The sequence below is a fragment of the Seriola dumerili genome, unplaced genomic scaffold (assembly GCF_002260705.1).
Source record: "Seriola dumerili isolate Sdu_G_001 unplaced genomic scaffold, Sdu_1.0 BDQW01000331.1, whole genome shotgun sequence".
NCBI classification, from domain to species: domain Eukaryota; kingdom Metazoa; phylum Chordata; class Actinopteri; order Carangiformes; family Carangidae; genus Seriola; species Seriola dumerili.
The window spans coordinates 12,947,852-13,074,648 of NW_019174586.1; the positions used below are offsets into that span (position 1 = coordinate 12,947,852).

The 126,797-nt window shown below is 41.8% G+C and overlaps 6 protein-coding genes across 7 annotated transcripts; 1 reads left to right on the top strand and 5 right to left on the bottom strand.

Annotated features, from left to right (window-relative positions):
* Positions 1–10,279: 10,279 nt before the first annotated feature.
* cplx2 (complexin 2) lies at positions 10,280–46,326 on the bottom strand. Its single transcript, XM_022760051.1, has 4 exons — positions 46,245–46,326; positions 21,715–21,901; positions 12,165–12,340; positions 10,280–11,982 (listed from the first exon to the last, which is right to left on the bottom strand). The coding sequence occupies exons 2-4, from the start codon at positions 21,743–21,745 to the stop codon at positions 11,785–11,787; spliced, it is 405 nt and encodes a 134-aa protein (XP_022615772.1). The 5' UTR covers positions 21,746–21,901; positions 46,245–46,326; the 3' UTR covers positions 10,280–11,784.
* A 15,780-nt stretch (positions 46,327–62,106) lies between these two features.
* On the bottom strand, positions 62,107–66,515 carry thoc3 (THO complex 3). The gene is made up of 6 exons (XM_022760275.1): positions 66,336–66,515; positions 65,510–65,666; positions 64,594–64,798; positions 63,341–63,502; positions 63,067–63,167; positions 62,107–62,584 (listed from the first exon to the last, which is right to left on the bottom strand). Exons 1-6 carry the CDS (start codon positions 66,513–66,515, stop codon positions 62,421–62,423), a joined length of 969 nt encoding a protein of 322 aa, XP_022615996.1. The 3' UTR covers positions 62,107–62,420.
* A 4,749-nt stretch (positions 66,516–71,264) lies between these two features.
* Positions 71,265–98,540, bottom strand: LOC111232746 (shootin-1-like). The gene is given in 17 exon segments (XM_022760388.1): positions 71,265–71,405; positions 72,583–72,889; positions 74,139–74,268; positions 74,605–74,670; positions 75,661–75,782; positions 75,958–76,028; positions 76,775–76,839; positions 76,842–76,951; positions 78,413–78,566; positions 79,201–79,347; positions 79,700–79,794; positions 80,025–80,106; positions 80,279–80,376; positions 80,560–80,740; positions 81,047–81,141; positions 91,749–91,809; positions 98,469–98,540. Coding segments are annotated over 17 exon segments (1,992 nt in total). The 3' UTR covers positions 71,265–71,269.
* A 10,588-nt stretch (positions 98,541–109,128) lies between these two features.
* Positions 109,129–116,326, bottom strand: LOC111232465 (transmembrane emp24 domain-containing protein 9). The gene is made up of 5 exons (XM_022759998.1): positions 116,166–116,326; positions 114,310–114,410; positions 114,075–114,200; positions 113,596–113,742; positions 109,129–111,987 (listed from the first exon to the last, which is right to left on the bottom strand). Exons 1-5 carry the CDS (start codon positions 116,311–116,313, stop codon positions 111,838–111,840), a joined length of 672 nt encoding a protein of 223 aa, XP_022615719.1. The 5' UTR covers positions 116,314–116,326; the 3' UTR covers positions 109,129–111,837.
* A 177-nt stretch (positions 116,327–116,503) lies between these two features.
* tmem216 (transmembrane protein 216) lies at positions 116,504–119,832 on the top strand. The gene is made up of 6 exons (XM_022760379.1): positions 116,504–116,564; positions 117,009–117,022; positions 117,121–117,214; positions 118,119–118,211; positions 119,289–119,490; positions 119,598–119,832. Exons 1-6 carry the CDS (start codon positions 116,555–116,557, stop codon positions 119,611–119,613), a joined length of 429 nt encoding a protein of 142 aa, XP_022616100.1. The 5' UTR covers positions 116,504–116,554; the 3' UTR covers positions 119,614–119,832.
* Positions 119,499–123,624, bottom strand: LOC111232738 (transmembrane emp24 domain-containing protein 9-like). 2 transcript variants are annotated; one of them, XM_022760378.1, is made up of 6 exons: positions 123,474–123,624; positions 122,119–122,219; positions 121,872–121,997; positions 121,149–121,295; positions 120,619–120,734; positions 119,499–119,635 (listed from the first exon to the last, which is right to left on the bottom strand). In XM_022760378.1, the coding sequence occupies exons 1-6, from the start codon at positions 123,619–123,621 to the stop codon at positions 119,632–119,634; spliced, it is 642 nt and encodes a 213-aa protein (XP_022616099.1). In that variant the 5' UTR covers positions 123,622–123,624; the 3' UTR covers positions 119,499–119,631. The 2 variants fall into 2 exon arrangements, with proteins under 2 accessions (XP_022616099.1, XP_022616098.1); XM_022760377.1 differs by having other exon boundaries at positions 120,577–120,734; positions 123,474–123,621.
* Between the last annotated feature and the right edge of the window lie 3,173 nt (positions 123,625–126,797).

A 126,797-nucleotide genomic window follows, 5' to 3' on the forward strand; every position in this document is an offset into this window, starting at 1 on the left:
CTCTCAGTCAAGCTGCTTGTCCACTGGAGCTCAGTATCCAAGAACTCTGCAAAATATACAACAGAACAAATATAACATCGTTAATTAAGTCAATTTATATTGACATTTTTAAATGCTAACTTCATGGGATTTGATCTTATTGTTGTTGAGGTCTCCAGTTAACAGTTAAACAATGTTACTAGTATTAAAGATCATTTCATTGAAATAACCTCTTTTTCAGACCATATTTGACATTTGAGCACAATATTTAATAATAATGTTTATTATGTAAATAAATTGTTTGAAAATCCAGGTTTTAAAATGCGTGTTACACTCTCACTGTATGCTTCGACAGTGTATTCAATAAGTTCTCAGACACCTTCACTTTTTCACATTTTGTTTGATATTTTTTGGCCATTTCTGCTTTATTTTTTGGATAGTAGAGAGAGTTTTCCCTTTTCAATAAATTTTCCCCCAAAAAATCTAAATTTTTAGTTTAAAATTTAAAATTCTATGTTTTAAAACTATAATTTTATATTTTCAAATACAGAATAGGGGCAGAATGACTAAAATTAAATTCCATACATATCCATGCTGTGTCGGCACAGAAGAGAGAGAGCACTTTAAATGTAAATGAGGCTCTCGTGTTGACAGGTTTTCTGATGCGGGAGCCAACATATCAACAGCTGGGATCTGGCCTCAGGTTGGGTCAGGCCACAGATCAACCAAAGCACTGACCTGATGTAAATCCTCACAGCACCTGGGAGCTCTGCTGCCCCCGTGTCTGACCTTTGATGTGTTAATGTTCTCGCCTTTAATTTTTCCAAGATGCTACACAGAGAGTCACACAGCGTCCTCACTCATGCAGACACGTTCAAGAACGCTGGAAATGTTTCACGCACTAATGGTGTTGCATATTTTTCTCAACATTTATCACTTGGGGGGGAAAAAAACCCCAAAACAGCAGAAAGATTTAGATTAATGGTGGTTCATCAACAACAAAACTGGGCAAGATGGCCGACGAGAATTCAAAACTAGTTTGGCAACTCTTGTGCCACATACTCAAGGTTTCTCCAAGCCTAAAAAAAATGACTTGATCTTGGCACATATCTGTCCCTCAGGACTGAACAGTCATTCACTTCTACACTGGTATTGCACTGTGAAATACATGTGAAGCAAAACTGTGCACTTGTCCCAGTCCTGGCCCAAGCACTGCATGAAGGTTGGCCGAGCCGGACGTGACAAACATGCGTATTAATGTATAACCTTTGCTATAATGATACTACACTTCTTTAACTGTAGTAGAAAACTATTACATGTATCTTATTAAGTCATGTAGGTCTGTTGACGCCTTAAAGTCTTATTTAGTAACTTGTTTTCAGCATAAATCAACTTGTTTAAAGAATCAAATCTCATTTCCCTTGATTCTAGTCGCAGACACGGTACATACAGGATGTGTTTTTAGATATATCTGCATTTGTATAGTGGAGAGGTGAAGATTTGTGATGCTCTTCTGGCCCTCTCGTGGTTAATATTTCAACCAGGTAAGAAAATGAGACACATCCGCTTTCCTAATTTATCCTGCCCCCAATTCTCAGCTGTAATTTCTTTAGAGCCATCTCCTTGCCTTCCCTTCACTGTCATCGATCAGTCTCCTCTGTAATCCCTCTGTGACACTCCCTCCCATCCACTTCTGTTTCTTTCCGTTTCTTTCCTCCTTCCTGCCATTTTCGGTTCAAATGTCTGTGATTTTCCCTCCTGGCTTTGTTCCAGTGCAGCTGAGGGTCCCACCCCTGCACGAAAAATACAGGGACCCACACAGGAAATACACACACATGCTATACATGCCATCTGCTTGCTGACCGATGGCGTCATTTCAGAGACGCATGTATGAAACAGTTGAAACCAAGTTATAAATACTTTTTTATGTGAATTTGACAAATGATTTGTTCATCCAACATTTTAGTTAAAAGCAAAACATTTCAACAAAACTGGCCAGATTCTCTTGAAATGTTGTTGTGGGTATGAAAGATATGAAACACTAATGAGCAGATTTACATTAAATTTACTTTAGATAATCATGATGATTCCTACAGCAGTATTTTGTTGACCTTTACTCCAGCACCACCATCGGGTCAAAACCTCCGTTTGAAAACAAAAAGCTCTAAATCTAATGCACACTTACCTGCACATTCATGCTCCTCTGAGGACGAACCTTTCCCATTTTGCTCAGTCCATCATGGTCAGCTCTCCGTCAGCGCCACCTTCAGTCGACCTTCAGAGGATAAAGTCAAAACCTGGACATGAAATTTACTCTGCACAATCCAGAGGTTGAACCCCTTCTGATTTTTACAAGACCTCATGACCTTTACTCTTGCACGGCCCTCAGGACAAAGTGTATAAAAACAGAAAAATCCCCTCTGGTGGGATGTAATGACCGTAGGTGCCTCTAGAGGCCGCTGGTACACCTTCAGACCAGGGTTTATGTTTTCGGGTTGTCCGCCGTCCCATTCTTGTGAACGTGGTAACTCAGTAACACCTTCAGGGAATTTCTTCAAATTTGGCACAAACGTCCAGTTGGACTCAAAGATGAACTGATTAGAATTTGATCATCAAAGGTCAAAGTTCAAGGTCACTGTGACGTTGCAAAAAACAGTTTTTGCCATAACGCACAGATTAATATGCTAATTATGACACAATTTAACTCAAATGTCTTGTAAGGATAACTGAAGTGATGACATTTTCTACCCAAAAGGTCAAAGGTCAACTTCACCCTGACATCATAATGTTCTGCAAAAACACTTATTCAATACTGTAACTCAGGAAAGGGAGACTGTGACCATATTTCCTGCAACTTGGCTGATTGGCGGAGGGATACAACCATGAGGAGGTGATTCTATTTGACCTTTTCTATTTAACAATAGAGAGGGAGATGACAACATCAAGTGTAAGCCAAGTCAAAACTAAGACCTCTTGGCTACTGCACCTACAGCTGCTGAATGAACCATCAGGTGAACTTTATTATATCCGAAGGAAAAGCCGCCTGTGTGCATACTGCCTTTAAATAATGACGCTGTATTGTCTTTATATTGTCTAAATGTTACATGTTACTTTGAGCAGAAACACAAGGGAAAATATAATTATACACATTCAAAAAATACAGTGTATACGCCTGCCTTCAGAAAAACAGGGTGAAAGAACACACACATATACACAAACACACATGCACACACACTATTATACAACCTCTGTTCTTGGCATTTACAGTGTCCCTGTTAAATGTGACCGTTGGCTGAAGTAAAGAGCTAATCTCCCTCCCTCCACATGTAAATGCCTCGTGTTGAGTTTTTCCTCAGGAGGCAGAACTACACTGAACCACTTCTCCGCCGTCTGTCATTCAAAGCCCATTAACAAGAGAAGTCTATAGGTCTGTGGAAATGACAAACAGCCCACACACATCAATCTGTCAGTGAGTCTTTCATTGAGGATTAACAAGACCGTAAAAGAGCAAATCACCGCTGGTAATTTATCAGTGACAAAACACTGAGGAAGGCAGCAGCAGCACAGAGACGCAGGTTTGAGTTTCTGGACAACAGTGTGGATGTATGTAAATGTAGTGAGTGTAATCCGCCTTTTAAACACTCATCTTTTTATATTTCAAATTTGGGACATTACTGTTGTTTGATGTCTTCATTCGTCATTCATTGACATTAACAGAGGCCTATTAATATCACACTCTGCTAGCTTTTGGGCAATGACTGATTCAAATGAACAACAGGCTTTTACAACAACTCTCCTCAGTTACCACCCTGTTCTTCAATTATAAAATATCAAGCTTAGTACGTAACCTGACTCTTTAACAGTCAGATTTGAGAGTTCCTTATCAAAAACATTTGTTTATGTTCAAAGTAAAAAAATATAAATCAGTATATTATCATCGGACTTGTTAAACTAAGGTTCTAGTTTAAAGGAAAATTCCATTAAAATCCTCATTCTTTTGAATAAACTCCACTTGGATCACAACAGTTACAACAGTGACCCAAACATGGCTAAAAACAGAACTTCTACCAATTGCTGTTCACTTTTGTTGCTATGTTCGCTAATGTTGGTCATTAACAAAAAATAAAAACAGATATGCAAGAAATATAAATAAATACATTTAAAAAAAAAAATCAAAAAAAAAATCAGTGTTTGAACAAACAAAAAGTAATTATGCTGCAGGACTGGTCCAAGAAACCAAAACAGGCCTAAACAGGAAATACACACAGCTTTAAAAGTATTTTACTATGACACCCTGTGTGTCTGGTGTCTGCGATAGTGTAACATTATCAACCCTTAACATACTGTAAGTATACACACACACACACACACACTGAGGCTTTTTGTGGGATTTGTAAACATTTGTTGTCTGTGCCTTTGGTGATTAATAAATTCAGGAGGAGCTTTATTAATACCCTGGAACATGAAGCAAACTATTTAATTTAACAAGAGATTTCTTTAATTAAACAGCTCAGTCACTGAGGGAATACTAAACACAACTAAACACAGGGAGGCCAAAACAGTTTCCTCAGCCATGTGCTTCAAGGACCAGTTCAATTTGTATAAATCATTTACTGTATATAGCTTACTGTATAAAGTAAATCAAATCCACAAAAAACTTCACAGATCCAAAAAGAAATCCAGAGCAAGCACTCATCTTACAAGTAACCCATCTTTGTTAGTTTTTTTTACCTCATGTCTTCAGTATCAACTGCAGTTCACTCAGGAGATACATCTTGGCTGATCAACAGTGACTTTATGTTTATGATGGGAGTAACATCCATGACCAGCGAACTTTTAGTACCGGTGGTAAACAAATCGGTGTTTCTCTCGTAGGTGAACGTGCGCCATTTTGATTCTAATCAATTTCCGCTCTGAGCGAAGCCCCGCCCCTTAGTTACTGTTACTATGCATAAGCTTAGTGGCGCTATTACACTGTTTACACTGATAAAGTCGGCAGATTTGCTTCTTAAAATTGTTTTGTTAAACTAATGTGTTTCTTTTAGACTTTCGGCTTCTCATTTTTAACTGGAGACAGATCAAGTTCAACTGAAACAACTGCACCGTGAATTGATACTAGAAGATGTGGCTAGGTCATTAGCTAAGAATTATGCTAGTTGTGCCTAGCACAACTAGCCCAGTTTTATTTTCATTTATGAGCTATACATATCAGTATTTTGGCTGTTGCTGATCAACATGGGTGTTTTCTATTATATTATTTAGCTGAGGAACTGGTTGTTTTCTCCCAGCTACCTGCGATCCTTCCAGCCTATACACCAAGTATAATATCAAACAGTAAACAGAGCTTAAAATAGCAGTAATGGTTACCCATTTGACTTGAGTTAAAACTTCAATACAATGACTTCACTGCAGATACTGTATGAAAGCATAACGCATTCACTTGAGAAATTCTGCTTATTTCATTAATTCTGGGATAATTATCTAGTTAATTGGGGAAAACAGAGGATTTTGTCTTTTTAGAGAAGTTTTCTTTAAAAATAATAATAATAATAATTCCTGCTCTTTTTTTAACAACAATTATCTCAATTCTGAGAAAAGTTTTCTTAATTTTTTTTTTTTTAAATGGATTTTTTTTCAAGTGATTGCATTACACTCTCTTAGTTACTGAAACCAACGGTTTGTGAAAAAATACCATTGAAGTATAGACAAGCAAAACAGAGAATAAAAACATAGGTAAGCTTTTTATAAACCTTTTTATTTGTGTTATGCATTTAATCTCCAAAAAGAATGATTCATTTCCATTGATGAGACAGTTTTACAGTGATTGGGCTCCACATACAGTATATGACATGCAATTAAGGAAAAAAATAGCAAAAGAACTCATATTTTACATTCTTAACCTCTGCACCCTGAAATTATTTTCACCCTGAATTAAAACGAAAGACCCTCTTGATTCACATAAAAATCCTTTTCCCTTTTTCAGTTGTTTGTCCCTTTTTTAATATACGTTTTTTTAAAATTGTTTCACTCATTTCTTTCACAATTTTGATGTTGTCACCAGTCTACATCCACATCATTACCGGCCCCTCCACCGAGAGCTGGACATGGTCACACATCATCAGCAAACTTTTGAACAACACCAAATGTGTTGGTTGGCACTTGTGGCCAAACTTAAAGGACGCCTGCCAGGTATTGAACCTCAGTCACTATGGTGGTGGGTAAGGTTTTTTTTGTTTTTTTTACCTATCATACCTTTCAACTTTACTATTTCGATGGCTGGCGGACAGGAAATAAAACACAGCCAGTTGATAGCAGTGACTCCTTGGATGCCATAACGTTGTCAGTGTAACATTTCAACGTACTCTAGTGCAAAATGCCAAAAAAGACTGGAATGTATCACAGAGTTTCTCTTCACAGTAACAGTTGTGCTCACAGCTAACAGGAGCTGACCAAAAATATCGACTTCCGCTGGCGGGAAAAGTAAACATGGTGATAAGACGGGCGCGGTGTCTCGGTAAAACATTCACTAAGTGTTCACTTCTAGATCTACTGGCAGGATTCAGCAGGGCAGTAACAATAATAGTCATGTGTTCACGTTAAAAACGTTAGGAAAAAGGCAAATGTTATGGCATCATCGCTGCGTTCAGGAAGAGTCACGCCTCGTTTGGAGTTGGATGAACAATAAAGTTTAAAGGGAAGTTTTTTATCCTAAAATATTCTCTCCATCTCAGTCTTTGCATTTCATAACGTTATATTTAATAAGTAAACATCCATGGCATATCTTTTGGACTCTGCCAGTGTAAATTCTTTTGTGTCGATATATTGTAACAGTCATGAGAAAATCACCAAACCTAACGGAGAATCTTAGCTTTTTTTTGTTTGTTTGTTTTGTTTGAGGGAGGATGAATTGTGGTTTTGAATGGCAGTTCTGAGGCAAGCCTGTTTCTCAGATCTCTGAATGTTTCTGTGCTCCTGACAACAGAAGATGCTTTGATAATCCAGTTTTTCGGTTGCAGTCTCTTTAGCTTGAGTCTCCCCAAAAAACAAAACATCCCATAAATGGGTAGCGTTTGAGATGAGACGTTTCAGAGGAAACACCTGCCAAGAGATGATGTAGCTGTTTCACGTCTTTGAGGCCTTTCATTTCAAAATCTACACTTGCGTTTTTCTTCCCTCTCATTCACCCACAGATCTGTTAGGAAAATATACAGTTTATATATTCCATGTAAAATAATCCTTATTGTTTATAACCCCCTACTTAAGGAACAACTCCTTGTTTTTACACTAATGTACATCAAATCAAGGATTGTATCTAAAACAACATGTCGCTCTACAAACACAGTTTTCCACACTGAAGGATCTCATGCAACCAGAGTTAATAAAACGACAATACGTCAAATCAGGACAAGCACGGATGCGACAGATGAGTTACCACTAACCTCACATACAGATGACATGGTAATAGCCCTTTTCAAAGGCAGTTCACAAGCTGTGACGCCTCGAGACGAGTCCCGCTGAGAGACTATTTTACATACAGAGGATGTATGGCTGTAGTTTCCATGAAGGGCCCATGAATTAAGCCTAGTCCAGGATTTATGTTCCCCCTTTTCCCTATCCACCCTGGGGCATTACAATACTTGAAAAAGCTTACTCCAGGCGCTGTAGGTGAAACTGTCTTGTCCTCAGGTGCAGGGGGAATTGTGTAAATCCCTGTGTCGATGTAATAAATCAAATAAACTGAGTAGATTCTCCGCAGACAACTCAAAGTATACCACACTCATAATCAATGCAACCATTTTATCCTATGTGGCTGACGCTCATGCATTATTCCAACATGGGTGGTTAGTTTATGAATATGAGCAGTGCGACTGGGTTGGTCTCTTATACAGAGACATGGGGATTTGCATGATGTACTTTACATTGAAATAAAAATGGAGTAAAATCTTTAGTACTACACCAAAAAAAGAAAATATTTTAGTTAAACATCTACTCTTTTTTTTAAATTGCACGTCCCCCATTTTCCTTTTAAAAGCCTTAATAAATCTGAGAGTTGACGTCTTCAGGCCGTGATCACAGAGGACGAGTTTGTCTCTCGGTCGCTGGAAGAATCGAATTCAAATCATCTTCATCTTACTAATTAGTTTGAGTTTACATGTCTTGATTGCTTTAGCGTGCTCAAGAGGCAGTCAGGGTATCGTGGCCATACATGAACTAACTTGAGTTGAAGCTGTTTGGCCATAGGACATTGGCGTATACTGACACGTGAGTGTGCATCAAGACGACGTCAGTGACTTGACTGACATTTAACAAAGCATACGCTGCTAGTGTGTGTTGCCCTACATGCTTCCTTTTTAGCCAATACAGTTGTTTACATTTGCTGCGTAATGGCTTTCACTTTACACACCTGACTGCAGCTGGAAACATCTTTGTTCACAGCTGTGTAATGGACTGAGAGCTCTGCACCTGCAAATTTGTAGTGTTGTTAGAAAAATTACAGCTGCCACCTTCAGTAAGACGTTTGTGTTTTTGCAGAACTTGTACAAATTGGGATTAAAGGTGATGAAAATATTCTGAATTGTGGGTAACAAGCATTCGATTCATGTTAAACTGTGAGCAGCGGGGGGCTACAGTCAGAGCTGGGATCTGTTGTAAGGAACCTGCTTTAGAAACTACACTAAACTTAAAGTGATCAACTGGTCAAATGGTTTTTATAGCTGGGACTAAAAATATTTACTTTTTTGGAACCGTGACCAACATTTTTGTTATATTTCTCTATTTTGGAATTGGGGCATAGCTAGCTTGTTGTAGTGACGCCCTCAGTTAAGCTTTGCGTCTCAGCTGAATAACCAAGCTCCTGTGTGATCACGGCCTTAAACCTCATCAAAGCTCCACTCAGTCAACAAAGCACTTCGGACACTCAACAAGCTCATCGTACAGCCGAACCTTCTGGATCCAATGCACATGATTCTGTTGCCTGGAGACTCCTACAGAAACAGGAAATTGTCTATTTTTTTTTGTCTTTTGACATTTGGTGTATTCTCTTCTCTACCAAACATTTGCATGCTCAACATTTGAAAGGAATGTGTTAAGTATTAATTTTTTTTTTTTATAGACATGGCGCAACTAGGGAGGTGCCCCAGTTTCTGCCTGTGCACAAAATAGTTCAAAGACACATTTACGTAGTATAAACCAGGACTATATGAATCAAAGACATGGTCTCACGTCACAGACACGTAGAAAGACACACACACATAAACACACACTTAGAGTACATGTAGTACACTGAGACAATTATAACAATGGCTTCTTTTTTCTACGTACATTTTCCTTGCGTATACATTAGTATACATGTTTAAAGATACAAGAATGGTGAGGATTTACAAACAGATATGCAAATATCTTTCTTAAGTTTTTTTTTTTTTAACAGAAAACAAATATGAGACAGATAACGTTCAATGCTGAAATATCTTCTTTTCATCATTTTAAGTAATTATTGCAATCTAAACAATATGGCTTCGTCTAGTGAAAAGTCCTATCTGAGCTAGAAAATGAAAAGAAGGAAAATGTTCTTATAATGATTATGACAACTTCATCATTAGTCTTATTAATCCTTTAAGTTATTCTAAGTTACAAACTCATGGAACAATGTATTACTCTTACATCGTCGCATAACTAACCACTGAAAAGCCACCGGATCATTTAGGAATAACCAACATGCTTTGTTTTATTGATAAATGTCTATATATCCAGGTAGTTTCACTAAATAGAGATTGTTTCCATTTACAGCACATCTACGTAAATGCTATATGACAAATCACTATGATATTTAGTTGGATTAAGAGATGCAGGATGCAGAATATACGCAACTCTGAATGAGCTCTTTTCGGGCAGTGAGATGCGACAACTCACGGACCAGTTTTTCTCAGTCTACGGTTCAATTATCTAGTCGTATTTAGCCATGGAATACTTTAGTGGAAACAGGAGAGTATCATTTTAGTTTAGCAGTGGTCTTTGGAATGGATAATTTCTCCCACAGGCCTCACACATAAAAAATAAAAGAAAACGAGTTCGGCATGCATGCCTTTGTTTCGGCGGTGACAAAAGAAATAGTAAGGTCTCACCAGTATTTCTTTGGTCTCGATGTTGATGAAATTCGGTTAAGGTAAGCTTATGCATTAAAAGATGAGGAGGAATGTTAGCTCAGCTGGAATGTGAATTAAATCACATTTTCGGTTGCACTAAAACAAATCTGCGACACATTCAAAAAAAAGTAATAATTAAATTATAAAAAACCCAGACATTGTCTTGCGCTTGCACTTATATGTAAAGTAGAAAAAAAGGAAAAAAAGTATGAATAAATAGTTCAAATTAAGAGCCACTTAAAAGCAACAGTTAGTCAAGTGCTTAATGTAGAACCCACTTTTATCCAATCATGGATGGCATGACAGGAAATGACAACATGTACAGTACCAGCTACCCCAACTGTTTCCCAATGGTTAATGCTTTGATTGTCAATGGGGACCACACTACCTAAAATCATGATGACTCGGTTCGACCTTTACTTTGAGCTGTGTTTAAATCTGTACTTTCCGACAAAACTGCAGTGATTTATTTTTGAAAATGGGATTCAAACAAGGTACAAAGAGTCTTGTTTGCTTTCATGGATGATACCTTGATTTTAAATTCATATGCTGATATGAATTCTCGACATGTTCAAGATCTTGTGTTTTACTTTTTTCACATGATGGCAGTCTAACTAGCTGACAGGCCTAGAAAGTCTAGCTTTTGTAAAACTAGATGTGAAAGTAGGCAGGAAATAAAACCTTCTTCAGCAATCAGATCTTTGGAAGCTCGTGGCCAGTGGATTATGTTTTTAAGTAGTTTTTAGACTTTTAAGCCTTCGAATCTTTGGAATTTCCAGAAGTCCCTGGTTTGAACTTTTGGAAACCCAAAAATACACCAGCTAGCTAAACTAATATCAAATACATTATTCCAAAAGTGTCTGATCTTTGTATCTGTGAATACGTGCCTGCATGCGACCAACAACTGTACACCTGTTTGACTTAAAATATAACCCTCATTTACAATTCCTCTGCTGGAGGAGATGATATGAAGGCACATGTCCTAAAAACTCAAATGCTGATTTTATTTTATTTTTTTTAATATAAAGACCTACGCCAGGTTCATAAAAGTAGAAAACACCCACTGAAATTAACAAAACATGCTCCATCTACTGGAAAACATGGTGGCAGTGCCATTTGAAAAACCACAGAGGCAAGAGGACAGAAATGTCAACTGCCCTTCTTTTAAGGGAATACTGTTCTGCATTGGTCACCAACAGATGATGGCCAACCAATCAAAATGTCTTATCTGAACAGGTGTAAAAATAAGAACAAGAAAAAGGACAAAAAACATACTAATTGTAAGAAATGTGCTAAGTGGCAGTTGAAAGGTTGTACAGCAAATTGTGGCAAATAAAAGGGGGAAGAATGACGCAATCGTCGAGGAGTAGAAAAGAAGAAAGTAAAAGATTTCTAGAAAGGCAGTGTGTAGCCTCTAACAGTTTGGCAAGAACCCTCCTCCCGAATCCCAACAACTTCTACATGCCCCAAATCTAAACTCAAACCCTTCCTGCTTACAAATACCCCAACCAGTTCAAGTCCCCCAGTTTTTCCTCTCCCCAAACCTTCAACGTTTGCTCAACCCAGAGTCCCTGACACAAAGATCCCCTCCTCCCTTTGCCCCGCAGCCTAGCCCAGGCCAGACTGGACCCTGAACTTAGGGTTCGTTTGATTTGCTTCTCTTTTACTTCTTGAACATGTCCTGTAGAGGTCCGGGCAGAAACTTGAGGACAGTGTCGAGGATACTCTCCTCGTCCTCCTCATCGTCATCTCCGCAGCCCCTCGGGATCGCCTTCTTTGGACGTGTCAGTGACCCCTCGCAGGCCTGCTCCATGGCTGCTTTCTCCTCCGCCTCTTTCTCCTCCTTCTTCTTCAGTCCATACTGAAAGGAGAGAGGACAAGAGGTGATATGCAGGGAAAGAAACTTAGGGTGAATGAGAATTAAGATACAGGGACAGTTTAGTTTAGCAGTTTGCTTAGCAGCTGTTAAAACTGTACAAGGTGTACATTGGCGTGACGTGCTGGACGCTGTTTTGGGCCACTGACCACTGAGTGTTTTCTCACCTTGTCCCTGATGGTCTGTCGTACTTTTTCCCTCTCTGCCTCCATGCGGGCGTGTTTGGCCTTCCTCTCCTCCTCCTGCTGCCTCAGCGCCTCCTGCCGCTCCTCCTCCTTCTTGGCTGCATCCGGATCCTTCTCTTCCTCCCCACCCAGCATCTTACCCATGTCTTTGGTGGCTCCTGGACAGGAAAAAAAACAAAACATGGATATCACAGTTAAACATGAGCTGCTTTCCAATCTGGGTACATGTTTGTCATGACATTTCACGTCAGATCTAAACATCTCTGTGGCTTCAATACTCCAGGAGGTCGATCCTCCGCTTCCATACTCCACTGTACGTGTAGAGAATAAAGTGGTACTACTTCAGTACCAAAAAGTAAAACCATAGGAATGGAACTAGCAAACTGCTATTGCATCATATTGCAGCCTTGGACAGAGCTACCGATACACTTGCAGCGATATTGCAGTACGTCCACCTGCTATACTCAGGCAACAGTATGAAACACTCTTGAATTACCCTGCAATTTTCTCCCCCTGTACCTTTTCTTTAAATAGTTTGTAGCAGCTGGAGGTGTTGTGCTCAAGGGCACTTAAGAGGTTATAGTTACTTGGAGAGGAAGAACATTTGCCTCCTTTCCCACAGCCAGATCTGGTCACATTAAGATCATGTGATAAAACCTGAGCTTAAATCAAGGGGTTAAAAAAACAAGGAAATTCATTCCTTCTGTCAAAGATTTGCTAAATTCATACGATATATTCAAATGAAGTCATCCAATAACAGACCACATACACACTGACACCCACGCCTGTCATTTCCAACTATGAAACACTGTCAGCAGTTCTGGGGATTATATGTTGACAGTGTTTCCTGAGGATCCTTGAGGCGTCTTGGAAAACAAGAAGGAAGAAGAGGAGCCAGCTGGAAAAACTTCAAAGAACCACTGAGACAGAGGAAGACACATTTCTTCCATCCGGTGTCAACCATCTGTGAGCCCTACCTGTACCTCAGCATCCAGGCAACACGCTCACTCTGATTTATACCTGAATGATTACACCTAGATTAGTGCAAGTAATATATGTTCGCTTCATGGCACATTACAGGGAGAGCTAAAGCTTTTCAAGTGTCGGGTCACTGCAAATGGTGGAAACTGGAGTTTGAGGGCTAAACTAACTATCTAAACTAGTGGTGAAACAATCAATTGATTAGCTGATTGAAAGAAAATGAAGCAGTAGCCATTTTTATTAAAACAATTTAAAGTTATTTATCAAGAAGAAATGCCAAACATGCTATCATCTAGATTCAGCTTCTCAAATGTGAGAATTTGTTGCTTTACTCTGTTTATATTGATGTAAATTCAATATCTTTGGGTTTTAAACTGTTGCTTGGACAATACAAGCAATTTAAAGACATTAGCTTTGACCCTGGGAAATTGTGACAGGCCTTTTTGACTTTGATTTTATTGCATTTCATTAGACTGATTAATTAAAAAATAACTGACATGTTAATTGATAATGAAAAGGTGCTGATGATGGCGGCTCGACTGGAGGTTCTGGGGGGTTAAATGCCTTGCACAGAGGCTCCTGCACAGTGGTCCGCTTCAGTCCCTGCTCTTACACCAGACTCACCTCTTTATCTGTGACAGAAGCTGCTTCCTAGATGTGAAAGCGACTCCCTCCGGCCTATCGATAATGCCGTTGTTGCCTCCCTCTGATCGATAGTAAATACAGGACCACCTGAGAGTGTATGAATTATGGATCCTCCGGCGGAGAGAAAACTTCATCTGGGTATTGATCTGCCTCTGCCGACCTAGTTTGCCATCCAGTGGCTTTTTTTAGCCAGAGCCAGAATCAGGGCTAAATATGTTTCACCACTGAGGACAGTGTTTGAGGAAAGGCAAACGTATTAACAATGAAAAGCTGCGTATTTTCTGCATCGTCTCCCATAGGTTCTCTAGCTGACTTCTACGTAGGACACATGCTAAAGACAGGCTAAGTTATGCTGACCGTATTTCCTCTTTTAAATGCCTTACATATGCCACACAGCGGAGACTATCCAATAGCAACAGCTAATGGACGGTTTCACTAAAATGTGGTGCAAACACATTTATAATTCCCAGTGGGTTTTCTACCTGTCCATTACACCAAGATAGCTGCGTTCATGTTCCCTCTAAAACTAATGACGAAATTCCTGTAAGCCTCAGCTAATGAAGCTAATGAGCATGCAGTGTGGCAATATTGAGCTGATTACGCTCAAAGACATTCAACGCCAATATATTTTTTTAATTGTTTCTCGCTAAAACTTCTGCACATAGTCATGAACTGACCAAAACTTCCACCTTCTCTAGTTGCTGACAGAGAAATTTGGGAACCAGAAATGTCATTAAACATTAATGTTTCTGACATTGTTATTGATTACCCACCCATCAACCTTCACGGACATATTGTGGTCATTTAGTGTTATGTGGCAGTAAAAACCTGAGTTACTGCCTCTTTAAGTACAAGAGAGAACATTTTGGAGTAAATGGCTCTGAAGAAATGTGGCTTTAAGGACTGTGTGGTTCCCTCTTGGGTTTGTGGACCCAGGGGTGGCCGGTCCTGTCGCTCTGCAGCAGACTCATACAGTGGTACTAATTGCCCTGCTGCGCTTTGTGGTGGCAGAAAACCTGAGGATGACAAATTAGCTCACAGATGGTGGTTGGGTGGGTGGGTGGGGGCCCACATGTTCTCCAGGACTCACTGGGGAGCCGGGTTAAGGTCAGACTGTCCGTTGTGTCGTTGTGTTAAAACAGTCAAACACACCGTATGTACAAGAACTATGTGCATGTGTGTGTGAGCAAACACCTAAAGGGTTTCCCTGGATTACAAACGTCTGTTTTCCTAAAGAACGAGACCTTTTAAGTTATGATCCATGAGAGGTGTACAGGAGGAAATATGAGGATCTATGTCATTTGAACAGCTGCCTGTGGAGATTACATTTCACTACGTGCGCATCTTGTGCCGTGGTCCACATTCAGACCCTCTTTAACCCGGATCAGGGCCAGACCGTTGGCGGCAGGGGTGCAGATTCAGAGGACGCCAGGAATAAAAGAATTAAGAATATGATCAATTAAAGGACGTACAGACTCTTTCTTTGGTACAGAACATTTCATGATGAAGGTGAATGAAATTGGAAAGTCATTAGGTAGGTAGGTAGATCATACATCGATCCATCCATTCCCCCTCCTCTGTCCTTCTCATGTGACCTCTACTGCTCCTTGCCCCTCCCCCTCGGTTTTTGTTTCCCTTTTCCGCCATTAAAGTGATATTTCAGCACTAATTTGATTCAGTGGTCTTCCTCTTCTTTCATCCTACCACCTCCATTCATTTATCTCTTCTCTTCTCTTTTTTATTTCTTCTTTTACTCAGAATTTCGTTCCACCATTTGATTCCCAACGATCACTTTAACGCACTAACATCACTGCAGTTAAGACTCGTTTATTCCTCCTCTTTCCTTTCCTTTACCTCTCGTCTGTCTCTGTCCATCAGTCCGTTAGAGGCCAGCTGACGGATTTGCTCGGCAGACAAAGGTGGGCAATTTGAGGTTAAGTGCGCAAACGGCCCCAGTCCTCTTGTTGTGCATTAAATCACTCATTACTTCATTCAGTCTTTCCATGGGCCGCATCTTTGTGCCGACGGGGTTTTTAATGCAGGAAAGCTCTCAATTTGAAGAGGCGGAGATACAGTGGCATTACGGGTCCAGCGCAGCTCCTCGAGCGCTTCAGCAGACGCCCAAACAAACAACAAACACCGGGCAACGGAGAGCCCCCGAGGATGAGATTTGATTGATCAAGTGGATTTGGTTGAAGCTGATTAAGGCATAAAGTGAATAACATCCACTCCAAATGTGAAAGTGCATCTTTCTCTCTTTATTTTTCACTTCCATCCACACTAATTATGGCTTTCTGAAGATACTCGTGAACATCTGAGAGCCTGCGCAGCGGGACCGTAGTCTGCCGAGGCTTTCAGAGGAGCTCATGAAATCATGTTTCTGCTGAGCCAAGAATCTATAAAACATTAAATTATGTTCCATATTTTGTTAAAGCGTTTGCTTTTCCAGTAATAGAAAGAGAGGAGGTTATTTGTTAGTGAATCGTGTTGGTGTTGCTGGAGCAAAGACTCCCCGGGTAAGAGGTTAAATAAATGATCATCTCGAGCCGCGGCCGCAGAGCGAAGACAGCATCTCTTGGACTAGAAGATGTCATATAATATTTATCTGAAAAAGCAAACTGGGCTGTAACATAACTGAACCAGTGCGGCCCTGCACCCAGTCCTCGCTGCTGGAAGGCTGATCACTACTGTCCAGAGAGCAGGGCACAGAGATTTTAAAAAACAGAGAGAATAGAAGAAGGAAGGAAAAACAAGAAGAAATGAGGGAAGACGTTCGAGGTTGATAGTAAAAGTTTAGATTAAAAAACTGATGGAAGTGAAAATGAGTTTGTAGCATGGAGTAGACCAAAACTGTTTTTATACCAGGCTGTAAACATGTTTGTTTCTGCTGTAAAGTTGGACATTTTAACATGGGAGTCTATGGAGACTGACTCGCTGTTGGAGCCAGACTCTAGTGGTCGTTAGAGGAACTGCAGCTTTCGTGCACTTCTGTGTTGGTTTCGTTTTTCAGCCCTGGATGTTTCTGCTTGTTGCTGCATTTTTTGGGATCGGTGTGAGCGTCGGTTCCTCAGAAATCATCCGTAAACTACGTTACTGCTGCGAAGGTGCTCAGATGTTCATGAGTGTCTTCAAAGAGCTGTAATTAGTGAAGAGAAAAGGGCGAAATAAAGAGAAAAGGATGCACTTTCAGACTTCAAACTAGGATATAAAGATGCTTACTTATTTGCTGGATGGAGACACACTTAACTCACATGTTAGTTTTCTGCAGCATTTCTTTCAATGGGACGTATCAGAGAAGAAGAAGTGTAAAGGGAAAGTAAAATGGGAGAAGCAGAGAGGAGGAGGCCTGATGACAGAGAAAATGAGGATGGTTAGGAGGAGAACTCCAGACACAGGAAGTCAGAGAGACAAGCCATGGACCATTTACTCTCCCCTCCGTCAGCCAGATGGATAGCAGTGCTGCTGGGTAATTTGTTAGGGGTGGAGGGGTTTGAAAAATGGAGCTCATTTTAATAATGAATGACCTCCACTGCAAAAGTTACGCCCTCATAAGTCACATGAGCGGCTGGACCGACTGCTGCATCGATCAGATGTTTGGGCGGCCTCGTGGTTATGTCACTGGATGTTCACCGGTCTCACAAACCCACAATGTTCTGCTGAAGTGCTCTTGAGCATCGTAATCCGTGCGGTCCTTTGTGTGTGGACAACTAATCAACCTGCCCGTGGCTTCCTGTTATTGCACCGTCCTCGCTCCCTCATCTTCAACCCACCTGCACAGGAAATGAAACAGCAACCTACACCCGCCTGGTCAGGACCGGGGTCACGCCGATTCCTCCACAGATTATCTTTATATTATCTTTAATTTGAGAAAGAGGGCGAGGTTCACATGTTTGATATCCTGCTGAGGTCAGAAAAGGAAGGAAGTAGATATCGGGAACAGAATGAATGTTTTGATGGCATCTTTCTTGAGACAAGGAGTGGGACGTTCAGAGTCTTAGAGGTTGCATCTTATACGTAAATAACAAATGTCAGATACGCACACGACCAACATGTGTCACTTTATATTTGCTCACTCATGCACTCTCGTGTGGCAGCGTTGTAAAGTAATAAAAGAATTGTCTCTAAAAAAAATCCCTGAATATTTTTTGACAATTTAAATTAACTTTGATCTTTGCTCATTTAAAATGCAGCAAAAGAAAAACAAAAACTCTTTATAAAACTGTTTATGTTGTTTCTATTTTCCATGACCGCTCGACAAAGTTAACCACGTTGTTATTATAGTAACCATGACAACAAAGATCGTCTCACGTTGAGGAAGTACTGATTTTAACCCAAATCACCATCTTTCCCGAAAACTTAACCAAGTAGTTTTTGCACGTAGACATGACCAAGCCATGACTGTTTATTACCGTAACCATGGCAACGAAGGTCCGGGACGGTGCCGTCAGTACAATCTTCAATAACGCGGAAACAACATGGGAATTCACTCCGATTATCGGGGGAAAGCCACAACGTAGACAAGCAGAACAACGTTAACATTTAGCATGTTAGTGTAACATATTGATATCAAGACGTTAAGTTGCATCAAATTACACCTTAGTCATCAGGATCTTCGTTTGGAGACAAAGTTTCTACCACATACAGCTTCACAATTCCCATAGCCACTAGTTTAAAAATAAAAGCAGTTGAGTGAGGTCCACACCCTGGTCCGTGGATCCAGCACGCCGTCCTGGACTGATTGATCTAACACAACGTGGAAACTCTGATGAATCCGATTTCTAATTAAACAACCAGTAAATACAATCTGTGGCCCACGGCTGAAATCTATACTCTCAGTCTGCACCAATGAAAGGTTCAGGAGGTGTCTAACATCTAATGACATTAGCGAGGGCCTGGATCGTGTGTGTGTGTGTGTGTGTGTGTGTGTGTCGGGCTAAATTAGATAAAAGTTTGAATGCAGCTAAATTGGACAGAGAGGACGGCTTTGTGGGTGTTTGTGTGGATATCGAAAGCTCCCGAACAGCGACTAAATGGACCCAGTGCTCAAACCGTTTTCTTACTTTTAAACTGGTTTATTTTGTAAATCCGTAAAATATCGAGTTAAAAAACAAGACAGATGTGAAAATCTTATTTGGTTTGTGCCTCCACAGTCTTTCCTATGCATGAGAAAAACACTGCAGGGTTGTTGTTAGATTGATATCCTGACACGCCCTCCTCAACACAACGCTCTGATTGGCTGCAGTACACTTCATCTCCGAATGGTCTCATTTTCCCCCGGGACTCTACCACAAATCAAACCTCATCTGTGTGTGTGTGTGTGTGTGTGTGTGTGTTTTGTGTGCTTTTCTTTCCCTCAGTGCATGTGTTTTTGTATTTGTATTTGTGTGTGTGTGTGTGTGTGCAGCTGCTTGTATATATTCATGGATGACCAGCTGTGTCCCAAAGAAATAAATGCCAGTCTGTTCCAGGAGAAAAGGTCACAGCACTAGACCGCACCTCTCCAGGAGGTAAATTACAACACTTCAACCTGGGATGGATGGGGGGGGGGTAGAGGGGTAGAGGGGTAAACTGCTTTACTGTAGCTTATAACACGCACAGAAGGAGGGGTTGGTGGAGGGAGAGAAAAGGTGGAGGTTGTATGATAGAGTCAAAGTAAAGGGAAAATAAATGTTACAGCCTGTGACACTCACAGTGGAAAAGATGGATGGATGGAAAATGGAAGAAGGAGTACGACCTGAATGGACGGAAGATGGAGGAGAGTACGGTGCAAGGAGAGAGTGTGACGGAGGGATGGAGAGAGGGGAGGTTTCCCCCGTCCCCGGCTACACCGGGAGAGACAGAGGGACAGATTGATGGATGAAGAGATGGAGGGAGACCCGACGGTGTTCAGACTCGGCGTGATGTGAATTTTCATCTGGTACGAATTCGACTTGTGGTTTTTTGGCAGTTCGGGTTTATAAACTGACAGCGGGAGTGAGGAGACTGTAAAATTCCTCAAATAAATACGTGAAACAACAGAAATGTCATATTTGCATCACATTTTCGACATTTTTTTAATCATGATTTGCATTTTCTTTTGCAGATCTAACAACAACTTTTGGGTAAAATTTGCTCAAACTTGACTTACTGTTAGCAAAGAAGCAGCTCCCCCTGGTGGCTCAGCAGATACCACAACTAGAAATCTTTACTCCTAATATGAACTGCTTTGTTTTCTGCCGCAGCACGGTGGCAACAGGAAACAATAACGTCCAATCAGAGCTGAGTATGTAAAGTTCACATTTAACATTTAATCCATCTGCAAACTTTAGGTCCGTGAGGAGAGAAAGAGCCTGAAAAAAAACAAAACATGTCTCATCATGGAGCCGATTCAGCTGACACATCACATGACCCAGATCTCTATCTTAGGTCACGTGACCACTTGTTTCCTCAGCAGCTCCATTTGCTGAATGATTATTGTAAAATTCAGTTGAAAGGTTCAAAAGCTAGTGAGCGGAGCTTTGATTTTTCTTCACCCTACACTGTTCCCAAAGGTCAAGAATAAAAGTCTCTGCTCGTGTCTATTTTTTTATCCATTCATTCATTATTTAATCACACCACCTCTAAATTTTACTCAGAGGAAATGCGTAATGAGTTGATCACAAGCTTTCAGTCACTAGGAAGAGAGGGAGAAGAAAACAAAGGAGAGAAATGAAACGAAGGAGAAGATTTAAGATAGGGAAAGATTTAGACGTGCAAAGAAAGCACAGGAATGAAAACCAGGAGGAATAAATGAAAAGGGGGGGGGGGGGGTTGAATGAGGAAGAGGAGGAGTAGAAATAAAGGAGTGATGGGGGATGAGAGAGTCAGGGAGGGCAGGGAGAGCTATAAAGGAGTAAATCTCATTTCATTGTGGCTGCTGGTCACTGAGCTGATGAAGCTAGATGAGAGGCTTGATTTAAGGAGACATTGACCTCTGGCCCCGGGTGGGTGGGGGGGGGGGGTCACAGGCTTCTTTATGTTGCTCTTGTTGAGCGACTCCGACCTCTAACGTACAAGTCACCTGGGATTCACATGAAAACCAGGGGCAAGAATAAGGACTGACACATTATCTTGATGAGTATTCTGTGAGGGACAGACATGAGCTCTTGGTTGAAATTATCCAATAATTAGGAACAGGACTGATATACATCTCCTCCGTCTGATGAGCTCGGTCCATTTTTAAAACAAAACTACGCTCGGAAAAGACTTTGAGAACGTGAGTCGCCTCTAAATTTGTTAATTCTGTATCAAAATCCTCATAATAATTTAAATGTATTGAGACACATGAGGCAGATTTTATCAGTACGTCGTCGTTCATGAGAAATCCTTCATAAAGAGCTTTTTTCTTTCTCCTTTCTCCAACAAATTTCACTAAAAAACACAAAAGATTCTAAACAAACCAATAAAGAAAACAGACTATATTATTTCAGGGATCCAGTCCTGTGATTATTTATTCATCCTGTCTCACCTGAAACTGTTGTTAAGGAGTCAACACAGTCACAAACACATCAGCTGATGTTTTAAAGCTTTATAAACTAAAACTACAGTAACATCTGTGACATCTCCTGCTGCAAAAACACCCACCACAAAACACGCCGCCTACAGAGATCTTTACCTTCCTTCCTGTACCTGCTTGTTATGGACTGGATGTTGTAGTGTAATGTTAGTGAGACTGAAAAGCACTAGAGAAAAAGACTGTTCTGTGTTGTCACGCACAAAAAGTTGGCGTGCGGGCCCCTTCTTCACTGCAGCGCCCTCGAGCAAAGCCCCTTCACCCTCAATCACTGCAGTGAAGCTGCTCAGTGGGAAACAGCCTCCATGTGTAACTCTGTGAATCGTCTCAGCGAAGACTCCCCAGATAAACAACAGCTACAGTTGGAGTACTCACCACCTAGAGCTTGTTTCATTACGAAATCCATGGTTCCTGCTGATTCGTACGGTTGTTCTTCTCAAAGCCGAAGAGAGCTGAGCATGTAGCCACCGAGCTGCGGGATCTGTGGGCGTCTCGATCCGTCTCGCTTTCCCCCTTTTCCTCTGTCGTGATGCCGAGCGTCGTCTCTGACTCTCTGCTGGACCTGAGGGGAGAAGTTTGAGATCATTTAATACACGGCTGATCAGACTTGACTTAAGTCACGTTCATCAAACAGCTTCAGTGCCGCTGTAAACAGGAACTCTTTCCCGCTATAAGAAAGAGTTGAGTTTGCAATTTTGTCTCCAGTCCATCAATAAAGACGCTGAATACAAGGATGTGTCGAGCCAGACGGCGGCAGCGGATCACGCTGATGTTAAAACAACAGATAAGTGGATCTTCTTAACACTCTTTACCCCTGTGACAGGAATCCTGTAGATCAATACTGAGGCCGTTTGCAGCGAGTGGCCGTTCTGCCTGTAACTCAACACCAGCGGATCAGTCATCTTCTGTTGCTAACTGCTCATGAATATTTCACGGCAAATGAAATGATGGTTATTTTCATCTAAAAACGTACATGACACACATCCAACATCTCCAGTATGCAGATTGAGAAAAAAATCTGCTTATATCCATCCATACGGATGTTGCACATAAATATCCACACTTGCACCGTGTGCAAAGGAAATCCTCTCCACAGCAGAAGAATAGTCACATCCATATTTTCTCATTAATATTTCATAAACCACGGCGGTCACACTGTCTCAGTTTCTGAAGCTACTTCCCCCCATTTCCATCTTTCCTGGAAATACAATCCATTTGTGTGTCATTCTGGCTTTTACTGCAAGACTGCCTCAATGCACAAACACCTTGAATATCTGCTGCCAATTTCATAGCAGTCCATCTGATACGTGTCGGGATATTCCCCTCTGAACCACGCACGTCAACCCCCCGTCACCAAAGTCTGCAGGATTCACCCACTCCACAGCGGTCAATCCTCCGCGTGGTGACACCAGCATTGGCTAAAAATGCACCTTCATGCTCCATAAGCCTCATTCCTCCTTCTGGACTTCCTGGATCATATTTCACCGTCTCACTAGAACCTGAAACAACACGAAACAACACCAGAGCGGAAAAACCAGGAGCCGATTGGTGCTGGTCGTTACATGTTCAAACTGTGGGAGGTTGGGTGATGATTCTTGCCCTTGCTGCTGCTGCTGCTGCTTTACTGGCTGGTTGGAGGCAAAAGCCTGAGCAGAGAGACTTGGACTGGAAGAAAACGGGTGTGAAAATCTTTCAGCCTTTGAATTTGAAGTTGGTTTTCACATTGTTTTTGGACAGTGGTGATTAGAGCGACTGCAGCTGCCTTAATTACTGCTGGTTGCTCATTGGTTTATGTTGAATGTGAAGCTCTGTGCTGTGCTCCTGTATCTACCTGATAAACTCTTCCACTGCACCTCTGTCAACCCAGATGAAATCTCCATTTATTGCACCTGGTGAACCAGAACAGCATTTCCATCTTGAAGCAGGATCCCTCCCGCTCTCCTCCCTGAGCGCCCCGGTGTCATTCCGCTATGCCAATATTTGCCGGTGCTGAATGGAGCCGGGATGAGACGGGACGGGGCGGCAGATTGAGCTGCACAGCTTATTCTGGGAGGCAACAGGGGAGACGAGGCCGAGAGGGATGACAATCCATTTGTAACTGTGACCGAGCGCTTCAGGGGGTGAAGCACCTCATTTCCATAAACACACACACGTGCGCACGCACACATGCACACGCACACACGCACAGGATTTCAATAATAGGACCACAAATGTGTGCTGATGCAAAATATGAAAAACACAAAATGCTTCACACTTAACCTAAGCTGTGTGTGTGTGTGCACGTACATTACTGAGTGTGTGTGTGTGTGTGTGTGTGTGTGTGTGTCCATACAGAAGCCCCATAACCCTAAAAAGATAAGTGGTATGGCTAATGAATGAATGAATAAACAAACAAGGATGTACACACACACACGCACACACACACACACACACACACACACGACGGGACAATGACAGACTCGTGCTGTGACTGAGAAGACTGCAAACGTATTTACCTCCTGATGGACGGTGTTTGTTGCATGTGAATCTTTCTGTCTTTAATTAAAACTGCCACGAGGTGAAAAGACTGTGATGTGAACAGAAGCGTGATCAGTGATAAAATAACTGTTTGAACTGATCGTCAGCAGATCTCTGGCGTCCCGCGGCGTCGGACTCTCAGCGATTTGTTTGGCTGCCTTTTTTTGCCTGTTGCTGGCCAAACTAGTTACTGGGTTTCCTTTATTTGAACATGATCAGATTTTCTCTGGCGAACAGAACCTCAGAATCAGCCCTGAAGTGAGACTCAGACGTATTTATCTCTTTCATTTGGTCCTGGTGGGACCGTGTGATCGTAACGTCCCCTGCGTTCAAGGATGAATTCAGAGCTCTTTCTCCTCATTTCCTGCCACTTCCTGTCCCGTCTCCTATTTCTCACAAAGTGCTACATAACCCCAAAATCCTGAAACATGAACCTGCTCTTGATATTAAAGTCGTCTACGAGTACGAACACGTGAAACACGGAGTCGAGGTGAATGTGACAGACTGAACGCAGCGCGAGTAAAATCCAGGATAAGAAATGATGAATCCAAAAAAGTATATACCTGAGATTTCTCTTTGTAAACATCCCAGCATTCACTCTGAAAGGTCAGAGGTCACGGCCGCTCGTCATTCACCTATTGTACTCATCTAAAAATGCGTCTTCATGCAGCAGAAGGAAAAGAAAACTTTAACAAACACTGAGACATTTTCGCCTCTTGGATCGAAAAAGAAGAAGAAGAAGAAGAAGAAGCACAATTGTCTTCTACATTATTTTATGTTTGTTGTTACATTGAATTTTGCTGCTGTGGTTTCGTGTGTGTGTGTGTGTGTGTGTGTGTGTGTGTGTGTGTGTGTGTGTTTGTGTGTGTGGCCTCTGGTGTTTGTGGTCTGGCAGCAGAACATTTCTCTTATCGTTACAGAAACAGACTCAAGGACACGTTAATGGAATAAAGGAAAGATTCTGCTGTCTGACAAGGACATCTGGAAGAGGAGGACACACACACACACACACACACACACACACACACACACACACACACTTCCATATTGCGTATTGATCAGTGGATCTCAGCCTCTATGACACCGTCACTGTTGAACTTCTTCTTCTATACATTCAGTCACGTGTGCTGGTAGTTTTCTCCTCAGACAAAGGAAGTGATGAGTTCAATGTTTCTGGTTTTGGTTGGAATTAACAGAACTGCACTTCTCTACTCCACTAAACTCCTCAGAAACAGGTTTTTCTTCTCCTTTTCTTCTCTTTATCTCTGGCATCTTTTCTCTCCGTCTCTCCCTCAATGACTTTTGTTATCTCGCTCCATCCTTTCTCTCTCGCTAATTATCTCTTTCATTTGTTTGTCTTCTTCCTCTCTCTTTTTTATTGCTGCTTTATCTCTTGTTCTCCTACAGCTACACACAACAACCCAACAACACACACACACTAAACACACACACCACATGTACATCTACTCTTTCTATGACTGAACCATCTGTTGCACAAACACACACAGGAAGCTTATTATTTCTAAAAAGGAAAACTATGTAAAAATGTACTTTATACATATTTTATTTTTTATAGTTCATGATATTTAAGCTAATTATTGTTTTGTCTTAATTTATATTTTTATCTTCAACATTTGTGCCACTACAGAGATGCTCTAAATTACATAGTTGTGCAATGACCAATAAAAGTATTCTATTCTATTCTATTCTATTCTATTCTATTCTATTCTATTATATGAGCTAATGACTGAATGTGGACTCACCTGTGCCACTGTCTTAAACAAAAAGGGAGGATTAGACCATTAACTTTTGAACTTTAGCATTAAAACGGCTGCAACTAATGTTTTCTGGGTCCAATCCAAAAAATGTATATAATAATAAATTGAGGAAATTACAAAATGATTTAATTAGACGCTAAATAAAGTCAAGATTTGACATTTTTACCTGTTAATCAGTTAATATTTGAGGTGTTTTATCAAAATAGTTTTTTTTTAGCTTTTAGGTGTTTTTTTAATCTTTATTTTATTTATTCAATTACATGTACTGAGCATCTTCAGCACAATAAACTACTGTCTTATGTTAATTATCTATTTTATTGTATAGTGAAATTCACTTCTGATTTTATTTGATGTCAAAATGTGGCTTTTTCTTGTAAATTGTAAAATCTTATTTCTTATGTCAGTAAATTTTTTTTCCTTGACTCGTTCACTATTAGACAACAGGGACATTTCCGCCTTCGCTGACGACATTTATAGATTGTTTTGAGGAAATTAAAGGTTCATAAGAAGCGATTGTGACAGATTTAAATCAGCGTCAGCTGGAAATCTCTCCAACACAATAAACAGAAACACAACACAATCTGAGAAGCTCCTCCATCTGAGGACGACAGGAATAATTCATCACGCTGTCATCATGTGAGATGGAGCGGCGTCGCTACCTGCCTCCATGTACATCAGAAACCAGAGTCCTGAGCGGCGGCTCGTTATGTAAGAGCGTTATCAGTGGGCGGTTGGCGTTGGACTGGAAGCTGAAGCAGCTCTCCAACATACTGAACTTCTCCATTCTGGTGATAGTGGAGGGGCTTTAAAACCTTACATAACCCCTCGCTTTCACACAGGGACGAATATACCATACAATCACTGACAGCACCCAAGGGCAACCCCCCCACCCCCCCTTTTTTTCCCATCCCCCAGCACCCAACCATTTTCCTTCCATCCTCCACCACCCTTTCTTCTTCTTCTTCTTCTTCTTTTTTTAATTTCATAATCCAGGCGCTGGCAGCGGTGCGTGATGTGGGATAATGTTATCAGGGCCGGGCAGGACGGCGCGCTGATCCTATCCAGTTAATTGGAAGTTGTTTCCGAGTTTCGCGGCCGGAGACGGGGACGGGAGCAGCTCGGGAAGGCAAACATTAGTCCGTCAATGTAACATGTTAATGACAGGCGAAGGGAACGTGTTATAGAGGGAAGGAAAGAAGGGGGATGAAAAAGAGGGAAAGGCTTTAAATGTGTGTTATTTCAGTTCAGAGATGACAGGTCCATTACAGGAGCTCCAGCCAGTGTGGAGCCAAATACTGGATCCAATATGCAATGTTCTTGTGACATACTGCTGCTGTCATGCAAAAACTCATTACTACATTTCTGCTGATTTTCTTTTTTTTTAGCTTTAAAGGATAAAGCTGCTGGATTCTGCATATTTCTTATCATCAGCAAATCCAGTGAAAAACAACAACAACAACAACAACGTGTTAGTCCGTCTGATTCACAGACAGTAGTGAAAAAACACCAGTATGGTCCTTTAAGTAACATTTAATGCAACATGCAACATTCCCATTACGGTTTGACCGACCACACCTGTCCTGGATGAGCACGACTTAACACTGGACACAACACGAAGGTCTGGATTCATCCTGACTCCAGGAAACTTTGCCTCAACCCCAAGATCTTAGTCCAGCTTTTGGTTCTTGCCCCTCATAGAAGATCAAAATGATGCTTAAAGCTCCTCCAGTGTAAAGGTCTGTGTCCATGTGTAGTGTGATTATAGATCAGGTCTAGCTTCTATATTAATACTGTGAAAGTATCAAAGCCTCAGTCCACAGAGAAATGCACACAGCCTGTATTCAGAAACTGAGCCTTAAAACCAGCCGTCAGGACTTCTGGAACTTTGTGATGTCACAACAAAGCAGTCACCAAGCCCCGCCCACCTGGACCCACCATCCAAACCTTACAGGATTTTGGTGTTTTACCTGAAATCTGCTGTATTTTCATTAGCCAATCAGAAGAAAGGCTCAGAGCCTCCTCTCTTCTGATTGGCTCACCGAGAGAGAAGCCTGAGAGAGGAGATGTAAAACTACACTTAGATGGTTTTTGGGGCTTATATATCTTCTTATGGATCAACACTTCAAATAAAACACAGAAGAAGAAGAAAATATGGAGCTTTAACAAAACAGAAACTGAAAATCTAACGAGCTCTAACGTCTAGAGAAAGTCCTCCTCTGAAGAATCACTTACCGAAGATAAATCACAGGTAAAATGCTCCTGTCCCCTTTAACCAGTTTTCAAGGACAGATGTTAAAAACCAAAAGTCACTCTCACACTCTCACACACACACACACACACACACACACACACACACACACACACACACACACACACACACTCTGCTCCCAGCGAGCCTCTCACCCTGCGCTTGATGAGCTGACCCTGGGGACACTCAGCCAGACCTGAACGGGAAAATCAATACTGAGAGCTGGACGGACGGAACGAGATGGATCCCTGACAGGTGCTGCTTTCGCACCAGGTTAGCATGAGTCCACCAGGACGCTCTGTCTTCATCTGTCACGGCGCTCAGCACTGTGCTGTACGACTCTATACAGGACCACTAGTATTACCAATTCATATGACCATTAACCAAATCTTCAGTCACGATCTGCTGTTGTTTACGGACGACCAGGGATGTGACAGGAAAAAGTAATAAAGCAGTTATTTAATTACATATTTTAATAGGCTTTAAAAATTAGAATTGGAAAAAGAATTTATAAACCAAGGCTAACGGGAGAGGCTAACTAAGCTAATCGATTAGGAAAAAGAAAAGCAGCTGCAAAAAGGAAATGGAAATTGAAGAGGGAATCAAGGGATGTATATTAGCTTTTCAAATTCTATTTAATCATGAAATAGTAAAAGTATTTCTAAATGGTTTATTTAATGAGTGTTTTGTGCTGTTTTTGTAAATCCATTTTTAAATCAGAAGTATTTATTGACGGGTCAAATTCTTTTTACAATTCCTATTCTTTACTGACTGTTAAAATATGAAATTAAGAAAATGCTCTATTACTTTTCCTGTGACATCTCTGGTCCTCCGCAGTTGTTGTAAATAAAGAGTCAAAGACAAAAGTGGAGCAAAGAAACAGGAAGTTCGATCCCAAGCTACAGCTCACACCCCAATAAATAAAGTCTCACATAAACATGCGGTGAACGAGGTGGACAAACATTTCTCACTGTAGTTTTTCCTGACCAACACTCTCTGTACAAACTGACACATTCATGATGCAAAAGTCACCAAAGACAGAAAATACATTTTGGAGACGCTGGCGAATGAATTAATGATGAGCCGCTGACGCCGGGCCTCGCTCTCGGATCTGCCAGGCAGTGATGACATTATTTATTCATGTGACTTAGTGGTGATAAATTATTCCCTCAGTACAGGCTGGAAGGCAGAGGGAGGGACACATGACTGCGTTACATTTTTCTCCCGTAGAGGTGACCGACCCGCCGTGGACGCGCAAATGGAGCGCGCTGAGGAAGCTAATTTTAACTTGCATATTTTATACTTTAATAATAGTTAAGATCATTATGGCACCGACTTCCTGCAGGTGAGAGACGATGACGGATTAAATGTGACGCCATTTCTTCACGTTCTATTAGGATCAGTATTCGCGGAGACGGCCCTCCTGAGTAATCGCTTTGAATTCAGTCACAGTCAGAACAGCTGTTTGTACGTAAATTAAATTATCGTCTGAAGAATCACTGGTGGACGGGTTGTGTGGTCACAATGTCCAGGCAGTCACCTCCACCTGCACCAGGCAGGAATATTATGACCCACAGTGAGTTTAGATATGAAACTGTTAAAGCCTGGAAACGACTCTGATGTGAGTCTGAACTCCCGAGTCAACAAACAACAACCTTGTTCGTTTTTCCATCTGTGTTCCCGGTGAACGGCGGTGAAGCCAGCTAACGAGAAGAAGACTTTAATCTCATCAAACCTTCAGGTTCGATTATTGATCTGTGCCACGTTCAGCTTGTGGAGTAAAAGGCCGGACTGCAGGTTCACACTCAGTGAATGAACTGCGCTCGTGTTTATTCACACTCTCCTCTCCATCTGTTTCACCCAGCCCACACTGATCTTTCTCCCATTGTTGGGAGTCTTACACCGCCTCTCTTTTCACTCTCTCCTTCTCCTCGTGTTCTCTTCCTGTAGAAACATTATTCTCCTGAGCTGGAAATTAAATCTGGGCCGTGGAGGTAAATCTCTTACCCGGCTAACAACACAACATCCTAGAAGTTCAGATAAAGAGGCGCAGAGACGCAGAGGCAGGTTTTCTGGAAGCAGTGTGTTGAGTATTATGTAATTAATGGTGCAATTAGCTGCTACAGTACGGAGCGTTCACGCCGCCATCTGTTCAGATGACAAACAATGAAATCGATACGGCGTCGAGTCCCAGAGCGCGGCCGCCGTTCGGGCTGTCAGCCGTGAAACAAACCATTCAGAGTCAAACTGAGGAGTTCCTGAGAACAGCTGAGGGATCATTTACACAAGATAAGCTTGTTTTTTTAACCTTATATTCATCAGCTATTTACTCATTATTTCTTTCACCTGATCCAGCTTCAGATTCTCTGTTTACCTTTGTGCCAATTGTTGGATTAAAGTAACATGAAGCTGTTGTTGCAGCAGATTAACCAGGTTATCTTATTTCCATTAAGGCTCAGGCTGGAGTAAACAACCTGGTTAACACAGCTGCTTATTCAGCTTTTAAATGTCTCCTTTTCTTTTTGAACTAAAGAGGTGAAGTGACTCATTAAAGTGGGTTTAATAAGTAAACATCAGGGCAACAATAAAACACCTTTAATGAAACATTTAAAAGAAGTTGCATTAAGTGTTGATGACGTTTCTATCCGGCCTCCTGCACGCAGAGCGCCATCCAAACAATGCAGCCAGTGCGTCACGCTCTGACCCGTCAACATGTGCGCCCAAAATGAAAATCATCACGTCCCGCAGCCGCCACACGTCCACCAGCAAACACTGTAATCAGCTTATTTGAAATACAGTCTGATTTAAAATATTGTTTCTTTCTTTGCTTTGCATTAAACCAACAAATGTTTTCACCAAACTAACTCGACCGAAACATCAGATTTCAGATTCAAAGAGTGAGCTTCCATTTTACTGACGATCCAGAATCACGCACATCAAAATACAACAAACCAACATCTGCATTTGGGAAAAAAAAGCCTGAGAGAAAACATCTGGAGACACTGACAGTGTGACTGAAGCAACGTGGAAGAAGCAGCTTCAGAAAAAGTAAAACTTCAACATCACAAAATAACCGGTGGAGTGTTTTCGAGCAGATGAATGAGAATCCTTACTCGGGTGTAAAGAAGTGTGAATTTTGCAGGAAACACATAGAAGCTAAAAAGTCAAATGCATAAACAAACAAACAAACAAACAAACAAACAAACAGGCGTTTGCAGAACAAAAACGAGCGGAAAAACGGCAGCTGGTGATGAAGTGGAATCAAACAGCCGCTGACATTTTCGGAGTGAACTCATTCAGCCCGAAGACAAAAGAACCAAAAAGACAAAAGATCCTCCGACGCTGCCGACACGTTCACCTCTGACAGAGAGAGAGAGAGAGAGAGAGAGAGAGAGAGAGAGAGAGAGCGCTCGCTTGTTGACATTTAATTATCTGCTGATATTTTACTATTCGCATTGATCCAGAATGTCATCATCCATCTATTCATCCATCCATCACTCCATTCATCTATCCCCGTCTTCCAGTATTCATCAGCCATCCACCGTTTCTACTGTTTGCTTTTTTGCATGTGGTATCAGTCAATCATCCGTCCATCCATCCATTCATCCGTTTATCTACCTCTCTATGTTTTGCACATTTTTCCAATCGCATCATTAATTTATTCATTCATCAATTTATTCAACCATCTTGCTTTGTTTGCTACTTAATCATCCAATCTCTCCGTCTGTCAACCTATCCATCACTCCTCTGCCAATTCATCCATCCATCCATCCAGTCCACCACTAGAATTCATGTCTTCATCATTCATCCATCCCTTTTCAACTTTCATTTGTCCATCCATCTCTACCTCCATCCGACCATTCATCCACCCATCAGCCAGCCCCCTTTCATCAACCCATTCTTCCATCCACCCACTACTTCATTCATGTGTTCATTTCTCCAACCGTCCATCTGTCCGCCATCTTTTTTTATCCACCTGTCCATCAATCCATCTGTTATTTCATCAATCCAGTTCAACGTTTTTCTGCATATTTCTCCAACCACCACAAACTTTCTGAATTAGAAAACAGATTCAAGTGTTCGGATATTCTCTGTGATGTTTAACTTTTGTTTTACTCTTTTTTTTTGTTTTGTCCAAAATCCACCATGTAAAGGAATAAATCCAGGATTTTAACAGCGTGTTTGTCTACGTCTTTTTTATTTTCATGGCTTTAAAAACAAGTTAGCTGGAAACATTAGCAAGTCAGATCGAGACAGTTGAGTTTTAAACCATAGTTAGCGCTAATTAGCGAGTAAAATCAAAAACTGACAAGTCACATTTCAGCCAAACAAAATCTGCAGTGGTCGTCTAGAAACGAGAGCCTCAAACCCATTATTTATTACTAAGAACTAAGAACTAACAATTCAAATAACTAAGAGGTTTTTATTTTGAAACTACATGAGAGGTTGAGATTTTAACACCAACGACAAACTGTCTTCACTGAGCATCTCAACACTACTGCTGAGAATAGGAGCCAATAACATCACATGTACATACTCCACTGGCTCTGGACACTTTCACAGCCTTATATTCTGTACATGTAGCTGCAGACCCCCCCCCCCGTCATCCTCCCCTCAGGCGCTGGAGGATGGAGGGGGAGGAAGCTGGCTATATATCACCAATGAGGCATTCGTCCATTTGTCTTGCGGTTGGGTAGCTGAAGGAAGAGAAGAAGAAAGGGAGGATAACAAAGAGAAATGAGGGCAGAGGAAGGGGGAGAGGAAGATGGTTGGGTGAAAAAAAAAAAAAAAAATGGAGGACAAAAATGTGAAAGGCTACAGAGAGCGAAGAGGGACAAGATGAGGGGAAGGTGGAGGAAGGGAGGGAAGGATGAAATGAAATAGAGGAAAAGAGAACAGGAGAAATGTTGTAGATGAAAATGATGGACAGAAACTGATGGAGTGTGAGAGAGGGAGAGGACGGTGGAGAAGGAGCGAGAGTGAAGACACAGAGGAGATAATAAAGATGGAGACGAGACAAAGAGGCAAAAAAGAAAAAAGCATTTTTTTTTGCTGCCGCTTCAGTTGATAATGATTCAACAAAAATCTGCTCCAGGATGAAAAGATGTAAATGAAGTTTGAGTCTGAAACGACCCTTTAATCAACGGATGGTAGTTGATGAGACACATGATGAGCGGCGGCGGTGGCGGCAGCGGCGTGGTTAAATCCCTCTCTCCCTCTCCGGTCTGTGACTCACTGGAGGGTATTTTGACAGTTCGATCGCCCCACAGGTGATAATTCCATCTTTAGCCGCAAGTCACCTGCTAGCAGCTGCACTTTCCCGGTCAGCATGTGAAAACCCCCGAGGCCGAACAGCTGCTCTCAGGCCGCAAGACTTCCAGGAAGCATCAGCGCCGACCCCGACCCCGGTGGGGTTCAGGCATGGACGGTCAAGGCAGAGAAAGGTGATCGATGCGTCACGGTCGAAATACCAGTAAAGGGTGAAATAAAGTCGTGTGTTCTCGAAGCGCCGCTGATCAGTGTTTTGATATATTTACTCTGGATCACGAGACGTGTCATTTGGAAGAGGTCGATCGCGCTGAGCTGACGAACACAGAGGAACACTGAGCAGATAAAGACACAGATGGTTTTCTAAGATAAAACACTGCAGCTTAAACAAATGTGGAGGTTGAGGTCACTTCAGGGAGCTTGCAGACATTCTGTAATGTTAAAGAGTCACAAATGAAGTTTGTTGTTGCCAAAACGCAGTAAGAAATCCAATTAAAAAAACCCCAATAAAACACAGTAAAAAGTCTACGATACAGGGAAAGAGTCAAAGCGAAAGAGCCGTGCAGCTCAGTGTTTGCTCTTCTTCCCCTGTTTGCTCAGGACGGACGACCTCAGAGACACGAACACTAGAAAATGCATCGAGAGCCCGGCGGTTCGTCTCCGCTCGGACCGTGTGCTCCGCCGTGCGGGACAGATCTGGGTTAAAGGAGCGACACGTCGAGGTCATCACATGTTCACGCTGAACAAAGTCACGCTGAGGAATTTCTTCCTGCATCAAATAGTGAAAACGCTTGGACCTGAAAAGTTTCCCTCGTCTATTATCATAGTGAAAAATTACATTTTTGTCCATTTTATTTTTACAACACTGATATTTACTGATACTGCAGAGTTTAATCAAAGGATTTTAACTTTACATTTTCATTTTAAATGTCCTTTATTTCTATTTCTCAGGTATGAGAAGCTGCAGTAGAGTTCTGTTCAAAACATCCTAAACTTCACCAAGTTATTTATAAACCGAAATCTGAAATGCTACAGCATCAGCAAATAACATTGTTAATGTTGTATATTTTCTCCTTTAATGAACTCTGACGTCTTTAACAACATGTTATACAGCTGTGTGAGTGAAACGAGGAGGAGAAGAGAAAAGGGCTGTAGCTCAACACCAGTCCGGCATTAAACGGCAGAAGACGCAGATTCTGGTCGTCTGTTTGTTTCCCTGCTCGTGTTGTGACGTGTTTCACACACTCACCCGTCAGTACGTGGTTTTTGGAGATGGAGAATCGTCCCTTAACCATGGCAACACTGAAACAAGGAGCAGTGATGGAGGTGCAAGAAGAAAAACGATGAGGAAATGTTTTGATCTCTGCATTTTGTTGTTGTTGTTGTTGTTGTTAGTATTTGAAGGAGCATGTGAGGAGTCAGATCCACTGGTGTGTCAATGTGAGTGATTATTACTGAATATAAATTGTGTTTGTTTCTTTCTTCAGCTATTTTTTTTTTTCCTCCGTCAGTGAGTGCCCCCCCCCCTCCTCCTTTACTCCATCAGGGTTAAGAGGGCAGTGGTAAGTGGCCAGAGGCATGCTGGGAGGGTGGGCGGCGATGCTGTGTGGGTGGGAGGTTTGCTACGCCTGCCAGCCGCTCGAGTACAGTGATGAATGTTGCCGGGAGATGGAGAGCTGCACTGTTAAAAAAACAACAAAACAAAACAAAACAACTACATTTTCTTATTTTCACTTCTTTATTTATTGCACCTAATGATTCTATTTATTATCATTTCATTTACAGATTCTTTTATGAATTAAAAGGTCGTGGATTTGACCTTTCGACGTGATAAATGACAAATTCATTATTATTGATTCATTATCTGACTCATTATCGTTGCTGCAGATTTGTGGCTTCGTGGAGGGAATGTGATTCTTTGAGTGTCTGTCGTGTCGTGACAAGGCTCTTTATAAAAGCACAGGCCTCCACCTTTGACCTTTCGCTGCTGGTTAAATTTGATCATCCAACTCTTTAAGACTCCAGATGAGAGTTTCATCTGATGATAAAAAAATAAAAGTGTGTGTTTCTGTCTTTGAACATCGGGGCGGCGGGTTGCTGCGGGTGGGGGTGAGGGTATGTAATCAAGTTACACTCAATATAGCACTTCCTGCTCGACAAAGTGGCTGTGACAGCAGGAACAATGGATGATTAGCATTAAACACGGAGCTCCGGAGCTCGCCGCGGGTCGCTCGCCTGCCCAGCGCCGGCAGGAAGATCTGCAGAGTTTAAAAATACTGAGAGATCGCAGGCTGCTGTCTGAGAGACGCCCAGCGCACAATACCTTTATTTAAAGACAGTAAATTAGCCAATTGTGGAGCTTGTTGCGCACTGCGGGAGGTCTGGGGGAGACGTGGTGGATCTGAATGCGAGCCTGCAGTTCAGCGGTCGACAGTATGTGGGTGAGACGAACAGATTCAACACAGAGAGGCGGTGACGGCTGCTGCTTCTTACAAATGAGATCCGACTTCGCTCCCGCAGCCATTTAAACCAACGCAGAAAAAAAGCAGGCTCAACCTCTGGTGCGCCATGATGTCACCAAGGCAAGGTTCTGCACGGGCCAATCAAATTGCATACAGGGTACACGCACGTGAATGCTGCATTTCCTCTGTTTGCCGTGCGATTGTTGTGATGACAGATAAAACACCTGGTTACAGGAGGAGCTACGAGCCAACGAAGCTACGCGGTGTCTGTACAGCTGTAGGTTCACCTGGTTTAAAAATACTGAGAGATCGCAGGCAGCTGTAGGTTCACCTGGTTCACCTGGTGGAGCACATTACGTCCGACCCGTCGCCCTTTGCTGCATGTCATCCTTTCTCCCTGACTTTCCTCTCTTATACGACTTGTAAATCTGCATTAGGCTACTTTTTCTTTTTACCTTGATATGAAAGTACTGATCTCTCCTGCAGGTTTGTGACGCCGGTGGAGACGTGGACAGTGACGACGACGGCGACAGGAAGGAAGTTGGAGAACACGCGTCGACCGCAGCTCTTTCGCAGCAGAGAAAACAATACATGACACGACAGCTGCTCAGCACCAGTCTCCTATTCAGTGATCAAACAAGGCAAACCTGCCCAGTGTTGACACCACATCATAAAGTGAATGTCAACACAAGTACTGCGGAGTATACGGCCCGATGATGTACAACACACACACGGCTGGACGTACCTGCAGCGGGGACAGGTTTTGTTGATGGGCTCCTATAAAGAGCGAGTGTGTGAGTCGAACAGATCCCGTAAATATCTTCCAAAGTTTCAGTCTTTTCAGTGTAAAAGGGAAGAAATGAAAGGACAGTATCTCAAAGAGGGAATCTGGTTTTTAGAGACTGTAACTTCACACAAAGGAAGAGGGCTAACCGCGCTTTAACTGTGAACACGTCCAGACTGGAGGCTTCATTATTCACCCTGAAACCAACCATCGCCCCCCTGCGCTGGAATAACAGCGCTGGCCCCAGGTTTTCTCTGCGCTCAATTAGTGCGAGGTCATTTTTGGGGCCCCTGGGAGCTTCCGGCGGCCTGGAGCAGTTGTCCCGTCTTGACTGGTTGGTGATCGAGCTTTCAAATTAGCTAAAGACTTTTTACGCAGGGGGAGGATTGTAGATTCTGTTCCACCGTCTTTTATTATGGGACAATCACAGTGTAAATACTGTATGTGTGTGTAGGGGTAATCAATTATGGCAAAAATCATAATCACGATTATTTTGGATCAATATTGAGATCATGATTATTTAACACGATGACTCATTGGCTTTCTTGAACTTTAAATACAATTAAATAAAAAAAAAACATGTTAAAAATGAAATAAATAAAAAAATAAAAAAATAATGTAGAATATCTGAATACATACAATTAAATATATAATATAAAACGTTGTTGTAGTACAATATTGTCGTAACATCAGTGTACTTCCACAACCTGCTGAAAACTACTAACCATGTATTCAGTATATAAAAATAATAAATAAAAATAAATTAGATCACATCTGTTGTAGCGCTCTGCACCAACGTCCTGAAAACTACAAAACATACATTCAACATTTTAGTAAACTATATTCAACATAATCCGCTCAGTAACTCCAGGTCCAAGGAAGTTAAAGGCTGGACCGACTCAAGACGACGCACTGCTACGAACGCCGAAGCGTAACCAGGAAGTGGAAGAAATAGATGGAATGAATTAAACATAATGCGGCGCAATAATCGTTTTAACCTCGATCATCTTGTTTTTAGAATCGTTTGAAGCCAGAATCGTAATCGCCCGGCGCTGTGGGTGTGTCCTTTAAACATCGTCATGGCAGCAGCAGAGCTTCTCCAGTGTCCTCCAATCTTTACTCCACTGTCTCGTCCGTGCAGCTTCTATATAATGTCAAGTCTGATTCATGACCTGTTTCTGTTTCTGTGTTGCCCAGTGGAGTGAGACGCTGCTGTCACGCCGCCAACTTTCTGCTCAACCGTGTAGCAGGGCCGAGTTTCCCCTGTCACCGGCTGACAGAGAGTGAGGAGCTCCATGATAGACGCAGCGACAGCCGGGTGTTAAACGCGACTTCAGAGGGCCTCGGTCCGGCGGCAGCTCGCCAAGCCGGCGTAACGCCTCAATACAGGACGACTTATGTTCCTGTGCAACACTGACAGAGAGAGAGAGAGAGAGAGAGAGAGCGCCACAGCTTCAAAGTGACGACAATTAACACTCTAAATGAGAAACGCAGCACACCGTTTCAGCTCAGATTGTCTCTTTGGTTTTTCCTCTGAATATACTTAAAGGTTTTTATTTGGAATTAAGCGGAATGGCTCGGCTCCAAGGCGGCTAACCGCGTGGGCCGGCCACAAGTTATTTAACTTAGCGGTGGAACCTGCTGTGCAGTTAATTAGCTGGGGATTCTGGATGGTAGGATTCATTACATGGCTGATTGAACAATAAATCTGTGTGTTTTCTGAGGGGTGACAGAGCAGAGGCAGAGAGTCCGTCCGAAGAGGCCTGGAAACGCTCGACTATTGATGGTTTTTATATAGTGTGGAGGCGGACAGTGGGGCCACAACCCTCAGCTGTGTCCAGTCGGTTCACTGCAGTAACTAGTCCTTGTTTGACCAGTTTCAGTGTTTTTACAAAAAAATAACACTGAATCTTAGAGCAAAGAAACATTATTTAATGGCATTACGAAAATATTTCAGTTTACAGGATGAAGGTGATTAATGCCTCAAACCATCAATGTTGTGGTCACGTGATACAAACCCTAACCGTTCAGCTTCTAACACTTCAACATGGTTGAGCTCAATTAAACAAGGTTGCACCACATAAACAAATTCGATGCATTTCCTGGTTTTAACCAGAAATTTCAACCCAAACCACGATCCCTGCGTGAACCCAACCAAACGCCAACCAAAGCCTTGTAAGAGCAGAAAACATATTTATGATCCAACAGTTTTGGAGGAGCTAGCTATGTTAGCATAAACACATATTTCCCCCTCATTCCAAAATGCTGCTGAAAACTCACATTTCTCCTTGTGGTCATGTATTAATAAAACAACAGACTAATACCTGAATATACAAAGGACTGACAGACAGATGGAAAATCTCTACTTCCTGGTTTTATTGTTGATCTTATAAAAGTGTTTATAGGCCAAGACATTTATACGTTTTACTGGCACATCTCAGTTTGGTAAACAGTTAAATAAATAGTAAAATAACTGGTAGTTGGAAATGAGGAAGGACTTTATGCACAAGCTTAGTGATGATAGTTATGAGAGGTGACACACCTGAGCTAGAGGTAAGTTTATTTTGAAAGATAAAGCAACTGTAGTTTTTATGGAACAAGCAGAAATAGTGCATTTGTTGGGGACTATTTTCAGTGGCGGATTAATCCACATTCGGTGCTCTAGTTAGTATTTGGGGCAGCAGGACAGTGTGTGTGTGGGAGTCAGTGAAAGTGAGCTACAGTGTGTGTGTTCATGGTGTGGCTCACTGATGTGTTTTATAATAATTAATATATATTTAATAGTTATTAGAGAACAGCGGAGCTCAGGGGAATCAGATATGTCAAGGTTTAGACTTTTTAGTTGGAGACATTCTCTGTTGGTTTTGGTCTTTTCATGTGATTTGCTGTTGTCAGTCAGAACCAGAGAATCACCAGACTCGTCCTTTAATCTGTGAACTTCACTACACTGAACACAGAGCAGTGAAACACTCCGCCTCCCCGCTGCTGCACAAGCTGCTTTCTCTCCCCAAGTCAGCTGGAACGTCACAGACTGGCAAACTCTAACGCGGTGATCCACGGCAACAGGTGCCAAAAGGGTCGTTGCCGGGGCAACAGTGGCACTTTGCATCAGCTATAGGACAGTGTTAAAGAGAGGAAGAGGCTGACAACACACAGGCAGATGAGTTCAGGTGAGTTAAAGGGAACAGAAACACTGATGCTGAGAGCAGGGAGACGAGATGTGAGAATACAATAACAACTAATAAAAGACGCATACAACTACCTCTTCTTCTCTGTTACAGGATGCATCTCATTATAATTCACATAACTATTGATAAAGCACATTTTATTTACCGACAAATAAATACATAAATAATAAATAATAAAAAATACAAGCTCACAGGTTTGGTGCAGCAGCTTGATGAATAACAACAAACTTAAATATGCAAGCAAAGTGACTTTATTTAAAGTAGTTTAAGGGTTTTATATGTTAAAGTAAGTTCTTATGAAGGTTTTAACTTAGGCAACATATAATTTGCATCCTGTACGGATCCATGTTTAAGATAAAAACTAGAATCACCTTCTCGTGGTCGTATCCCTCCGCCACTCAGACTAGTTTCAGGTTATGTCCCTGTTTATCCACAGTCATAATATATGAACCATTTGAGTGAAATAATTGCTGTGTGAAGTCTTGAGTAATGGCTAAAAACTGTTTTGTGAGGTCACACTGACTTTGACCTTTGACCTTTGACCAACAAGTTCTAATCATTTCATCCCTGAGTCCTCGAGAATGTTTGTGCCAAATTTGAAGACGTTCCTAATGTCGACGAAAACGGAAACTAAACACTAAACACAACTTCATGTGTCGCCTTCACCAGTGAACGCACCGCACAGACGAAGGTAGTGCTCGAGCTACGGTAGCTGGGATGGACCAATCCAGGGAGCGAGTTTGCTGAAAGTGAAACAAGTCGGAAGCTCGTTGTTGTTAATGAGTCACAATAGCGACAGCAGCGTATTAATAACAGCTTTCGCTTCTGTTGACGCGCAGGGCAGCCATCTTGGATTGTGAGTTGAAGTTTGAATTACATTAATTCCAATTTCTCCTCGTATCGGCGGCTTGTGAAGAGCGGGAGAATCCAAACACGCCGAGAACAGCGAGAAGCATTTGTATTAAAACTGCTGCGAGAAGAACAAAAGTGACAGGAAGCAGCGTTTCAGCAGGAAGACAGCAGGTCGGACTGATGTCTCGTTACACTGACCTTTAGCCCACAAGAGTCCATTAAACGCCTGAGTGGTCATTAAAAAGCAATAAATGTCAAAATATTTTACCGTGACTCATCTAATGGGAAACAAAAGTGGAATCTATCACAGGTGCGAGACGCATAATGAGCCGGAGAGACTCAGACGGGGTTTTTCTTTTTTAACAATGAGTCATCGCTGATCAGTGAAACGCTTCGTCAGCTGTGAACCAGAGCAGGTAGGAGAGACAGACAGGTGGGCCGGCGGATAAACGGGGAGGCAGACAGGCACAGACAGGTGGATGGAGAGGACGGTGAAATATGAGAGGAGCGTCCGCGGTGAGAAAAAAAAAAAAACATCAGAGAAAGTAAAAGTTGGCGACTGAAGCATCAACTTTTAGGCAGCAGCTGTAGTTTGATGTCGGCCGTGGTGAAAGTCTGTCGTTGTGAAACACTTTCTCTGATCCGACAGAATCTCTGCGTGTTTTTTAACCATGAAGCCGCCACAGGTCAGGAGAGCCCTTCATCCTCCTCCTCCTCCCTTTAGGCTAATTATCTTCTGTCATAACTATGGCGCTTCATCCACAACACCCGGCGGCGTAACTGTGTGTGTGTGTGTGTGTGTGTGTGAATATGAGCTGTTGACTCACTCTGTAAACAGTAATTGAGAGTTTTGAGGCTAAACTGTCTCCACACTTGCGCCTGATTGTGACTGTTTGTGCTCCTGTTCTTCTGTCTTTGTGAGGACCGACGCGAGTCAGTCCTCGTTTCTACAGATTTGTTTAGAGTTAAGTGTCCTGAACTTCTTTATTCATTCTTGTCCAGATCATGTGACTCCGTCCGAAGGTCGTGTCGGGCTCGCTCTCCTGCTGGTTCTCAGACTCGGGCTGTGGCGGGAAGATAAGGCGGCGCTGGCGGCGGCTGACCCTCCTCAGAGCGCAGCGCGAGGCTCGCATCGCTTTATCTGCATAACATTTCAACAAGATTAAACTCTCCGTCCAGATGCTATCGGTCCGCTCTGACAGCGCCACCGCTGGGTTAAGTAACAGCCTCAGAGGTCAGGACCGTGACCAGGGTGTTTACGCGTGTCCGGGTCAAACTGGGAAACAACACGAGGAGACGTTCAGGGTTATGTGGCGGTGAAGTCACTGAGGGAGGAGCTAAGGTAAATGCCATCGAACCAAAACCAGCCGGGAGGTCTGCGGTCACGTGGACGATTAAAAAAAGGCCTGTGTTTAATTTGTGCTGAAGTAATAGTACAAGAAAAAAGTGCTCATTAGGCAGCAGAACGGTGCTATCAGGGTTTTATTATCATATATTATAATATTGGATTATTGATACCAACGCTTAAAGAAGCAGAATTTCTGTTTTTGTTTTGTTATTGTTTCATCTGTTTTTACATTATTATTTCTCCACGTCCGTCCCATTCTCATGGACACGATATCTCAGCAACACAACTTCAGAACTTCTTATAATTTGGCAGAAATATTCATTTGGACTCAAAGGTCAAAGGTCATGGTGACCTCACAAAACATGAAAGGTGCTATACAAATAAAGTTCATCATCATTATTATTATTATTAGAGCTAATAATCACAGTGAAAGACGGTCGTATAATCAGCAGCACCTTTTCTTCCACACGGTCATGTTGTTGTTTAATTGTTCTTCCTGTCGTTGTGTCTCATCTTTTACATCTGTGAGTCTCTGCTGAAGCTTCTCGTATTTCAGCTCTGTGACCCTGAGTGACCCACAGCGGTGAAAACGAATCAACCAAGAACCGGCAGAGAGACACCGGACCAGGAGCCTGAAGCCTGTCTGCAATTCTACGACTCACTTTCCCATGAGGCTTAGCATTTCCTGAGCGACCCCCCTCATATCCTGGCTGCACCCATGTTATAATTTTTGGATAATAGATGAGGGTTTAAATTTTTCATATCGCCACGAGCCGACAGCAAGACTAAAAGACGTCGAATAAATAAAACAGTAAATCCGTCGTCAAGACGACTGAAACAGTGTTTTCTTTCTTCAGACTAAACCTTTAGAGTAAGTCACATAAACATGGAGTCAGAGAGTAGTGAGAGGTCTCACAGCGGGAAAACTGTGAGATTAATGCTGAATAAAGAGCTCCAGGCCGCCTAATTGAAGGTATTTCAGTGCACAGTTGGTTATAAATAATGCATCTTTTATGAATTCTCTCTGACGTACAGTCGCTCCTGTGGTGAGACTCCAGCTCACACACACACACACACAGTTTGATATTATCAGCATGTAAATAGATGCTTCAGACGCTTGTTCCTGTTTGGTGGGTGTTAGCTGACATTTAGAGCCTCTCATCGACTTATGCTTCTCATGTTGGTAACTTCACTTCATACTTTCCCAAATGCTGCGTTCATGAACTGTCCCCTTAAGACAAAATACTGATATAGATGACACAAATGTAGACACTGAGACACTGACACGAGTTTACGCCTGGTGTCCACACAGTTTTAAATCAGAGACTTCTGGAAACGCTGCTGGACCAGTTTTAGTTTGAGTTTGTCTGGGGTTGAGTTGTAGTCTGGACGCGCTGAAACTGAGACGTAGACACCAGCCTCTCGCCGCCTGATTGGGTCTCATCAGTCACGACGAAGCAGCGACCTCCGGGGCTGAAACATGAACCCGACACTGGAGTGCTAAATGCTGCAGTTCTTCTAACGACCACTAGAGTCTGGCTCCAGCAGCGAGTCAATCCCCATAGACTCCCATGTTAAAATGTCCAACTTTAAACGTCCAGCTCTTACCGTCTGTCTGTCCTTTCACTTTCTCAACTGAACTCTCAACTCAACTGTTGATCGTCATCTGATCGACTTCAGACTCCGTCGTTTGGGCGCGTGGATCTGAGGCCACAAGGGCCAACGCAGGCCGAGCAATCAGCGCCTAGCGACAGGCACGTTTCCAACAGGCGCTGCACTAGTTTCAGAAGATTAAAATCTGGTCTCAGAGAGTTAAGATCAGAAGAACACAGAATGTAAATTTGTTCATGTAAAACTCAACAGTCTGACAAAGATGCTACCACACTGTCGGATTCAAGATGCCGCTGCGACGGACGCAGCCGATCTACAGAGACTACATTCGGTCTGGAACGAGGAGACGAATCAGGGAGTTTCCTCTCGGCTCGTTTAGCCGCTGCGCAGTCCGGATGACTAACGAGAGCTAATGGCGTATCAGTGCGGCGACAACTTCACATGCACAGGGGTCTGTTTATGGCAACAGCAGGGAGACGGAGTGAGAAGGCCAACGCACCAGGGCGAATCCCTCTGTGCCGCTGTCAGTCAAACATCAGACTCGAGAGATTCAGCGTCGCATTATAAACGACAGGAAGCTCTTACACGTGCTTTAGTTTTCTAACCGCCCGCAGGAACAATAACAAGCACTCTTCTGGTTTCTCTCACCATTTCCATGCTGTTGTTATAGTTACTGTTGTGTTTCTCTAGTGACTGAGCTGCTAGTGATTCATGTATTTTGTGATTTTGTGAGCGCTGTATGATTATTAGGAGTTTATATGGGTAATAAAGATCTGTCAGTCAGAGAGACTCATGACTGATTATCAGTCAAAAAAGTGGAAAAAGTCGACAATTAAGTGGCGACTATTTTGATAATTGATTTAGTTGTCGTCATGTTTCAAGCAGAAATAAAACGTATTTTCTCGCTCCACCTTCTAAAAATGTAGTTTTCATGTTTGTCTGTCATTTAATAAAATGAATATCCTTTTGGACACTTGGTTAAATCAATCAAACCAGCAGTGGGGGAATTATAAGAGACATTTTTCACTTTTCTCTGACATTTTATAGACAAAACATTAATAAATCATTATTCAAGACAATAATCGATAACGTGTATGAATAAAATAAAACAAAATATTATTTTTTGGTCAGACTTGCAGGGAAATGTCAATAAACTAAACTGGTTTCTTGTTAAAACTCTCTCTGGTTTGGTGCGTTCATGTCCAGGTGTAAAGCTCCGATATCTGAGATCCGAGACTCGGCGGCTGAAGTGAAAACGGAATTATTTGCTAAATTCAAAAATGTGATTTTCATAACATCACTGCAGATGTCAGAGCTCTCCACTCACACGCCACGCAAGATCCATCAGCTGTGTAATATGGAGCATGTTGAAGCCTTTAGGTCACAGTGGGCCGGCAGGACTGTTTCACGCCGACACTGGATTTACAGGATGTTTGCATCAGTGTGACGAAGCGTTACTCGTCAGGCATTTGATTCGTTAGATGAGCAGAAAACACAGAATCTCATTTGGTTGTTTCACCAAAACGTGAAACAGTCAGTAGCTCATAATGTTCTCTTAATGCTCTCGACCTCCTTCATCAAAACATTACGTTTACCATTAATTAACTGAAGCAGGAAGCTGTTAAATATTTGGACATGGAGCCAAGTCGTATTAACATCCACCCAGTTCTCCACAGGGCGAAGAAATCTACACCAAACTCCAAAACACAAAGTCCATCTCCAGTGTTATTCTACAGGGATTTTCCTTTAAATGAATCAATCGAGCTGCTCTATGGTTTACAATGGCTCAGTTCTCTCTCTGCGTGTGATTGGCTACGAGAAGCTACTAGCATCTCACACCCATTCACACACACACACACACACACACACACACACACACATACACCACATCTCAAACACTAGCTTTTTGACATGCGTGTGCAGGAGCGTGCAGAGACTTGCACCTTGTATTTCAAACTGTCTTGATGCACACACATACCCAAACACTGCCTTCACACACACACACACACACACACACACACACACACACACACACACACACACACACACACACACACACACAGCATTACATAAAGCTAATCAATGCACTGGCAGCTATAAATAATTCAGACTCTCCACCATCCATCACCAGCAGAGAAGCTGCTGCTCGGTGCTGGTGACGGCACTGCGGAGGACCGGAGCCGGCCAGGCCCTCCTCACTCAGCAGCGCGGGGTCTGCAAAATCCTCATCACTCATTTTCACTGAACCCCCCCCCCCCCCCCCCCTCTCAGCTGCAGCCTCCTCTTCCTCCTCCTGCTCTTCCTCCTCCCTGCCTCATCATTCGCACCTACAGGCGAGATATGGCGGTAAAAGAGACAAGAAGATCCGCCTTCACCTGGTTCAACAGATAGATAACACCGTGCAGGAGGGGAGGGGAGGGAGCGGGGGTCATCTACAGAGAGTGTCAAAACCTGAAACATAAAAGCGGGATTTCTGCACAGAGCGCGTGTCTCCCGCGCCTTCAGGCTGTTTCCGCATGTTGCATTAAAGCTACATCCAGCCAGGTGAAGCTGACTGATACCTGCTGCCTGCAGACCGCCCGCCGCCTGGATGAACGTGTCTTCATCTTCACACGCAACACCCCTTCACACACACACACACACACACACACACACACCGGCAGCTCACGCCTAAAATCCTGTGCGCACCCTCGCGCTCCACATCTTCATCTTCACAGCGCTAAAAAAAAAAAAAAAGCAAACCTCCTCCTCCAAGAAACACACAACACAGAAACATGACCGAGCCCCCCCCCCCCTCCACCGCGGTCTCTGTGATCATTTGGCGCACGGTGCGTTTGTTTTTTACTGACCTGATGCGTCTGAAGCGACCGAGGCGGCGAAAGGGATCCCGACCAGTCTGCAGCCAAACCTCCGTGTGATGCCCGTCCTATATCCCCGCTCGCTCTCTCTCTCTCTCTCTCTCTCTCTCTCCCGTTCCCTTTGTCTCTCCACCACCCACCACCCTCGTGCGCACTATTACCTCACAGCCTCCACTCTGCTCCTCCAGCAGCAATAAAGCATATGGCGACAGAGAAAATGGTTCGATATAAAACCAGAGAAACGGCTGCTGCTTTTAAAACGTCCACCTGTAACACGTCATCAGAGTGAAGCAGGTGAAGGTGTAAAAAAAATAAATAAATAAATAAATAAAAGAGGAAAACAGTATTCAACAGGAATAAACACAACAGCTCCAGAGACAGTCAGAGACTTTCAGGAGTCTCAGTCAGATCTGGTCTCACCAGGATTTAATTTAATTTATTTGATGCAAAAATCAAGATTTTACTCTCAAAACTTGTGACTTTTACTAACGTGTTTTTTTCTGACTTAAATGTTGTCATTATTAATAAAGAAGAGACATAATGCCCAGATGTGTCTGAAAATCCAATAAAGCTGAAGATATTCCTGTTCAGGTGCACTTTACGTCCAAAAAGTAACAACAGCCGCGTGTTAAAACTGTCATTTTTACTTTTCTGAAACAAATGAAACACAGTTTGTTTCAGGTTTCTTCAGGTTCAACAAGTTGCACTAAAGAATTTTTAAGATACCACACAGACTCCAATGTTATATCTTTTTCACAGTAATATGAAAGTACGATGGAAAACCAGAAGGCACATGTTCTGTTGTATGTTTTCACTTCTTTCCAGCAGTAAATAAATATAATTCCTAATAATACAATGATGTAAGTGGACGGGTGGATCACCTGATGAAAAAGATGCTAACCTGAAACTCCACTTTAAAGATGTAACAACAGTTTATAACTTCACCGCCCACAGCAGCAAGAGACAGTTAGTTCTCTCAATTAAACTGAAGACTTTTTAAAAAGATCCCGGTTTTATTATTTTTTTCCTCTTCGGTTTCCACCTGCCTCACTTCCTTTCCTTTCCTCATCACTGATTGGCTCTTGTTTTCACCCTTACCACCCCTCCCTCTTTTACCTGATTGAGTTCACCTGGTCACTCCAAGGTTATTTAAAGACTTCACTCCCGCTCATTCATTCTTTTTCTTTTTTTCCCTTTGGCATGAGGCAGCAGTTCTGCTAAAGGACGTTGATGTAACTCTTTAGTTCTTACACTCGGTCCATGTTGGTCTCTGAGAACTTTATCTGTCTTTATTTCTTTAAGGACACATGAGATTACTTTGATTTATTGCGTTAAGTTTAAATTTAATCTTTGATCTCTTTAATTTGTTTCCTCTCAGGTTCATCAGCCCAGGTGTGTTCTTCTTCCTTCATGTTCACAAATGCAAATCTTTAGGGATTGAAAATAAACCTTTGATCAAAGGATTTAAGTTTCCATGTTTTCTGACCCGATGATAGTTCACCTTTCAGTCTGAACCTCCTCATTTAAAACCCTCTCAAGGCCTTTTTTTTTTTTTTTTTTAAAGGAAACTGCATAATTAATTTGTTAATTAGAGACCTTTGAAGCTGTTGGTAGTTTTCATTTTGAACTTCGGACAGAGCTGTTTCCTTCCAGTTCACGATTCCCTATAAACTTTGAACTCTCCCTTTAACTTGTCTCCTGTCTGAACGTGAAGAAAAGCAGCGAGTCCACCCGTCATTAGGAAACAAGATTCCTCGTGGTGTTCATACTAATTAGGGCCAGTGAGCTCTTCTAATTATAAACAAACATGGCTCAGGCGGACACGCACACAGGACAGACACCACTCTGTCAAAGCCTCATGGGAGCTGTAGTTGTTGATGTTAACACACCAGTTAGTTTTCTAAATCTTGGTTAAATCAACGAGGTGTTCAGATTTTCATTCGGGAGATTTTCATCTGGTTTAGAATATGGATCAAAAGAAAGTAGAGAAAGAGACGCCGGTGCTGCGTTCAGGTGTCATCGGCTTTCAGAGCAGTCTGCCGTAGCTGGAGGCTGTTGATGTGAAACCTGCTGTAACACTAATGCGCCCATTGTTAAAGTGTCATTACCAGCCTCATTTATCACTGAACAAACACACACACACACACACACACACACACAGACACTGACCAAACACACAGGACAGGTGCTGCCTGCCGCTCACAGACATGTCACGCTAACAACATGGCCGAATCAGCTGTACCAAAGTAAACACAGCGACAACGACCTCGTGTCCTGAGTGAGACACTGAGAAACAAGCGGATTAAAGTTTTCACATTTTTCTTTTAATAACCAAAAACTCTTTGCTGTGTCCCAATACTATACTTCATGCTAATTCAAACAGTTTTCATTATTGTGTTTATACTGAGAAAGAGAAATTAAAGTATACGTTCCGATGTCAGTGTGGAGACTAAATAATAGAATATAAAATGAAGCTGCTGTTCAGGTCTGTAAATAACTAAAATTAATTACTGGACGTGGTGAAACAACCAAAGACAAATATTTTTCTAAATTTTCTATCAGCTGCAGCTTCACAAAGTCACAGTTTAAATTGTTGTCACACGACTTCCTGTGTAGAATATCAGTACTAGTGAATTCTATATATTAACACGTTTGTCTTATACATTTTTATTCTTTCATTTTCGTGTTTCTAATCCATACACATCATAAGAGTTTAACACCCTTGAGTGTCAGGTCCTGTGTTTTGCATCAGTGTTAATTAATGGAATATCTATTACAGTGACGTGCTCTCTCATTCTCTATCAGCCGGGAATAAAACAGAGTGCACAGATCTCAGCGTGTGGACGCTTTAGGAGAATATACGACCTCTCATTTGTGCACCCAGAAAGTCCAATAGTTGTTGTGTTTTGTGCCAAAAGGTAAAGTTAAGTGTAATGTTTGTTATCTAACTATTCCTGGTCAAAAAGGTTTCAATCAACAAGATGTAAAGTGTTGGAGAACAGGTTTTTTCCTTCAAACAACCTGTGAGTATAATATCGTTAAAGACGTTCTCTATGTGTGCACTCATTACTGGACTCATAATCACACCACCAAGACTTAAATATTTTTGTTAATACGAGGTTTTCACTCAGCAGCAGCAGTAATACTCTCCTGGGGCCAGGCAGCCACTTTTGCCCACTGAGGACACAAATCTTTGTAATGGAGATCGCGTCACTGCTGTTGCCTCCCTACAGAATCCATCCTGTGGGGTCGGGGAGAGGTTACTCACACACCCAACTACCGCTGTGGAGAAACCTCTCAGCTAATGAAATATGGAGGCAGGTCTGATTATTGGCGGGATTAAAAGGCTTAATGTTACCGTTGTGTGAGATCAGAGTAAATGTGATGATGAAGCTGCTAATGGCTGAGCCGCTTCCGCCGCCGCCGCCGCCGCCACTGCTATCGCCGTCTGCTTCTTCACTCACTCACAGTTATTTCCTTCTGGATCCATCTTGAGGCCATTTCTCACTATTTCACATTGTCTGCATATTGAAATGTTAATATTTTATTACACTCATTACTGCTGCGGTAGTTAAAGTCCACATTTTGTCATCTCCTCGCGAGTCGTGGCTTCAGTTCTCCCAAAAAAGCCGTCTCTCCTTATTAGCCATGCTAGCATTAAGGCTTTATGGATGTCTATCTGGTGTAATTTAGCACAGACAATCACATTCTCCAGAGGATGAATCCTACTGAATCCCGACTTTCCATCTGTCCATCTGTGGTTTATGCCCAAATATCTGACTAATGACATTCCCATCAGCCTCTGCTGCACTTTGTGTTCAGTGCTAATTAGCAAATGTTAGCATGTTAAAGCTGCAGGGTAAACTACGATGGTGACCACAGTAAAGATGATGAGCGTATTAGCATTGTCATTTTGAGCACGTTAGAATGCAAACATTAGCATTTAGTGTAAAACGCCACTGTGACTAAGCACCTCACGTGACACATGACTTAAACTCTTAGTCTTGTTTCTGTTTTCCTCTCACGGATGATCGGTTACGAGCTGTGAGGACAAAGTCTGCACCTCCAGCATGACTGTCACGTTTTCTGACCAGTGCTGGTCAAAAAATGATCAAACTAATCTTTACTCTACATACTGCCTCCAGGAAGTAGTCATATCCTTATTCCCTATAGTCTGATACTGACAAAAGCTCTCACCTTCTCCGACCTACTCGTCTCTTAGCTGCCAGCCATGTTAATGAAAGGATTACAACCTTAAACAGCGTTGAAAACCCACCTGAGAACTGGGTAACAAAGTTTTGGTTGCTTTAGTTCAACAGGTGACTAACTGTGACTGATACATGTAGTTATATGTTGTTCTCGCTGCTGCCGACACCGTCCAATGATACAAACACTCAAATCTGTATAAAACAGTGGCAGCCGCCGCACAGCTCCAAATCCTGAGCACTGTAGCGGGTGCACAGTCGTAGCAAAGTCATCAAGAAGATGCCGACACTCAACACTCAAACAAATCTCTATACTCGACTCGTTGCCCTCGACACTTCCCTTCATCCCAATGCTCGTTAGCACTGTGGATACTTCTCCTGGTTCCTGCTGCCTGTGCACTTTGGAGACGTTCATTGCTGCAGTTTGATAAAGCTACTCAACTTTTAGTACCTGGAAGGTGCAACAACACCGAATACTAAAAAAGTCAAATGACTCTTAAACCTTGTGGCACTAGGGGAGAGAAATGGTTAATTATGAGGTGATTTCTCTACATACCACTGCAAACTAAAGATCTATATGTTTGTTTGCACAGTATCTTTCAGCAGTGGTGGACGCACTGGGAATCCGACTGATCTTAAACACTGTACAGCTCTCAGTGCTGTTCTTCCTGCTTCTCCTTTTCTTTAACAGAGTAGGACAGAGGAACGAGCTGCCGTGCAGCTGAGACAGAGCTGAGCACATTTTCAGAAAATCTAATCAGTAATAAAATGCAGCGCAAGATTAGATCCATATTATTCAGTGAATCAGCATGTGTAACGTTGTCGAGCGCCAGAGAGGCCATCGCACCACAGCTACTCCCGAGGAGAGTTTCAGCCTCACGACTCAGACGTGACACGACACCAAGTAGGTTTAGTTTTAGGCTTCAGTCGAAGCCCACTGTTATCTCCACATTCAACACAATTAAATACCATTCAATTCTGCTTATTAGACGTAACAGAAATGTTTCCTTCTTAAATTAAAAAAAAGTCCAGATGCAAAAATATTTTATCTTCCTTACATCATATAGATTAAATAAAATGGGTTTTATTCTTTTATTGTTCATCATTTTTGACTGAATTTTTTTACTTGGACAGAAACAAAATATCTTCTGAAACAAACATTGTGTAACAATTCCTGCAATGGATGAAGCTGCTTCATTTCATCTGCACTCACAAATCATTGAGTACAGTATACACACACACACACACACACACACACACACAGTAACTCAGTAGCCTGGGAAAAGCAGCGGCAGAACAGTGAAGCGAACCTTGTGCTGTATGTTTTAGATTTGACACGCATGAGGCGGCTGTGGGATGTTTCATGACAAAAACAGGCACGAGGGTGTAATTGCATTAAGCCACGATGCCTTTAAATAGCAAATGTCCTGCCAGACAAAATGCTAATTAATGTGATTTGGGTCTGTCAGTGTCCAGTGTGCGTTTTGATCTTCAGGTCCGGACTGTCCGCAGGCTGAGCCTCAGCTTCATTAAGTTCACAAGAGCATGTTCTGAGTATTGTATATACTGTTTATATGTTGTTGTTTGTTATCGCTGCAACGTGACCTGAACACGTCTGCGGTCCTGACTGTTGTTTTACACTTTTGAACTTTATGTTAAATTAAATATTTCCTTTCCTATGAGTTTCCTTTGAAACAGTTTCAGCATAAACTCATCATTGCAGGACGGCAGCGTTAGTTTTAGCTAGGTACATGTACTCATTCAGTAGACACTTTATTAGGTGTACCTAATAAACTGAGTACATATATACTGTATATATATATCTATATATATATATATATTTATAGATACAGAAAATTAATGTTAAACCCGTACAGGTGTGTCCAGTTGGTGTGTTCAGTCAGTTTCACGTGGGAATCGAACGTCGCTCTCCTGTGTCATATTCGTCCATCCACCACGACCTCCCCCTGACGTGGACTTTCCCTTTGCTCCTGTCATAATTACGTCGGCCATTAGATGCTGCCTAGCAACAAAAGGTAACTATGGGTCATAATAACCTGCTGCACAGACGACCTATGCGCTTTACAGGACGACTTCGGTAATAACCGGCTCATTTCTTTCAAAGTAAAACAGTCTAACAGTCAAACTTTTGCAATGTTCCCACAAACGAAAAAGTCACATGATTAGTTTGTATGTAGTGTGTAGTATGTAGTGTGTAGTATGTTGTGTGTAAATATACAGTGTAACAGGACGACGTTCTTTCTGAAACTGTTAGTCACTAACAAACGTTGCCGTGTTTCAGAGTGGTGCATCTTTTCTGAAGTAACATCTTTGAGCAGGGTCTGTCAGTTTTCTAGAGGTCGTTTACACATGTGTCAACAGTATATGATAATTTTTATTCACTGCTCATGGAAACACGTCTGTGGGAGCCTTGAATCTCACTGATAACATTTGAAAGAAAAAGTGTAAATCGTGTAACTGCAGCCACCGTTCTCTCTAAATAAAATTACTTTAGAAGAAAAACTTAATCCCGCCTCTGACGGTGAGAAAGGTTTTTTCTTTCCTCCGCCCTGGCGATCGACACCAGCAGCATCGACCAGATGTCGCTCAGAAACACATCGGTGAATTATTCATACAGAATTAGTTCTGTGTGTGTGTGTGTGTGTGTGTTTTTCTGATGTATTTGTTCCATCTGTTCGCGCGCTGTCGGAAAGACACTTTATGATGTTTCCACACTGCAAGATCACCAGTGTTTAAATCAACACTGTGAGATTTGACCTGCTGCTCCCATGTTTATTTTGTCCAGTAACACTCTTTATTGGAGAAGATCTGATTTACTCAGTGTGTTTTGTTGGACTCTGGTGGATGGGTAGAGTATGAGACTCAAAGACAGTTCGCCTGTTTTTGTGTCTTGAATAAACCAAAGATGAGTAGCTGGTGAAAAACCGGCTGTTACTTCGGTATGAAGCGCAGAAAATGTTAAATACCTTCTTACAAAATCCTGCGTCATTAACTTATTAAAGTACATTACAGGAGCTTGAAAAGAAAAGGTCCACTTAGTAGCTTTTTTCAGACCTTTCAACCTCATACCACAGTCTTCATCAGCGGATGGAGTTAAGGTCTGTTGGTATGTGATCTCAGTAGCTGCTTATAAACTTATTTTCTTTTGTAGTTTTTTAACTTCTCAAAGCATCTGCTCCTGGACAGGTTCACTAAAGCTGCTTCTATATTTGTTTTCACTATTTTAGTTCTGTTTCCTCCTCCTCCTCCTCCTCCTCCTCCTCCTCCTCCTCCTCCTCCATGCTGTGCTGTGTTCCAGCTCTGATTAGTCCATTAGTCTCAGAGAGGAGTCCAGTTTATCATCGGTGAACAAGCCATCGCTCCTGCTTCGTTGAATGATCCATCACTGTTGTTAGACGCTTCATTTGAAAAACATAAGATTAATTGCAGCAGCAGCTCTTCCTCATTACAGCAGCAGAAGAGGAGAAAGGAGAAAGGAGAAGAGCAGTGGTCGCAGTACGCAACTTGTATTATATGTCGGGTATGAAAGAGAACGTGATAAGGAGTCATCGGGTGAACGCCGGGACTGCTTGTTGATTCATCTCGACTTTGGAGAAGGAAGAGTCTGATTCAACAAGGAAACTGACAGAACTGAGAGAAAACTGAGCCACAACAACTCCGATGTTTGACGAAGCTACAGCCAAAACTGTCAAGGTGAGCGAATAAGAAAAGTAATCTGTCAAGAAATATTTTTACAAACTGTAGAGTTTAGCTTCACTTATTGTGTGTCTCCAGCCGTATTGTATTTTTTAATCGTTGAGTTTGTAGAAATCACAGTGACAATATGCAACCATTAGCTGAATAACAATACTACAAAAATAAACCTTCCTTAATGAAGAAACAAGCCCTAGAATTAATATTATGGGCCCAGGTGGGGAAGAAAATATTCCGTGCTCCTCAGTAAATGAACTCATTGTTGAGGACAGAGTTTTAACCATCAGGACATTGCAGGATCTGGTTTATAATAGACACGAACCTTCACCAGGACAAAGCCAGAGGAGAATACTAGTAACTGTAGCTGACATTACAACATTTATTTTACCATTTACACAAATCAAGTCATATTGTCACAAGCTGCTCTGCATGTGGAAAACTCAAGAGATGCACTTTAAAATACAAGAACTTTTAAATTAAAACCACTGACTGGAACAGATATACATTAAAGGAGCTGTTTTTACTATTGCTACATAGCTAACGTTAGCATTAACAGCTGCTTGCTTACCAGCCTTGCTGAGAGCTTCAGCCATGGTTACGTTTACGAGACAAGAGGTTATAAAAAGCAGCACTACTTCTTCAGAGCAGCCTGGACACTACAGTGACTCAGTATCGGAAAGTGATGAGATGGTTAGCTGGTTAGCATGCTAACTTCAGTACAAGAAAATAAGTGATAGAAAAAGTAGCAGAATAAGAAGGTTGCTTTCCTCTCCTGGAGACAGCTGTAGGTGAGTAAAGGAGTAAAGTTTGATGCCGAACTCACAACATCAGATCAACAACAGCTGTCAATGCTAACGTTAGCTTTGTAGAGATAGCAAATGGTGATGCTTTGAACCAAATGCTAACACCGATAAGCTAACATGCTTATGTCTAGCAGGTATAAAGTTCACCATTTTAGTTTAGCATGTTAGCATTATTATATTTGCTAATTAGCAGCAAACAGTACAGTGGATGATGCAAGCATTTTGTCATGAACCAAAGTAGGACAAATTTAATTTTTTAATTTTAATTTTGAACTGATGGTGGCGCCAATGACATCTGGGAACCATGTGACTAAAAATACCAAACATTCTCTGTTATATCATTGTAAATCTTCTATTTTGACCTTTGTGCTATTGATTGGACAAAATAAGAAATTCAAAGAAGTAATTTTTCACAATTTCTAATATCGTAAAAAGGACAGAAAAGAAAAATAATTGACACATAAACTCATAATAAAACAATTTGCATGTCTAATGCAGGCAGAAGAGATGTGTGCATGTCTGAATTATAGGGCTATACTTGATAATCCAATCATTTGTATTAATTTTCATTCTTATGAACCCCTTTTAAATAAAACAGGATGAACTGTTGCTCAGAGAGAATAAATGAACTGCTCGGAAAAGTTGTCGTTTTTTAATCAGGATGCTGAGAGGAAGAAATAAACTTGTCTGCTGCTGTCTATAAGATGGATGCTGCTGTCCACACTTTTCTCCCTCTTTACTCTCTACAGCTCTTTCCTCTGCCTGTGTGTGTGTTAATGTGTGTGTGTGTGTGTGTGTGTGTGTCCTCCTTGTCGCTATCCGGAGCATTTGGTTGAGCCAGCCGAGCGTTGCCGCCGTCAGCAGTTCACTGCCTCTCCAGAAAGAAAAGTCCTGACTCCTGCACTTCTAGTTAAAGCAGTAATCTGCGTCCTCGCTGCTTATTCCCACAGGTCAAAACCACAAATTAGAACCTGAACATCTTGTATTGTTGTCCGTGATAAACTCTCTGAGTCGGGGTGGGAACCTGCAGCTGTAGCTTTTATTTATCCAGGGAAGGTTTGCTGAACACACACACGCACACACACACGCACACACACACACACACACACACACACGCACACGCTGCTGTCGGTACAGTTTATCCAAGGTTTTACGTCTCCTCTTTACCTGCATTTTTCCAGACCGACCACCAAGCTCTACTTCAGCTCTTGTTCTGTCACACTCTCGCCGTTTTGGACACTGACACCTGGAAGCTGCTCGATACAACTGCAGCTCTCCATCCACCTCCACCCATGATGATATGCAGGTTATCATGTCATTAAAAAAAAAACAACATACAAACAACTCAGAATAATAACTCAGAATGAAACCCTGGAGTTTCTCGCGTGTCAGACCTCTGACGCGTCTTTACTCGCTTTGTACGACACATCAACAGAATTTAAAGTTACATCACCAGGTAAACCAGATTTAATCTTGACACTAGAGATTTAGATTTATAGATTTACATCAGATTTCACCTGTTGACAGCGTCACAACACACAATAATCAATCTGAGGAAGTGCACTGAGGCGACGCCACAGTAATGGCGGCTACTAGTGAAAATCTGTAGCTACACCACAAATCCTGAACATGCAACTACAAATCAAATTGTACATTCATCTACATTAATGTTGTTTTCAATTATTTATCCTCCTCTCTCTCTTCTTCGCCTTCTCAGTATTCTTCTTTTTCCCCTTTGTTTTCTTATGGGTGTCGAAAGTGACCAATCAAAGGAGCGGAGACATCAGCCACTGGCCCCGCCTCCAAAATCTCAAAAGTCAACTTGACGAGTGAGCGAGTGCGTAGTAAGGGTCGAGCGAGCGCCCGTCACGGCTCTGCGCTCGTGGCTACTCTACCGTGCGCTCGCAGATTTGTTCAGTGAGTTCACATCACGCGAATGCGCACGGTTTTTTATGTGCACGACTTTAGAGACAAATTAAACGTCATTTTTGTCTCTTTTTATTCCATGTCACTGCACTTTCCTGTCATAATTACTACAACTACTAGACGTCGCCTAGCAACAAAACGTAACTATGGGTCATAATAACCTGCTGCACAGACGACCTGTGGGCTTGTTTTTTTTCCAGGAGGACAGTCTCGAAAAAGTACAAATGTGTTTGAAAGCTCTGAAAGATAGTAAGTGGACCTTTGAGTTTAAAGTATTTTGTTATATAGAATATAGCTTTGACGCTCAAAGGGACAAGAGTTTGCTTATAGTAACATAATGAATAGAAAAACCTTTGAGATTTCTTTGAGTTTTGCAGTTTTCTTTAGGGTCAGGGGTTTTTATGATGTCGCCAGTGAATCTGTACTTAAAGAAAGATAATATAAAGTGAGAGGCACACCTGTGGCTAATTATCCAAAATGCCCTCACTTGATGCATATTCGATGTCTGCAAGAACGTATCCCGTATGGAGTCTTTCAGGTGTTAGATTTACCATCGCTTAGACATATATCAAGGAAAAACTGATTATTTCACAGTGAATCCTGCAGACGTCAATCAGTTTATAAAATTTAAACTTTAATTTTCTGGAGCTCGTCTTACAGACAGACAGGAGAGGAGACAGAGAGGAGCAGCAGTTTACTTTCTCAGTTCGTACCATCCCTCGAACTCCGTCTCTGCATCTTTGAACATGGTGATTCACCTCAGATCCCATTTCAACAAAATCGATCATTTTAATCTGGAGACAGCAATTAAATCTTCGACGAGTAATTGCCTCACGAGGCCTGTGTGAAATTCAGACGAGGCCGTTCTGGTTTGAGCTCCGTGTACTCTGTATCTCATGAACAGGGTAATCAATTTTCTAAATAGCTATTAAAGCAGATAAAGTAGGCGATGAAATTCAACCAACTAATATTCTCTCTCAGTTTTAATGGTGTGATGCTGCACACATGCATTCACACACAAATAATGAGACTTGAATTTACTGAAAGACGAGCTCGAAGCTCTTTAAATCTCTCAGACCAATGTTTGAGGTTTTCAGGGATTAAAACACACCTGATGATTCGTGTTGCATCAAGACATGACAGAAATCAGAGGCACAAATTTGTTTTATTTGTAGCCTATGGACAGGATATTTGGATGGATATTTGTCAACATAAGTTTTATTCTAATATTTTTGTCTGTTATGACTATTGGTCGTGGGAACATTTTACTTACCAGCTGCACTGAGGACATTTTGCAAATGACATTAAACATAGAATAACCTGCAGTCGAACTGAGAGAGAAACGTCTGAGATTATTTCTATTAAACTGAACATATAACATATCGAACCAACAAGATAATAATCTCAGTGTTGACAGGTTGAGAAAATAGAAAATATGAAGTGAACGCCGAGTTCCTTTCACATCAGTGTTCTCAGCCTCAGCATTTTGGTTGTGTTGAGAGAAAGCACATTTAGTCAGCTACCAGGAAATCAGAGAGAGGGAGGGAGAGAGGGAGGGAGGGAGTGTGACTGGCCATCAAAGAATCTCATCTCAATAAAACTCCAAAAATCAATCCAGAAGCCTCCGGTCAATGCAGCGCACCAATTATCCACAACGGCGGAAGTGCCCTTTAACAGATTCAGAGACTTATTCGTTTTGACTGAAGCAAATGGACGGGTGGGTCTGATTATCTGCACACAGCTGCTCTTCCTTAACACACACACACACACGCACACACACACACGAATAAACACACAAATGCCACATCATTGATACACATGCAACTGTGCACACACACACACACACACACACACACACACACACCTTGTCTGAAAGCATTAGTATGTGAATGGATTGATCAGCATGCCTGAGCACATCTGAGTGCTCCTCCTGATGAAAGAGAGGAGGATCACCTTGGGAAAAGCTGCTGTTCAATGAATGAGAGTATTGATCAATGTGAAAGCCGATTGAAGCTGCGAGCTCAAATCTGACAGTGTCACACCCTCTATATGTTGAACATGTTAACCACATTACGAGGAAATAAATATGGAGAGGCTGTTAACATGCAGCAGTTGTTATTCTTGTTTTTAAAGGCTGTCTCTTCCCAAAAAGCATCTTCTCTGTGGACTCCAAATCAAAGAGGAAAATCTCAGACGTCAGTTAGATTTCTTTATTTTAAATAATTACGTTTTTAAATTTACAAATTTTAAAAGCAACACTTGTAATTAAATTTTTTTTTTTTTTTTCTCCATGAACATAAATGTCATGTTTCTTTCTTACTATGTAAACAGTTTCAACTATGACCATAACTTTGCGTTACATAATCTCCACATTAATCCAAGTCCCATGATTCCTTGTGTGGATTACGGGGAACAACTCCTGGTTACTACTTCAAGTGCATCAGTGTCTGTGAGAGTTACAGGTGTCGTTCCTTTCCTTAAAACATTGTGGGTGGTTTCTTTAACTTTAGGCTGGTCGGACGTGTTCGCTTGGATGCATCTTCTTTTGATCATACTGTTTCTGGCAGGTTGTGCTCCAACATAATTTACTTCCCAAAAGCTCTAAAATAAGGACTAAAGTGAATAAATATAAACAGAACTCATGCAAAGGTATCATGGAGAATAACGAGGATAGTGCACCTGAAATCTTAACATGAGCAGGTAGAATGCTTCTCAGAACTAGATCGAGTGTAACTGTATACAAGTGTATTTTTTAGGGGTTGCTGAATATTTCCTGAAGTCTGACATTAAATTTCACTATTTCTTGTCGAAGGCCACTTATTCCAACTTTCCCTATTGTCTGAAAAGTTACACGAGGACGTCACATGAGGTGAATAGACATCGGTCTGACTCTCCTGCAGCTGATATTCATCAACGGTGAAATATTAGGTTATTACAGATGTGTCCTCCCTCTCTACCATGTAGCGACCTGACAGTTTCTTAAAAGCAACAGAGGATTGGATCTATAATTTGGACTTTGCATAAACCAGTACACATATTTAATGCTGTTCTCTACTCACTGAGCTTTAAAGCCACATCAAAACGCCAAAACAACAGCGATTTATAGGCTCGCGGTAAATTGAACGATGCGGCTGCTCCATGTAGATCAGACCATTAAAAGTCAAATCAGATAGACCTTCCTGCTTACTCAATGAGACGGGCAGATGAAGGAGACCCCTCAGGCAGCTATATTTGATTTATTATCCCATGATGCTCGCTGGCAATCACATCCATGGATATTGACCGACCTCTTCACAATGTCTCGGCTACAATAAATAACAGCTGCGATCAGCAGGGAGACCGATGGGAGGACACGCTCAAGGGCCATCCAACTGCACCAGGCCGGGACGCCGGACTCAAAACCAGGTGCTTGACTCAACTGATTTGCATCTCAGCTTCAGGATGATCCCTCAACAAGCTCACATTATTTTAATTATTTATGTAAGCTGATGTACGATGCCAGATTTACACCTAAAATCACATCAAAATGATCAGAATACTGAATGTCAAATCGCCCTCTCGCCGGGAGGGATTCGTGAATTTCAAACTGATGTTAACAAACTAAATGTGCAGCTCGACTCATGCAGAAGTTTCAGCAGTTTTTATATTCTCTCTCTACATCCGTGTTAGTTTGGTCCACTGGACCACATGACACCAGGACTAATGGCTGGCTCCCGCTCCATGTCCCTGGAGTTCGTCCTGAGCTTTGAGGATCTGCTTTTGGCTTCTCTGCACCTGAACTCACCACAAAACACATGAGAAATGAATGTGTTGGCACCTCTCGGCCATTTTAGATTCTTAATCTCTGACTTTTAATCTGTTTCTTTTAATTGATTCTTGTCATTATATTATTTATATCTTTGTTTTAATTGATGTTCTTTTTTAACTGGTATTTTTATCCACTCTTCCATTTGAAACGAACACAGAGCTGGGCTGCACAATCCCCAGATTTTGGGGAATGATGCAATGAAAGCATTTGAAGTGACAGTCAACTGTTTATATAAAAAAAAAATATTCCCTAAGAAATAAACAACCTGTGGTTCATTTCATGCGGTGACTAATACAGGTGAGTCAGCAGAGAGGCGACACTCCACAGGAAGGTTTTGGGGCTTTTTGGTTTTCTTGACGCCTCAGCTCTCATGTGGAGTTGAACTAAATTAAAATAAAGTGGGGGCAGTGGGACATCAAGGCTATGAAAGGAAACCAAGAGGCGAACACATCCTGCGGCCTGCTGGTCCGACGCTGGGGGGGGGGGGGGCCGACCAGCTGCCCCCGGCCCAGACCCAAGGCCTTAAATCTGGGCTCTGCTGTGTATTTATGACACGACGGAGAAAGATGAAGAGAAACTGCTACGACACGTCCGCTGTCACCTGAAGGTTGTTTTAGGGTTTGATGGATAGATCGTATTTATGCAGAGGGCCAATAGTTTGTACCAATATTCAATAACTTTCAATAACAGGTTGAAAATAAACACTAACTCCAGGTGTTACTCCATACAAATGTATAAATATATGCAAAATGATGACACTAAATCATTTTACCCTCCATTCTTAGTCATTGGTTCATTTTCTGTAGCAGCAGTAAAGAAAGAACCCTCCATTATAACAGCGGTGAGCAGTAATTAATATTTAATAACAAGCCAACATCAATCTGTTTTTGTGCAGAAGTGGGAGTGTTCTCCGGATGCAAATGTGTGTGAATGATAGGCTGCAGAGCTTTTCTGTGTACATACAGTAATATTGGGTTAGTGTATATGTTTATTTCGTCTACCCTCCTTTTATTATCTAATACATACACACCCACGCTGCAGGCACGCATGGACGGTTCAAGGTCCAGAGTAATTTAATGAGTGTTTCCTGCTCAGACTCTCTGCCGAGTCCTTCAGCATGAAAACAGCCTGAGCTTTCCTCTGCAGCTCTGCTGAAAAACCGTTGTTGTTTTATCATCGTTTGAGCATTAAAGACTGCAGCCTGTTCACATATTTGATAGGCATTAACATTGACATATGTGATTGATACTGATATCAGGTATCAGCTCGTCAGGTTCTCACAGACCACAGTAAAACCTGACCTCCAACCGAAACACAACTCGCAGAATTTCTTGACTTGATTTTGTCAAATATCAAATGTAGTAATTCAGCAATCATGGATCGAGACAGACAAGAACTACAAAGAGACCAGTTTTAATATCAAAAACAATGCGTATTTTACATAAAAACAATATATTACAGCACAGGGAGTTGTGTTTTTATCTGTGTATAAAAACAGGGGAATGAAGCTGGTTGTTAAAGGAAGGTTAGGGCAGCTGCACCATCTGCTGGTGGCTCAAGGTTACTGCTGCTTTAGGAGACTGAGCAGCAGCATCCTCTGGGCTCTACAGAATATTTTTGTTCCCTTGTGATGCCTCCTTCACTTTGCTCAACTTCTTATGGTCGCTAAGACACGAGAGAGCAAACTACTTTGTACAGGTACAAACTTGTCTCAGGAGTCGTTGGGGAGGCCGAACAGTTTGACGGTGCCCGCCTCTCTGTTGTTGTCGTACTTGCCCTCCTTGTCATCGCAGGCGTAGGCCAGCAGCGGCCTCTTTGGGTGCCAGGCGACAGTAAATGTTGGAGAGTCACACTGAACCTCCCACAGCTTCTCTCCTACAAACAGACGACACGAGAAGAAGTGAAAAGTGTGTCAAATTATTTAAGAGCAAACACAAAATCTGCGATCATTAAAAACTGGCACAGTTAAAAAGGCAGCAATCAATAAAAAATTACCCTGAAAAATGTGCTATAAAAGGAAATCAACTGTATTTTCCAAGTACTGATGTTGATTTCTACTTGCAGTCTCAGTCTGCAATCAATTTCCAGAACCTTTCAATAATGTTCAAGGTCTTTTTGTGAAATTACAGGGCACAAATGGGACCTGTTAGGAGTTTCTAAGTGTTGTTGAGCAGCATATTTAACTAGAAAGTAAAAATCTCTAGACATTTAAGACCTGTGAAAGCCTTTCTACAATTTTAAGGTTGTTGTTAACAAACAAAGAAAAAAAAGACAATCCTTTGTCAAAGTCCCAGATATCACAGACAAACAGCCTGTTTGCTGTTTTCCTCTCTGTCATGGCAGATCGCTGCACTGACCTGTTTCCACCTCAGCGATGTCTATGAAGTGATCCTCGGAGGCCGAAGCCAACATCTTGCCGTCATGACTGAAACTCAGAGTCCTCACCGGCCAGTCTAACCTGCAATAAAAACAAATTTTCATAATAATAATAATAATAACAACATAATAACATTTTCATATCTATTTATCAATAAATAGAAAATTCCAAAAAAGAGAAGACTATTTTTTAATGTGGCTTTCTATTTATACATGAAGCACAACAACAACACACACACACACACACACACTGACCTGGAGAAGCAGCGGACACACACCAGCTCCTCCACATCCCACAGGCTGACCAGGGCGTCTGCACTTCCTGTGGCAAAGTATTTTCCTGTGGGGTCGAACTTGATGCAGATGCAGTTGGACGGGTGAGCGTTGATGGACTGGATGGGCTTCAGCTCTGGATAACTGCAAATCAACCAAACAGTTTATTTCAGGTCTGATAACATCACAGCAGCAGAGATTTAACACTTACAGGATCTTCACACCAGGTGTTTTTATTGGAGATGTTTAATTTAAATGCCTTTTAACTCATGAGGAAAAAAGTGCCATTTAAAGGTGCTCAGAAAGGTGTTATTAAGATGTTAAATGAAACTAGAATTGTAAGTGAATAAGACAAACTGTAGATGACCCAAGAATCATGAGAGAAAAGCTCTGTTTACCTGGGAGGCTTTTCCTTCGGTAGCCACGATGTTGCGTTGAGACGAGTCAGAAATTAAAAACGTGAAAATAAAAACCTCAACGCAAAGTTTTTGGTAGAAGTCGCAGTCCCTTGTTTGAAAAGCTGAGCAGAATAAATGAAGTCTGCTGTCTCACATAAGTATGAAACTTATATTAGTTTATATTGCTTTAATATCTAACTAAATAAAACAGCAGCAGAGGGAACATGATGCTGACAGTTAGACAAGAGGAGGAACAGTTTGTTTCAATTTTTAAAACGCAGGCTACACCTGTCAAACAAAACAAAAGCACACTGCAGTTGAACAGTGGTCATTTTACAGGTGAGCACAAAGATCTTTTCTCACGACAAACGGAGCTGCTCCACTGTCTGTGGATACCTTCATAATCCAGCGCAATCCAGCGTGCAGAGTAAGTGCAGCCCCTCAAACCAGCAGGATGATCCAATAAATGAGCTGCCTGAGAGACATGTGACGTCTGTTTACCATAATTTGGCTGACTGAGGCCTCACTGTACAAAGGTCACCCTGATGAAAGCAATGTGACAAAAATATTCAGGGGAACATCATAGAAGAAAACACCTGACGGTCAGATTCTTCTGCCGACTTCACTGCTGTGGCATGAATTTTTTAAAAACTACAAATCAAACACCAACAAGTAACCAGTATCTACCATCACACCATCAGCAGACAGTGGCAGCTGGCAGGTGTGTGAAAACTGACTGAGAGCACAGTTCTCACACAGCTTTTGCAGAATAAGTAAACGAGCTTTTGTTTCTTGTCGAATCCCACTTTCACAGTTAAGTTTCTGTTGAGTTCTTACCTCAGAATATTGATGCAGCCGTTGCCGTTTGTGAGGAAGAACATGTCGTTGTCGTTGTTCCAGGAGATCTCGTTCACCTCGAACTTGAACTGTTCCTCCGCCTTGGAGCGATGAGTCTTGGCGTCGATGAAGGTCACCACGTCATCTTTGTTGCCAACAGCGATAGTCTGACCATCAGGGCTCCAACAGATGTTGATGTTTTCTCCTAAAAATCATTAGAGATTTTTTTTTTTTATTATTTAGCTGGGATTCTGAGGTTCGCAAAAATAGTCTTTAATTACATTTTTGATCGTTCTTAGTTATTTTCCTCCCTCACACAATAATGAAATGTTTCTTCATCAGCCACCTGTCTTAAAAATCTGTTGTTGTTGCTGTGTTATGAATTATGTATACACCAGCAAACAGAATAAAATCTCTACAATCTCTTCAAGCGGTTTTAACTTTACATGCCCTAACAAACTCCCTAAATTAAATGACAGGCTTTGCAGTATATATTTTCCTTTTTTTTTTTTTCACATGGTCGGAGAAAAATGGAGCAGCTGGGAGGAAGCAGGGCGTCTGGTGGGTTCTGTCAGTAGTAGGAGGTGTAACTCAGGATGTGTTACTGTGAAGACAAGCGTCTGGAGTCCTGCTGTTAAGCTCGTGGCTGAATCACTTCCGCAGAAGTTCACACATATTATTGCTGTTTACATGTCTACCTTCATGGTAATCAAACCTCATATCTTGCTCCACTTTGACCAACTTCATCCAGTTTGAAAAGAGCAAAACAGACAAGGAATAGTCTTTGTGTGTTTTACTTAGACACGCTGCTCCATAGGGGGCTATTTTCCATCTATATTTCTATTTGTATTATTTTCTTTACATAAAAATGAAAAAAAATTGCTAATGGTATATGATTTTGATGATTAAGTCTCACCTTTTGTATTGACGGTGGCAATGCATTTGGTGGTGCGGACGTCCCATATGCGGATGGTCTTGTCTCCAGATGCTGTGACAAACAGATCAGGGTTGGTCGGATGCCAGCAGAGCTGATCTACGCTGTCACCATGACCTCTGTAGTTGTTCTCTTTCACCTATGGACAGAGACAAAGTCAGACTTAACAGGTGCATCGGCCCAGTTACAATGAGCCTCTCTGCAATAAACCCTTACAAGATAAGTAACACATTTGTATGATTAAGATGATACTGTACAGAGACCACATTAAATCTAAATAATAATAACTGAGCTACACACTGGTTGTTTCCATTTTTTATTAATCATATGCCAATTTATATAAGTAAAACAATGACTTAAGCTAATTTAGGACGAAGAGAAGCTAATATTTTCCATTAAGCCTCGTGTTTCTTAAGGCTTAAAGAAATTTGAGATGGAGCAGATATTTAAAGCAACATAATTCTGCTTTGAGTGTTGTTCACTTTGCCTTTCATTCCGTGCATTTCCTAACTATTCTAACACTGTCTTCAGACTTTCATTAGCGAGACTGTGAGCTAAGACTGAGAGCTAACGTTAAAAATGTGAACTTTTCTCAAAGGAATCTGGCTTAGTATTTTTACATAATTAAAGCGATGGTGAATTCGTGGCTATGACAAGCGTTAATTTATAAACCCAGTCGTGTGCTGTAGAGGATTATCTACAAGGATGTGACATATTACAGCTCACTGGCCTTAGCCCTGCACGCCCATTCATTCACTGAAAAGAGGCTAACGCTAGCATGCTAGTCGGGAGCTGCACAGCGACTCACCAAACGGTCCTTTTCGAGAACAAAAACGCTGGCTGTTTTGTCAAAAGACCCAGAGGCGAGTCTCCTGCCATCACAACTCCACGCCACCGAGTGGACCTTCGCGGTGTGAGCCGGGAATTCTCGACTTTTGCTGTTATTTTTGAAGCTCTCTTGCATTTCTTGGTAGTACTGCGACGCCATCTTGAAACCCTACGTAATAACTTAGCGGCGGCAGGAAACCGGCGGTGTGTCACTATACCGCCACCTTGTGCTTAGGAGTACGAACGAAAGCTCTACTTGTTAATTCTGTTTGGTTAATTAAATCAATTACGTTTCTTCAAAACAAGACAATTAATGCTCTTAATTTATATTCCACAAAGTCCCAAATTTGATTAGAAAAGTTGTGTCCAAACCCTACGTTCAGTCTATAGTCCAAACCACGTAGCACAATGTTTCAGTTTTGATAGGAAAATAATTACAGCAGTTAGTCCCGACCAAGTGATTTGATTGGACGAGAGGCATTCCATGAGTGCTGATGCAGATTACTGGGACTTTTCACTACATGTGTCACTCCGCTTTACAGGTGTTCTATTAACAGTTAATTAGCGTTACATTAACGGTCGTTACAAACAGGGGCCAGACATTGTAAACAACATTGTAAACATTTAATCTAACTGTGTCAATGACTAATTTCCACTGCTGCCACGTAAAAAGAGGCAAAGATTTTTCTGATGTTACTATTTTGAATTTACATGACATAGGTGGGGAATGAATTTGGCATTTAACAGCATTACTAATCTCAAAACCTATTTTTGTTACACTATGCCGGAGTATAGTTCATAGATTTAATGTTTAAATGACAAATAAATCCAGACCAGTATGTGATGCTGTAAGTATCAAGTCAATGTCTTCACTTCTCTGAACTGAATATTAGGCCAACATAAGAACATATTATTATTATTATTATTATTATTATTATTATAACAGATCTTCTGCCTTTCTGAGGGCAGCTCTGAATTTGTTGGTCTCCACTATCTTCTTTGTGTGCTCCTTCCCTTTCAAAAGTGTAGCCCTCATCTTGCATCTCGCTCCAAATAAAGACAAACACTGCTTGTTTTATTTTGAATTGCAATTTATTTCAAGTGATGCTAAAATGAAAATCCATGTTTTAAAAAACTTTTAACACTCCATTTATATCCCAAACACACACAATATCTATAGTCACCCAAACTCTGCCAGATACAGTAAATCCCTTTGTTAAGTAGCCACTTGGTTGACAACTATGCAAAGACCCAAAATGTAACCCAGCTGCAGGACAACTCTACAGCCGTCTGAAGGCCTGTGCAAGGCCTCGATATGCATAATATTCACACCTGTGACTGTTAAATAGCTCTGACGGGTTGTTTTATGTGCAGCCTAACAGTTCATTACCTCCTTAACATCCGGTCCTTTGCATTAGAATAAAATACACGGAGGGGACAGAACAAAATGCACTTTTATACGTGTGTTTTAAGAAAGAATGACAAGGTGTGAAACCATCATACAAATGTGCCTTATGTAATTGCATACTCTTCAAAATTGTTCTTAAATGTGTCAGGAAAAGCTATATATAGACAGCAGGCCCTACGAAATAAAAGTCAAGGAATGCACGGTGAAATGTGTAAATGTGAGCGTGTTGACCGAGTACAGAAACAATGAGGGCGTCTCAGAAGAGGTGCATACAGGACTCTGGCCTCAGTGCTGATTCAGTGGAGGAAGGCATGTGGAAGACATCTTATCTCTGGTGGAGGGACTATGACGATATCTCATGAGTTTTAACACCACAAAATGTTAATTCTGGACGTATAGGTTTAGAGGCAGGTGTCTGTGGAGAGGTAGACAAAGTACACAAGCACCCGAGTCTTCCAAAGCTGTTCTAACCATTTGCTTATTTCACCATTTGAAAAAAAAAAAATGGCTCGTCTGTTTCTCCTATATGTTTTCTTATCAAGGCGGGTTTGTCCCACGGACCCTGAGAACATTTCTGTTAGCTGTGATTTAGTTTGAGCTGTGCTGCTAGGTGGGTTTCCATCCAAATGTAGCGCAATTTTTTAACTGAATTAAAAGAAGAAATGCGCATTTCCATCCACTGCTGATATGCAAGTATTAGAGTTAATGAAGATAAACAGCAGGTGGTGCTTTTCCCAGTCAGATGCCACTAAACCATTTGCATACCTGCTACGCTAACTTCTCCAGCTCAGCCGAGCATTAAAACATTTTTACAATTTCAAGATTTTCTTTGAATTTCTTTCTTTTTTTTTATGCTCAAATTAAAAAACAGGATGGAAACCCACCTACTGTCGTTGTTGTTGTTGTTGTTGTTGTTGTTGTTGTTGTTGCTGTTGTTGTTATTGGAGAAACCTCTTGTTCTATTCCTCTAAAAACCTCACATTCATGTTCCCTGTTTGTCCGACTTCCACACCAAAGCCTTACACTGACACACTGATAGTCGACACGCTGAAACCTGAACAGGAGCCTCAGCAGCTGAAGAGGAAGAAAGGACCCGTGCCTTCCCACATGCAGAGCTTTCTGGACTTTTTGTTGTTTTGTTTTTTGTTTTTTTTAAACCCTGGTTGTAAAAGTTGTTCCTGGTTGTTTTCACTCAGCCTCCCTCCGTTTAGACTCAGGAAGAGGTTGGATTAAAACAGAACGTGATCCTCTAAATACCTGGATACTACAGTCAGGGCTGCACAATGAACACTTCACTCAAATACAGACTGGGGGGGGGGGGGGGGGAAAAAAAAAATCTCATCTCCAGGTCCATTTATTTTGCTTTTTCTGGAGCTTTCAGCCACATCTCATAGCCTTCATTAGTGGATGTAGTTTGTTTAGAAAAAACAAATCAAGTGGAACCTGTGATACGTTTTTTTGCCAATCAATCTAACTGGGGAAACTCCAGAGCAAAATGATGTCACGACTGACGGCCTGATCGCCATGAAATTTGGTGTCCTTGTTCGTGTTCCCAATAGAATGAATCCTAAAGATTTTTGGTGACCTCCTGACCTTTCCTCTAGCGCCACCATCAGGCCAAAACCTCCACTTTTACATATTAAACCAGTTATATACCTGCCCACAGTTGACTTTAATAACACTCTGATCTTTCCACTAGCGCCACCCTCAGGATAAATTTAACATTTTTAGCTCCACCACTGGAAAAATCATCAGCATGTTTCTTCCATGATTTGCTGGGTGTAAGAACATAGGATTAGTCTTTAGTTTCCATGCTGATCACTAATCCAAACACCCCAGAGACAGGGAGGAAACATGCATGATTTAAAATCAACCAATGACAAAAATATCACAATTTATCAACATGCAATTTGTCTTAATTTAGAAATTCTCATTTGTTTTTGTCCCAACCTTAATTTAGCACTTTCTTTTTTTTTTTTTTACTGCAGCATATAACGAAGTAAAATGTGTTTCAGTATTGCAGCTGATGAAGCTGTTGATTATATATAAATCAATTGTGCAGCCCTCACGACGACTAGGAGTAAAGAAGAGGTGGAGGAGAAGCAGAAGAAGTTGTAGAGTACATTACAGTGCATTCCTTCTGATGACACAAAGTCATACTGAACAGATCCTTTGTGCATCAAATAGAAAAAAACAAACAAAAAAACATCAACCTAAAACTTTGCAGTCGTTGTACAAGTCGAAGTGTTTGAAGAAAAACCGAGGCTCTGTGCAAAAAAAGTGCCGCTTCCCTCAAACGGTTCAGTCAGTCTGTCATCAAGGATCCACAGGTTCGTATCGAGAAAAGACGTGACGTTCAGCAGGTTGATAAATGCTCCGGTTACTGGAGAACAACGTAGAATATCAGCCACTGTAGAAAGCTTCACACCGACTGCTCTGCGCTCCCACGGGTGTGTCTGTTACGGGACATTTAGGTGTTTATCACTATCAACTTTATTGAACTGTAGAAATAAGCAGCTGAAATCACCACTTTTGGTTTTTGTCGATGTGTTTTTTTAATGTATCTACAAGATTCACCACAAATAACTGTCTGGTTATTGGAGATGATAAAGTCTGGAAACTGAATGAGAGCGTCCGTTTTGGACATGTTGCATTAAACCAGTGGTTCTCAGACTTTTGCAGAGGTAAAACTACACAGTGTTTAACTGAAGGGGAAAGGCCACCATTAGAAAACAGGTATGACAAATAAATGTGATGTAAGTTTTCTTGTTTCCTACCCTGGTAAGATTCATGTCTCCTCTGAGACTCACGCTGCGACCTCCTCTGACCCCTGGTCGGCAGAACTTTCACCCTATCACCGTTTTACCTTCAGTTTTCGAAGACGCATCGCACACATTGGACTATTAATACTTTGTTTTCTCTTTATAGAAAAACCTCATTTACAGGCCAGACGGTGTAATGCGCTAATGAGACGTGACGGGCAGCAGTTGCATTTATATGGATACTGAAAACACGAGTATGAAAATACTGAGTGAATTGAAAGAAGCTGTTCAACCTGCAAACTCATGCTGGAGCTGGTTTGGATGGATAAGAGTAACAGTCTGCATGTGTGTTAGTAACAGCTGAGCAACAGTCGCAGTCAGTGTTTGAGAACCTTTCTACAATGGCTGGACGTGTTGGGGTGCGTTCACACCAGGCACACTGTGAACATCGGTTCATCTAAACTCCCTCGTTCACGTGAAGACTCGGTAAATTAGCTACATGTTAGTCACGTGACTTTTCTTTACAGGTCCTACTGCAGTTAGTTTTTAAATGGTTAGTGTTAATCAAAAAAAAAAAAGTACAACAAAGTCAACTTTTCCCATTTGGTTTCCAACCCAGTGAACGAAAATCCGAGGTGTGAACGCACCCCACATCATCTGATCATCACCGATCAATAAAAGCCTGGATCAGATTAGAGAGAGAAACCCTGCCCCCCCCCCCTCCCCGGATCCTCAGAGTCCAGCCTAGCACTCGGCGTCAGTGCTGCCGTTGACCGGCCCGGCGCAGACGGCGGCGCGCGCGTCCTCGCTGGGTTCGCCGTGGTCGACTCCGTTGGACTCGACACACTTCTTCGTCCCATCTCGATCATCCTCGCCGACGCTGTTTGGAGCGGAGACAAAAAACTCTGAGTCTGAGAATCAAAGCAGATGCTGTTCATCTGCAGAACACAGCTTCACTTTACAGACACTTCAGGAACCTGGAAAACTTTGACTTCCTGTCCCTCAGAGTCGTCCATGTCACTTCCTGCCGACTATTTTTTAAAATTCATACAATCACACAGAGAGGAGAAACTGTGAGCCGTCCTCTCTCTGTTCTATCTGCAGCATCATGTTTCTTTAACAGACTCAAAATATGAAAGCAATGGTTGGAAACTGTATTACTGCCGAACTGCATGTAAACATCTTCTCCAGTTTCCCGCCTTAATCTGATTTCTCTCAGTAACCTTCTTGTGCGTCTGTGAACGCAGCTCATGTGGCTGAGGTGGCGTCCAGCTGTTATATACTGGAGAATTACATAAACATGAAAAATACGTTTCGTTATTGACAAAATATTATTGTGTTTCGTTAATTATCACTTTTACTTTACACTTCATAAAGTTAAAATATTTACGTTTCGAAAAAGGTTATAAAAACCAGTTTGAAAGAAGATGTAGATTTGAAACCAGGTTGTTGTTACATTGGACGTAACAATTAAGAAATTATTAGTCAATTAATTGATTAGCTACAGACATCACATTCTGTTTATCCTGCAGCAGCATATCCTCTAGTATTGGTATAAAATATATATGACGAAATGGAAACATAAGCAACTTTTTTCTATCACACACACACACACACACACACACACACACACACACACACAGTCACATGTTGATGATACATCAGAGGCAACGAGAATTTCCCAATTTGGGATCAATAAAATCTATCAATCTAATTTGCCCAGGGACACTTCTACATTTGGACTGGAGGAGCCGGGGATCGAACCACCAACCTCCTGAACCAGAACCATCAGACAACTCTGTGAGGTCAGAGGTCATCAGTGACCTACAGAGAAAACTTGACCTCAACGATTAGTTAACTAATCCATTAATTGATTATCAGAAAAAAGATTTTGATCAATATTTAAAAACTTGAAGACGTTTTGAAGGATTTATAGAGTAAACAGTCAATCAATTTGTTGGAAAATGAATCAATAATGAAAGTAATCGTTAGCTGCAGCCCTTAGCATGAGTTAGCTTAGCCGCCCCTCCCCCGTGTGTGGTGCAGTGGCGCTCCACCTGTTGACGCAGCCGTTGCTGACCGGAGACTCTGCCGTCTCCCTCTCAGACAGGGAGCTGCAGGACCTCCTCTCCTGCCAGGAGCCCACTCTGGACTCCCGGCCTGTGTCCGAACTCTTCCTCCTGGCCACGATAGGTCCCGGGCCCGACCCCCGTCTCTCCTGGCCCGCCCTGGGCCCCGCGAGGTCGGAGGGGGTGCTCAGCAGCCCCCCCGGTCCCTCTGGGTCCTTGCCCGAGTCGCTGCTGGTGCGCCTCCCATTCAGGCTGTCGGAGGACGAGACGTGGCTCATCTGGCCCTCACGCTCATCTGAGGAAGAGGAAGAAGAAGAAGAAGAAGAAGAAGAAGAAGAAATGTAAAAATGTCTCAATCCTGCTTTTAAATCAGCTTTTGTTTTAGTTGAAGAACTGAGGGAAGAAAAATTATTTTCCTTTAAGTCTGAGTTAAGATTTCCTTAAAATAAAAACAGTTGCACAAAACACCCTTAAAGTTTCCTGATAATGTTCACTTAAGTATTACAACATTCACTGAGTTAATGCTTATAAATGAAGAAAAATAACCCTTAAGAAATTCCCTTAGCTAAAGAGAAATGAAACCTTAAGTGTCTTTAGTAGAAAACTCGAGGTGTTTTGTGCAGCCGGCTCCTGAATCTGCTCTAAAGACATTCTTTCATCTTCTGTCCTTTTCAATTTCAAAGGAAAAATGTCTCAACTTCTTATAAGTTTTTTTGTATTAACACTTTCATTTCCTTCTTTCATACGCATCACATGTCCAACTCAACCTGCGTTACGTTGATGTGCTTCTACACAGTCTGATCTCTTTGACTCCGTCTGTCGGAGCAGAGTCAGGACGTGAGGCTGAAACGTTCCTCACACTTTTAAATGAAGCAGCTGTTTTCATCCTGCTGCAGGAGGTCGATCAATCACGGAAAAACTGATAAATCCACATCATCAGCAGAAATCTGACCTCATTAAACAGCGTGTGTGTTCATTCTGTGGGGGCAGCGCGCCCTCTTCTGGACACACACACACACACACACACACACACACACACACACACACACACACAGCCTCCCTCACAGTGTGACATTCGTTGTGAGCGCAGCCACAGCAGGAGTTGAACCTCTGACCTCTGCAGTGTGAACACCACATGTTCTGAAAATCGAGCGACATCAAAATTAACAGCGCAGCCTCACATGAACCCGACTGAGCCGAGTCCATCTCTGAATTCACACACACACACACACACACACACACACACACACACACACACACACACAGCTTTTAACTCGCTTTCACTCCTTCTTTTTATCAGTGTTGAATCTGATGAGTCGTTTGTGATTTTATTTCCTAACATCAGCACATGATGAATTCGAGAGTTTAAAGGTTCCATTTAAAGTTTATTTAAAGTCAAATATGTTTCTCTGGTTTGACTTCATGTTGAATCCACACCTGAGATAAATAGTTCGTGTACTTGAATGTTTTCTATAAGGAAAATAAATGGAGCTTTGCAGCCAATGTGGTGATAAACTCTGACTCTCCTCCTCAGGTGTGTTTACCTCCGGAGCCGGCCTCCCCCGCCTTGTTGCGCCTGCGTCTCAGGATGACCTCCAGCTCGCTGTCCTTCTTCCCCGGCGGAGACGGCCCGGACTCCTGAGAGCCTCTGCTGGGACTCCTCTTCACCGTCTCCTGGAGGACAGACGCAACCGTCACTGCAGGAGGTTCTTTAATCTATAAAACAAGTCTCTATAGTTTCACCAACACTGGTAACTCAACATCACAGACATTAATAACGTAGACGTCTTGTGCCTAACATTGTTTTAAATCATTGCTAATGAATTTTAATCCCTTAACAACAACAACAACACGTTGAGGAAACTTTCTGGAGTTTAATTTCTGAACGAAGATCGACAGATAAATGTTTATATTTACAGTTTTTTATCAGCTCGTGTTTCTAACTTAGCAGCAAAAAAAAAAGGTAGAAACTGTGCTTTCTAACGCTGTGTAGTGTAAACCCGTTTTTACCAGGATGCCTTTCAGTTCGTCCATGGCGCTCTCCTGTTGTTTCTCCTCACATATCGGAGGCGGCGGCTGGAAAAAAACAACACAAATGATTGTTTTTCTTGTAATTCAGCTGCAGAACCACAAAACAAAAGTGTTTAAGTGATTAAAACTGGAGGCTCTACAGTGTGTGTGTGTGTGTGTGTGTGTGTGTGTGTGTGTGTGTGTGTGGGTGTGTGTGTGTCCGGGGTCAGGGGGGAGGGGAGACGTCTCTTTCTCCCCCGGGGGAGCGACCACGGCGTCACGTCACAAGATTGATGCAAATGTCAATATACTCACTTTTACTGCTACTCTCTGCGGCGGAGACGGAGAGACATGGAGAGGAGAGAGAGAAGAGAGCAATCAGCCGGAGTGCATCAGGCCGTATGAAACATGGCGCCACGCGACCTGACAGTGTTTACAGACGTGATGTTTACAGGAGGAGGAGGAGGAGGAGGAGGAGGGGGAGGGGGAGGAGTCACAGTGACGCAGGATGATGAAGCTGGAAAATCGTCTCTGTTGTTTTGATTCTGTTCTGAAGGAAATATTGATGTTTTTTTTTTTAAAATAATTCTCAGGTCGCAGGAATATCTAAGGACGTCTGTTGCCAGGGTGATGTGACCTTTGACCTTTGACCCCTTGCTTTTATTGCATGTAGGGTCAAAAAAAAAACCCTGGAAAGTTTATTTTGAAAGATTTATAGACAAAAAAACTGAGTTTAAATCTCCCTCTCTGGATGTTTGAGGCTCAGACTGAAAAATATGATGACACTGTGTTTGGCCTGATTTCATTTTTCTGATTTCATAACATATAAAATAAATAAAATAATTTTGATAAGGAACCTTTAACGTTTCCTAAAATCCAAATATTATGAGAGAAATACTGAGAGAATAAACGTGTGGAAGATCTCTGGCTGATAAACTACGTGACTGTGTTTTTACATTTCAACATGAAAGTTCATTCTTGGATTCATGATCAGAAGATACCGAAGAATAAAAGATTACTGATCAATAAAAAACAGACAGGTTTCTCTGTAAGCGCTCTCTGTCTCGTCCTCACCTTGCTGTCCTGACTCTTGACGGGCCGCAGGACGACGCCATGTTTGATCCTCTCCATCATCTCATTCACCGCCTTCACCTTCACGTCGTCCACGCCCTCAGCAGCTGGAGAGCGAGAGAGAGAGAGAGAGAGAACATAATAACATATAATATCACACCAGGTGACATTATGTTGTCGTGCTGTATATTAAATATTACAAGACAAAGTCAAAACTAATCAAATAACCACAAATGAACTGAATCTAACACTGTAACTCTAAACAGGTGTGACTGGACTCACCTGGAGGCTGCTCTGCCTTCACAGCTGCTTTCGAGCCTTTTGAAGATTTCCTCATGATGGCGATCAGAGAGCTGAAGGAGAGACAAACAATTATTTAGGATCATTATATATTTATTTATTTTTTAACAATGCAGATAGAAATATATGATTACAAGTGTTTTTTTTTTTGTGAGGTCAAGCACACACAAACAGTCTCTGTATAGAAAATAACACAAATAATAAATTATATAAATAAATATATCAACTAAAAAGAACAACCTTCAAATAATTATGAATATTAATTGAAATAAGTAATATAAATAAATAAGAAGTGAAAGAGTAGATAAAGGAAAAAAAAAGGAATAAATAAATGAATAAGTAAAATCATTTTTAGCAGGGAGGGAGTGAAGCTGGTGGAATAAATGACTATAATATTCATTTTGTAGGAGTGCTGTGATTAATCAGGCCTTGATCAGCTGATAATTATTATTAAAAAGACTCAGTAAATGCTCTTAGCTTTTATAAATGTTCTAGCATGTGTTTCTGCTCAGCTACAGCCTTGATTGTTCCTTCACACACCTGCTTCACTGTCTGATGTAGAAAGTGTTCTATAAATAAATATAAAGAAAAGAGCCTCCAGCAGATAAATCATCTGTTATTGCTCATGTTTTTGGTAAATCTGTCTCTTCTTCCAAGCAGCTGAGTGAAACGATGCCCCGCCCCACTGTTAACAGTGCGTGGCGTTGTAGCTGAGGCGTGTGCGGCGCAGTAACCACAGAACACGCGTGTCACTGCCGTGATGTGGAGCGTGCGCCTGCTCCGCTGCCGCCGTCCTCACCTGAGGGGGTTGCATCTCGACGGGGGAGGTGGGGGAGGAGGTTGGAGGGGAGGCAGGAGGGGAGGTTGGGGGGCTGCGGGGGAGGGGCGGGAGGCGGGGCCACCCCAGGTTCAGGGGGAGGGGGTGCCGTGCTGGTCGTCATGGTGATCTTTTTCTGGGTCTCCTGGAGCTCGTGGACTGTGGAGAGGAAACAGTGGAAACAGATAAAACTACTGACATCTGCTATAACGCTATTACTACTGCTGTTACTATGACTACTGCTGTTACTATTACTGCTGCTGTTACTATGACTACTGCTGTTACTATCACTGCGGCTGTTACTATGACTACTGCCCAAGCATCAGTTGTGTCAGGTTAACTCATTTCGGTTGGTACTTTCTTCTTCTGGGGAAAGAAATCCTTCCACTTTTTCCCTCCAGAGTGACGCCTCTTACCCCAACACACCATCTCTGGTCCCCGTGCAGCACGCAGGCCCCATGAAAGACGCCTCTGTTCATCTATTTATTTATTTATTTATTTACTTATTGTCCCTTTTTTTTTTGTGGTTGGAGTCAGTTGGTGGTTTTGGCGCTGACTTCCTGTGACCCATTTAAAAAACGAACAGACAGATGCCGTGTGGCACGAGGGGAGAAATTGTGCATGTTTGCCAGATTTCCTGCAGCAGATGGGTCGACGGTCTGTGTCAACGAAACAAACACACAACAACCACTGATGTCTGAGGACACGGAGGAGAGGGGAGGACACCAGTGACCCTGTTCAACACACATTTTCTACTTTAGTTATACGATTTATTCTAATTCTTACTGAGGAAAGGAAACTGCAGAAGAAGAAAAGTGCAGTTTAAAATCTGACCTCTGTGGTGATTTCTATGTCTCAACAACAGCGGAATATTTCTGAATATAAATGGTTTTTACTGCCTAAATTAAAAACCTGACTCTTCCTTTGAATTTTTCCAGAAGTAGCTGTTCAACCAAACTGCATTAATACTTTTTAAGTTCAGTTTTAAATTTAAAGCTTTTGCCATTTCAGGGTTTTTTATAAGAACTTTTTTAGAAGTTCATATTGTATTTTATATGAAAAATATGCATACATTTATTCAAACCCAATCAAAGACGTTAAGAGCAGACTTCACACAGTTAATCAGAGAACTCAAACTGGGTCAAACAACATGTGCCACTATGGGCCATAGTAAATGTACCAGTGCATAAATTCATTGTGCAAATCTGCCCATGTGTTTCTGCAGGTGGCTGCATGTCAGTGAAGAGCATGTTGACATTTGGGTTCATTGATGCTTCCAAAGCTCCCAACACCCCCGTGGTTTATTCCTTCTTTTATAATAATTTCTTATAACGGACATAATGAAATGATCTCGACTATGGAAATATATATATATATATATATATATATATATATATATATATGAGTGTATCAAAAGAAAAATGGAGGATGTGTTTAAACCCTCTGCTGTGTTTTAAAGTGTGCAGATCCATCCCTCTGTTCTCCAGCTCCACTTCCTCTTCCTGTTCCTCCACCCTCTTGTGGACTCCCTTAACTCCACCTGCTGTTTCCACTTTGTATGTGTGTGTGTGTGTGTGTGTGTGTGTGTGTGTGTGTGTGTGTGTCTCCACCTCCGCCCACCTCTGCTCTCCAGCTCCTCGTTCTTCTTCTCTGCCCGCTCCAGTCGTCCCTCCGACTCCTTCTTCTCCACCTCCAGCAGCTCCAGCTGCCTCTGCAGAGCCTCCAGCTGCTTCTTCACACAGCTCTGCTCCAGCTGGGCCTCCAGACTCTGCACCTACACACACACACACACACACACACACACACACACACACACACACACACACACACACACTGTTAATGTTGGTAAAACTTAATCACCTTTTAATTGTTTATTTGAAAGGAAAATATTAATTTTATTTCCATGATAAACATTTTTATCTTCTCTAGAAAAACCTGGACGGACTTCATGGATAAACTGCACGCTCCTCATGCCCCAGTTGTTTTTATTCTTTGCCTTTATCAAACTAGATTTTATTTCAGGATTATTTCTAATGGTGTTTTGCCGTTGGTCTAGATTGTGAGTCAAAGGCCGAGGCCACGTCCACACTAATTCACGTACACTGGGCGAGTGCGAACAGGAAGCGGACTGTCTCCTCTGCAGTTGGTTAGTTGCAGAAAATACTCTGAGTGAGGAACAGTAAAGACAGCTGTAGCGTTAAGATGCAGAAACAACAGCTGCTAGCAAAGACAACACTTGTAATTCGTTATCCATGTTGCATTCACCACAGGAAGTCGAGACTACAACGCAACCCCGGAGATTTCAAAATAAAACAGGTCTTAGCGGCTCAAAAACTCCAAAACGTGATGACAGACGAACACCTCCTTCCTGACTGTAAACCGAAGCTGCTCATGGTTTCATGCGTTACCTTCTGCTGATGCTGCAGACGCTCCTCCTCCAGGGTTTTGGTGACGGCAGCGACGTCCTCCAGAGCTTTCAGCAGCTGAACGCTGGGCTCAGTGCTCTGCAGCAGCAGCATGCTCTGCCTGTTGGCCTCCTTCTGCTTCACCAGCATCTGCAGGAGGCCGAGGAGGAGGAGGAGGAGAGGGAGAATCATCATTGACTACATTTTAACTTCCAAACATATCGCTGCAGTTTGTCCATCACACGCAGGGCTGTTTGAATCCTGCAGGCTCTTCACTTTTCAGGTCAGTAAACAGCAGATTCGGGACATTTCATTTGTCAGGCTCCGCACATCAGTTACCAACGCAACAACACAGGTTCATCACCGGAGCTAACAGCAGCTTCACCCCACAGCTTTTAATTCAGTCAGTCATATCATCGGACCGGACGACTTCAGAGAGCTGAGGAGAGTTTTCCTCCCTCCGATACGAGGATTCATGTTTCTCCACGTGAAGCGTCTTTACCTCGTGTGCGTAAGTCTCGGCTTTGACCCTCAGGCTCTGCTCCAGGTCCAGCTGCTCCTTCATCCCATCGTACTCCTGAGCGGCCATCATGGAGACTGCACAGACAGAGGGAGGAAAGAAAACAATGTATTTACACTCATGTGAGTTGACATGACAACTCACTTGTTTCATGCTAATATTAGCATGACAGAACGAGTACAGTTAGTTCTAACATGCTAATTTACACGGATAAACAAATACCACATTTAGCACGATGACTCAGGCATTAATTAAAACCTGTTGTAATGTTGGTGTGAACCTGTGCTTCCTGTGTGTTGTGACTCACCTCTGTTAAATCTCTTGATGGTTTTGTTTTGCTGCTCAACAGTTTCTCGAAGCTCCTTCATCTCTGCCTGATCTTTCTCTGACTGCAGACGGTGGAAGACAATTCAACAAAATCAGCATCCGGACATTTTGAAAAGAGGAGTTTCAGCCTCTTCACCTGTGCTTCTGTCATTGTGGAAAACTAACTGTATAACTTTATATGCTTTGCCATGAGATCTTGGCGGGTCTACGTCCATACTGCTCCTCTCTCCTCACCTGAATAGTCAGCTCCTCTATCCTCCTCTGCTGGTCATGCACCTGACAAACAAAGTTCTTCTTCTCCTCCAACAAGCTGTTCACCGTCTCCCTCAGCTCTGTCAAAAACAACAACAACAACAACAACAACAGATGAGCATTGTATTGTTGAACAGGAGTGAATCACGAACCAAAGAACAACTGATGATGTGACAAATGATATTACACCAAAAACTTTCACAAAACTTCTTGCAGAAGAGTTTATTAGTTAGTTAACCTGTGGCTGGTTCTACGTGTTGTACCTTTAACCTGCTGCTGATACTGTGTGAAGGTGTCTGCGCTGCCGTCTGCGGCGTCTGCGTCTGCGTCTGCGTCCGTGTCGGCCTCCAGCGAGATGCAGTCGGAGATGCTGGGAAGCAGCTCGTCCAGACACGGCCGGGACGACAGGCTCAGGTACTTCAACTTCCTGTTCTCACAGTTGAGCTGCAGGTCAAAGTTTACAGGCGTCAACGGTAACGACAGCATCATTTAAAATACACATAATCAAATAAAGCATCTCCATTAAGACACAGCACCTGCGTCTACCTCTGAACACTGGGAAGGTTTAACATAAGCACATGGTTTCTTATACAGACACATGATGTAGTCCAACCATGTCCGTGCAGACTCATCCTGACTCAACTCTGCACTTCTACGGCTAATGCCAGCTGAACCCTGACAACACTAATCTTATAGAATTGATTATTGAGTGTGTGTGTGTGTGTGTGTGTGTGTGTATATGTGTCTGACCTTTGTGGCCAGGGCCTCTGCATTTTCCCTGCACGACTTCTCGATCTCCAGCTGAGTCTGCAGAACGCTCACCTCCTCAATCACCATCTGAGACACTGAGAGAGAGAGAGAGAGAGAGAGAGAGAGAGAGAGAGAGAGGGGGACAGTTTTAGTAAAGAACAATTGTTGCTTAAAAATGTTAAACCTTCTCAGTATCATCACTGCACTGTGTAGAAATACATTAACTGGGGTATAAACATGTAAAGTTAATATTTGGCTTCATGTGCATTCCTAAAAGAATCAAGTGATTAGAGCAGGAAATAAAGACTAAATCATGTTGGAAATAAAGACTTATTATAATTATTCTATTATTGTATTATTGGACTATTGAGGTAGTAAGTTCAATCTGTAAAACTGGATCATAAATAAACAATCACCAACATGTTCTTGGAGAAGCCGACACAGTAGAGGCCAAAAAAATCATAAAACACATTTATGTGACAATGACGAGGTAAACAGGAAGTCAGAGCTGCAACAGCTGTGTGTTTAACACACTCCTGCTTTTCATTTAATAAGAGAAACATGGAAAGAGAAAATGTGTGTGTGTGTGAGTGTGTGTGAGTATGTGTGTGTGTGAGTGAGTGTGTGTGTGAGTGAGTGTGTGTGTGAGTGAGTGTGTGTGTGAGTATTCACCCTTTACATTTATGAATTGTGAATGAATCTGTTCCAGCAGCCTGAAGGTTTTATTATAAAGGAGTAAAAATGTTCATTTTCTTTGATTTCCTTCTGCAGCGTCTGATTTTCTTTCTACTAAAATAAAATGAATGAAGCTTTAAAAATAGAAAAAGTACAAAATCATAGTCAACACCTTTGAACAATCTATTTCTGGCATCATCTTCACAGCGCCAGCGAGATGACAAGACAAAAAAAAAAACCTAAAACCGATTTAATTCTTTTAAATTTAAAAGGAAAAACATGAAGGGAAACGTCACCTATTGTGAATCCCATGATGAGTGTGTGTCACTAACACAAACACTGAGCCTGAGGTCGCGAGGCGCCTGCAGCTGTCGAACATGTCACCGGAGCTCGGCTAGTCCCCGGTTATTTTAAAATGACCCAGATATGGAGACTTTGGGAACATGTAGACTGAGAGGAGAAACTCGACGAGATGAAGAAGCTTCGTCAGAATAAAGATCCACTCACATCTCTCTCTCTCTCTCTCCCTCATCTTCTCCATCTTTATTATTCTGCTGCATTTTATGTCAAATTAGTACGATAGCTGGCAGATAACAGACAGACTCGACTCTCTTCTGCGTGTCGATGAGAAACGGCATCTTAAATCCAAATAAATCTCATTGTTAAAACAATACATTTGCTTTATCAGCTGCCATTTTCTCCCTCCCTCTGTCTCACTATCTGCCATTGATGGTTTCAGGTTCTCTGCGGTGACACGGTCGGTGCCGGACTCCTTCAGGCTGCAGTGGCTGGATTGCATTACAGCCCAGCAGGAAGCTCCCTGCTAACATCCCTGATCCATTAACAGACTCCTTCCCCCGGTCAATGTACAAGCCCTAAATGTGATTACACTCTTCACTCACACACAGCTGAGGGCAGGAGGAGAAAGGTGTCCGTGTTGTTCCTGCCCTCAGCCGCTGCCAGAGAGAGGTAAATGTCATCCTGCTTTTTTTATAACATTAGGGGGCGGAGGATGGGGATATAAAAGATATTTTTCGAGCTGGTGACATATTCATAAGCAGAATTCGATCAGTGATATAAAAATGCTGTCAGGGTGCAGATAAGCTCGAGTCAAACGTCCCGCCCTGGTTGGGAAATTCAACCAGCATCTTTGAGGTTTCACTGGTCTGACCTCAATGTTTTGATGATTCACGATGCACAAAACACAAAACTGCCTCATCCATGCGTCATCCCTCTCACTCCCTCTCACTCCCTCGCCACCTTTTTTCTCCAGACATCCTGATGTATGATTTATGTACCTGTGTGTATCTGTGCTGTGATGCTGCTGTGTCAAGTTTCTCCTGTGGGACGGGGAAGAATACCTTCCCTTACTTTACCTTGCTTTACTTTTCTTTACCTTATCTTACCTTAGTATATGATCTCATTTCGTTTCATTTATTTCACACGGATCAGAACAGAATATAAGTTAAAGCATACACAACGGGAGACTCCATGAACAGAGTCTCAGTCACAACATGTACCAACTTCCTCCATGGAGCCACGTTTCTTCATTTCCACCTCCACTGTGTGCGACTGTGTTTTCTTCACCTGCTGTAACTGTATAAATTAGTTATAATTATTAGTCTTATTGCTGGGGCTTTAATTTAAATATTACTTATTATATAATATTATTACTCAATCTATCATTTTATGATACTGAAAGACAAACACGTGTGTTTCTGTAGCGGCATTAGAAAACTCCATGTCAGAGTGTATTGTTCAGTCCTTATATCATATTATCATCCTGAGATAAAGACACAATAGGAATGTCACCATGACAACCACGACCACGACCTGTATCTGTGTCAGTGAGGCCTTCAGGCCCGATGAGCCCTGACTCCACCTCGCATGCGTCTCAGGTGAAGGCGTTTTCTTCTCACAGGCTACATGACTAATGCTCCTCTGTCTGACGATGGAGCCTGAATGCACCACCATTAGACCCACCTGCACACACACACACACACACACACACACACACACACACACACACCAGTAAGGCTGGCTTTGTGTGTAGCTGAGTGTGTGTAGTGTGCAGATGCATCATGCAGGGATGCTTTCAGAGAACAGAGACGTTACAGTGAAACTGCAGCAGCAGCAGTCCGCTCACATATTGATCTGATTTCTGCGTCACGGAGACTCGACTTCATTTCAAAGCTTCATTGTTCAGAGGAGACTCACACACAGATCCACGGATTCCACGTAAACCAGGTCTTTGGTTTCAAATGCTCGGCTTCATATTTCAGAAATACTACAGCCAGAAGACTTCAGGGAATTCATTCATTTTTCTATAAGTCATAACATCAGGAATGTAAACCAATACATCACGTACTGAATCAAGTTGTTCTAATATCAAAATATTCATGTAAGTGAAATGGTTGATGAAGTGAGCGGAGGTGGAGTCCATTAAGAGGAAGCTAACGAGCAGGAGACGCCTCCCCTCACCGCCGTTCGAGTCACAGATCTACACTGCACGTGACTGCGGCGTGTTTTACCACGTGACACCGGTCTGGGCTGTGGCCGTGTGATAACCCTGAACCCAATTAGAACTTCAACTGACTGTATTAACTAAGTGCTTTCATTTTAGCAGCAATCGTTACAGAAGATGATTCAGTCTTTAGTGTGTTTCGTGTTTCTTTCCCGCATCGAAACTGCGTCACGTATCAAACCTTGAGTTGTGCGGCCTGACGGTCGTGTTAAAATTCATTCTGTTTTTAGAGGTGATGACACTGAGCGACCATGATCGCCTTTAAACTAACAGATTACATTAGCCTGATATTCATTAGCTGCCTCAGACAGTTAACGAGTGACCTCGAGGAGCCGCGGGGATGTTGGGTGCCAGAGCGGCGGTGGGTTTAGGCGAGGAATCATTAGTGAGAGAAAGTGATGATATGAAAGTGAAGGAGGAGGAGGTGGGAGGAAGGCCACTGGATCTATTTTTCATCCCTCACTCAATGTTTAATGCCTGTGGATGGGCTTCGGTGGTGTGATTCCCTCCCGGCCGGGGACTCATTTAAACCTTCGGCGCTCTCTCAGGGCTCCATTCAGCCGCTTTAACCACCGCTCCGACCCACACGCCACGGCGGATCGGCCTCTGCTCGGCTGCACCGCGGTTCAGCTGCAGCTCTGTGGGTCAGACGCAACGTGGGAGGCAGAGGCGGGTCATACTGCCGCTATTTATAGCTCTGTTTTTATTCTTCTGCGTTTTACTCCAGAAACCAGCAGCTGGTGCCATCACTGAGGAGACGCTGGAGGATTGTGTGTTAGCTAATGATGTGCAGAGTGAAACGTCGAGCTTGAGAGGCTGTGATCCTCTCTTCTGATTGGCTGACTGTTTTCTGGGTATTCCAATAAAAATACAGCAGATTTCAGGTAAAAACACTCAGAGAAACCAAATCCTGTAAAGGTTTGGATGGTGGGTCCAGGTGGGCGGGGCTTGGTGACTGCTTTGTTGTGACATCACAAAGTTCCAGAAGTCCTGACGGCTGGTTTTAAGGCTCAGTTTCTGAATACAGGCTGTGTGCATTTCTCTGTGGACTGAGGCTTTGATACTTTCACAGTATTAATATAGAAGCTAGACCTGATCTATAATCAAAAAAAGAGATGGAAATCTACATTTATACGATATGAGACCTTTAAAATGATAACTTTACATTGTCACAATTGTTGCCGATTCATTTCACTACACTTATTTCTTGCTCATGTGACAAATAAACCTTTGAATCCTCAGCAGGTGATGAACTCTCCCTGAGAAGACGCTCTGTCTCCGATCAGAAACTCCTCTGGGTCAGTAGCCCCGCCCACTTCAGGGCTTCATGAGATGAGAAAAAGACGTGCCCCTTAAAACCCCGTAATGATCCGACAGGCTAAAAACAAAGCGCTGCTTTTGTTTTTCACCCTTGAGCCGAAGCCGGTGAAAGCCTCCTCGGTGACGATGCATGTTATTAACAGATGATTTGGAGGATTAGCCAACGGTAAGCACATTCATCCATGAGTAATAGTGAAATCCCACCACAGAGGGTTAAAACAGGGTTAAAAAGCCAAGAGCTGCTGAGCACAGAGCCGCTCTGTGTAGGTTTGACTGTGAATAAAACCTCCACATGTGCTGACGTTCAGCAGCTCACATGGAGAATGGTGAATTCTTTACGGTGTGTCGGTGACTGAAAAAGTCACTTTGCTGCTCGGCCTGCGGAGGATTCACACGACATAAAGAACCGTGAGCGTTAATACCGGTGGTGTATAAGCTGTAACACTAACCCCCACGCTAAGCTGTGAACAATGGGAGGCTAATGCTGCCTTCAAGTGCTCCTCTTAAGCCCCCGGGTCCAAGGACCGGGAGTTGTACATTTGTTGCGCACAACTGACAAACTGAACCCTGATTCAGTCACGTATACAAACCATAACGAAAATGAACCTCCAGCATCTGCTCTTCCCCTGCAACAGCTGACATTTGGCTTTAAATGCTGCTTCTTTAGCTGCAAACTGAATCACACACAACGACAAAATGTCAAGAATGACACCAGAGAAATTGTTTAAATATGGAAACGGCGGTGTACAGAGCCTCCTTGGTTTTCCTCCCTCCAAACAACTGGTCAAACGCAAAAGTTAAGTGGGTGTGAAGGTTTCAGAAAACCTGGAGTCACAACAAGTGGAGATACGTTCAGTATCGACGTATTGGCAACTCGTCAAATATGTAAATTAACAACGTACCATCATTATGTCCGGTTGCTTTTGCAGTTTAGTTGTATATAGATGTAATTTCTAGGAGACGGTTGCAGGAGCTCTGTTATTATACAATCACACTGAGCTGGGAGTCGTACAAAACAGGAGCACAACACAGACAAACATCTGGAAGATCATTTACAATCTAAACAACAGATTAAAAGAAATGGCCGACAGAGTCCCAGAGTCTCTGAAGCTGCTCTCTCCTCTCGCACTCCGATTGATCGATTTAAAGTCAGTTATTGATCAGCTTTGTGCCGCAGTGGCTGAACCGGCAACGTCCAACATTCACTCCGGTTATCAATCACAGTCTTTACTCATCATAAAACACAAACATATGACTCTATAAAATCTAAAAAGAAATACACTGCAACACAAATTGTTAACACGGAGTCCTTAACAATAACACAATAATAAAATCGTTATAATTAGTCATTGACACACTGACTCTTCCCTCTGAACCCATGAAACCTTTCTTCCTGTCAGAGAAAATTACACTTTCCCGCTCACATGTCACCAGCTTGTTGGTCCTCCGTGTGCTCTCAGCGTGTAATTACAGTATTTCCGACGGCACTTGAATTGAGGGAAAGTGCTGCCACGGGCTTTTATCTGAGCACAGTAGACTGAGTAACTAGGCTGCGTAAGCCAACGGAGCTACAGGCGACCACATTTGTAAAGCTGAGTGGTATCACAGTTAGCTTCCAGCTACATGTTCCGTCGCAGCAGCATTAGACGACACACAGCACTGATGGTTCCCTCCGTAACAAGCAATACTTGAGTTTTGGCTTCTTCTTTTGTTTTTTTGTATTTAATTTATTTTTGTTGCTCTTTTTTGTCATTTTATTTCCTTTCTTTGGCCTTTGAGGAAAGATATTTTCACCGGTTTCCTGCGGGAGCTCCTCTGCGTCTCCTTCCCTGTTTCTTATCGTGTGTTTATATGAAAATAACTGACTCTAACTTATTTGTCTCTCCTTGCATCTGTTGTGAGACTCTGAGATTTTGGCTTCTATTAAAATCCCATCCTGAGAGGCATGTCTGACACTCAGCTCCTGAGCGAATGGCTCGTTCTGCTGCTCTGGCTTAATACAAAGCATAAATTACAGACTGTGAGACGTCGGCTCCGCCTGCTTCCTACCAGCTGAAAAGATCAGGAGGGTGCAGCCGTGCACTTTAACTTCTCTCTCGGTTTCGCTGCTAAAGGCAAAGAAACCTTTTGGCTTTTTCATTTGAGGACGGTCTCGTAAACTAAAAAAGATGCACATCAGTGCTTCTACCTCCCTTTGCTCCAGGATTTATACAAGTTTTTGCAATTTAACTTTCCTGTTTTTTCATCATCAGTCATTTGCTCTTGCTGCTAGTATCTAAGAATGATGGTTATCTAAATAATATTATTACAAATCTTGCACTCAGGAGGAAACAGACACGACAACATCATATAACGTGGATGCACCATAGAGACGGAAGAGGAAATTAAGACATGGTTGCTGAGATTCGTCATTAATTCCCGGTAGAACGTCATAACGTTGCTGCTTTTCTGGAGCACAGTCGTGCACTGACAGTAAGAAATACAGGTGGTGTATTTTATTAGAGTGCAGAGCATCAACTGTGGTAAACCGTCCTCGTACGGAGCAGCACGATGATGCAGCAGCTTCTATAGTAAACTACAATCACCTCCTCTGTCTGTCTGTCAAGCTGCAGGAAATATGGTCACAATCTCTCCTTCCTGAGTTACAGTGTTGAATAAATGACCTTTAGGATATAAAATATCATCACTACATTTTATCTTTTATAGAGATTTGAGTTAAATTGTGTCATAACTAGCGGGGGGGGGGGGGGGGGGCGCGCGAACGTCTCCTGGAAATATCACATGGAACCACCCGACGTTGGTCTTTTTATTTCACAAACAAAATCACCTCTCAACAAGCCTGATGCGTCACGGATGAAGTTCACCCTCAGCGTGATCGTGAGCGCGTGGGGGGGGGCGTCCGTCATCGAGGCGGGTGTATCATCTCACGGCCCCGCCCCTCGGGTCGGGTCATGTTGTCACTGTGTTGAAGTCAGTTAATCTGTGCTGGACTCAGTCCGGCCTTTGAGATTCAAACGAGGCTGAAATCAAGAACCTGCCAACGAGCCGAGTCGCCCTCATTAAATCTATTAAAATGTGGACATCAAATATGGAGGAGCAGGTAGAGAGGCCTTTTTAAAGGGCCACAATGGATAAAGAGTCAGGCAGGAGTGGTGACACACACACACACACACACACACACACACACACACACACACACACACACACACACACACACACACACACTTGTCCTTCCCCCCATTTTCAACTGCTGAATAATTCATGGCAGGAGGTTTTAATAATTCATGGGAATAACATGACAAGAGCGACTGCTGTCTCCTCTGGGGAGCGGCGGCGAATGAATAAATGAGTGAATGAATGAAAGACTTCAGTGACGCGGCCTGACATTAAAAGGAGGATTCAGAGTTTCTGCTGACTCTGAAGGGTTCAGGTCCAGTTTTGCTGGTGCAGACGAGTTTTTGACATTCGTCTGACACTGAATTCTGCCGTCAGGGTCGGACTGGACGATCTGCTCATGTGTTCATCTTACAATCTTCTTTTTCTTCCTCTTTCAACACTGAATCAAGGCTCATGTCTCCATGTGAATCCGTCCTGGCCTCCAGTGGACGGTTTCCATGACATTTGATAGTTAATGAAGACATCAACAAATCGTCAGCTGGCGTCTCTTTCCTCAGCTCATCTTTCTGACGACTGTGAGTCAGTCGCCTGAAGGACGTACAGTAAACATTTGTTCCTGTCTGGACCGTCGTTAGCTGTGTGTGTGTGTGTGTGTGTGTGTGTGTGTGTGTGTGTGTGTGTGTGTGTGACGCAGCTGCCACGGAAACAAACTACTGCACACAGTCTTTTTGCACAGCGTACATATTTGTATTATATATATGTATTTATATTTTCTCTAATATTTAATGTTAAATCTTTCTATTTAAATTGAAGCAGTCTGACCTGCAGTGCTCGTTTGTTTTATCTTTGGTTTTATTTCTTTTCTTCTCATTATGTTTATTGTAATGCACCAAAACACAAAAGCTAATTCCTTCTGTGTTGAAAAGCTACTTGGCTTTAAACCAGATTCTGGTTCTGATGAACAAAGCAGCTGTGATGACCTCACGACCATTGTTGCAGAATCCTTCCCTGTAATATTATAAGCTGCAGTTCAGAGTCTTGGTGTCTGATAAGTCATCAAACTCACAGATCTGTTACCCGCACTGTTCCTTTAGATCGTGTTTCATCGTCTCACCTGTACCTGGACCCCCCCCACCCACCCCTTCAGCCCCTTGTGTTTCTTTCGCTGTCATGCTGCAGGAAATTTAAACTGAGGTGAAGCTGCAGGTTCCTGCACCATTTATATCAATAATTCTACAATAATAATATAAAATACTTCAGCAGCGCCACGAACTGCGGTCTCNCCCTCCCCCACCCTCCCCCACGCACAGGTTCAGCCCCTTGTGTTTCTTTCGCTGTCATGCTGCAGGAAATTTAAACTGAGGTGAAGCTGCAGGTTCCTGCACCATTTATATCAATAATTCTACAATAATAATATAAAATACTTCAGCAGCGCCACGAACTGCGGTCTCCACAAATAACCGTGAATTAACAGTTTCAACAGAAAGTGAACATATTAGCCTTCAACTTCCTCTCTAACAGGAAAAAACTTTCATATTCAAATCCATCATGTGCATGAAGTAGACAGGCTACATATACATGTAGTGTTAGGAACTGTAAAATGATTGTTTCCAGGTATAACGTCTATCTACTTTAACCTTTTTTATTAACATTAACATTAACTCTGTATCACTCTGCACGCTCAGGCCTCTGGTGACTATGCAACATCTGTCCTGGAGCCACAGAGAAACAGTCTTTTGGTTAAACTCTGCACATTTATAGCAAAATTAATTAATGTACTCTGTCCCTAATAAAATGACTAAATAAACATTTGGAGGCTTGGCTGGATTTCCAAAGTGATTTTAACTAATTCAGGGAAAAGTGCTGAGTGGTAGCCTCACAGCGGCCTGTAATGTCTAAACTCAAGCTGCTGGAACAGATGAAAGGGTCTCAGCTCAGGTTTAAGTGATATTACACAGAACTTGTGTAACCATACGAGTCTCTATCCCGCAGCTACAGACGCTGGAACAAAACGTGCCTCAGACCAGATGGAGGATTTTATCCCAAACACCTCACAGTGCCAGGGACGTCTAGAAAACGTTGATATTTCCAGATCAATAAGGTGTAAAGCAGCTTCAGTGCAGCCTCTTACCTCTGTGAATGGTCATGACAGGAGCCGGGAGTCATCAGCTATCAGCCTCGTTTCTAACAGTTACCTGGGAACAACCGGAGGTTAAACCCCCCCCCCCCGAAATAACAAACGCTTCTCTACGGTTGGCTAAATAACCTAGCGGTCGCCATGGAAACAGGGACACCCTGCCCTCCCCTGCTAAACCCACCAGGTGTTGGCGATATCATTTCGACACAGGTGAGGAGGAAAGGTGTGAAAAGGGTGAGCGGGGGGAGGAGAGAGGGAGGAAGCGGAGGTGTCAGCTGTCTGGTTGATGTGCGAGTCTGAGAAACATGAAACCTGAAAAGGCTGAGGGCGTCTTTTCAGTAAATTTAACCTCTTGTACGACATATTTCTTGCTCCATTGTTCTGAAGTTCTGAAGTTTCTAAGAAAGCGGCGACTAAAAGAAAGTTTCAAGCACCAGGAAACAAATCAACAGCTCATCCAGATGATGTAAAACACCTGAAACCTTGGTGATAATCCGTCATTATACAGGAAAACCGTGTGCACACAAATTAGGGTAAGTACGGTAAATCAAAAAGAATCAGAGGAGAAACTGTGTGTGAATGTTCGACGTTGTTTTCTCTTCCAAATAAGTTTCTCGGAAATGAACTTGATGGTTACATTTCTATCATCAAAACCGAAAGAAATTATGAATAAAACCATGAAAATAAGACTCAGGTTGTAATTAACTGGAAATTAGTCAATAGTCAATTTTATTTAAGTGATGTGTCTGACTGAGCAACGAAGAAATCCTTGGTGCTGAACCACTGGTGTGGCTTTAAATCTTTATATTTTTATTTACAGGTGAGAAATCTGTCGTCTGTGTCTGGGCTGTAATTTTTCAAAATAAAATTGTGTGAGTTTGAAGGTGATGATGGAGGAGGCGGAGGAGGCGGAGGGGAGCGGGACTCACCTCTCTTGATGTGCTTGAGTTGTCTCTCGGCCTCGTCTCTCTCCTCCGTCAGTCTGTTGCACTGCAGGAGTCAGAGTGAAGCCATTAGATCACGTTCCACTACAGAGTCAACACAGGTTACTGACACCAGCAGAGTGCAGTTACACACACACACACACACACACACACACACTACAGATGACTGTATATACCACAGAGTCTGGTGCGTATGAGAGAAAAATATTAGATAGTTTGTGTGATTAAAAACATCCAATTAATTCATGTTTATCCACAATTTCATGCTGTTTAATTACTAAAATAAATAACGACTGAACTCATTCCCTCTGAATGATTGTGTTGTGTTTTTCGGAGCAGTAGAAACTGATGTCACAGGCTGTTCTGGACTAAATGTGATTATAAAAATGAATTGTTTCTGCTAATGATTACGGTCATTCAGCCCCTGCTGCCTCTGACCTCACGTTACCTGACATAAAAATGATCATGAGGGAGGTTTAAAGACTTTTATTTTGGAGAACAAAGAGAGCTCCACTATCAGAGTGGGTATCAGTAGATAACCTGAGCTCAGGTAAAAAGCATCGGTAGAGTTAGAGACTTTATGGACAATGGCTTTCGTCAAACTTTCCCAGCTCACTGTCCCTGCACCTCTGGTCTGTCCCACATCTGTCCCACATCTGTCCTGCCTCCTGACACTGGGTACCAGGGACACTTATGAGACACACAGTACAGCCCATAACTAAGACCCAAAAAGTTCTCAAACGTTTCAAATGTGAACTGAAGTATAAAATAAAAGACTTTTGTCTGACAAAGGCCTAGATACTGTCTATCCACTGTACTTGGTATCACTTCATCCAGGTTCCCAGGTGTCAGTCTGCCAACACCTTACCTTCACCTTACCTTCACCTCCCGCCCCAGCTGTCAACACACTGAACACCTACATTTAACCCTGTGGACGTCGGGCACCATGGTGAATTAGTAACTTGACGGTATGAATTAATCATTCGTAGCGATGATCTGTCAAAAATATTTCACCCTTTGTACCTCAAAGTGAGGCGCGTTTGAAACAATGAGTAATTGATCTTTCCTGCAGTTCATGTCAGTCATGAACACATGAAGATCAGCTACTTTCAAGACAATCAGATAGAAAATATGCTACCTATATATTACAGTTCAGTCCCCTGTGACCACACCCAGCATCACCTGTAAACACACCCACCAGTGATGTCACAGCGCACCAACACAACCTGAGGTGCACTTCTACGTCACTGCAACAAGGTGCAAGTTGGGTAATTCTGACCTAAACATGCAGCCTGTGAATGCATCATGAGAGAGTTTGTATCATCTCTAACTCCAGCGACAGAGCGATGATAGATTCGGATATTTCAGCAGCTAACACTTGTGTCAGGTGTCTCAGGAGACTTTAGACAAAGTGTGATACAAGTGTATTTCCTGCTCAGCATCTTCTCCATACAAACATTCATTTTGCCTGATCCCCCTCCCTGCTGAGGACTGCACCGCCTTTCTCCGTCGTCTCCCTAATAACAGCGACAGCCCTTCACTTCTGATAACGGACCGACTCTCTCTGCTTCTGCTGACTTGACGGCTGCCCTACAAAAAGGCAGAAAGGGCCGTAACTACTCATTTTCACATCCACGGGATCTGTTGTAAGTATCCCTTGTTGTGCTATATTTAGGACGAGCAGCTGTGGTGGAGCCTGGTGTGGATGTTGGAGGAATGAAAGCCGGGTGACAGCAGCAGCAGCTGCAGACGTCACTGAGGTTAACAAGTGCAAACCCGCCATCAACACTCAAGGACAAACTTCATTTTGGCTCCTGGCTGGAAAAACACAGTGTGGATCAAACTATGGACAGTCAGTCACACTCACATAAAAACATGACCTTAATTCAAATCTATATTTTGGGTGTCCAGGGTTCTGAAAGTAAAAATCCAGCTCCTTTTCTCTTAGATAATGTTAACGTTCGGTGATGTACTTCCCTCCAAAACAACCCCACACAAACAGGGTTCAAGTTACTTTCTGGAGCTTTCAGCCACTTAAACCATCTTGGATATTGAACAAGCCAAAAATACAAGTTGTGGGATGCATTGTGGGATAGTTAAGGAATACAAGAGCAACAAGTTAGCCGTCCAACACAGTGAGATTAACGGAGGAACACGGTATCAGTAGATCAGGCGACTCAACTGTTGGACGTATTAAAGAGAAATAACATAGAACTAAAGGCAGCTGCAGCTTCCCAAACTACAGTGTTTCTGTTTAGTAAAATAGATGAAAAGTGTCGTTAGAACCATCTGTGCAGGTCTTGATTCATGTATTGGTTAATAATTCAATACTTTTATGATTCAATATAATTGTCAATTGTCCAACATAGCAAAATATAAGGAGTAAATTGAAAAGGCAAAGCTTTCTGAATTTGTAGCTTCTAGTAGCACTGGGGATCATGGGTAATGTAGTATTCAGAGACACAGAGACATGATTTCCCCAAAAACAAAGTTAAAATAATTAAAACTGGTGGTAAAAACATAAACGTACAGTATAATAACATCATCCAGGAACTCACCTGTATTTCTATATTTAGGAAAAGTGAGAATATTATAAAGAAATTAAAAATAAAATTCAAATGGTAATTTAGAATGACAAAAAAAAAAAGACTTCCAGCAACAGCAGCTCCTCACAATTATCAACTGACGTCAGCCGCTGAGTATTAATCAGGGTAATGATCAAAATGTGCTTTAATTTGTCGTCATAGTGCATTTAAACAGGTTTAAAACTTTAGCAGCGAAAACACAAAATGTACCTCAGTGAGTAGAAAAGCTGCACAGCTTTATGTTTTATTGTGGTTAATCTCTCCATTAATCCCCAACACTCCCTCCAATATATAACTGTGCTCACTCTCCGAGAGGGAAAATAATAAGTTATTTGAGTTCTTCCTGGTGAATCCTTCTCAGCCCGGTCGTCCATTTTTTCTTCTCCCGTCTATTCTCACGATAACAAAAGAATGACATCATCTCATTTCTGACCAGACCTGAAGTTTCTGCCTCTTCTCTTTGTAGGACCGAGATGTTCAGAGTCTCCCTCTGAGTTACCACAGTCATTAACAGGGCATCTGCAGTGCTGCTGGGCTCTGCATGCACTTCATTTAAAATGGTAATTGGAACTCGTAAAGCGGTCAGTGACCTCCTGAGCAGCGAAAGCAACAGTAAACAGACAAAGAAAACCGTCCCGTCTCCGTTCAGACAACCTCCAGAAGACAAGCACGATCATTCATTACATATATAATGAACATCTCCAAGTTATTTCAGTTATTCTGGAGCAATGCAATGAAGAGAACTAAACACAAAGGATCCTATAAATGATGCAGACTGGCCGCGGCCCAGTTGGTAACGAGATGCTTCAGCCACTGAAGGTTCATCAAAATCAGACTCATAACGTAACAGTTCCTGCTTCTTAATGTTTAAAATCTTTCCCTCTGATTGTCCCTCCTCCATCAGGTCAGAGCAGCGATGTTAAATAACAGAAGACAAAACGCTCCTGATGGCATCTAAGACTATGAAGTTTCATGTTTACATCTTGAGTGGTATAAGAGAAATTTAAGATTTAAGGATGTACAAAATGTTTTTAAACTCTGTAGCAGCGTTGATTCATGTGTCTGAACCCAGCTTGGCCGAAAGAGTGAAGACCACACATGACCTGTAACTATAACTTGTCTTATTTTAAGTAACTAATGTTGGAAGACCAAACAAACCAAAAGGGTGGAAACCAGGGGAGAGAGGGAGTCTGACTCACTGCCGCCAGCTTATGATGTAATCAGGTGGTTAGTGCAGGTGAGTCGACTCCCTGATGGCCCGAAGAACTGAAACACAAGCGGATTCAGGATCTGAGTGAGTCATAACAGACCGACAAATCCAGTTTTGCATGCATGATGCATTCAGGGTATCTTTGTACCCTTGTAAAGCCTACCTTGTAAAATCCCCCAGGTGACCACACTGTATTTACCAGGTGTTTGGGTTCAGGTGGTCATCAGTAAATACATGAGACCAAGCTGACCAATGAAAAAGTCTCAGCAGAATTCAAAGCCTGGACAACACGAGTTATTTATAGTAAGTAATATTAATATATCATTGAACTTCCTACAGTTTACCACCAGTACCTGTGATGGGGCCGTAGATATGAAGGGTTAAAATCTGAGAGGGTGTAACTGCGACAAAACCGAGCCGATATCCTGAGATAAAAAAGGACAAAAAGGACGCTCAGCATCCAGCTCTCTCTCCTCCAGCAGCAGGAAGCACTTGGCCCACTTTCTCCCAGCTCTATACCTGCAGTCTCACACACTGTCAGCTCAGATTTCCCTGAGGAACGCAGCGAGGGCAGCGGGTTCACCGGCACGTGGCGAGGCAAGGCAGTAAAACGCCGCCTGCCAGGGTGAGCGGTTCAATTCCCCATGCTGCTCAGGGAGTTACGAGGGAGGCACGGTTACACATTTCTTTTAAATAAAAACACTATTCCTCACTTCCCCACAGAGCCCTGCAGTGACGGCAGACGTTTGCAGCTGAAACAAAACTGTAGTCTGCAGCATTTCAATGGTAACACACTTAGCAAGTAGCTTAGCTTTGCAGCTTTTTCCTGTTCTTTGTTGCTGTGCATCGATGCAACAACAAAACTGAATTCAACAATGAAAATATATGTACATCAAGATGACAACTCAAACTTTGACATGTGCTCTGCATTTTCTTTCAGCCACAAAAGTCAACAAGTACAATAACAGAAAAAAAACTGGTGGGCTATCATTTTTTGCTTAAGCTAGGTTAGCTGTGCTGCTACTGTTAGCTAGAAGTTTTATGCTAGCTTTCTCTACTTTTTGTTTGGGTGGGTGTTGAAGAGAAATGTTGGAGCAGCACATTATTTGAATAATTTATCCACTGGGGAGTGGACCTGCCCTCCATCATGGCAGGATGTAGAGAGCTGAAGTCATTGTCTCCTTTTTTTTTTTTTTTTAGCTCCATTAGCGATTAGCCAGACAAACTGAGCAAAATATTTTTTCATTTCGGTTACTTTCACTTGTTTCTCTGAAGAGCCTAAACTTACTGCTTTTTTTTTTATCATTGATTAATCTTATGAAAATATTATTGATTAGTTAATTCATTTTTTTGGTCCATAAAACAGGAAGTAGTGTCCTTTTGTCTGACCTACAAAAACAAAGAGAAGAAGAACATCCTAAAAAATTAAAAAACTGGATCTATGGGGAATGTTTGGCATTTTGAATTTTAAAAAATGACATTAAAAATATATTAATTATCAAAACAATTAATATTTTATATAACCAAATAATATAAACTCAAAAGTCCATTTACAAGCTTTCAGCTGCATTTCATGGTCTTCATTTTGTGAATGGAGCTGGCTCAGGTGTCTCATCAACTGACTTGAGTGTGGACCTTCGCTCATGTGATGAGAGGTTTTGATTGTGGTGGTCAGGAGTCACGTGATGACACAGCTGAGCCAGGTCAATTTACTGAATGAAGACCATGAAATGTGGTTGAAAGCCGCAGAAGCTAGTGCAAGCGCCTTTGAGTTTAGAATGGTTTTGGTTTGATTGTTTCTTGAATGTTCATCAGAGGTCAAGACAGAAATTACTCCTTGATATTTGGTGACTACAGCAAAGCTTTAAAATGTTAAAGGTTGAATTCCCAGTGGAAATGGTTAGTGTCCATTCCTGTAAGTGTAAGTCACTGGGTAGAGCAAGGCACTAACACACTCGTAGGGCTGAGGGTTCGATTCTTACTAACTCACTTCATTGTGATGTTATTGTGACTCAGCAGGTAGAGAAAGGCAGGGCTGTGAGCTCTATTCCTCCTTTGCAAGTAGATCAGGGGAGCAAGGCACTAACAAACCCTGTGAAGGTTGAGGGTTCAGTTCCCTATTTAACTCAATGAATGACGCAAGGCACTCGCCCACAGACTGCAGGTGTACAGGTTTGATTCTGTCCTTGGAGGTCAAAGGGCGGAGCCACTAAACGCTAACTGGATGGTGCATTCAATTCCCTGTGTAAATCGACTCATTACAGCAAGGCACTACTACTGGAAGGGGTTTGGGGTTCACCTTCCATCATGTCCTCTCTTTGCAGTGGTGCGTTTAAGGTAAAAAAAAAAAATCCTCCAAGACATTACAGATCTGAGGCAGGTGAGGGCGGGATGCAGGTTTTGGTTTTCACAATAAATCGATGGACTCAAACTATTTCTGCCACGTATCAGCTCGAACCTGAGGCGAGGCTTTTTTTTTTTCCTGTCTATTAAAAGCATGATGTCAGACATCATCACAGCCCAGAATAAAACTGCCAGCCTCTTTACACTCAGCACATTTCTCAACAACAGAAGAAAAAAAAAAAAAGGCTAAAGACCCATTTAATAAACCCTGCAACTTCAGCATGAAACCGACAGAAAATGAAGCTGTGACAGAAACTCAGAGCACTATTTCTTCTCTCCGGTTAAATGGCGAGAAATTTAGGGAGGGGTCCGGCTCTTTGATGTCTACAATAACCTCCAGGAGAAGCCGGCCGGCGAATTACACCGGCTGAAATTAGCCTGCAAAAATGTCCCATCTGAACGCACCTTTCACACACATTTAAAGCGGTTTAAACGCAGAATAAACAGGATTAGAGGGAAACATTTAATCAGTTTCCTGTCTTTTTTTAATTTTTTTTATCGGTTTACCTCTGTTTGCATGTGCGCGTCCCTCTCCTCCGCGCAACCCTCCATCTGCGCCGCTGATGAGCAGGGAAGCATTTCCAGGTCTTTTGTTTATTTAGAACCAAACTGTGATTTAAAAAGAAAAGAAAGCCACACTTCTGATTCTAGCAGCACATGTTTGGATCCGAGCCCATTATTTTATTTCTTCTTCCAAACACATGGGATGGAGAGCAGCTCGGTGCTGCTGATACTGCTGCTGCTGCTGCTGCTGCTGCCGGCGGACATGATCCTCCTCCTCCCTCCTCCTCCTTTCACTGTCAGCATCATCTGGCTCCCCTGGACCCCTCCTCCCTCCTCTTCCTCCTTCCTCCTCTTCCTCTCTTCCCAGTGCTGCAGGCAGAGTCGGACTAAACCATTTGTGCGTGGGAAGAAGTAATGCTAGAAAAATGTCCCGCCAGACATGATCAACTAATTCCACTTTGTCTTGAATTAAATATTATCATAATTATATTATTACTAGTCAGTTCTTCACACTTTAAGGCCTCCACTAACGAAGTCAGGGTGCGTTCAAGTGCTGATGGAAGAGTCTGACATGCAAAACGTTGCATTCAAGTTCAGTATTTCATTTGCTATGTGTTATAATAATTATTATGATGATTATTACAGTAACAGTAACAACAGAACAACAGAAGTAACATCACACATCAACGTGTCTCTCACATCACCATCAGTTTGATGTTTGTATGTTTTTAAATGTAGATTCAGTGAGAAAATGTTCAGTTGCTGCAGGAACTCAGATCAGCTGCAAAGGTCAGGCTTTGACACAGAGCTCTGAAGACACATTTCTACAGAGTGTGTGTGTGTGTGTGTGTGTGTGTGTGTGTGCACGTGCTCATGCATATGGGAAAATAACTGCCCTACACCGACATCTAGAGCCCTTAATGTGCAACTACAGGAGATTATCAACCATTCAACATTAAATTCCTATTTATAAGAATGACAGTAATTTGTAATATAAGGACACCTAGGCTGGAGATAATGTAACTGTAAAATAACTTGTCGAAAATTAAAAAATGCTCGATTAGAGAATTATACCAAAATAATAATAATCATCATCTCATGTTTACCTTTCTAAATCAATCAGGGCTCATAAAAACATTTATTCTACATATACCTGTATAAAAACAATATGAATAGAAGGAGAAAAGAGGAAAAGGTTAAACAATGACTTTAGTTTAATTTTCTTTCTGACTGTATGTAAATGTAATTTACTGAAATTATACACATTGTAATTAAATGGCTAATAGTTGTGCTAATTGTGCTGTTTTAAATGGAAATATCACCATGTACTCTGGGCTTTAGTCAGATTTCATAAATACTGATTAATAATAACTAGAAAATTCCTGGAGAAATTTTGAATGTTCCGGCTGCTTGGAGCGTGTAATTCACTCCTCACATTTCAATCTGCACAAAGGACGTTAATTTCATTTTCATTCATGTCGTAGAGACTCATCCTGACACTGACCTCAGTCACTGCAGGTGTCCCTCAAAAACTCACACTGATGGTTTAAAACACAAATTTGTCCCCACATCCACAGCAAGACATGTATACACACACATGTAGATGCCCTAACAGAAGCTGATATGCAATCAAGCTATACCACTATATCCCCATATAGATGATCGCTTCTAAGATCGAACTTTTATGACCTACATTACCTCTTACTTTTTTGAGACTCTTATTTTGAAAGAGTCTGTGCTTCTGTGATTGTCAGTATAAATTGCATAAGGTTTTGTACAACAGAGCCACTAATTCCCTCTTACCATGTTCAGACATTTATTTTGAAGGTTAATCCGAATCGTGGAGATGGTGTTTGTGTTTCTGTCAATAAGTGCGTGTGTGTTGAAGTATGACGCAGCAGTAGAGCGCCAAAGAGGGCTGGGTTTGGTCGTTTCAAAGATGTCTCCTCATTCATTCTCAATGGGAATTTTTTCACCTTTTATCAGCATTTATGTTGCCATGGTTACTTGAATCGCTAAGAATATATATATGTTGTCTGGATTTTCTCAAAGCTGAGGGACTAGTTGAGCTCCAAAATTTCAAAACAGAAAATGACTAAGACGAATAAGCATGCAAAATAATACATGGCTTTGAGGATACTGCATTGCAGGCACATAACTAGGAAATTCCTGAAGAAATTTTGCTCTTCTACAGCTCAGGAGACAAAACTGTGATTCTCATTTCAGCTTCATTTTAATTTCTATTTTGTTTGAAATGCCGTTTCTCATTTTCCTCCTAAAATTCACGAGGAGAAATAGGTGAGACACGACGACTTGAGGAGACACCCCGCTCCTTTTATTCTCCTTTGTAAATGAGACTCAGCGATACTAGAGCTGCTATGGAGCAAGGGGGGGATACATGGGAAAGTGGTCTCAGACCTTTGGACACCACTGTATATAAACTAACCCTATAATGAAGTGTTCCTAATATTTTGTCCATCCCATTTATAGGAATTAGATTTGACAAAATATTAGGAACACTTCTCAGTATATCCTAGTACAGTTAAACATTACCACAATTACAACCTCCACAATGACCATTAAAATAAACCAACACTTCTCAAACAGATTCAGTAAATACTGAACATTATAATCCTCATGAAGGAGGATTTACTGCAGGTCTGTTCCATTATACCGCATTAGTTTCATCCAGGTTCACCACATACACACATATATACACACACATATATACACACACTATATATATATATATATATATATATATATATATTCATCAATGAACAATGCCAGTAAGCCAGCTGCTAATGCTAGAGCTAATGAAAATGGGGTTGGGGGGGTCTTATATGCTGTACCCGCACACGTACTTTGCCGCATCATCATTTATGTATTGTATATCATTGTTAGCATTATAATTGTAATCAATGTTATTATTGTGGAAAAGAAGCTAATTCTGATGATCAGTGCTAATTGAAATATATTTGCAATCTATTGGTAGCTGCTAATGCTAATGCTAGCAAGCTAGACCCCCAACCCTATGTTCTGCTTGTCTGTGTTTTTCACAATAAAGAATTAAAAAAAAAATGCTAATGCTAATGCTATCTGCTAATGCTAGCAAGCTACCACCACACCCCGTGTTCTGCTTGTCTGTGTTTTTTTCACCAATAAAGAATTAAAAAAAAAAAGAAAATGCTAATGCTAATGCTAGCTAGCTGCTAATTGCTAACAAGCTAGCCCCCATCCGTGTTGACCAAGAGGAAAAAAAAATATGCTAATGCTAATGCTAGCTGCTAATGCTAGCTGCTAATGCTAACAAGCTAGCCACCCATCCGTGTTGACCAAGAGGAAAAAAAAAATGCTAATGCTAATGCTAGCTGCTAATGCTAGCTGCTAATGCTATGCTGCTAAATGCTAGCTGCTAAGCTAGCTGCTAATGCTAACAAGCTAGCGCAGCCACCATCGCAGTCGTTTACAGAAAAAAAAAATGCAATACATGCTAATGCTAGCAGCTCACACCCTGTCTTGTTTTCCCAAAAATAAAAAAAATGCTAGCTATGCTGCTAGCTGCTAATGCTAACAAGCTAGCCCCCCATCCGTGTTGACCAAGAGGAAAAAAAAAAATGCTAATGCTAATGCTAGCTGCTAATGCTAGCTGCTAATCTAACAAGCTAGGCCACCCCATCCGTGTTGACCAAAGAAAAAAAAATGCTAATGCTAAGCTAGCTGCTAATGTAGTGCAAGCTAGCTGCTAATGCTAGCTGCAAGCAGCTGCTAATGCTAGCTGCTATGCTAGCTGCTAATGCTAACAAAACGGCGGCTAGCCCGCGCCCCCCAGCACAGGCATTGCGCCCAGCAAGCAGGGCTAGCCGCCCGCGGCTAGCCGCGCCCCCCCCAGCACAGGCATTTGCGCCCAGCAAGCAGGGCTAGCCGCCCGGCGGCTAGCCCGCCCCCCCAGCACAGGCATTGCGCCCAGCAAGCAGGGCTAGCCGCCGGCGGCTAGCCCGCGCCCCCCCAGCACAGGCATTGCGCCCAGCAAGCAGGGCTACCGCCCGGCGGCTAGCCCGCGCCCCCCCAGCACAGGCATTGCGCCCAGCAAGCAGGGCTAGCCGCCCGGCGGCTAGGCCCGCGCCCCCCCAGCACAGGCATTGCGCCCCAAGCAGGGCTAGCCGCCCGGCGGGCCTAAGCCCGCGCCCCCCCAGCACAGGCATTGCCGCCCAGCAAGCAGGGCTAGCCGCCCCGGCGGCTAGCCCGCGCCCCCCCCCAAGCACAGGGCATTGCGCCCAGCAAGCAGGCTAGCGCCTCGTGCCGGCTAAGCCCGCTGCCCCCCCCAGCACAGGCATTCGCCCAGCAAGCAGGGCTTAGCCGCCCGGCGGCTAGCCCGCGCCCCCCCAGCACAGGCATTGCGGCCCAGCAAGCAGGGCTAGCCGCCCGGCGGCTAGCCCGCGCCCCCCCCAGCACAGCATTGCGCCCAGCAAGCAGGGCTAGCCGCCGGCGGCTAGGCCGCGCCCCCCCAGCACAGCATTTGCGCCCAGCAAGCGGGCTAGGCGCCCGGCGGCTAGCCCGCGCCCCCCCCAGCACAGGCATTGCGCCCAGCAAGCAGGGCTAGCCGCGGCGGCTAGCCCGCGCCCCCCCAGCACAGGCATTGCGCCCAGCAAGCAGGGCTAGCCGACCCGGCGGCTAGCCCAGCGCCCCCCCAGCACAGGCATTAGGCTGAATGAGCCCCGACTTACCCCCGAACTTAGCCCCCGACTTAGCTCCCCGAACTTAGCCCCCGACTTAGCCCCCCGACTCTAGCTACCGCCGACTTAGCCCCCGACTTAGCCCCCGGACTTAGCCCCCGACTTAGCCCCCGACTAGCCCCCGACTTCGCCCCGACTTAGCCCCCGACTTTACCCCCGACTTAGCCCCCGATCTTAGCCACCGACTTAGCCCCCGACTTAGCCCCCGACTTAGCCCCCGGTTCAAATTAGGCTCAAAATGATTTTGAGCTTATAAAGTGATGTTTACAAATAATTCCAATATTTGTAGTTGGAAATCAAACTTTGTAAACCTGGAAAATAAATCTGCATGAAAAATTCAAGATTGCAATATGTCAAACAATTGCACTTGAGGCAAAGAGATGTGTATTCATTAAGACAGTGTCAATCAAAACTAAACAAATGATCGGTGGTGAGGTTAAACAAAGACACAGGAAAAGTAGAAATGCTTTTGTGGACGTCTGCGTACAGAGATCAAGAGCAGAAAACTGGAAAACTCAGTGTGCAACATTCCCAGTGAGAGACACTGACAAGTATGAATTTTGATCCTTGTCACTTCAGTGTCACTGTGGGAACTTTTGACCAGAGTTTTACAGTTTTCTGCTCTGTATCGCAACACATATGTCAACAAATCCATTTCTTCTTTTACAGTATCTTTGTTCAACCTCAACACTGATCGTTTGTGGAGTTTTGATTCAGACTTTCAACAAATACAAATCTCTTTGACACAAGCACAATTGTTTCACAGACAAACTTGAATTTCTCAAGCAGATTTATCTTACAGGTTTACAAAGGTTGATTTACAACTACAAACATTGGAATTATTTGTGAACATCACTTTACAAGCTCAAAATCATTTTGACCCTAATTTGAGCCTAGGTACACATTTAGTTACAGTAACAACAGTTTTGTTTCCTTAACAAATCAGACACAGCAAGTTTCCAAACAAGTATTTTAATATTCAAGCCAAATATTAATAATCGCATCCACACTGTTTCCTGATGCATTTGATATGACAATAACTTAAATGTAATAAACAGAATATCATTTTAACTCATCTTAAACATTTAACTATGATCTGTGTGGAAATGCAATTAAACAAAATACAAACTGCTTTTAACAGAAATTAATTGAGTGATTTGAGCCTAAATGTATGAGGTGGAGTAATGTGCATGACTTACCATTTCTTGCTGGGCAAGGCGTGGTTCTGGCCCGAGGTGGATTCTGCCATAGCTATAAAAACACAAAAGGAAAAATAAGGACATAAGCAGCTCCTCTTGACTATGAAATGTTTTTGAAGCATTCTAAGGACTTCAGGAGATAAAAGATGTATCAATCATCCATTTAAACTTCATTTACCATATACAGTAATAAAACAAGACTTTATGACTAAATCTGAACAAATGATACATGTACATGTGAAGACACACACACACACAAAAACACTGAAAGAGGAAGAGCTTCTGTCTATGTACACATGCAAAGCACAAAACTGTAAAATGTGGTGCTCAAAAGTCCTGCAAGTGTGTGACCTCAGTGTCACACACTTGCAGATTTATGAAGACAAGGGCATACTGCAAGACACATGGGTGGGCCTTGGCAGGCTATAGCAACATGAGGACAGGATGACGACATCACAAAGGCAGACTCAGAAAATAAGGTTTATTGCCAGGTAAGTTTTCACTTACAAGATATTTGGCTTGGTGTAGTATCCAATTAATGTATTCAGAGGAAATAAAATTAATAAAAAAGAAAAAAAGTAAAATACTGCAACAGTCAAACATAAATATACAATCGATACATATTAAAGAAAAAAAATAATTAAACAATCCTACAAAACTATGTACAAAAGTGTTTTAGAATGACAAAACTCCTGCTGGGCAAGATGTGCAAAAGATCACAGTAAGACAATATCCGTATCGTGCAGGGATAATACCTCAAGGGTGTTGATGTGGGGTTTGATTGATGAGAGCCGACATGCAAAGAAAAGGCTGGTGCTTGGTCCATCATTGGTGATTAGATTGGACTCTCTGGTCGCCTGATACAGACAAAACATGCGCGATAAGACAATTCCTTTTAGAATCATACAAGTTCTTTATAGATCAAACATGTTAGACTTGTTGTGTGTGTATATTCAATTGTGAAGATAGATATGAATATGGCAAAAATACAGTATGAATATTATGAAATTTGAATGCAAGAGGAAATGAAGAGTAAACAACTAGAGGTATGATAAGAATTCATTGTAAACACACTATAATAGACCAGCAATGCAGCAATCAAATATGGATAATATGGTAAAGAATCAGCAGTATGAAACAGATGTCACACTGCGGGTCTGATTTAATCACAGTGGTAACATCAACGTCTTACTTTTAACAAGTGAATGATAGCATGTTACTCACTAGACCCTCCTCACTGTCTGCGACTGCTCCTGCGTTGGTGAGACAGGTGGAGGCGGATAATTGCATCTGTACGGTGCAGGTCCCGATAAAGACAGAGGAGATGCTGAAATTCCTGGAAATGTAAGATCTAAGTTTCACTTCATCAGTATGGCTGATCTCCTAACAGTAATTGTAAAGAGGTTACACATGAGGTGAACGATCGAACACGTGTATATCATCGGTTATGGGGTCACTACAATCTCAAGTTAACAGTATCAGTTATGAGCTAAGACTGAGCGTCTGGTGTACGCGAGAGCAACACCATGTAACGCTAGTTGGACCATACGACTGAAATGTTTGTCGGTAAGCGGTTTGTGTGTCCGTTGCAGCTGATTTACTTTTAGCTGTAAAGAGGCCAAACCTTGCTGCTACTACGACGGGCTATGACAGGAAAGTTTGTGAGCTCGGCATCAAACCGCATCGTTTGTCTTCGGGAGGAGCCGATCTCCAGCGGGTGGAGAAGCCACACCGAGATTTACTCGTGTTGCTTCTTTTCTTTGCCGTTGAACGTGGTTTCTTGTCGGGAGCGGTCCTGCGGGATACAGATGAATATTACCTTTTAGGAGGTTCAGCCATTCCTGCGTTTCTGTGATGCTATCTTCAAGCTCTGCCGGAAGTTGTTCTTCTTCGTGGGACTGAGGGCAGACTTGACGCGCCACTGACTCACACAGCATCTAGTGTCACAAATAGGTATTACAACACAGGACAGGTCGGGGCTGGCTGGTTACCATGCTCATTTCAGTGGATATCTGAAAAAGAACAGATGGAGGTCTTGATCATGACATCACTGTGGCTGCTTCACACAGTTGATAGTGTTTTGTTTTTTTTTGTTTTTTGTATTAAACATTTTAAACTAAAGTTCTGGCCACATCTTATATTGCACCTTTTCAGCAAAACCACCAAAGCTGACATTTAAAAGTAAAGCTACATGTTCTTTGCCCACATTGCAAATGAACTTGCAGTTTTGACACTTAGATTAAAACAAAGACATTGAGCTTAACTTGACTGATATTGACACATTTGATGCATACAAAACATTTTTATTTGCTTTGACAGTATATAAATCTATGCTTGGATTATAAAATACAATCATGCGTTCCCTTATACTTACATTCAGTTTGTGACGTACAAACGTTTGTATTTGCCCATTTTGCATTCAGGCCAGTAGATGTTGCACTGTTCACATGAAGCATCAAGATATAAACCCTTTGTGGAACCACTTTGCTGAGAAAGTAAAACTTCTGACGCTGTGGGACTCACATCCAGTACCAGGCAGTTGATTTCTGCAAGCAAAGAAGATACAACAGCCTGGGAAATTTTACTCACTGAGTATTTCACTTACTGACTGGACTGCTCACAGAGCCAGGTGTCAGTTCACTTCAGCCATGTTGGTTTCTCCGTATATCGCAGTCATGGGGCTGTATTCCAGTCACCGCATGTTGGCAGTCTTTATGTTACGACCCAGCTAGGGGAAAAGGGAAGCAACATAAAACCAGGTGTTATTGTTAAATCAAATTTACTGATTTAATTTATTGCGTAACCAGGAGGGTAAATAAGTAAACAAAAATACAAACAAGGCAAGAAGACAACTGAAGTAGGAGAACAGGAGCCAACAAAGAGCCTAACTGTGCAATTCTAACAAACCCAAAAAAACACAAGAAGCAGCACCCCTGTTCCTAATGTGTCCAACAATCTTTCTCTAAGGGTGTGATGCACAAGCAGAATTTTAAACCCAGCCCAGTCCCCAACAATCACAACCAGCATCTAAGACCAAATCACAAATTACACACAAATGCTCACAAAGGTGGTAAAGAGGCGAGCTGCCTATCATGTCAGCCGCCACTAATGATGTGCTGGCCGGGCTTTTAAACTCTCTTCCTCTGATGCTCAAACGGCGGCAGCTGTGGTGAGGGCTGCTGGGTCATTGCTGCACCAATAGGAGAAGCCGTGGAGTCGGAGGCTCCTCCTCTTTGCTCCGACCAATCCCCTCACGGAGTCCACGCAGCATACAGACGACTGCGCTGCGTCCAGTTTAACCTATTTTTATATCATGCAGAAACTTGAACAAGAAAGAGCAGAACTGATGTCACAAGATTTCTTCAGTAGAGGATAAAATTAAAAGTACTATAAAATTCGTAGAGAACTTCTGAATGTGCCTGCTGCTTGGTACCTTATAGGCTTCCACTATATACCCCTTATAGAGACGATAGCTTCTAAGATCTGACTTTATCACCTACCTTACCTCCCCAATAGAAAATTGACTCCACACTGGATCCGTCCTGGAGGTATCATGGGCTCCGGAACGGATCGAAAAAACAGGACCGGATCGGAGCCCACTTGCACGGCGGGACGACTCCAGAACGGATCAGGATTACGGATCCAGACCACATCCGTATCCGCTCATCAAGCAGCTCATTCGGCTCGGATCCGATTTGGACCCGTTCTTAAAGTGGTTAATTCGGTCCAGACCCGTTCTGGATCCCTTATTCAAAATGGCTCATCCGGCTAGAACTAGCTGTAGAAATCTAAAATCAAGCTGACCAACACCTGGATTGCTCTATAAAAGCTTTAATACTGAACCGGTCTGCCTTTATTAATATTAATAAAACATTACTCATTGAACACTAAAAAAAATCTAAACCTTTTAGCCACCCAGCAATTCTACAGTTAAATGCTTTCACTGTGAAGCAGCAGAAGTAGGGAAATTGTGTTTGTGTTGTAGTAACTTAATACAGCTTCTTCATGGGTGTAAGAGTTATCAGAACATTTCAAACTGTTGCACTGAGGAACATAAATGCAGTTTCCTGTAAGTCCCTCACACAGTTATTACCCAAAGATGGACTCTGCTAGTAACAATGAAATCCTCTATTAAAAATCATCTTGGGTAAGGATGCTGACAGTGTCATGGTTTCTTCAGCTTCCTCTGTCTGCTGCCAGGTTGAACCACCTCATAGCATCCCGCAGGATGTCGTCATCATCAGTGGCGGCGCGGGAGACATGACTCTTTCTCACTGCATCTATAATCACACAAGCCTTTAAACACAAAGTCTGCTGTCTCACATTTAAACAGGAGACCATTACCTATGAGTATAACTGTGATTTTCACCATTACAATTCACAATCAACAGTCTGTCCACGGTCTCTCTCTCTCTCTCTCTCCTCCCCCACCCCCTTTCTCATTTCAAACCCAACCGGTTGAGGCAGATGTGCGCCCCCCTGAGTCCAGCTCTGTTGGAGGTTTCTTCCTGTTAAAAGGGAGTTTTTCCTCACCTATGTCACCAAGTGCTGCTCTTTGCGCACATTTGTCACAACCATTATTTCTTATTTTTTAAAAATGATTTCAGTATTTTGACATTTTAACATTTGTTTTAATTCCATTACTCTGTGCTGTAACATTTCTTTCAAATTTATTTGTTCCAGAGATTTTTTGAGTTTGTCCTCAGAATAAAACAGTTACAGCCTATAAAAACTTTATAGTGGAGTTTATTACAAGAATAAAAGAAACAGCATCCATTAAACCAAATGTGACAAAACTTTATTTCGAGTGCAATTATAGACAGATTTCACATGGACAGAATCTCTCTAAAAAATAAAATAAATTCAAGCCCCTCTTCCAGCCTAAAACCTTTTAGCAATGATTCAAAATCTAACCCCGGAGAAACATTTCATCTGAAAGCTACCAGCAACATAAACTGTTTCTCACAAACCACCAGAGAAAAAAAAGAAAAGAAAAAAAAAAAAAGCACAACAAACTATTGAAAACTGAAGAAAATAAACTGTCTGACTGACGTTTTCAGGCATTTTTACTCCTCGGATTCTGATTTATTCCACAGTGACCAGGCCGAGGATTCAGCGGCTCAGGTCTCAGTGTTCTTGGATTTTGCGCAGTCTGAGGACGTAAAGTCAGCTTTCTACGACAGTTTGTGATTTGTGTGTTTTTGTTGTTCTACACCTGAAGCGGGTAAAACCTCGAGGTAAAGATCATCCAACCAGTTACAGGAGCTGGCGGTGAAGCAGTGCTGAGGCGGTTTTCAGATTTTTCTTCACCAGACGTGCGGCTTTGACAATTTGGCTTTTAAATCAGTAAAACGAACAGGGAAACTGTCGGAACAGTGTTGTGTTCGAGTGCCGACTGATTCACCTTTCATACAGGAGACACAGCATCAAGACTCTCCTTTAACACAGTCAACTGAAAATGATACAAACAAATGAGGCGTCTCTGGACTGTGTTGGATGCAACGAGAAAAAACTATCAAGCAAATTCTTTTATCTGATGCCAAATGTCAAATACCAGGAAATTCAGAATATTCTTCCGTCACCACCTCCACCCGCAGACCGACACCGAGCCAGAGTCAGATCAACAGACACTTACATTCAGTTTGGACACTTGGAAAAATGCAGCTTCACTAAAACGCACACGGCAACAAACAGAAAACTGTCTCTTTTGGTAGAATTTCACTGAGCCAGGCAGAAATAAGAAGATAAAACAGGCTCAGCGGAAAAGAGCCGAAAGCAGCGTTGCCACATTTACCAAAATGTTTCTTCAAACTTTGCCTCAGTACCACTGGAACCGATCCTTCACCTGTATTTTCACTAAACTCTGTGCTCTGGGAACCTCACTTCAGCATCAGAAGTCACTGTAAAAAACTTCATTTTAAATCTGAGCTTCTCACAGATTCTCAGCGTGGCTCGTGAAAGAGCTGGAATATTAAAACATGGATTCCAGTCGGTACAGACTGGTTCCTGAAAGATCAGGTGAAGCTTGGTGACATCACAGGTCAAAGTAAAACCTGGTGTTGTTCAGTCCTTCTTCATGTAATGAAGAACGTTGGTACTGAAGCCAAAACTCTGATAATGTGACAAAACAAGTCGCGAGCCGAACAGAGTGGCTGACAACCCCGACGTGATTAAAAGCTGTGACGTACTGGCTTTAACTGCACGTCGGCTGCACTTCCCGTCCTCCCTGAGGACGAGGTGGTCGCGCATGTCCTCAGATATTTACCCCAAATGAATCCCATGAAGGGTGGGGGCAGTTCATCGGGGCAGCAGCAGACTGAGCAAACAAAAACAGCACTGGAGGAAAGAGAAAGAGAAACTACTGAAGTGCTCATCTCAGTATCAACAGTATTGAGGGTGTAGCTAGTGATTATTTCCATAATTGATTAATCTGCCATTTTTTTTCAATTTATCAATTACTTTCTGCATTTCAGAAAAAAAGGACCAACAACACAAAGTTACGTCATTAGTTTTTTCATAACTTACTAACAATGTGAGAGCAAGAAAAACATCAAACCCTCATATCTGAGGAGCTTTAACCAACAAATATTTGGCATTTGAGCTTGAAAAATAATCCTTCGTATAAACACTAAAAGCCTCTTGCACCGAGTATGTTATTAAAATAGAGAATGAGATTTTGGCAGTAGCAATTAATGATCACTGATTAAATTTCACCCTGTTTTATTTTAGTTTTGCTGCAGCTGAAAATCAGCTGATCGGATGATAGAGGGGATTCAGAAAATACATCACTGAACTGTTTCACAAATGAATCCAGATTATGATTTCAGTTGTCACTCAGAGGTCGAGGAGCAAACGAACAGCTTCAAACTGAAGTTCATGTAAACCTGACTTTTATTTCTGAACATCTCTAGTGGCCAGTAACACGTCAAGTACTCACACCGAGTAACAAGAAAGAAAAAGGGCAAATGAATAATAAAAAACATGACTAACTGCCTGGTAGACGTGGACTGGTTTAGTTACTTTGTCCTGGTCCTGCTGGACTCAACAGGAGAACCAGAGACTAAACCTAGTCCAGATCGAAAAGGTAAAACCAGATTCCTGCTCCTGAAACAAATCAGCCTGTGTAATAAATAGATTCACACTCCCCCTGATAGTCTACTGCAAATGTGAGGGGCTCATTACAAACAGGGCGGGCGAGGAAACAGTCAGAACATTAACAATGAGAATAATATTAATAATAAAGATGTTTTCAAGCCGAATCGTGCAGTTGGATTTGTCTGCGTCCCCGTCTCCTCAGCAGTTTTCTCTCTGACGGCAGCGACCGCCGCTCAGTACTGCATCAATCAGTAGAGACCACACACACACACACTCTCTCTCTCTCTCTCTCTCTCTCACACACACACACACACACACTCAGACTCTCCTCCAGGAGAAAAGTTACACCAGCTTCTTGGCCTCGAAGAAGCTCTTGAGGTGTCTCATCTGCCAGATGCCGATGGCCACCAGGATGAGGGTCTGGACGATGGACCACCACAGGACCCGCTGGTTGGTGCTCTCACTGGTCTGACGGAAACGCTCCTCACGGTACTGAGAGAGGACACAGACTGTTTCACTCGACTGACAACCACTTTCCAAAGCTGCCTGTTTGTTATCTGATGTTATTAAATCAGCCACTGAAAAAAACAAGCAGAGACTAAACTTGTACAGCGAGTATTTGGCTGCCGTTTTTAGAGCACAGTTATATTAGAATTATACATTAATTTAAAAATAAAAGCAAAAATAATATGTAAAAGCCTTATGGTCCTTTATTTACCTTTATTCAAGAGCATTATTTCTTCATTCACCTTCAGACTCTGTAACGCTTTCTTGCTGCTTGTGTGCAAATTTGCTCTGTTCCTGCTCAAATGTCCTGTGCATCAGTCTGAGTCCTCCTCACACTCAGGCTGCTTCTGTGCGCTCCTGAAACTTCTGCTCTCAGATTTCGGATCTTGGATTTTTGTGAAATAACCCGGTCAAAATTCCCAGACCAGATATGATGTTGACCAATTAAATCATCACTGCCTCACTGTGGGAGCGTTCACTCGCTGTCGACTCCAAGTTCATTCATGTAGTGTGAAAAAAATAACTAGCAAATTTCGTGATTTGTGTTAATCAAATTGACCAATGAGCCTCATGTCAAACTAGATGCAGGAGTTCTGTGCTCACTGGTCTGACCGTTGCCAAGATACAACGTCACTTCTCATTATCCACAGGAAGAGATTGTTTTACAGCTTTTGCATTTTGTGGACAATCAATATAATTCTAATACCTTTTTATCACGAGGGTCTTTAGATGCTTCATGCAACAATTCAGGCAGATTGGACCAAGATGAGTTCAAAAAATAACACCATCCAGAGCCAATGTGCACCAAACTTTATACAGAACCTCAGTGTGGCGTGGTAAGTTTTGGGTTAAAGAGATGACATCACTTCCTTTGTACAAATACACATTTTTCCTTTATAACTTTAGTATCTGTTTAAGTATCAATACTCTTTTCATATCTTGTGATCATGAGAGGACAAAGATGATACATGGAAGGTTTCATGCAGATCGCACTTACAGCCTAAGAGTAGTTTAAAAAATAATTCTTAATGACTCTTGACCTTGGAACAAAAGTGTCACCTAGTGGCCGATTGGCACCAAAGCCTCAAAGGAGGATGGGAAATTACTGAGCAGAGTTTCATGTTAATAGGAGGATTGTTGCCAAGATATGCAACAATTATAGGAAGTTGTTCCTTGATAACTTAAACATTTTATGGATTATCAAAATTCTTTTAATAACCGCTGACCAGGAGAGTCCATAGATTATATGTGTAAAGTTTTGTGCAGCTCAGTCTCACAGTCTAGGAGGACCTCAAAAAAGTAAGTTTCACATATTCCACAATTCTATGATCCAGCTAGATTCAGGGAAGGTAAAGTTCTGAATGAGTTACAGGCCAAAACGTTCTTACCTTGATTATCAACCTGCTGGTGGACATTTTTTTGTGTCTCACATTCTTTACCTCCCCTGAAAATATCACTTGCATAACTTTTGCGCTGTAGGCTGCAGCACCACTTTTACCAACGGAAGAATAAAAATATAAAAATAAAAGAGATAAAATTCCTCTGAACCCTAATAACATCAACAGACAGTAACATGGAAAAACACTGACTGACCCTCTGGTAGTTCTGCTCCTTCTGGATCTGGTCCACCTGCTCCACCAGCTGTCGGACTCTCAGCTGCAGCTCCGTCAGTTTGTCTTTGGCAGCGATCTCAGCGTAGTTGTTAGCGTGTTCGCCCACCTGGATGTCCAGGTGAACCCTCTGCAACACAACACCGTCAGCAGTAAGTCATGGAGTCCTACCATATAATTATCTTAATGTTACGATCACAAAACTCCAACAACACCCAACAGTTAAATGACTGAAATAACATTTAAAGTCAATGGAAAAGTGCAAATGGAGTCAAACAAAGGCAAACAGGCTTCGGGCAAATTGAGCTGCAGTTCAACATGTTTGAACGTGAACACGTAATTTATATAAAACAAAGTCATATTGTCAGTCCAGGCACTTTGAGCCGACAGAGCAGCACAGACTCTTCACTCTGAGCAGTTTAAAGGTCTAATTTAACTACAGACTACACTGTGTCTCCTCACCAGCATGCCTCCAGCGAAGAGGGAGAACTTGGATGAGTTGGAGTGCAGACAGATCTGGTGTTCTCCAGGTGTGTGTGATGTGAAGGTGAATCTTCCCTCTGAGCCGTACTGACGAGACAGAATAACCTGCAGGAAACACACAAACCAGTTAAAACCTGCTGACGTTACCGGCCGAAGGTGATTACTTGGTGCACAGGTACTTCTCCTGATGTCCTTCTTTAATCGTTCAGCTCACCTTGTCATCAGGATCTTTGACCTCCACAAACATGCCCAGACCCTGAGTGGCCGGCAGGTACTCCTCCCTCTGTTTATCATACAGCTGAGTCCGATAGTTGCCTGCAGAGACAGATATGGGGAGAGGTGTCATGAATAAAACCTTTTCATTTGTAAGTGTACTAATCAGTAATCATCTCATGGTCTTTGTGGGTAGCACGATGACACCAGAGCCTCTCTCTGATGAAGTCTGTGAGATGTGGATAGAAGGTCTAAAAATAGAGATTGAAGTAATTTACAACTAACTGAGAAAATCATCTGTATATTAATACATAATGATTTGAATCTTCGAAACAGTTGCCGAACATCCACAAGAAGCGATAGTCAATCCACTTCCTGTCTATGCTGAATGAAGCGGGGCTTCCCTCACACTGGCCTCCTCTGATTCATACCAGTGGTTCTGTATTTGCACAAGCAGGTGAGCTGTTAAAGTGAAGGTCAAGTACACTAACACTTCATATTTGACCAGAAGACTCAGGATTCTTCACATCCTGAAACATTTTTAAATTTTAGTGTTGCGTGTATTTATGAGTTTCTGAAATGGTTGTTAAGTAGTACGTTATTCGTCACTACTGATTAATCTGATGATTATTTTCTCCATTAATCTTTCATCAAAACCTAGGTTGACGCCTTGAAATGTTTTGTTTGGTCCAACCAACCGTCCAAAACCCAAAGATATTCAAGTTACAACAATATAGAGGAGGAAAAAAAGCATAAAATCTACACAAATTAAAAACTGGAACCAGGTGATTGTTGGAATATTTGCTTTAAAAATGACTTCACAAATCAAAACTAATCATAAATAATATAATTATTGATGCATTCATGTAAACATCACTTCGGTGTTACAGCTGGTCAAGGTGGCACCAAATGTAATAATTTTTCTATATTGCTGGGTAGTTTGTGAATTTCTCTCCTAGGATCAATAACATCTCATCTTTATCCATATACATACAGAACTTATAACTTGACATGTTTTATATTATTGAACAGAATCTGCAAAGCAAGTAAAGGTATTAAATAAATGTAGTGGAGTAAATAGTATAAATACTTGTGCCTAAGATATAATGCAATAAAAGAGACTAACATTTATTTTAATGAGTGGTTAATGTGCTGATGATTTAATAAATCAGTTGTTTAATCAATAAAACGTCAGAAAGAGGGAAAAATTACCATCACAGTCACCTAGACCACAAGGAAAAATCGGTTTTCACATGTCTTTTTCTCTGATCAATGATCAAAATGTCCAAAACATTAAGTTTACAATGATATGAAACAACAGAAAAGCCTTATATTGAAGGAGCGGGAACAAGCATTTTTTAAAGTTATTTCAGCTTTATACGCGACTCACAACGATTACTCCTATAGAAAAACTGCCAATTACTTTTCTGTCATTCAACTAATCAATTAACTGAGACTATGGCTTTAATAGTAGAATACTCAAGTTAAGTACACGTACCTTGAAACTGTAGTAAAGTACACTACTTGCGGAAATTTAATTAGTTACTTAGGTTACATTAACGTGACTTTAGTTCAGAGGGGGATTCGAAAGAATGAATAATTCGATTTTTAACTAAAACTACGGTATTGAGACAAGTGTTGCTGCAATATTAAACTCATTAAACACAAAATTAATGTGTTTAAACAGTTTGTGACTGCTGGATGTGTGTGTTTATTAAGCTGTAGATATAAATAAAAGCAGGACATGTCACTTTATGGGGACACAAACTGACTTTAGCTCAGTTAGCCGATTAGCTAAAGTTCGTGAGCTAGCAGCTAGCATTAGCCGGAGACCCCCCTCTAACAGCTGACACTCACCGATGATCATCGTCTCGTCCGGGATTTCCTCTATGAAACATTTTTTCTCCGTCTCTCCGATGTGAAAGTACAGAGAGGAGACGAAGCTGTAGAATACGTTGAGGAGTAAAACCGACAACACACACGGCTGCATCCTAACAGACACCATCTTCACACCGGGAGGAAACACTACTGAGACTGCGCGGACACAGCAATGCCACGTAAACCATCGTTAGAGTGCCGCCAATCAGCGCGCCGCGGGAGACTGCTGGGAATTGTAGTTGTAACATGTGTTATCGTGTACGGGCCATGTACGTATGGTAGGGGCAGCAGCGAGTAAACTCCGCTGCGGTTTAATCCAACAGTGAAGAAGAAACACTTCCTGCAAGCGGTTTCCATGGCAATCAGACATGGCGCCTGGTGAGAAACATTCTTTGTGCTTAACAAATAGATAAGTAAATAAATAAACCTCTCGGTACACAACGTTACCGCCGTGTATATTAGCGTTATTAACATTTAACAATATGAAGTTTATACGCGTAACAGAACGCTCTTCGTTTAAGTTAGCCGTTAGCTAATAACTAAATCCGTTCATTTCGGTAAATGTTAATATAGTAAGAGATATAACGTTACTGCTGGTACTACTACTGCTAATACTGTTACTACTAATATTACTACTGTTTCTACTGCTACTCCTGATACTACTACTGTTACTTCGACCTCTTTTACCGAACACGAAGACTTGTTTTAAAGAATTACACATGTTCAAAGACCAAGGAGAAAGAAGCAAGTCAAGATTTTCAAGATCAGCACACTATCTGTCAGTCTACGTCTAACAGCTGTATTATCTCTTTTCCTCCGCAGGAAACCAACCGATCGTATCCTTCTCGTGAAGCTGGTGCAGAGCTGCAGCACACAGCTAATTTCTGTGTCCTTCTCTCTGTGTGTCTTTTCTCCTTGACACTGTCATCCTCAGCTTTCATCCACTCCCCTGCAGGTTCTCCTCTACCTGAACAGCTGGTACTTTGGCGCTTTCTACCTGGCAGAGATTCTCATGTTCATCTACAAAGGTAAACTGTAAACGGCTGTACTGCCTTCACTGAACGGACTTAACTGTATTTTAATGATACAAGACATTGATTCCTGATTTATTTATTTATTTATTGCCAGAGCTTTTTGATTAGTAGTGTGGGGAGAGCACATCCTTTCCTTTCTGTACCTACCTTTAGTTTCTGTAAAGGATTTTTAGCATTAAAAGTGAGGAATCACATACTTTCTTCACCCCTTACTGGTTCTTTACTTAATTTTTTTCTCTCTATCTAAAGGTATTAGAGAGGTGCAGGAGAGTTTACTTCAGTTGGAGGCTCAGCAGCGGGATTTTTGTGCTTTACTGGTGTACTGGTGCAGATCATTATGTAAAACATGACTGACTGAAATCTCTTATTAAACCTGAATAAAGTTCTTGTTGGTACCTGCTAAATCAGAACAGTTTGTAAGTACTGGTGTCTGTAATACACATTTTCAAGCATTAGTGAAGATTTTTAGTTTTTATTAATTTATTCAGTAAATCAACAAGAGGCACGTGTAAAAACAAAGTGCATAAGACGTACTGAGAGTACATTCATACAAATCTTTGGTACATTAGAGGCAGGGCTTAAGTAACTGGGTGGTTTACAGCAGCAACATAATTTATGAACATTTAATTCCCTCAAAATAAAACTCAAAGAAAAACAAAAGTACAGGCAGCTGAAAAAGGTCAAAGGTCTCAGTTTTAGTGTCTTAAGGAGAGGGAGATGATCATGTGACAAATTATCAACAAATCATTTCAAAGCTCAATTTAAAGTCAGAATGAAATTAAAACTTTGTAACTTCATTTTCCACATCCTTCTCATTCATAAAATACATATTAAATATAAAACCTTTGGATGCCTTAATGCACAGATGGCTGCACTTTGTATTTGTATGTTTGTGCAGGGGTTTCACTCCCGTACCCGTCAGATAATCTGGTCCTGGATGTGGTGCTGCTGGTGATCTTCCTCGGTCTGGAGACCCTCAGGATCTTTTACGGTGAGCAAGACATGAGCGTTGGATGTGGATGAACATTATTAGCAATGATCTTTGTGTTTGAGGTCAGAGGCCAGGTTGTGTTTGGTTATTCAGGTTCTTTGGTGCCACCTGGTGGACAGCAGCTGCTGCTTCAACCTTCAATCCTAAACCCTGTAGATATTCATCTTACTCTCATGTATGATGAAAAAAAGCATCAAATTCTTTCGTTTGAGAAGCTGGAACCAGAATTCTTTTGGCACCTTTATTTTAAAAAATAGATAAAACAATTCTTGAATTGAAATAGTTGCTGATTAACTTTTTGACGATTGTCTAATCGTTGCAGCTCTTGTCTCAACTCTTTTTCTATTCTATTCTATTCTACTGTGAAGTTTTAGGTTAAATTTCAGTTGAGCAAACTGCAGCAGTGCTAGAAGTGGTCCGATAGTCACCTGTGACCAGCTGAGTACTACTTATTACCAAGCACTGCCACTCTCTAACCAATGTTAGTACTCATGATGAACAGTAGTGATTGTGCAAATCAGGCCTGAGGCTAAACCATGCAGCTGTTTCAAGTGCAATATGTTGTTTTATTCGGTCTGCTGGATAAAAGGTTTGATTACTGCTCAGCTCTTCAAAATCATCTGTCTATAATTTTAAAAAGTGTTGGGGTTCATGTTTTTAGTCTTTTGTGCTCATGATTGACTATTTTGTTTTATAATTTAGTAAGTTCTCGTAAATGAATAATTCTTGTGACCACTCGTGACTCTAAATGCTGAGTGGTTGTGCCGTTCAAGGTTCTACTTTACAGTCAGTGAAATGTAAAAGAAATGTAATGAAATCTACACTGAGGGATCACAGCTGTGATGTAAATCCTTAATTATCTTTTGTTTAAGCTTTTTTCTTTTTTTTTTTTTTTGAAAAGCTGACAGTAAAGCTCCAATTGAAGGTTGCTGGAGTGGACGGAAATTCAAAATGAAAGAAAATTTAGTCAAATTACGCCGAGCTGAGTGTGATTGTGTTCTCACTGTGGAAGTATAAGCCGTGGTTAACGTAGTGGCAGCAATCAGTTATGTGACTGTGTGTGGCGTCTTGCTCCAGGCTGGAAGGGGAACCTGTGCGAGCGCTCTCTGGCCTCGTGTGCGTCGCTCTTCATCCTGTTTCCCTGCGTGGCGTTGGCTGTTTACTACCTGCTGCTGCAGACCTTCGTCCTGCGGCTGGAGTTCATCCTCTGCGCCATCCTGCTCTGCTTCTACAGCCTCGAGTTCCTGCTCGGACTCCTCTCCGTATCCTCCTTCTCCAGGTGACCACATCCTCCGAGTTCAGTTCTGATCATCTGATGTGGGGGGGGTTCAAATCTGCAATATTCAAGTTCATACTGTATTTGTCCTTTTACGTTCTTTTCTGTAGATCCAAAGTGTACTGAAGAAGACACATCGAGAGTTCACCTGAAACACAGAACACGGATCAACAGTGAAAATACAGTGTAAATATAAAACATTGTCTGTTTTCCTAAAGGAGACATTTAAATGTAAATCTGTTTGACACTAAATAGTTTCTACTGTTTTATACAAACTGTTTGTACCAGTGTATCGACTCTGAGATCAAGATATTTTTGTAAATAAATTCTGGTTCATTAAAGATTATCATGATGGACAAAGCTGTGTTTTTCTTTAATGGTATATGGTATATATATATATATATATATATGGTATATATTCTCACCTATAATATAACGTCAAATATACAAAGATTCAGAGAGAAATGAGGGCGCACAGGGAATCTGCAGGTCTGACACAGTCAGAAAATCATCAGCTCACAGTCGACAGGTCCAGAGTTTAGTGAAACCTTTCATTATTTTTTCCACTTTCTGCCACTGTGTTAATTTAATGAATTATATCATTAGGTATTATTGTTATGCACTGCTGGGAAGCCATGAAAAAAATGTGACATAATAAATCATTGAAGTCTGTATCCAGGGTTTCTGAAAGTCTTAAAAAGCAACAATTTAGGTTTCCTTAAAAGAAGGCATAATATAAAAGTATTATATTTTTAATTCAAAAGTATTAAAAAGTCTCATATTTCATTTACAAAGGTCGTAAATATTTTTTCTGGCCTTCCATAGACAGTAAAATTAGTTATAAGATGTTTTTTCCTTTTTCCCAAGAATCATCTGACGAGCCCTCTGATTTATCTGGTGACCCTTTGTAGGGACACGACCCCTAGGTTGGGCGACAGTACACAACCTAACAGTATAAAAACCAGCTCCACAGTAAAATGCTGCTTACACGCTGATGCATCAGTATCCTATAACGCCACATAATAAAATTTAATACAGTGAAACAGTGAAATTGTATTTTTTTTTACAGTGTTGTACTGGTGGTTTTACTTCAATAAAAGGTCGGTGGAAGAAGAGGACCCGCTGTTTTACCAGGACTTTGTGTGCCAGGTGATGATGGCCACCACGTAGAGAGAGCGGACGACGGGCCACCAGAAGATCCACATGTTGGTGCTGTGGCTGACGTCGTGGAAATACTTCTCCCTGAACTGTGAAGAAACAAACAACCAGAACACTGACTCAAAACACTTCAGCTCATCATCCTCCTCCTGTCATCGCTCGCTCACATTACGGAACAGTCTAACATCTGGATTTCAAGAACACACTCACATGTAACTTAGTCCTATATATATATATATATATATATATCTGTGTGTATATAAATATAAAATCTGAATCGAGTTGTTTTGATTTGACTTACTGTCCCATAATTACGAGAAAAGATCTCTGTCTGTCTCAATTGTAATTTAACTTAAAGAGCAAGAACTTGGACCATTGACTGCCTGCATTATGTACTTTGTCCTGAGTCCTGTAATCTAATGTCTTCCCAGAAAAAATGACACACACACTCTCACTCACTCACACACTCACTCACAAACACACAAACACACACACACACTGACCCTCTGGTAGTTCTGCTCCTTCTGGATCTGTTGGACCTGCTCGGTCAGCTGTCGGATTCTCAGCTGCAGCTCCGTCAGTTTGTCTTCGGCAGCGATCTTAGTGTAGTTGTTGGTGCCTTCGCCCACTTTTATATCCAGGTGAACCGTCTGCAACGCAACAGGAAGTTCATTAGGAGGGAAATTATTACAGTACAACTTTACAACCTTTTATAGTCGTCCCTGCAGCACGACATGAATAAATACATAAAGGCACAACAGACAAAACGACGAGGTCTTACAGAAACACACGAGTGTCTTCTCTTGACAGTTCCCCAAAATTTGTCTCTTATCAATACTAATATGTCTGAAACATTTCAATCAGGTTTTCAACCAACCTGGTTTTCAATAACATGAACGTCAGATTTTCTCTTAGTGACAGCTTCTAATATTTGAACACTTCTCAAAGTCACTTCTCTAAACTTATTTTCCTAATGTTATCATTTGTTTTACTTTGGTTTCCAATATGTTTTATTTTTTCTATTTGATTATTTCACACTGTTGCATCTGAATGGAATTATTTGTTTCATTGTTGGGTGTTTAACCCGTTCTCTCTACGTTTTTATTTTATTGTGCTGAACTGTTTAATCTGTATTTTCCTTTGTAAAGCACTCTGTACATTTACTATCATCATCATTATTATTATCATATACATTTTTTCTGTCATTGTTATTAGGATGTTCTCACCAGCACGCCTCCAGCAGACAGGGGCAGTGTTGAGGAGATGGGCTGCAGGCAGATCTGGTGTCCTCCTGGTTTATGTGATGTGAATTTGAACCTTCCCTCTGAGCCGAGCGTCCGAGACAGAACCAGCTGGAGCGAACAGACAAACAGTGATTAACGTTGAGAAGACTGCGGAGCTTAAAACAGCTTCATCCTGCTGAAATCACTGGACTGACAGAGGATGAATCGACCGCTCGCCTCCGGGACGAACCTTGTCATCAGGATCTTTGGCTACGACGAGTATCCTGAGGTCCCGAGGGGCCGGCAGGGACTCGGCCCTCTGCTGATCGTACGCCTGAGTCCGATAGTTACCTGCACAGAGAGAAACAAACAAGTTATATGTTAAAGCTGAAACATGTAGTGAGAGAAAACAACTACTAGGTTAATCAATTAATTAATGGTTTAAGTCACTTTTTATGCCAAAAGTTCAACCACACAAGATGATTATTGACTTAAAAATAGAAAAGAAAGACCATTAAAATCAAGGCAGCGACGTTTTTGAGGTAATTTCCCTTATTACTGTTCAGAGGAGCGAGGACACCGTCAGACCAACACACACCTTTATTAGAAATCTGTAATTGATTGGACGCTGCAGCTGATCGGACTGATCTGATAAATAACTGTAGTTTTACACCAGGACAAATAACAGCCTGAATAATAATAATATCACCACCAGGTTTAGATCTGATCTGTGTCCTGATTCACCTTCTAGTCCAAACGCTGCATTAACTTGTGATATTTACACATCTCTCACTAAACATATACACAACTAAATCATTTCTACACACCAGGAGACATTGTCATCGTAACCTGGATTATTACATGATGAATTTACAGGTCGGAGGAAAGGACGTTGCATCTCTTCTTTTGTGAGATTGACTGAGACACGAGGATAGGACGCAAGTGAAGGAAACAAGGTAAGGAGAGGCATCCCTAGTTAGAAGTTCCTTTGTCAATACTTATTAATAGTTTGATGCAAATGTTTTTTAGATTGTAAAAAGTGACCTTATTTCATTGAATTTAAAGTTAGATTATTGTTGTTTGATTCAAAACAAATGATCAGAAAATAACTTTCATCCATGGAAATATTATTTTCTCTCTTGCCTTTACTCTCCTTTACTTCTCTTTTCTCCTCTCTCTGCTATTTAACATAAAATATGAACTACAACTAAATATGTGTAGATGGTTATATATGTACATGACTTACATAAAAAATAAATAACTCACGGACTTGTTGCTATGACATTTAATGCTAATTAAAGTAAAAATAAAAGTTCACTGTCCCACTTCATGAGCCTATGTGCAACATTTTAGAGATTTATGAGGCAGTAAAAATAAAAGTATTGATTAAAAGTTGAATTCACATAATTGTTTAAAAACTTCTTTAAGGCCAGAAGTTTAAAACGCAATTTTAAAAGTGACATTTCGCCAACACCTCCACCACTTTCAAAATAAGAAACTTTTCATCTAAATAGTAAGGATATAAATGTCACGAGAATAATGGGGAAGTGATAAACCGAGCTAAACTGATCTCGGTTAGCTGACGTCGTTTTGTCACAAACTCACCGAGAAGCAGCGTCTCGTCCGGGATTTCCTCTCGGAAACATTTCACCTCCGCGTCTCTGATGTGAAAATACAAAGAGGAGACGAAACAACAGAAACAATTCAGAAGTAAAACTGTCAACAAACACGGCTGCACCCTGACAGACACCATCTTCAGGCTGCTACTGAGTCTGCGCGGAGCCGCGGGGCTTCTGGGTGATGTAGTTGTCGCAGCTGTATCTGCACTTACAGTGGGCTACATTGGCTTTGTAGTTGTTCACCTGCCTGTGGAGTCACTTATGTGTATGTGTGTGAATATTTTATAGTAAGAATCATGTTTTATAGTTAAAAACAAACAAAATCACAGACTTTAAACAAATAAACAAAACCGCTTAAAAAATAAAAATCTTGATTATGACCTTTGGCTGCCAAAATCGAACCCGTTCATCGAAGAGTCCAGGTGAACGTTTGCGGTAAATTTGTAGAAGTTGCTTCAAAGCGTTACAGAGATATTGTGTCTGTGTTAGGGAGGTCACCTTGACCTTTGACCTTTGACTACCAAACTCTAATCAGTTCATCCTTGAGTCCTAGGTTGTGTCTGAAATCACTCACTACTCCCTGTGTAGTCACTATTTTGTAGTGCTGTCCGAATGTATAGTGAGAATTATTGTTCCCTATATAGTGGACTCATAGTATCCCACAATGCATCATGAAAAGTAGTTGGTTTACAACCAGTGGTCACTAACCAAGCAATATTTACCATCATGCATTGTGCTTGTGCTGAAAGACAGAAAAAAAAGGTGCAGAGAAATGATTGAACTAGCTTGTGGCTAGGCTAGCTGTTCCCCTTGCTTCCAGTCTTTATGCTAAGCTAGGCTAACCACTTCCAGACTGTACTGAATAAAACAGACATGAGATTGATTTCTATGTGATTATCTCTTTCAGAAAGAAAGAGAAGTGGTGCATTATTTGGTGAATGATTTCTTTGTTTAGACGCAGCTCTTACATCTTGAAACCTTTTTTATTTTCTGAAGTTTGACACAAATTTAATCAAATTAATAAGCTGATGAATAGCTACATGAATAGCAAGACTCTATAATAATTCCAGTTGTGGGCAAGCAGTTAAACACCTATGACAGATGAATGAATTATGTTCATTATTTACACAGTTTGTTTATTTATTTAGCTTAGCTCTTAGCTTTGTTCGAAACGTGCAACCTTTACTTTGAAGACAAGCTGTTTCTGTTTCCGGCTCCCGACTTCCTTGTTAAATTTTCATGGTACAAGTTGGATAATGGAACAAACTGACACTTTGGTGTGGTGAACTGAACTACACGTCTTCATTTAATGGGACAATAACACACACAAAGCGTTAACAGCGTGTAGGCAGCATCGGTTAATGAAGAACAAGCTCACAAACGTCATCATACATTTGCATTTAGCACAAGTAGGACAATGAAATTAGGCAATAGTCCTTAAACTGGCATTTTTCATTATACAACGTGAACAGCTGCAGAAGAATTACACTTCATGCACGGACCAATGATGTTATTGTATTAAAAGGGAAGATCAGTAAAGCAGAAAAACAGTTTTCTGATAAACAGTAGGTGTTTAAAATGCTTTCCAGTTTGTCACTTGGAATCATGATGAAAGTCAGTCACTGATGCAGTCACTGAAAATACGTATTTCATCCTGTGGAAAGTGCAAAGAAACTTTCCAAAAAAAAGAAAAACAACACAAACTTTGTTTTTGCATATGCTCAATATACATAAAGTTGCAGAGCTTTATCAACTTTTTTTTTTTTTTGTGGAAAAGTTTTCTTCCTTAAGCCGCCTCTAATCTGAGATGACTAATTTAACAGTAAGCGAACAGACAGAATGTGACTGCCAGCGTTGAAAAGAGGATAAAGAAAGTTGAATTCTGCCTCGGCCATCAGCGCCGCTCCTCCTGACCTGCACGTTTGTGCTCGCGGGGCATTTGTTCTGCTTGTCAAAGTCACCGTCCAATTGGGTGAAGCTCGTATTAAAGAGATCAGTGTATTTGCATGTTTCCACGATGGCTGCCTCGCTCGTTTCTCTTTGTGAATATAAAGCAGACAGAACTTAAAGCTGAGAGGTTTCATTACCGAGTCTATCGCAGCCGAGCAGCTCCTGCCACACAAATTAAATTGTGCCACTTTGTTGAACACCGACCTCTCTTCATAACTGCAGTTTCATCTCCACGGCGTGTCCACAGCCGTCAGCCTGCACGGAAACTTTTAACAAAAACTCACAATAGACACATTGTGATTTTTTATTTTTACATATTTTCTTTGAACGCAGAACTCAAAAGACACCCCAGGCCCTCAGTCTCAGGTCACCTTGTCACAGCAAAACAGCTGCAGGAATAATCAATACATGATAAAATCTCAGGAACATGCATCTTAATTAACATTTTATATTCCTAAATTCTGGGACTGAGATATCCATCATCTTTATTCAAGGACTTTGTGGCCAAAAACTCTTTGCAACACTACCAATACAGGCGACCTATTTTCCCTGTAACTGGCAGAAAACGAAATAGTTCCTTCAAGGAAAATTCTTGAAAAAGAAAAGGAAAATGTAGGAAAATCATGGTGGTACAGAGTCGATTTGCTATTTGCAGACAGTTAAAACATTTTATTGTAAGCCTTATTTGCACGTTTGTATTTATTTGTATGTTCTTTGGTGCCCATGTATTGAGATAAACTTCAACTACCTGTATACTGAACAGTAAAGCTGCAACAAAGATATAATTATTCCTTAATTTGCATTCAGTAAATATACTCTGACCACTTTACCAAGACTTGGTTTTATATGATCCACAGTAATGAACAGAACACATACACAGTGTGTATTTAGACAATACTAGATATAAGACAATATGTGGATTGTAGGACATTTCATATAATATATATTACACCTGTTTTGATGCTCACTGAGTAAAAACATCTGAAATGAGTCAAATCAAACCTAACTCTACACCTGAATACTTGAACTCATAACTTTTCTTCCCTGAAGGCGACATGAAGTGAAACCAGACGCAGTATGTCATGTTTCTACACAGGGATGGTGTGTTTTTAAATAACATAATGTTGTTGTTTATTTAACATTTCTTCTTCTTTTTAAGTGCAAAAAAACAAACACAATTTCTGTATCTACTGCCAAACATCAACATGTCTGAGGTTTCCTGCTGAGACTGTTGATGCTCTGTTCAGGTGCAGTTCTGTCAGTGAACCAGTAGATGTCAGTAAAACTCCATCAGCAGCAGCTGTTCACCCTCAACCTGATGATGGAGAGCTGAGAGGAGGAGAGGAGGAGAGGAGGAGAG

Coding starts and splice junctions, on each gene's coding strand:
- cplx2 (XM_022760051.1), bottom strand. CDS start 21,745: ATGGATTTCGTAATGAAACAAGCTCTAGGTG. Junction 12,341..21,714: donor AATGAAACAAGCTCTAGGTG/GTGAGTACTCCA, acceptor TTTCCTGTCCAG/GAGCCACCAAAGACATGGGT. Junction 11,983..12,164: donor GACAGACCATCAGGGACAAG/GTGAGAAAACAC, acceptor CTCTCCTTTCAG/TATGGACTGAAGAAGAAGGA.
- thoc3 (XM_022760275.1), bottom strand. CDS start 66,515: ATGGCGTCGCAGTACTACCAAGAAATGCAAGAGAGCTTCAAAAATAAC. Junction 63,503..64,593: donor GGCTGCATCAATATTCTGAG/GTAAGAACTCAA, acceptor GTTGATTTGCAG/TTATCCAGAGCTGAAGCCCA. Junction 63,168..63,340: donor TGTGTCCGCTGCTTCTCCAG/GTCAGTGTGTGT, acceptor TTTTTATTGCAG/GTTAGACTGGCCGGTGAGGA.
- LOC111232465 (XM_022759998.1), bottom strand. CDS start 116,313: ATGGTGTCTGTTAGGATGCAGCCGTGTGTGTTGTCGGTTTTACTCCTC. Junction 114,201..114,309: donor TCAAAGATCCTGATGACAAG/GTGAGCTGAACG, acceptor TGTTTCCTGCAG/GTTATTCTGTCTCGTCAGTA. Junction 113,743..114,074: donor TCTTCGCTGGAGGCATGCTG/GTGAGGAGACAC, acceptor GTTGTGTTGCAG/AGGGTTCACCTGGACATCCA.
- tmem216 (XM_022760379.1), top strand. Junction 117,215..118,118: donor TCTCATGTTCATCTACAAAG/GTAAACTGTAAA, acceptor ATGTTTGTGCAG/GGGTTTCACTCCCGTACCCG. Junction 118,212..119,288: donor GACCCTCAGGATCTTTTACG/GTGAGCAAGACA, acceptor GTCTTGCTCCAG/GCTGGAAGGGGAACCTGTGC.
- LOC111232738 (XM_022760378.1), bottom strand. CDS start 123,621: ATGGTGTCTGTCAGGGTGCAGCCGTGTTTGTTGACAGTTTTACTTCTG. Junction 121,296..121,871: donor TGTCTGCTGGAGGCGTGCTG/GTGAGAACATCC, acceptor GTTGCGTTGCAG/ACGGTTCACCTGGATATAAA. Junction 120,735..121,148: donor AGGAGCAGAACTACCAGAGG/GTCAGTGTGTGT, acceptor GTTTCTTCACAG/TTCAGGGAGAAGTATTTCCA.